Genomic DNA, 141,377 nt, shown 5'->3' on the forward strand with positions numbered 1-141,377 from the left:
CCGGAGAGAGGGGTTTAGCCTCGTTGACAGGTGCCCTAAGACCTCGACTCCCGCCCCAGCGCGCGGGTCGCGGTGGGTCTTTCGGCCTCTCGCGGCAGCCCCTTGGCGCCAATGGAAGCGCGCGCTGGGCGCTGGGGCGGGGTCCGGCTCGTGCGCGGTTGGCGGGGGGGCGGAGGAGTCCGGCCCGGCCCGGCCCCGGCCCCGCCTCCTCCCCGAAGAGGCCCAATCGCGTGGCGGCCTCCGGCAGCCCCGCCCCGCCCCTGCCCGCGCCTGGGCGCCGGACGGGCCTGGGCTGCACGCAGCCAGGCAGCCGGGGGCAGCACCGGCGCTCGCGTCTGGCCTGCTTGGCGGGATGGCTGGCTACCTGCGGGTCGTACGCTCGCTCTGCAGAGCCTCCGGCTCCGGGCCGGCCTGGGCGTCGGCAGCCCCGACGGGCCCCAACTTGCAGGAGCAGCCGCGGCGCCACTGTGAGTGCCACGAGGAGGGTCCGGGCGGGGCGCGCGCCCGGCACCGCGACGTGGCGGCCTCCCGGGCGGAGACCTGGGAGCCCGAGTCGGGACCATCGCTGGGCTGGGGACGGCGGGCTTGGCACACACACAAAGAGCGGGGGGCGGCCACGCGCTCCCCGGCCCCCGGCTCTCTGGCCGCGCCAGGCGCAGGGGTGGGGACTTGAAGGACGGTGGCAACTGGTGGCCCTGGCGCGGCGGGTCCTGCGGCCCTGCACGGGCGGGGTCCCGGGCCCGGAGGGTATTTTGCCGCCTTGCCTGCCCAGCGTCCCCATGAGGGGGACAGGCGAGCGAGTAGGGGGCGGGTGCACCCGGCCCGGTGTTCCGGTGAGAGCGAGGGTCCCGGCGCGGGCCGGGCTCAGACAAAGGCGGGGAGGAGGCATCCACTTCCCCTTCCTTTGCAGCGGGGCGCTCGGTAATCCCTCCTCACTGTCAGGCCCGCGGCCGCTATTTTTGGAGCCTTTCACGCGACAGCTGGAGGAGCGTCCTTTTAATTTTCCTTATTGTTTGGTGACCCCCACCCCCCACCCCGCTCCGCTCCGGTCTCTGGAGCCTCTCCGCGGCCCGACCTGCCTTTTCTCGCCAGTACGCCCCTGCACTGCTCCTTGGCTCGCTCCTCTCTCCCGCCTGGGCAACTGGGCGGTTGGGCAGCGGCACCAAAAATGCCACTTTCCTGAATAGTTCCTCACTGCTTCTGTGACACCCTTAACGTCCCGCTTAGGAGAGAAAACAGTAATCAGGTCAGAATAAGCAGGATTTAGCCTGAACCTCCATTACCAGCCTCGGCTGCCCCCCACCCCTAACCTCGTGGCATGTGGGCATTGGCCAGTACTGTGACTCTCCACTGCCAGCTACAAAAGGCAGGGAGAATGTGGGTCCCTTGGCCCTGTCCCTTGCCTGTTGCCACGGAAACCCCTTTCCTGACCTGGCCTGCAGCCCCCTCCGAGTGAGCCAGGACAGTGAGGAAGAGGGAGTGGGGCCCAGGCAGCTTGGCCTTACTGTTAGGGTAGGGTAATCTTTAACAAGTGTGGGAGCAGCTGACCAGAATTGAGGAGGGGAGGGGGGACTCGCTGGCCCACCCCCCTTCTCCTGCCAAGAAGAAAGGGGCATTTCTGCTTTTGTATTTCTAGGATTTGTCTCTAAGTAGTCTGTCTTGCAATTCTCAAGATTCCAAGTGGCCACAGGCCTCAAAACGGAGTTTTCCATATGGTACCAACTTTAGCAAAATAGAGTGGGAGTTAAAGACATTCTCCGGTTCTTCCTATTTCTCCCCTGCACTGATGGTAAGAAAGAAAGCTTTTTTAGTCGTAGGTCTTTCCAGATGTCCCCAAGCCGTTGGTTTATTAATGGGGCCAGTACGTAGTATTTGAGTTGGACAAGAGATTCCAACTGGGCTTTCTGCTAGTTTGTTACCTGGCAACGCTGCAGGAGACAGAATGATTTGGCATTCCCCTCGAGTACAAGGAAAGAATATATTTTTTTTGGCTAAAACACTCGTGTGTCTTTGCTGCTTGGTAATTCATGCATGGCTCTAGTTTTGGAATTCCTAGGCCTCCAGCGACTGCTGGTGGTGGTTCCCATATGCTGGCTTTCTCGGCTTTTGGGAAAGTGAGGGTAGGCTCGGCCCAAGCACTCACGGGGAGAATGGTCTTGTCTGGCCTGCCTTACCTCCACTCCTCACCTGGGAACTTCTTGATTTTCTCACCCCACCTCTTAACTTTTCAGACCTTGGTGACTTGCCTGCACTCCTAGATTTCAGGGAGTCACTTAATGATTGTTCAAAGTTCTGCAGACCCACCGGTGGAGGGATTTTATTATTGTTTTGTTAAGTTTTATTTATTTGAGAGAGAGAACAGGAGAGGGGGGAGGGTCAGAGGGAGAAGCAGACTCCCTGCTGAGCGGAGACCCTGATGTGGGACTCGATCCCCAGACTCCTGAGCCAAAGGCAATTATCCAACCCACTGGGACACACAGGCACCCCCACTGGTGGAGTTATTATGTGTTCTCTGCTGAAGCTGGTTTCAACCACAGCAGGTAGGACCACTGCTGCCCCATCAGAGGTATTTTGGGTGGGCATGTTTAGGCATGGCAGGTTTAGAGGAACATCCTCCAGAAGGCCTGGGGCCAGCCCTCATATCCTCCCTGGGAGGTTGAAGCCTGTTGCGCTGGTTCCATTCAGGGTACGAGGTGCTGGACACTGCCCTCTGGTTCCTGGAAGCCAGGCTCTGTGACCTGTCCTGGGGTTTACACTAATGGAAATGCATGTTGAAAATGCCAGTGCAGGGACCCCTGGGTGGCTCAGCCCGTTAAGCACCTGCCTTTGGGTCAGGTCATGATCTCAGGGTCCTGGGATCCAGCCTAGCATCGGGCTCCCAGTTCAGTGGGGAACCTCTTTCTCCCTCTGCCCTTCACCCCACTCATTGTCTCTCTCTCTCTCAAATAAGTAAAATCTTTAAAAGAATATAAAATGCCACTGGATTGCATATTTTAACACAGTGTAAAAGTATGAGCTTTTCCAGGGCAAGTTACCCACTGCCTGGCAGAGATGGCATCCATGTACATTTGTGATGGTCTAGGTGCTGGGGTATAGCTCAGTGGTAGAGCATTTAACTGCATTTGTGATGGTCTGGTGCAGTCTGCTGATGAGAATTCCTCAGTCTCTGTGTCTGTGCATTCCAGGATGGGGGGAGGGGACTGGAGGGGAGGGGGGTAGAGCGCATTTCATCCCAACAGGAGGCAAGGGCAGGACAGACCAGATTGACTGTGACTTGACATTTCATTTGTGACTTCAACAACTACTGTGTTCTCCTGTGGGTCAGGCGCGGTGCACGGTGCTGGGGATAGAGCCAGGGGTAAGAGGCAAAGATTTCTGCCCTTGGGGAGCCCAAATTCTGATGCGGGGACAGTCAGTAAAACAAGGCCAAAGTTGGCTAGTGTGGTGTAAATAACACGAGCTGAGGGGAACAAATCGGCCAGGCAGGTGTGCGAGAAAGTTTGGATGGGACGGCGGGGAAAAGACCTTGAATCAAGTCCTAAGGCAAGGAAGCAAACAAAGCCATTTGGTTGTCAGGTGCCAAGGCCATGCTGGAGGGGACCACCTTTGCTTGAGGGAGGAGTGCCCGAGGCTGACACAGAGTTAGGACCGGTGGTTAGGGACCGATTAGGTCAGGCCTCATGGGGGGCCTTGCATTTCTGAAGGCTTTGACCTTTACTTTGAGTGCAAGGGGAAGTTTTGGAGGGTTTTGAGAAGATTTACATTAAACAGGAGTGCTCTGGCTGCAAGGTCTTCGTAGGAGGCTTGTAGTCCTAATCTGGCAAGAGTTGGAGAAAAGAAAAAAGAGGGGAGTAGCGCTGGGGGGTGGTGAGAAGGGCTTGGATTCCGGATGCATTTTGAAGGAAGAGCCCCTCACCTTTGCTGATCTTAGCTTCTCTGCTGACCACAGCCAAGGTGGGAAAGTGGTAAAGCACTCACTCTTCGGGTGGCTCTCTCGGGACAGAGAGACCTTCAGCCTTGAGTTTGGAGCGGCAGGCCGATCTTGAGCCTGGGGAACAGGCTTTGAAATCCTTACTTCGTGTTGGGTGCTAGCGGTCCAGATGGGGAGGAGAATTGGCCTTCCCGGCCGCCGGTGGCTGCTGTAATTCCATCCCGCACTCTGGCCGAGAGGATAGCGTGCAGTATTGCACGGAGGCTGGCCCTTGGAAGCTGTCAGGGAGGCCCATGCGCTCTGTTCCTTGGATTTCAGATTACTTGTCATCATTGTCTCCCAGAGAGGGGCAGATGCTAGGGTGTCTCTGCCATATTGGCTGAACCACACACCGGGTCTCCCAACTCTGATGCCTTGGGGCACACGACCTTGGAGAGTAGGTGATAGGCCTGGAATGAAGGAGAAGCTGTGCCCCCTGCACAGCCCATCCTAGCTGTGGGTGAGCGCCAGCTCCGTGTGGGGAAAGCCACTTATGCTTCAGGAAGAGACTGGGGGGCTCCTGGGGGGGTTCAGTGGGTTGAGCGTCTGCCTCTGGCTTGTGACATTCCAGGAGTTCCTGGAAATGCTGGGTCAGGCTCCCTGCTCCCTGAGGAGTGCCTGCTTCTCCCTCTGCCACTCCCCCTGCTTGTGCTCTCTTTCTCTCTCAAATAAATAAATAAAATATTTAAAAAGAAAAAAGAAGAAGAGACTGGATTTTTATGTAAAATCTCCTGGGTTGTCTCTCCCTCCCACACCCCCCCCACAGGTTTAAATTTTTAAAAACTTAAAAAAGATCTTATTTCTTATTTTGTATCGTGGTAAACAACTACACAACAAAAATCTCCATCTTGACCGCTTTGAAGAGTGCAGTTCACTAGTGTTAAATATTTTCACATTGTTGTTGTACAGCCAATCCCCAGAGCTCTGTAATCTTGCAAAACTGAAACTGTACCCGTTAAACAACAAGGCCCCACCCCCTCCTCCCCCCAGCTCCTGGCAGTCTCCGTGCCACTTTCTGTTTCTATGAATTTGACTACTCTAGGTACCCCCTGTAAGTAAAAATAAATAAATAAATAAATAATATATAGTGACTAGCTTATTTTGGTCCTCATAATGTGCTCCAGGTTTATCCCTGTCATAGCTTGTGTCAGCATTTTCTTAATTTTTACGGCTGAATAGTCCGTTCTCTATATACTCATTTAAAAAATAGTCCACTGCCTTCCACTTAGGTCGCGATCCCAGGGTCCTGGGATGAGCCCCACATTGAGCTCTGCTCAGGGGGGAGCCTGCTTCCTCCTCTCTCTCTCTGCCCGCCTCTGCCTGCTTGTGATCTCTGTCAAATAAAATCCTAAAAAAAAAAAGTCCATTTGAAATTTGTTGACCTTCTGAGTAAAATACAGGAATTGGGGAAAGCATAGGCAGTATGGTTATTAATTCCTTGCGTATTTATTACTGCTTCTAATTGCTATTAAGTTTCCTCTTACGTATGTTACTTGCAGCTGGATTGAAAGTGTTTGGGATGTAGCGGTGCTGTCTGTCTGTGTAAGTATTCACATGTTGAGTCTGCCGGCCATCCCGGGGGAAACGGACTTTGTGGAATTTGAACCTAAAGAACTTGAGCAGCAAAAGCTGTTGACTTAGCTCCAGATCCCATTCATCGCTGTCAGAAACCTTGGCAGCACTGCCTTTTTTAGCTTCCGAGCAAGTCCATTCATATTTGAGTGGTGGGGACCCCAGTCTTGGAGAAACTTGGAATTAGGAACATTGTTTAACGTTTGGAGGGACATTTCTCTTAACCTTCCTGGATTTGTTTCCAGAGGATTTGTTTCCAGAGTCGTCTTCTCTCCAAGGTTCCTGTCACATTTTGTTCATCCGTTCCTTCCTTGACAGACACTTGAGTTGCTTCTGCCTCTTGGCTGTTGTGAATAATTCTGCTATGGACATGAGTGTACAAATATCTCTTTAAGACCCTGCTTTTAATTATTTTGGATATATATCTAGAAGTGGGATTGCTAGACAGTGTGGCAGTTCTTTTCTTTCTTTTTTTTTTTTTTTTAAGGGGGGAAGGGCAGAGGGAAAGGGAGAGAGAGAATGCCACGCAGGCTTCACGCCCAGAGCAGAGCCCAAGTACCCCCCACCCCCAACTCCATCTCCCCACCCTGAGATCATGACCTGAGCTGAAATCAAGAGTTGGATGCTTAACCCACTGAGTCCCCCGGGGACCCCTGGACAATATGGCCATTCTATCCTTAATTTTTTTTTTCTATCTTTAATTTTTTGAGGAACCATCATACTGTTTTCCGTAGTGGCTGCAACATTTCCATTCTCACCAGCTGTCTTACACAGGATTCTGGTTTCTCCACATCCTCACCAGCACCTGTTGTTTTGTTTGGGGGAGGTTTGTTAAGTTAGTTTGTGTTTTTTGATAGTAGCCATCCTTGTGGGTGTGAGGTGGTATCTCATTGTGATTTTCATTTGTATTTCCCTCATGATTAGTGCTGTGGGGTGACTTTTCATATGCTTATTGGCCATTGATATATCATTTAAAAAAATATTTTATTTATTTATTTGACAGAGAGAGATCACAAGTAGGCAGAGAGGCAAGCAGAGAGAGAGAGGGAGAAGCAGGTTCCCCGTTGAGCAGAGAGCCCAATGTGGGATTCGATCCCAAGACCTTGAGATCATGACCCAAGCTGAAGGCAGAGCCTCAACCCACTGAGCCACCCAGGCGCCCCCCATTTATATACATTTTTTAATAAATACCTATTCAAGTCCTTTACCCATTTATTAATTGGTTATTTGTTGTTACTGTTGTTTGAAATCACCTGATTTTAAAACCTTGGTCACCAATTAATATATTTTTAGAAACCCTGCCTGAGCAGTGTCTTTTTTTTTTTTTTTTTGTAAATTTTTCATGATTTTGTAATTGTTGGTGTTTTTTTTTTCTTTTTAAGATTTTATTTATTTATTTGACAGACAGAGATCACAGGTAGGCAGAGAGGCAGGCAGGGAGAGAGGAAGGGATGCAGGCTCCCTGCTGAGAAGAGAGCCCAACATGGGCTCAGGACCCTGGGATCATGACCTGAGCCGAAGGCAGAGGCTTTAACCCACTGAGCCACGCAGGTGCCCCATTGTTGGTGGTTTTTATTTTATTTTTTTAAAGTAGGTTCCATGCCCAGTGGGGGGCTGGAACTCACAACCTTGAGATCAGGAGTTGCGTGCTGCACTGACTGAGCCACCCAGGCGCCCCAAGCCTCTGCTGCTTTGCCTCCCATGGCTGCGCCCATCTCTGGCAAGTGTGCCTTCAGGGAGGCTCTACTTGTGACTTTTTTTTTCCCTTAAAGATTTTATTTATTTATTTGACAGAGCAAGTGAGAGAGAGCACAAGCAAGGGGAGCGGCCAACACAGGGAGAGGGAGAAGCAGGGTCTCGGCTGAGCAGGGAGCCCGATGTGGGGCTCGATCTCAGGACCCTGGGATCATGACCGAAGCTGAAGGCAGGCGCTTAACCAGCTGAGCCCCGCAGTGCCCCACTCCTGCCTCTGTTAATAGCCCCTGCTTGTCCACTCTCTCCATCTGTAGGTTTCCCCTTACATACTCAATCCTTGAGGTCTGCCACTGTTAGATTTTTCTCAGTGTTTCAGGAAGAGGTACTTAACACCTGGTTGTAAATAAGTGGGCCCTGTTGTTTTCTGAGGGTTTGACACCTGCCGGCACAGCAGGGAGGGCTTCCCGCTGTGATCTTGACATTGAGCCCTGGGTGCAGGGTGTCCACGGCTCACAGGTTGCTGTATCTGAAACCCAAAACTTGAGTGGAGCCCAGGTGAGGCTGAAACCTTTAGGACTGGCCCCGGATAAATTCTCCTTTGGGATTATAATTACAGCAGATTGAGTACAGTTAAAAAAAAATCTTCATTCGCTCTCATGACATTAACTCATAAGAGATGTTCTTAAAAACTAAGCGGGCTGTGCAACACCTCAGTAGACTTTCTGCAGGTCCTAAAGCCCTTTTATACTCAAGCTTTCAACCAAGAAGGGTGGAGGAATTTTTTAACTTGGGTCCAGAGGCCCCTTCGAGTCCTGGAAGGGGTGGTAGATCGCTGCCAGCCAGCTGCGTCTGCCTTGTTCTCTAGGGAACGGAATGTTTGGAGTCTGTGTTTGCTCTCTGCTTCTCTGCATGTGACCCACGAGGGTGTCCAGAGCCGCTCTTCAACCAGAGACCTGGGATCTAGTCTGACTTCTGACACAAGCCACACTCCCTGGGTCTCATTTTTCTTCCTAAATAATCTCTCCCATTCTTTTTAGGTTAAAAAAAAAAAATCTGTTTGCATATCCTTGGGAGATTATTTTTAGATTAAAAAAAATCTGTGCACATCTTTGGAAAGTGAGTCATTTTTGCTGCACATAATTCACCTTTCTCTTGGTGGGCCGGGGATGTCAGCATGAGTCACACGCTGGTGCGTGTTGTAGGACGGTGATAGGCTTGCGATTGTGGGGTTTTGGTCGTTTCTGTTTTAAAGGTGTGTAGGTGGTCCTGCTTGTTTAGTCTCAGGCCTGCTTTTCAGAGATTTCTTTCTCTTGCCAGCCTCCCAGCGGTGGTCACTTCTGATGTTTTTAAGTGAACGTCCTGGTCCCCTCTTAGGACTTGCTGTCTAATCTCTGGTGAGGCAGAAGACCCAGAACAGTGTCTGTAAGGATTGTGTGCAACGTAAGAGTCCGTGGGCCCTGAGTGAGGGCTGAGGCGGCTGCTGGGGACAGAGTCCCGCTCTCAGCTGTCCTCCTGCCTGAGCTTTCTGGGGACAGAGGCCCGACTGTAGGTTTTACACAGACCCGCTTGCCTGACTCTGGAGGCCCTGCTTCTTCCCCGGCTGTGGGCAGAGCGACGTGCTGGAACAGGATACCTCTCTGTCTGCTACAGGCTAAGGTTCATCGCACTCTCCCTCCAGGTAGCCTGCACCGATTGAAGGGGATGGGCGGTTTCCTTGAGTTTTCTTTGGAATTCACTGCTCAGACTGTTGATTTGTCTCGTGAGTCAGACTTCCCTTGGAGAGCCCCCCCCCCCCCACTTCTCTTGTCCTCTACCATCTCCCTGGACCTTAGGTGCTTCTCTGACAGGACTGGCCTCCCTGAGTCAGCTTGGCTCAAGGATTCTGAGTTCTGTTCCAGTTGCCCTAAGCCTATGCTTTCCATGGATTTCGAAAGGTGTGAATCCTGGATGTGTTGTCTTCAAGCAGTGTATCAGAACGGGGTGGCAGCGGCTCGTAGGTGTCCCTCCCTGACTTACTGTTGGATGGGGTGACCCCAGCTGGCTGTTAGGCTCTGTGTTGGTCTCTGCTGCCTTCAGATCCCAGGGCAGAGGGTCTGATGGGCCAGACTGGCATCCTGCTGGCCAGTTCTGGGCAGCCATCCTGGGCGGGGGAATCCAGGCCCCCCAGGTGGCCGGGGAGCTGCTCCTGCGGAGGGGGAGGGAACATGGCTAAGGGGGCCCTGCTCCCTCCTTGGTGAAGGGCAAGTCCAGCCAGGTAGGAGAAGGGCTCCCCCTCAAGCGTCCTAGAGCTGTGATTGCTGCGTGGGCCTGGTTTCAGATGCCGACAAGAGGATCAAGGTGGCGAAGCCGGTGGTGGAGATGGATGGCGACGAGATGACCCGGATCATCTGGCAGTTCATCAAGGAGAAGGTAGCCCCTCCCACAGCGGGTGGCTCTCCGCACGGCCCCTCATCCCTGTGACGGCCCCTGGGGCTCACCTGCCACCCTGGTGGGCAGCCGCAGCCCCGTTCCCATCCTTCCATCCACCCTGCTGTCATGTCCACACCATGCATGGTTTTCACGACGTCGGGCAGGGGCCCCTCCTCAGCCATCTGTCTTGTGCCAGTGCCGGTGCTGAGGCCCGCGTGTTTTCCAGAATGGGGGGGTGCACGTTCAAGGCCTATCCTGTATGGTGTCCGTCTTGATGTCCCACAGTCCGATGGGCGTTCTCAAGGGAGTGGAAAGAGCAGGGTGGCGCGCTCACCTTTCCTCAGCGGTTCAGGGATGTTATCTGGGGTCGGGGCCGAGGTGTGTCCTGACAGCAGTGGGTCTGAGCCATCATAGTGGATGGCTCCCAGCGTGGCTGCCGGGCTTCTCCAGAGTCTCACGGTCTGGATCTGCCTGGAGAGCTTGTTGGCCATGTAAAGACCCCCGTCCTGTATTGTGTGTGCGTCCGTAAGAAAAAGGTCGAGAATGGCCACTTCTGAATGGGGAAGAAGAGGGAACCCATTGTACGGAGAAATCTAGATGCATCTCGAGTTGGTGGGCCATTGCAGTCCATGCTAGGGGCTGGGCCCTCTGAGGGGCTGCAGCCTGGTCCGCTGGCCTCTTTCCAGAGAGCCCTGGCATCCTGACAGCTTCCGCCTGGCCCCTCTGAGGAATGGCTGATCCTACCCCCCCCGCCCCCGCCATGCTGCCCCCTTCCCTCATCCCTGCCCTTCCTGGGTGTCCTGTGCTATGGCCCTCACAAGCTCCTGAGACACACACACACTGATGCCTGCCCCCGTCATCTGTCCCTAGCTCATCCTACCCCATGTGGACGTCCAGCTCAAGTATTTCGATCTGGGGCTCCCACACCGTGACCAGACCGACGACCAGGTCACCATAGACTCGGCATTGGCCACCCAGAAGTACAGTGTGGCCGTCAAGTGTGCCACCATCACCCCCGATGAGGCCCGTGTGGAAGGTATGAGGGTGTGGAGGGGAGGTGGGTGGGTCGGGGCAGTGGGGGCTATGCCACGAGCTGGTCTCCCTGCGATAGCCGGGGGGATAGGGGAGCCCTAGGGGTTCCTGCAGATGAGGCTGGGTGGGGTGGTGCTCCCAGGCCGGTGGTGTTTGTGCTGTGCTGTGTGGCTCTGGCCAGGGTAGGGGTCCTTGGCGACAGCGAGGAGGAAGTTCATGCTGATGCTGTTATAGTAAGGACAGGCTCTCTGGTCAGCCTGCCCCTCTGGCCTTCTAGACTGTTCCACAGGCAGGTTTACGTAGACACTGGGGCCACCCCTGTCCAGCAGAGTGCTCTATGTCAGGCATGTATCCTTGAGAGCCTCAGGGCTCTCTCTCTGGCTTGTATCTCTCCACTGTCTTGGCACCACAGCTCTGTGGCCGGGGAAGGGTCTTAGAGAGGTGCCCTCACCAGGCTTGGACTGGCTGCTGGGCCTTGGTTCTGGGGACCACTTTCAAGGGTTCCATGAACTCAGGGACCATTGTGTGGACAGAGGGGCCAGGTTTGGAAAATTCGAGAAAGAGTAGCTCAGGGGTTTGCAGAACTCTTTCTCTGTTGCTACGTCCTGCAGTGTGAGGGCTCTGGGAGAAGGCATTCAAGGCCCATTTCCAAATGCCCCAGAGCGCCTCCTGTCTTTCGGGTGGAACCTGACCATAGGCTGTTGGAATCATCTTAGTTAGTGTGAAGCTTTTTGCAGTTTTTCTCTCACTTCTCCGGAGTCCTGGGATTTATGCATCCCTGTTTTGTGGACGAGGAAGTAGGGAGTCACTCTCTCAGTAATGCGGGCTGGACCCGGTGGCTGGAACCGCACGTCTGCAGTGCGGCCAGGTGCTGCCGCATCTGAGCATGATGTGGGAAAAACGGCAGACGCTAGCCATTTCTAAGTTTATTTAATTGCCCAAAGGCTAAGTGTTTTAGCAGTCATTTCATTTTTCAGTTCAGGTTAAGTGACTTGCATAAAATTCACAGTTTGAGGTGGTGGAGTTAGACCCAGAAGCCAAGAAATCTGATCCCACAGCCTGCACATTCGAATCCCAGACAGCCCTGGGCCGACTTCCAGGGCTCCCGTCTGGCTGCGTTCTTGCTGAGGGTTCAGATTTTGGTTGGAAGGTGGGGGCTGCAGCGGGGCCACTTTGACTCTGTCCTCACAGAGTTCAAGCTGAAGAAGATGTGGAAGAGTCCCAACGGAACCATTCGGAACATCCTCGGGGGGACCGTCTTCCGGGAACCCATCATTTGCAAAAACATCCCCCGCCTGGTCCCGGGCTGGACCAAGCCCATCACCATCGGCAGGCACGCCCATGGCGACCAGGTGGGTGCCGGCGAGGGTGGGCTCGCACTGGCCGGGGCACCCTCACCTGGACCCCCCCCCCGGCCTGAGCTGCGCTCTTGTCTCCATAGTACAAGGCCACAGACTTTGTGGTGGACCGGGCCGGCACGTTTAAGATGGTCTTCTCACCGAAGGACGGCAGTGGTGCGAAGGAGTGGGAGGTGTACAACTTCCCCGGCGGCGGCGTGGGGATGGGCATGTACAATACCGACGAGGTGAGGCCCCCGCGGCTCCTGAGCGTGCCCCTCCCTGAGCCTGGACCCCTCCCGGGCCGCTGCGGACTGTGGGTTCTCACTCCCCATGTGTCCGTGGCTGAGGCAGGTCTGAGGCCTGTGAGCAGATGCAACCAGGACACGTTCAGGGGAGCCCGCAGTGTGCCTGGGGCAGAGTGGGCGGGAAGACTCCTGATTAGCGAGCTGCCCACTCCCTGACTCTCTGTGCTCCTTCTCCGACACCCCGACCTCCTGTGCTCCTTCTCCCGACACCCCGACCTCCTGTGCTCCTTCTCCGACACCCCAACTTCTGTGCTCCTTCTCCGACACCCCGACCTTCTGTGCTCCTTCTCCGACACCCCAACTTCTGTGCTCCTTCTCCGACACCCCGACCTCCTGTGCTCCTTCTCCCGACACCCCGACTTCTGTGCTCCTTCTCTGACACCCCGACTTCTGTGCTCCTTCTCCGACACCCCGACCTCCTGTGCTCCTTCTCCCGACACCCCGACTTCTGTGCTCCTTCTCCACTCCAACTTCTGTGCTCCTTCTCCGACACCCCGACCTCCTGTGCTCCTTCTCCGACACCCCGACCTCCTGTGCTCCTTCTCTGACACCCCGACTTCTGTGCTCCTTCTCTGACACCCCGACCTCCTGTGCTCCTTCTCTGACACCCCGACTTCTGTGCTCCTTCTCCGACACCCCGACCTCCTGTGCTCCTTCTCCGACACCCCGACCTCCTGTGCTCCTTCTCCGACACCCCGACCTCCTGTGCTCCTTCTCCAACACCCCGACCTCCTGTGCTCCTTCTCCGACACCCCGAACTCCTGTGCTCCTCCGCCCCCCCCCCGGGGGCACATTAGTTGGCAGCATGGTTCGCTTAGCCAACTGGATAAGCATTTTTCCCTTCCCCAACTCTGGGCTTTCGTGTCTTCCGCGGTTGCCCTCATTCTCGGGCTGTGAGGAAGTGGCCACAAGGAACCCCGGCTTGTCCCCTGCCAACTTCGTTGCCCTGTCAGAAAAGGGCCTTGTTGTTCATGGCTCTGGCAAGAGTGCCAGGCCTGGTCCCAGGACCACCTCCGAGCCAGGCATGGAGGGCTCAGAGAGGATGAGCCCGGACACCGGTACCCTCTAGAGACAGGCAGGTGGGCGGGGGGAATGGGGGAATGAGACCCACCCCAGCCATATGGTCTCCCCATATGGGGAGAGGAGGGTAGTTCCCAAAGCAAACTTGAGGGGCTGCTTTCTCCCAGAAGTTGGGAGGAGGCTGCTGGGCCAGTAGAAACAGCTGCGGCTCCCTCCAGGGTGTGGGCGGGTGGTGTGGAAGGAAGGAATGCCATTCCAGGGGTCGGACCTGGTGCCCAGCGACCAGAAAGGGCTGGCGGTCCCCAGGCTGGGGAGCACACCAGGGACCTCTCTCTCTCCCCCCGCAGTCCATCTCGGGTTTCGCACACAGCTGCTTCCAGTACGCCATCCAGAAGAAGTGGCCGCTCTACATGAGCACCAAGAACACCATCCTGAAAGCCTACGACGGGCGCTTCAAGGACATCTTCCAGGAGATCTTTGAGAAGTAATAGCCTCTTGCTTTATTGCTCCCTAAGGATTCCACAGCCTTTCTTGCCTGTCCCCCTAGCCCCCAGCCTACGGGGGTGGGGGCCACTGTCCTGGTGCATTTGGTTCAGCTCTGAGCTTTGGGGGAGAGCCCCAACCTGTCAGCCTCCCGCCCTCTCCGCACAACAGGCCCTTTTGCTCCCAGGCATTACAAGACTGACTTTGACAAGAATAAGATCTGGTATGAGCACCGGCTCATTGATGACATGGTGGCTCAGGTCCTCAAGTCTTCGGGCGGCTTCGTGTGGGCCTGCAAGAACTATGACGGAGATGTGCAGTCGGACATCCTGGCGCAAGGTATGCTGGGAGCATCGTTCCCCGAGGGGGTGGGTTGTTGGTCTTCTCTGGCTGCGGGATTTTTCAGACCCTTTTCATAGAGAACTTCTCTGGCGTGGCGCGCTGGCTCGTTGCAGGATTTCCCATGGACAGCAGGGGGCAGAAACTCTCTGACATCTGAGGGAGGAAGGCTTCCCAAATTAGGTTTGGACTAGTGCATTACAAAGGCTACTGTTAACAGAGAAGAGAGAACAAAGGAATTCAAGTTCTAAAGGGCTAGGTGTGTCAGCTTTGAGGTCGTCCCTGTCCAGAGGCCTGGTGACTGTGGCTCCGGGTTTGGGCTAGGGTTGGCTCTGAGAGAAAAATGGGATTGAGCGCAACCAGCTGCTTTTTGAGGCACAGAGAATTCATTTTGCACAGTAAATCTGTTGGATGCAGAGTATTGGGGAAGGTGGCAAAGCCCCAAGCCCTAGAGTGTTTTAGGAGACAAATTGGATTGCAGCAGGAGTGTGAATGAGGCCGTCAGATAGGTAGCCTGAGAACTAGCCCAGTCCTGTTGGGAAGGAGAGCTGGAAAGGCTGTGGGAGTTGACCGCAGGGGAAGTACAGTGAGGGAGGAGAAGCAAGGTTACAGGAGATGGGCTGAAGTCTAGCTCCTGATCAGGAGGAAAGTGAACTCCACCCAGGTTGTGATGAAAAAGCCTAGGGGCCCGATGTTCTATAAAAACCTTTGGCTTTATTATTTCAGTAAGTGCAGTGGTGATCCTCTCGCTAGAACAATTCCTGTCTAGGACGGAAGGATGAAAAGACAGAGCAGACTAGAGAAAGGCATGAAAGTTACCCTTACGTAATAAGGAATTGGTGAGTGTGAGGGTCCAGTAAACGCGGAGAAGAGACACCCTCCCCCCAGCCAGACATTCTTAGACAACTAATTTCCTTTTCCTTTTTTTTTTTTTAAAGATTTTATTTATTTATTTGACAGAGATCACAAGTAGGCAGAGAGGCAGGCAGAGGGGGAGGAGGAAGCAGGTTCCCTGCTGAGCAGAGAGCCTGATGCGGGGCTTGATCCCAGTTCCCTGAGATCATGACCTGAACCGAAGGCAGAGGTTTAACTCATTGTGCCACCCAGGCGCCCCCACCTCGCCTTTTTTTTTTTTTTTTTAAAGATTTTATTTATTGGGGCACTTGGGTGGCTCAGTCATTAAGCCCTGCTCAGTGGAGAGCCTGCTTCTCCCTCTCCCTCTGCTGCTCCCCCAGCTTGTCCTTTCTCTTTCTTGCTGTCTCTGTCCAATAAATAAAATCTTAAAAACGTTTTTTACTAATTTATTTATTTGAGAGAAAGTGAGAGAATACAAGTGGGATGGGGCACAGAGTTGAGCAGAGGGAGAAGCAGGCTCCCCAATAAGCAGAGGGACCGACATGTGGCTCCATCCCAGGACCCCAGGATCATGATCTGAGCCGAAGGCAGACTCCTAACTGACTGAGCCATCCAGGTACCCCTTAGACAACTTGTTTTGTTAAAGAAGTTTTTCACTTTTTTGGGACGCCTGGATTGCTCAGTCAGTTAAGCATCTGCCTTCAGCTCAGGATGTGATCTCTGGGTCCGTGATGGAGTCCTGCATTGTGCTCCCTCCTCAGCAGGGAGTCTGCTTCTCCCTCCGCCTGGTGCTCCACCTGCTTGTGTGTGCATTCTTGCTAGCTCTCTCTCTGACAAATAAAATTAATAAAAAAAATGTTTTTAATAAGTTTTTGGCATTTACTCTTATTTATTTTTTGACAGACAGAGATCACAAGTAGGCAGATAGGCAGGCAGAGAGAGAGAGGAGGAAGCAGGCTCCCCGCTGAGCAGAGAGCTGGGTGCGGGGCTTGATCCCATGACCCTGGGACCATGACCTGAGCTGAAGGCAGAGGCTTTAACCCACTGAGCCACCTAGGTGTCCCAATAAAAAAATTTTTTTTCACTTTTTTCTAATTCTTGGGACTTAGAATTCTTATTTTGGTGCCACGGGGTGCTTTTGAACCCCAGGAGACCTTGACCATAGGAACGGTTGACATCTGGATTCGGGGAGATTTGGAAATAAGTCTCCAGTTTAAAGTCACCTAAAAGAGCAGTGGATAAAAGTGATGTTTATGCAGTTGTCTGCTCTGTGCTTGAACGGGCCGTTTGGTTATGAGCCAGGCTGGAGGGGGTGGGGGACGGAACTCTTAGGGTCTGGGGCCCTGGGGGCCACAGGCTCGGGGACACCTGGTGGCGGGGACACAGATGTATGTTCACAGGCTGATGTACACCCCGCCGCCCTGTGCGGGGCTCTGGAGACCCACAACAAGGGTAGACAAGCCCGAAACGGGGGCCTTCTCCCAGGCGCCGTCGGGGGTCCTGAGCTGAGAGGCAGCTCCCAAGCAGGAGGGCAGGTGGGCTCAACCTAGTGGTCTGCGGAGTGGTGTTGGCACTGAAAGGAGGGCCTTTCCCATCCACAGGTTTTGGCTCCCTTGGCCTGATGACGTCTGTGCTGGTCTGCCCGGACGGCAAGACCATCGAGGCCGAGGCTGCTCATGGAACGGTCACCCGCCACTATCGGGAGCACCAGAAAGTGAGTGGGAAGACTGTGGTCGCATGCGCTTCTACCCCCAGGGAAGCTGGGGCTGGCTTGTCAGTCTGGGAGCGGGCACCTGCATCCAGGCGGCCCCCTTGTCAGCTGCTTTGGCTCCTGAGCCCCCTGTGACCCCTGCCTCCCCCCACCCAGGGCCGGCCTACCAGCACGAACCCCATTGCCAGCATCTTTGCCTGGACTCGTGGCCTGGAGCACCGGGGGAAGCTGGACGGGAACCAGGACCTCATCAGGTGAGCGGAGCGGGAGGGGGCCTGAGCTGGCCCAGGGTGGGGTCCGGGCCCAGGCTCTGTAAGCTGGGGCCTCACTCTGCCCCACTGCCTGCAGGTTTGCACAGACCCTGGAGAAAGTGTGTGTCCAGACGGTGGAGAGCGGAGCCATGACCAAGGACCTGGCGGGCTGCATCCACGGCCTCAGCAAGTGAGTGGCCTGTGGCAGAGGGTGGGGCTGGCCTTCCCGGACCTCAGGGCTGGGTGGGGAGAAGCCTGAGGCTCCTCTTGGAGGCTGCTTCTGGAATGGGCTTCGCTGCCACGGGCCTAAGGTGAGACAGGTCCACAGTCCTGAGGCCCAGTGAGTTTGTCCCCATCCCTAGTGGCTCGAGCTTTGCCCTCCCCTTCCAGACGAGCGCCTGCGCAACTCCAGGCTAGGTAGCCTGACAGGCGGCCTGGGTGTGCTGCTCCCTGTGGGCCCCGGAGGGCAGCCCCCCCCCACAAGGTTCCTGAGCCCCAGCTCTGCCCCGGAAGGCCTGGCGGGACCTGTTCCTCACTCGAACCGTGTTTTCTCGGCAGTGTGAAGCTGAATGAGCACTTCCTGAACACCTCCGACTTCCTGGACACCATCAAGAACAACCTGGACAAGGCTCTGGGCCACTAGTCGGGGCTGGGCTGGGCCGAGCTGGCCGCTGAGTGACCGCCGCCCCCCCCCCCCCGCCTTTCTAGGGGACATTTTTTATAAGCAAAATGTTTTTAATATCTTTGTGTTTCGCCTCATGGTGATGTGAGGGAACAGCGTGTTTTACCTCAGCCCATCAGTGTGTTTTGCATACTGTAATTTATATTGCCCTTGGAACACACGGTGCCACATTTAGCTACTAAAACAGCTCTTCACAAAAATCGGCTGCTGTGTTTGTGCCCGGGGGAAGGAGGCCGCCCAGCCCGGGCCCCGGAGACAGAGGGCCTTCAGGGCTGGTAGGTTGTACCCAGGACAGACTGGGACCCTGCAGACCTGTGTCCCGGGCCTCCATCCGTCAAGGGCCACCTGGAGGGGAGGGGACAGGCAGCAGCATGAGCGTCCTGAGTTCCCTCAGAGCTACCTGATGAGCCGCTGGGACTCGGGGCGTGCAGGCCTGTGGGCTCCCTGGAATGACCTCGCACAATCCTGTTACTGTACCCTCCTCTCTCTCTCTGCTTTGGGATTGCCATCACTTCCCGTGAGATTTGGGTTTTTTATTTTGTTGGTTCAAACCTCAACATCTCCAGACCTCTTTCTGTGGCCTTTTCTTGGTCTTCAAAATGGATCCCACACAGCAGCTGCCCCTACGTCCCCTCCACGACTGCCTGGGGCTTGGGGCTCGGACCCGGACTGGAGGCGGGGGTGGCGCGCAGTCTAGACCACTGGGTTTCAGACTCAGGTTCATCTTCACTGTTCTTCGGCAAAACCGGAAAGGTAAGATTATCAAGTTGCTGTAAAGCTGGAGAGATCCGTCAGAAGGGCTGGCTTTCATGCAGGGATTGCATTCGGCTTGGTGTCTGGTCCCCTTCACTTGCTACAATATATACGTGGCAACCCTAAGTCCATTTCCCCAGTCACGGGGGGACTCTCCTGGCTCCTGACACTGGACAGTTGGGACCTTGGGAGCCTGGATTTTTAGCCCCCACTCGCTCCGGTGGCCTCCATCTGGTCGAGGGACTACTTACTCCCTTCGCCAATACCACGAAACTTCCCGGGGCTGTAGGAGGAAAGCTGGTGTGCTAGCTCCGCATAGGCCCATCTCCTGGGGCAAAGCGCAAGATTTCCGGCCCTTTCATGCCCATCACAAGGAGCTGGCAGCCTCCGAGTGCAGTCTGGCATCGTGAGCTGGCTTCGGTCCTGGTGCCCTATTGGTGGGTCAGGAGGGAAAGTGGCTTTCCTCTGCAGGTGGTGGGAATTCTGGGGCCTGGGCCCTGGGCTCTTGGGGGGCTCTGGGAGCAGCTCCCGGTAGGCACCTGGCGCTTGCAGGTAGCCATCCCCAATGAGGCAAAGGATGGTCTGGGTTTCCTCCCCTCCTTGGAGAGAGATCCCCCTGCTGTGTGGGGTTTGGAAAGCCTTGTTGCAGGTTCCTTGTGGGGGAGGGGTGAGGACCGAGTCCTCAGGAACCAGGGGAAGAAGCACTCACAGTCCCCTCGCTAAAGAATATTCATTTATTTATAATTATTGCTAAGTAAACTTCTCTTTTAAACAGGAACATAAAAACACAGTAGGGCTTTGCACAAGTGGAATTTCTAAACAGGTGGTTTGTATACACGTCAAAATAAGTTAGGATGGAATATGTCCAGGGGTTTCCAAGTCACCCAAGAGGCCGCGCCGGTGCCTCTCTTGAAAGGTCGAGGGAGGGGTGAGGACAGGAGCCTTGCCGAGACCACCCCCCAGCTCCGGTGTGTGAGTTGTGCTGTTTCCTTCTCTTCGCTTTGCCCGGGTCCAAGGCACAGGGCAGGGGGGCGTTCAAGTATCGAACCTCGCAGAGGGCCGGTGCTGATGGCGGGGCTGGGGGAGGAAAGGACAGCCCCACCCTGGGGGCAGACCTTCTCCCTTGGGTTTCCATGACCAAGGCCACTGCACTGGCAGGAAAGAGGAGGAGGAGGAGGAGGTACAGGCTTCTTTTTGGTACCAGGGGAGAAAGACATTGTGGGAAGAGGTAGTTTGCAGGGGGTGAGGCTTCTGCTCAGCAGGAGAAAATGTCTTCTACAGTGACGGGGTCACTGCCACCTGAGGGTCATCATGGCGGGCACCTGGGGGGCCGGGGGGAGGGCCTCGGGGTTCAGGAGGGGAAAGGCTCCCGTGAGCCCCCAGCTCTCTTGTCTGCTGCCTCTTAGCGGGAGGTTTAGCAGAGAAGGAAGGGGCACTTGGCTGCCTGCTCCCGAGGCCACCTTGTCCTCCCTCAGTCCTGATCACAGCCACCCTGAAGCCTGGCTTGGTCCTTCACTAAGGATACAGCTTTGGGGGCAGCTGCATTTCCGGCTGGTCCTCCCGTCCACCCCGGCTGTTACCCCTCCTTTCCTGGTTTCCGGGCTGAAGCTGGTGGCTTCACCTCCTTTTGCGCCTTTGGGGACAGCCCCGCCTGCCCCTCCCCACCGAGGCCTCGGGAGGCGAGCGGGCAGGAGTCCGGGTGCCCTAGCGGTTCCTGAATGTGCTACTTCATGCCCCGGGCGGCCTGTCTTCAGTTCCCGGGGCGGGAGCTGGCCTGGGGACAGAGGCCAGGAGAGCGGGCAAGCGAGGGAGCGAGCCGCCGGCTGAGCAGAACCAAGCGGCTCCCGCCACTGGTGCCGCGCGAGTCACTGGCTGGAGGGGCCGGGCAGGGAACAAGGACCTGTCCGGTTCGGCCTCCCGCCTCCTGCCCCGGCCCGAGGCTCCCTGCCGGCAGCCCGTCCCCTTCGCGCGCGCCTGAGCCCTGCCCCGCCAGCTGCCCGCTCGAGGTTGGGCAGGCACGAAGCACGCACAGCACATGAGGGAGCTTCCGTTTGGAAAAAGAAAATGATCTCCATCAGAAAAGAATAGGCTACACAGAAGTGGAAAGGAAAACAAAATAAATTACCTTCAAAATACCCCATTTGCTCAAAAAAAAAATTTTTTTTTTCTCTATGGTCTTCATTTTCTTTTTAACTAAGTGGCTCTTCTTGGGAACCTGTTGACTCTTGGCTGTCCTGCTTCCTCAACACGGATACTTGTCAATAATACAGCACCCCAGCCACCCCCAAGGTGGTCCTGGGCCGCCTCTGAGGACAGCCCCTCTCGGTCCCCTGCCCCTCATTTGAGGGGCCTCCGTCTGCTTAGCAAGTGCCCAGCCAAAGGCACGTCCCTGCTCTACTCAATGTTGGGGGACCCTGGTGCAGTGACCCGTTCAGCAAGGAACTGGATGACAACTGCTGCAATCTACTTTAGGGACACCCACTTTCAAACTGCTGGAAGGTGGGGGCCTCCGGGGGGTTGGCTGGGGAGGACACCGGCTAGGGGCTGGGCTATACCCCGCTTTCCTGAGGCCAGGACCGGGCTGCATGCATGCCTGGCTCCGGAGAGTGTGGGAGGCACCAGGAGGTAGAAGGCAGGGGGTCCTGCCTGGCTGTTGACGAATGGGGTGGGGAAGGGGGCTCTGGGGCCCTGAGCGGTTCCCAGCCCAGGGCCTGGTGGGGGAATAGGGTGGGGGTGGGGCGGGCAGTGCTGACCAGCACAGGAGCTCAGACATCCCTAGAGGCAGGAGTTGGTGGGGAAAGGAAACAAGGCCAGGCTCAAGTTCTGTCTTCCTCCAGTGCCAGGACCCCTGAGGAGCTTTCAGGAGGCCCCGCCCACACCGCTGCCCCAGCTCTGTGGGGCCTGGACAGACCTGAGGACCTGGGCCCTAGTGTCTTGGCCCCATATGGCCCCCGCCAGCATTTTTCCCGCTCTCCCACAGCAGCAGGCCAGGGCGACCCAGAGCTGGGCCCCCTGTGTTCTCCTTCCTTCCCCAGATGCCTGGGGCCTGTGCCTGGGTCACAGCTGAGGCCAGTACAGTCTCCATTTGGTCTACAAGTCCCTAGTGGTGCAAACGACTCGGTGGGAGGGAAGGAGGGCTTAGGACCGTGGGGCAGTAGCTTCTCCGCTGCAGGAGGGGTGGCCCGCAGCACGTGGGTCTCCCCCCACATCCCCCGCCCTCCCCGCCCCCTCTGGATGGCCCAGCTTGTGCTATAGCACGTTGTAGTAGGCCATCTCCTTCATGGCCTGTTCGGTGAGGACGCTGGCCTCGGCGCTGCTATCCACACCGGCGTAGGCGTAGGCGTTCTCGAAGTCCTCCATCTCCTGCTGGCTGTCGAGCTCGGAGGGGTCAGTGCCCGTCAGCTCCATCATGGGGTCTGCAAGACAGGGGCACAGTTAGGCCCAGAGGCCGCCTCCCGGGAAGAGCCAGTCACTTCTACACGGACGCCGAGGGCCTTTGTCAAGAAAGGGCTTCCTAGTCATTGCTTCCAGAGGATTCTCCACGGCTTCTCTTCCTTCCTGTGCCAGGAAGCCCCAGGCTTCTCAGATGTGTCACCAGACCTGAGCGCTGAAGGTGGGGAGGGGGGCTTGGGGAAGGGGGAGCGGTGCAGGCTTGGCCTTGAACTCTCGTTTGCCCTCTTATGCATCCTCTGCAGTGTTTTGCATTGATCCCCTTGGCCACATGAAAGCCTGCGGCTCTACATCATGTTTATACACCCATTTAGCCCCTACTGCATACCTGGAACTTTCCAAACACTGTATCCTGACCACGCACAGCAATCCCATGGAGGAGGCCAAAAGGAAGTTCAGAGAGGTTAATCAACTTGCCAAAGGGCACCCAGCTGTTGTTTTGATCCACTCTGCTGCTCTGCCTCAAATGGCCAGAGGGAGCCCTTTCTAACCTCTGGCTTCCTACCAGCCTTAGTGCTTTAAACCAGCTCTGCCCAGTGGTCTCCCTGGGCCTTACTCTTCAAGGACAAACACCCAAGGTAGGTCAACAGAGATGCACGAGGCAAAAACTCGAAGAGGCCTCTTGTAATTTAGTCAATTTGAAATCTTACTATAAAGTTCTTAGCGTCAGAACAAAAGCCAGATGGAAAGCTCCACAGGGTGGCCCGGGGCTGCCTTCCATCAGAGGGAGGGAGGGAAGCCCGGGGTATGATCTGGGGACCCTGGGAAGCTGGCTGGCAAGGACTGTGGCTGAGTCCCAGTGCACCTAGGAGAAGTGATGTGTTTTGGGGACAAACAGACCCCGGTCAAGGGGGTGGCCCTAACAAGTCTAAGGCAGGGTTTTGGCACTATTAACATTTGGGGCCAGAATTCTTTGCTGCGGGGGGCACTAGGATGTGCATGGTATGATGGCTAGCAGTTTCCCTGGTCTCATCCAGATGCTGGTAGCATCACTGCAGGGACAGCAACCAAAAATGTCTCTACACTTTGCCAAATGTCTCCAGGGGGCAAACTCACCCCCAGCTGAGAACCAGTGGTCTTTTTTTTTTTTTTTTTTTTTTTTTTTAAGATTTTTATTTATTTATTTGACAGAGAGAGATCACAAGTAGGCAGAGAGGCAGGCAGAGAGAGAGGAGGAAGCAGGCTCCCTGCTGAGCAGAGAGCCCGATGCGGGACTCGATCCCAGAACCCTGAGATCATGACCTGAGCCGAAGGCAGCGGCTTAACCCACTGAGCCACCCAGGCGCCCGAGAACCAGTGGTCTAAGGGCAATTCTGTCCCTTGTCAACGAGTGGTTCAGGAATGAATTCAGGCCAGTGAATCATGAGGAGAGGCCTGCTTGTAAATTTTTTGAGTTCACACAATTCTCATCAGTTTCACAGAGCAAAGGGAAGAGTCTCTTACTTTCCCACTGGTTGTGCAAAAGGAAAGAAGGGCAATGGCAGCCATCTTGTGACCATGAGGAAAATCAGAGCTAATCAGAGCTAATGCTGTGAACAGACACAGGGAACCTCATCCTGGTGTCATTGTTGAGGGGCTCAATCAGCCAACTCTGAAGACGGCTGGGATTTCGAGTTCTTTGTGAATCTACTTCATTATTGCTTACGTCAGTCTGAGTGTGGCAGGTCTACTAGGCATGCCCAGAGCATCTGACCCACCATGAGTCTTCCTGACTTTATAAAACAGGGTCAGCGGTTTGAAATCTTGAAGACACTAGGCTGTGTCTTCCTGAAAATCCTAGTGCCATACCATCATATAATGCATTTGATTAAACATTAAAAACAAGCTAATAGCATACCACTTTTTACAAGGACATTGATCCATCTCCCAAATTAGAGTTCCAGTTTATTAGATGGTTCCTTCTAGAATATACACTGCCTTTCTCCTGCATCAGTGTGAAGCCCGAGCTTTTTAGACCAAGGTTGTATGTGAGAGACAGGCTGGCTTGGGTCCCAGCCATTCCAGTGCCAATCACTCCTGTACTGCCTGTCATCTGGAGAAGTCAGGAAGAAAACAGTCTATGCATCCCTGTTACTGACCTCAGACAGAAAGAGTGTGTGCCTCCACCATTCCCTGGGGACAACGTGTGCAGGGACAGCTGTTTCCAAAAGGACAAATTCTGCTCCGGTCCCTCCTGGTTGGGTTTGGTACATGGCGGGTCTGCCAGACTGTGGCTAGTCAGACCCTAGTACACACAGAATTATCTAAAGTGCTTTAAAGTGCTGATCCCAGGCCATATGCCAGATCACTTACTTCGGACTCTCTGGAGTTGGGACTCAGGCATCAGCATTTTAAAAATTCCCCAGGTGCTTCCGATGCACGGCCAAGTTAGAGAATCAGACCTTTAGAGTCCAGATCAAAGGTTCTCCAAGTGAGGTCCTTCATTGGCAGCTTTGGTATATCCCCTGAGAACTTGCTGGAAATGCAAATTCTGCAACCCTATCCCAGACCTACAGATTCAGATGCTCCGGGGGTGGAGCCCTGCCATTTGTTTTAACAGATTTCCAGGTGATTCCAATGCAAACCAAAGTTCAGGCCTCTAAAACTCTACGGTGTGACAGATTGCCCTGGGGTCTTTTTTGAAATGCAGATTCTGATTCGGCAGGTGTGAGGGAGGGCTGAGTCTGCAGTTCCAGCAACATCCCAGGCCATGCTGATACTGTTGGTTCTCATACCACATTCTGAGTTGGAAGGGGCTGCACAGAGCACGTCTGTGCAGCTAATGGGGTTGCATCCTTGCTCACAAGAATAGAAAACTGAGGGCATCCGTTTCTGCCAGAAAACCCAGGCCACTCCCTGGTTAGCTGCTGCAAAACCAAGTTAGGGTGCCCGCAGCCATACCCAACCTCTGACTGACTGCCTGCGAGTAATGTCATCCAGGCAGGTTAACTCACCCGTATTGTTCCCTGCTATATGGTCTGAGAAGGCATGCCGGACAGTCAGCTAGCTCCAGACCACCCAGGGAGCCTTTCCAAAGTGCTATCAGCTCTTTCTTCCAGTAGAATCTCTAAAGTCCCTTCTCCCCTCAATAAGGCCAGAGAGACTAATGTTCTTCCACAACTGATGAATGTGGAGGGCACAGGCTGTCGCTCACACTTAGGGATGTCACAACACCAGCCTATGAAACAGCTACCGACTGCAGAGGTGAGGCTTCTCCTCTAAGTGCGTGGCCTACATGGTCTTTGGCAAGCACCATGAAAAGTGTGATGGATTGTGGTCACACTTTTTGCCTTGGCTGCTGGGAAGCTCAGAGCTCTCCCTGGGGCTGTCCACACACCCTCCTGTAGATGGGACTGGGACCTCACCCAGCTTCCCTCATCTCTCTGGCTGCCCTATCCCCTTTTGTTATTTCCTTTCCCAGCCAAGCGTTTCTTTTAAATGTCAATGTCACAGTTATACAAATGTCTGTCCTCCCCCCACGCCTAGGTGTTGTGATCCTCCCTGAGTACCTAACTTCTCTGTCCTTCAGCTTCTGCATCTCTAAGATGGGTATGATTAGCAGAGCCGACCTCCCCATGTGGAGTCCCTGAGTTAATAAAGGCCTGGCACACAGTCAGCACTCAATCAATAGTGGTTAGTATTTTTATTTATCATAGTTTACGTGAGCCCGCTGAAGTCCTCTGAAGCATACATACACGCCCCATCGCCAGCACCACCTTCCAGGGCGCCTCCCGGCCAGCCCGCAGCCCAGCCCAGTGAGGTCTCAGGCCTGGCCAGCCTTCCCCAGCCCCTGATTGGACAGGAGGCTCCCGAGTGAGCTGTGATGGGACCGCTCCGGCACCGCCCACTGTGCGTGGCCCACCCACCTTGGCTGTCCAGGCCGATGTCCATAACACCGTGCTTGACCTTCATGTGCCGGCTCAGGTTGCCCTTGAGGTTAAACTTGCTGGAGCAGTAGGGGCACTTGAAGGGCTTGCTGCCCGCGTGCAGATGCATGTGACCCAGCAGGTTGTACATGCGGTTGAAGGACTTGCCACACACCTGCAACACGCCGACTGGGCATCAGGAGCCTTCGGGGGGAGGGGGCCCGCCCGGGGGGGGGGGCCCGCCCCTCCCCCACCCCCAGCCTGCTCCCACCTCCCTGCGGGGGCTTGAATCCCATTCGCTATGGACAGTGCTCACTCTGTCCTTTCCTAGGTGACCAACCCTAGAGGCCTGAGAGTCATAGAACCAAGGTCACTGCTCTACTCTACCTGAGCCAGAGTTACCAGAAACCCAGGGCTGGGGTCTCCAGCCAGACTGAGTCCCATGCCTGGGCTTCTCCCCTCTGGCTGTGCCAGGACCTTCACCCCCTCCCCACCTTCCAAAAAAATACCACCTCAACAGCATATAGGCTCTGAACGCCATGACCCACGGTGACCCACCCCTGCAACCCTGAGCCTCGGCATTTTCACCCCAAACTGGGCTCCCCCTGCTTGGTCAGCTCTGGGCAGGTCCCAGCTGCCGCCATCATGCCCACCCAGGGCCACCCTTGGGGATGTCCTGCCCAGGGACGCTGACAGCCCCATACCTTGCATTTGAATGGCTTCACAGGCGAGTGTACAATCATGTGGGTCTTGAGGGTCTGCTTCTGCACGAAGGTCTTGAAGCAGATGTGGCACTGGTAGGGTCGGACGCTGGTGTGGATCAGCATGTGTCGCTTCATGTTTGCCTGCAGGGTGAACTCCCGGCCGCACACCTCACACTTGAACTCCTTCACGCCCTGGAGGGGGTGGGGGTGGGGGTAGAGATGATGGTCAGGCCACACGATGGGCACAGCCTCTGGAAGAGTGTGGGTGTGTGCAGGGATAGGGGCACAATGTCTGAGTGTGTGCACGGCTTCCAGAAACCGACTTCCTGGGGGTGTTCTGGATGGGTCCCACTCGTGGAAAGCCACTGGGAGAATGTCAGGACAGGGCCACCATCTCCAGAAAGCCTTCCGGTTCCTACCCACACACCTGCTGTCTCCTGCCCACCTGGGCAGGTATACCTCTAGGTCTGCCCCAAGGCAAATGTGTATACTCGTTCATTCGTTCATCCAGGAACCATCTACTGGGAAGCATCATGCCAGGCATCTGGGATCTGTGGTCAAGAAGACAGCCACAGCTTGGTGGACTGTCCTCAGGTCAAGGGCACATGTATGTGTTTTTCCTCTTAGTGTTCTGTCTCAGCGGTCCTTCTGGCTCATGGACCCCCCTTGACAATCTGATGGAAAGTATGGACACTAAGGAAAAAATGACACTTCAGGGGCGCCTGGGTGGCTCAGTCAGTTAAGCGTCTGCCCTCAGCTTGGGTTGTGATCCTGGGGTCCTGGGATTGAGCCCCGCTTCGGGCTCCCTTCTCAGCGGGAAGCCTGCTTCTCCCTCTCCTAAGCCTCTGCTTGTGGTCCCTCTCTCACTGTGTCTCTCTCTGTCAAATAAATAAAATCTTTAAAAAAAAAAAAGAAAGAAAGAAAAATGACACTTTCGTCTGAATGCAGAGTTCTCAAACCTCTGGAGCCCATCTAGTTTACCCCTTGAGAGTTTCCCAAGCTTCCCTGGTGATAAGAACCAACCGCCTTGTTGCTCACGCAGTCTCTGGAAGATTCCTCCCTGGAGGGGCCGGGCCCAGGAATCTTTGGTTTCAACAGGTTGCTGAGATGATTCTTATCATTGAAGTAGTTTGGGACACCTGCCCCGGGAGACAATGCTTCCAGTGGCAAAGCCTCTGGTTTGACTGTAACAGGCTTGTCCACGGTCTGGAGGGGACCCCAGAATGGGACAGGGTGTTGTGGGCACAGGAGGTCCGACGTATTGTTGGGGGGAATAAAGTCAGGACAAATGCGGGGACCTGATCTCTCTGCTGAGCCAGTCACACAGTAGACCCCCAGTGGGACAGACATGTGTTTGGGGTCACAGCTGCTGTCCAGACTGCGTACGTGAGTTTTGTATTACAAGGTGGCAGCGCCTCTGTCTACCTCCTTCAGCAGACGGGGCTGTGTGTCCTGTATCTGGACTCGGGGGGGGGGGGGACACACTGAAGATGTGTCTGACCACCAGGGGGCCCCACCTCCGGGCGCGGACTCCCTAAGTACATATATGCACGCACTGTGCAAATTCAGACTGACGACAGGCATGTTTTCCATCTTGCCGGCCTCTGATTTTTGTTCTCGGATTTTCTTCACGGTATTATTTTTCTTTTAACACTTTGCAGACTTAGGGGGCTTTTTAGTAGAGAAGAAAAATGGCACAGAGAGGGTCCATGTGCTTATGGCTCCCACCACCGCCCCCTGCAGACATGAAGTCAGTCAGTCGTCTGGTTTCACTCGACACACGGTCCCACTTTTATGGCCGAGCCTGGACTCAGCTTCACAATCCTTCTTAACATCACACTCTGGGCAGCTGTACCCTACTGACTGGGGAGCAGCGGCCAAAGCCTACAAGTCATCTCTGCTCTAGAGGAAGATAGTCCCCGGGTGGGGAAGGAGGGAGTCACCCCCAACCCCACCACTCGCTGCAGCGTCCACTGGGAGAGGCGAGGACGCAGGCTGGACCCCGGGTGGCCTACAGCTGCCATTATGGAACAAGGGAGCTCTTGCACGTTGAACTGCGAAACGTGAAGTCGGTTGGATTCAGGGTGGAGACGATGGTGTAAGCTGAGGGCCGAGTGAGGCTGAGGGACCCCAAAGGCCTCATTCCATCAGCCTGGACAGAAGGCCCTCTCGGAAGGGGGGACAGTGGCTGAAAGGCAGGGTGGCTTGTGGGGAGGAAGAGAATGGTGGGGGACAGTGGGTCAAAGTAATGTCTCGAGGACACAGTGGACCAGGCCAGTGTGCTCCATCTTTCATCCCTACAAATCGCTCTGCCTGGTTTGTGTCCTTTTCCATAACAGATATTTTTCCTTCTTTCGGTTCCCTTTTAAAATGAAATATATTTGAGCTTTTTCCTAAAGGGAAACCACAGGTTTGGACACAGTTCGGTAATTACAAGGAGCAAAGAAAACCTCCACTTCTGACCGTCTCGTCCACTGCCCTGTGGCCTCCGCCCTCTGGGAGGGCTGACTGCTTCGGAGGTTCTCCAACTGGGTTCCCCAGGGCCTGCTGGGGCTTCTCCAACATTTTATTCAAAAACTTCAAAAATTAAGTTTTACTGTTAAAAAAAAAAAAAAGCCCTGAGTTTCAACTGTATTTTTTTTCTAATACGACTCCGAAAGAATATGTAATTATAAACATGACAGGTTCATCTGCCTCCCGTCTCTATAGCTCCCTAAGGGATCTGAAGCAGGACTTTGGGGAGCACTGGACAAGGCCTGCAGGAGGAGAGGAAAGAGCCTCAGGCCTGGGGCCAGGCCCCTTGGGGGGAAGGACAGGTGCTGGGGAGGATGTGGGGGGGAGGAGCAGAGGCGCCAGGGCAGCCCCCAGGGAGGGCCGGCAGCTAGGTCCCCTCCCCCAACAGCCCCAGGAGGGCAAGTGGCTAGAGCCCCCCTCCCCCCTGGCAACCCTCCCCCCCAGTGCAGGTGGCTTGGTACCCCCCCACAAGCCCCCCTACCTTGTGGGTGAGGGAGTGCTGCTTCAGGTGGTGGATCTGGCTGAACTCCATGCCGCACTCCGTGCACACGAAGGGCCGCACGTTCTGGTGCTTGAGCATGTGGTTCTGCAGCTGGCTGCGGTAGTGGAAGGACTTGTCGCACTCGAGGCACTGGTACAGGGTGGGGCCCTGGTGGGAGGCCAGGTGGCGCTTGAGCTGCGTCAGTGTGGAGAAGTCCAGGCCGCACTCCACGCAGACGTGGCAGCGGCCGCTCTCATGCTTCACCTCGTGCGCCTTGAGCTCGCTGGGGTAGGCGAAGCCGCGGCCGCAGAAGTGGCAGCTGTAGGGCTTGACCTCCGAGTGCAGCAGCATGTGGCGCTTGAGGTGGCTGGTCTGCGTGAAGGCCTTCTGGCACACCTGGCACTTGTGGGGCCGGGTGCCCTGGTGCGTCAGCAGGTGCGTCTGCAGGTGGCTGGGCTGCTTGAAGAGCTTGCTGCAGTGCGGGCACGAGTGCGGCTTGATGCCGTTGTGGCCCAGGATGTGCGTCACCAGGTTGTACTTGGACGTGTAGGACTTCTCGCACATGCGGCACTGCCAGCGCTTCTGCCGGTCGCCCGCCTCCACCAGGTAGGAGTCGTCGATCTGCACGTTGATGTCCAGCCGGTCCAGCTGCGCCTTCTTGTGGCGCTCCACTGTGGAGCCGGCCGCGTCCGCCTCGAACTCGCTGGCCTCCTGCCACACGAAGCCCTGCTCCGGCTTCACGGGCTCCGGCGACTCCAGGGCGGGGGCCTCGGGGTCGCCCAGTGGGGCCAGGTGGGGCGCCTCGAAGCTACACTCGGAGGACGGCAGGGGCTCCGGCCCAGGCAGCGCCACGCCGGGCTCTGGGAAGCCATCCCGGGCCGGGTCGGGGAAGTGGGGGTCGTAGGCGGTGGCGTCCAGCTCTGGCCGCGGGGCTCGGGGCAGGTGGCGCAGTGTCCGGGGCTTGCGGCTGAAGGCGCTCAGGTCGATCATCTTGACAGCGCTGCTCTGCACCAGGGCCTCGCCACCGCCGCCGGCCACCTCGGCAGGGGCCTCGGGAGGGCCCACATCCTTGTCGTCACTGGGCACGGACACCTCGTAGACCTCCTGCTCCTCCTCCTCCTCCACCTTCTCAAACTTGACCTTGGGCACCAGCCGTACAGGTGGCCGCGTCTTCCGCCGGGTGTGCTTCTCAAAGGCGGCCTCCACCTCCAGCACCTCCTCTTCCACCGGCTCCTCCAAGGCCCTCCCGTTGCAGGCCAGCTGGTAGACGTCGGGGCCGGGGGGCCCGGGCTCCCCCATGGCCGTCCCGGACAGCTCGGGCCCCAGGTCCGGGTAGAAGGCTTCGGCGCTTATGGTGGCTCCGAAGAGCTCATTTTCCGAGACCAGGCCCAGCACGGCAGCCTGAGCCAAGGACAGCACCACCACGGCATCCGTCTGTGTCCCTGAGTCCATGAAGCCCTCCATCCCGTGGCGGCTGGCTAGGAGGGCATCGCTGCAGGAGGAGAAGGGAGCGTCAACACAGCCGGCTCCAGGCTGCACACAAAACAGATACACACACACACACACACACGTTCAGCAGAGACTTGGCTAATTTGGGCTGTGTCTGTCCCTGGTGTGTTTCTCCCGCTGTCTTGGGAACAGGACACCCTTGTCATCATGGGGACGCCCTCTGTGGATCTGCCCATCATCTCCATCTCCCTGTGGGATCCCAGATAAGCTGTGCCCCCTCGCCGGCCTCAGTCTTCCCACCTGTTAACAGGAAGGTAGCATTTCCACAGTGGTTCTCAAACTATGTTCCCCAGAACGTCCTTCCAGAGAGTTCCTCCAAAAAGCTGATTTGAAATTGTAAAAAAATAAAGATTCCTCTCTTTCAAAAATCGATTTTAGAGAACCCATTTCCTCAAATGTAATATACGCCTTCCCCCAGGACATTTTGTAGCCCCACTGGCTTTGTTCCCCAAGGTAATGAATTTTACACAGACCTTGAGACCATACAGTGAGGCGTTAAACAACCATGACCATCAGTAAGGGCTTGACCATATGAATGAGCTGTTGTGGTTTTTAGTTTTTATTTTTTTAAATGTGTTTTCATTATTACTACATATATATAAAGATTATTTACTCATTTATTGGAGAAAGAGAGAGAGAGAAGTGGGCGGCAGAGCAGAGGGAGAGGGAGAAGCAGGCTCCCCACTGAGCAGGGAGCCTGATGCGGGACTTGATCCCAGGACCCCGAGATCATGACCTGAGCCGAAAGCAGACACTTAACTGAGCCACCCAGGCACCCCGTTTTGGTTTAAAAAAAAAAATATCAATACAGATAGAGATCTATCTCTATCTATATTGAGGTGGGGGGAAAGAAAACAAATATATGGCAAAAATAAGGTGCCAAGGTCGATCTCAGGGTTACCACCTATCTATGAAGCCTGATGGCTCCACGACTGTGTCTCTCTAACAGGTGATTGTTCTGGATTAGCGAAGTATTACACATTTAGATATCTAAATTTATGCCGATTAAAAGTAGGCCTTTCCTCTGATTTGTACACTGGCGTTCCATGTAAAATGTGATCTGACGCAAGTCCCCATGATGGTTAACGCCAACGTTTGAGAGCACTGTCTGAAATAAAGACCAAGAGTCGACCCTCAGGTTCGCAGGCACGCGCTCTGACCTGATCGGTTCTTCTAAAAAAGCCAATGCTCTCACCTGTCGGGGTCCAAACCCTGGTGCACGGGCTCCCTGCCTTCCTGGGGGCGCAGTCTGGGTAACGGGCCTTTGCACACGGCTCCTCCCACCAGCCTCCCAGGCTTCCCTCAAATTCCACCTGTTCCTGGGACTCCCTGGCCCTCCCTCGGGCCCAGGCACCCTCTCCAGGCCTCCCCAGGACTGCTGTGTGTGCCCCGGATGTGGGAGGGCCTCCTCCCTGGCCTGGGACACTCAGCCTGACTGCAAGGCCCACCCCCACTCGGCGCAGTCCCATCATAAGTGCTCCATAGGGAGGGGAAAGATTATTGCTGGGGTGGCTCCTGGCTGCCCGGCCAGCTCTGGTCCCAGGGTCAGGGTCAGGGGCATGGCGGGCTTCAGCCCTTCCTCAGGAAACTGGCTCTGGGCCTCCTGCCTCCCTCCCCCCCACAGGCCAATGGAGCTTCCCCTTCCTGAAGCTGGCTAAAAATAAAACACCCCAGACAGGAATTTAGCTTCCTTGAAATGGACACTAAAGATTAAACTATTAATCTTAAAGTCAGGCTCTCGTGGGAGGGTCAGGTGGAACGGAACCTGACTCGGGCTCAGGGTCCATCCGGAACAGGCCGGAAGGGCTAAACCTCATTCAGCCCTGCCCCAATGCCCCACTGCATGGAATGGGGGTGGGCAGCTTGGCCCCAAGTCTGAGCTCTGTCACTTACAAGGGACTAAGAAAGGTCACTTCAAAGTCTCTTCTGCACCTCAGTTTCTCCATCTAAAACATGGCGATGGGGGGCGCCTGGGTGGCTCAGTGGGTTAAAGCCTCTGCCTTCGGCTCAGGTCATGATCCCAGGGTCCTCGGATTGAGCCTCGAGTAGGGCTCTCAGCTCAGCAGGGAGCCTGCTTCCCCCCCGCCCCCGCCTGCCCCTCTGCCTAATTGTGATCTCTGCCTGTTAAATAAATAAGTAAAATCTTAAAAAACAACAACAAAAAAAAACATGGCGATGGAAAGACCTACCCACGGAAGGATCGTGAGAGCCCAGAGGTCGTAACTAGATGAAGGGGATTTGTTAATTATCAAGCCTTCACCAAATGCAAACAATTAAACTTATTTATTCGCCCAGATCCTGGAAGAAGAGCTTCCTGATGAAGGCCATAGAGCAGAGAGACGTCTCCCTCCCGGGGCCCCCAATTCAGCAAAGGTTGGGGTGCTTCTGGGATGAGAACCCATTCATTTCTTTGTGCCACAAACGCTTGCTAATAAAATCCCTGCTCCGGGTCCAGCCCTGTGCTCGGAGATGCGAGCTGGGGGAGTCAGTGGGTGAATCCTTAGAGACCGCTGTGCCCACCACGCCCATCCTGTGGGGCAGCATCGTCGCCTCCCCGCACCCCCCCCCTGGTCACCAGTCTGACACAGCACCCAGGAGCAGCCCTTATGCTGACTGTGGGTTTGAGCAAAGAACCCGCTCAGCACTTTTTCTAGACTCCTGTGAAGTCAGGGCCAGGGAGGGAGCCACTGACCGCCAGCAGTGGAACCAGTGCTGGGGACTTGGCCCTGGGTCTGGAGTTCAAAACCGGATTTTGCCCTTTCCTTGCTCAGGCACATCCCACAGCCTCCCCAGCCTGCTTCTTCTTGGGTGTGGCGGGGGAGCAGCGTCTCCTCTCCTCGTGGGGTGGGTCAAGAGAAGAGGATGGCAGTGTGGATGCTCGTTCCCTTTCTGCGCTCCTCTCTGTGGCCCCAAAGCCGGCACCCTCCCCTCCTGGCGACCTCGAGGGAACATGTGCGAAGAAACCATCAGGCCTCTGGCAGCCGATGGGGCGTGGGAGCACAGGTGGTCCCCCGTGGGGCGGGGCATCCTCCAGCTTATTGTCCCTGCTAGGAGTGCCCTTTAAGAGTGCAAGGGACCACTCCTAAGGATCACACCAGCCTCTGACCCAGCAGGCGTCCCCTGCCTCTGGGAGCAGGCAGGCTGAGTCAATGTTTCTGTGACAGGAGCCTCGGCCTGGGTGTGAAAGGTGACCTGCCCGGGTTTCTCGCTCGAGAGGAGCTTGTGTCCATGCGGGGAAGAGCACACAGGTGCCAGCAACTAACTCTGAATATGGGCAGAAGAGCTAACTTCCCACTAACTGAGTGCTCACCAGGTCCCAGGGGAGCCATTCAATCCTGAAACAAGCCCCTGGGGGGTGGGGCGAGATGCACTCCACGAAGCCCAGGAACCCAGGGCCTCAGTCACAGGCTCGAGTGTCCCCTCAGTCACAGCAGAGCTGGGCCGTGCAGGCCCGGGGGCCCTCCGGCCTGGCCCCATCAGGGCCCCAGGCCTCCAGCTCTGTGCCTTTAATCTGTGCGACCTGGTAGGTCGTGTCACGGCTCTGAGCCTGGCCTTAGCTCCCAGGCGATGCCCGGTCACCCCCAGGTTCCGAGGAGCCAGCGGGTGCTCAGATGGGGGGGCCCAGGTGACCTCCAACTGGGAGGCCTCCGAGCTGTCCCTGCCCAGCTGGTCCGGGGACCCCTCTAGCACACCTCTACTCGGACTGCACTTCTTGCTGGAACCCTGCACCAGCCCGTGCCTGCGTGGCCCGTCAGATCCCTGTGCTTCCACTTGGCTGAGCAGAACACCGCCCCCCCACAACCCATCAGTGCATGTTCAGTGGGGCGACAGGGTCGGCTGAGTGCGCGCCTGCGTCTGCATGTACGTTTCAGAGGGGCCCTGTTTGCTGAGACAGAGGCTCAGAGAAAGAAACAGAGGGAATCTAATTTACCTGCATTGTGCATGCGAGCTCTGTCTACCAGACACAGAAACGAGGAGTGCAAAGCTGGGGACTCTGCAAACCAGTGTCCCTATTTCTCTCTTCTGGGTCCTCTTTTGGGCACCCTCCCACCCCCCCACTGGCTACAGCCCTTCTGTTTTATGCCCTAGCTCGACACTGCCCAGGCCTGGAGGAGAGCCTGCCAGGTGTGCACCACCTGTGGGCCAGGTGCTCCCTCTTCACGGTCCCCCTTGTGGCCTCCCCTCTCAGGACAAGGCCAGCCCACCCCCCCCCAATTTATATGGCGCTCAGAATAAAAGCTCACCACGGTGACCCCAAGAAAGGGGAGCTCAGACCTTCCTGGGCTCTCTTCTGGGCAGGCTGCAGCTCAGCCTCCTGCCGGGGCACCCTGGGTTCCCAGCGTGGACAGAAAGGACATGGCAAAGGCAGGAAAAGAGAGGAGATAGAATAGCTGGTTGGTGGTAGCTTAAACACTGGGACGGGGGGTGGGGTGGATGAGAGGCCATGGGGGGGCAAGGAAGAAGCAGGGGAGAAGGGAAGAGGGGAGAGAGAGGGAGGGGTGGGGAGCTGTAGAGGCAGAGGAAGGGGAGGGAAGGAGGAGCAGCCCTACCTCCCCGGGCCAGGCACCACCCAGGCCAGCCCCCTGGGGAGGGCCCCAAGCCTCACCCTGAGGCCCAGCAGGAGGCCTGGACAGTGACCCCGGCCCCCAGAGCGCTGTCACTTCACCTGCTGCTGTACTATAAGGGTTCCTGTCAACACCAACATTCTCGTCAAATGCGTTAAGGGTGACTTGCTGTGTGACCCTGGACGAGTCACCTGACCACACAAGGTCTTGGTTTCTTTGTTTGTAAAAAGGGCACACGCGGTTTCTCGGAACACTGAGGGCAGGTTAATCCTTGGCCTACCTGCCTGTCCCCCAGGGTCCCCTCTGCAAGATGGGGCAGCACTTGTTACCCACCCCCATTGTTCTAGAAGGTGCCTTTCCTGTCAGTGAGAGCCCCTTCACGCATCCCCACTCTGAGAGCCCGAGAGGTCTGGGGAGCTCGGGGCAGCCAGTGTCCCTAGAACACAGATGGCAGGGCAGAGCTTGGGAGGAAGGCACCGGAGCCTGGTCTGCCTCAGGGCCCCCGGGAAGGAAGTGACCAGCAGGTTATTCCTTGACTAAATTCTACCACCAGGACATCTCAAAAACCAACTGACAGCACAGGATCCCCCTTTGGGATGTCCCCATGCACCCGTGATCCACTCACTTCGATGACTACCCTGAGGGTCTAGAGGTGCCCCCACCTGTGCCCACACACAGGCTGCAGGGGGCTCCAGGCTTGTGCTGGAAGGCAGGTTTGGCCCTCGGCCCCTTCATCTTGGCCTTGAGGCACCAGGTGGCTGAGACGCTATGTCTCCAGTCCGGCAACTGAATCACTAACTCAGCCAGAGCTCCTGGGTACCCACTAGGGGCTGGTACTGGTCTTGGTTGTAGGGATACAGCAGAGAGCACTCAAGCAGCTGCCCGGAGTGAACTCAGTTACAGTGGAGGCACCAGGATCTGGCGGGGTAGGGGAGGGCATGGGGAACGGTGTGTGTGTGTGTGTGTGTGCGCGCGCGCGCGCGCGCGCGCCTTACTGGGGTGGGGTAGGGGCAGGGCTGAGGCCCCAGGGCCCAGTGGAGACAGTTCAGGGCCCCATAGGGAGCAGAGAATGGTCTCACATCTTGGTCTGGCATTTGCACCCTTTGGAATGTGATTCAGCCTCCCCTTTCTGCCCCCATCACCAGCTGCGGGGGTGGGGGGTGTGCGCATGTGCACGGGTGTGGGCCGCTGGGCCCTCTGCCCCTGGATGTGGAGGGGACAGGTAGCTGAGCCCAGGGAAGGAAAAAGGTGGTTACAGGTATGACCCCGCCTGTGAGCACTCCTGGACTTCAACTTGTAGCAAAACTGCCGTCTGTGTCCTCGGCTGTCTTCCTCACTGCAGACTTCAAGGTAAATCCCCAGAAAGGAAGAGGAAGCAAAAGCCAGGGCTGGAGTCTTGTGCAAACCTCGGGGCTCCTTGCCACAGTCTCACTTCTGCCAGCCCGGGGCCTTCACTGGATGCAGCAGCCTAAGGCCCGAGCTGAGGGCACGGGTGGGGGTGGGGCGCAGCAGCCAAGGGGGAAGTGTGGGAGTCTCTGTCTGCCTCAGCTTCCCCTTTTCTCTAGGGACAGATTTGCTGAGCCTGCCTCTAGGAGTTGGGGTGGCTGGGCCACCAGCACATGTCACCAACCCACAAACCACACAAGGGCCTGATGTACACGTACACTGTGTTCAGACACTTCTTGCTACACCTGATCCTCCCAAGCCTTCCTGACTGCAGTGTGTGTGTTCACATGTACACACACATACATGCCTGTCTCCGACCTCAGGGCCTTTGCACAGGCTGACTCCTCTGCCAAGCCCGAGTGAATAACCCCTCATCCTTTAGGGTTCAGCGCAGGCACTGCCTCCAAGGAAGCATTCCTTAGCCTGAGGGCAGGGCGAGGGCCTCTTCTACAGCCTGAGGCCCTCAGGTTAATATTCCTGTAGACTTGGCTGGGCCGTGGCGCCCGCTGTTTGCTCAAACACTAATCTACATGTTGCTGTGAACGCTTCTGTGGATGTGATTAACATCTACAATCAGCTGACCCGAAGTAAAGCAGACTGCCCTCCTTAATGTTGGCAGCTCTTATCCAATCAGTGGTAAGCCTCCAGAGAACAGCCGAGGTTTCCCAGAGAAGAAGGGATTCTGCCTGAAGACCGAATCATGGAAATCCTGCCCGCGTTGCCAGCCTGCTCTGCAGATTTCGGACTTGCCAGCCCCCACAATTGGGTGAGCCAATTCCTTAAAATAAATCTCGCTCTCTCTTTGTATATATATATATCCTACTGGTGCTGCTTCTCTGGAGAACTTGGTACAATCACGCTGATTCATGACTGTATGTTTACGATCATCTCGCCAGCAGCCGGCCCACCCAGAGGACAGGGACTGGAGGGGAGCAGAGGGGGTCCGCCACGGAGTGTCCTGGGAGAGAGGCACCAAGCTAGGGGAAGGGGGAGGCAAAAGCTGACAGCCACTGGGTAAGGTCCCCTCCTCCAGGACGCTGTGACGCCTGCACCCAAGGAAACAAGGGATGGAGTCCCCGTGGTGAGAGGCACAACCTTGGGCTCCCTGTATTTGTGTGACCTCGCAAACTGTCCCGAGGGCAGACATCCTGGCTTCACAGGGTCCAAAGGCCTCAATTGATTAAGAGGACCAGCGCCTGGGCCTGGAATCTTCTGAGATATTTTCTTTTTATTTATTTTATTTTATTTATTTATTTTTAGTAATCTCTACACCCAACGCGGGGGCTCGAACTCATGACCCCGAGATCCAGTGTCGCACGCTCTTCCGACTGAGCCAACCAGACGCCCCTGGGCATCCTAGCGTTCCAAAAGTTCCCCAGCTGATCCTGATTCTCCCAGTTAATTAGTTAAGATCTGGCGAGCACCCTCGCAGTGACCTGGCCTCGAGGGTGAATTAGGAGTATCCTACTTTATTAATAGGTGGAATTTAAGAAACAAAACAAAGGGAAAAAAAAAGCAAAGGGAAAAAAAAGAGAGACACAAACCAAGAAAGAGGTAACTCTAGTGAAAACACTGCTGCTGACCCGAGGGGAGGAGAGGGGCGTGGGGGAAGCAGGTGCTGGGGATTCAGAAGCGCACAGGTGATAGCACAGGGTGACGTATGGAAATGCTGAGTCACTATCGTGCACACCTGAAACTAACGTAACCCCATGTTAGGTGACTGAGATTCAAAAGGAGAACCTACCTTCTTGAGGCTGTAACAGCTCACCCCACGTGGGCTCCTTCCTCTCCCTCCCCTAAGGGCAGCTGCCCCGCTCCCAGTGTGGGGTCACCCCACACAGGCGGTACCCATGGGAGCTGGACCCAGATCCTGGCCTGCTCCTCCCCATGCCCCAAATGGACTCGGGCCAGACGGGCTCCTCTCTGGAAACCTGGCTATGCATCAGGCCTCACGCCCTCAACCACAGGGATGTCCGAGGAATTCACCCAGGCACGCCGTGAGACGGAGTCAGGCCAGGTCAAGAATGGGCAGAGCTGAGCGAGCCTGAGGCATGGGGAGTGGGAGGGGAGGGCTGGGGGCTGTGCCTGGGTCTCTGAGGAGCAGGGCCCTGGCCAGAGGTGGACTGAGGCACCTTCGGGAGAGCCTGGGGAGCCCCGTACCCTGGATGGGCCTGACCCCTGCTTTTGAGATGGGTCGGGCCCCTTGTCCTGAGATGGGTCGGGAGGGTCTCTGATCCTTATAGAAATGAGCCCGACTAAAAATGACCCAGGCATCTGAGGCAGAAATTAGGGGAGCAAATGTCACGCCGCCTGTAGAGATGCGGGTGTGGGAATGATGCGGTGTCTCTGATCTGAAGTCACCAGGCCCCCAGAAGCTGTGGGCCCCCAGCCTCCCACCTGACGCCCCACAGGCTCCCTGGGCAGATGCGTCTGTTTCTTCACCACAAAGGAAGAAAGCTCGGTTCTGCCACAGCGGGACAGTGGCCCTGCTGAAGGGCCTCGGCGCGCACACTGTCGCCGTGTACCCTCAAGGCTGGCCTTGGAATCTTCATCGGCAGGGCTGGAAGGAACTCTGTGGATCCTCCTGTCCACCAGTATCAAAAATTTGGAGATGTGGGAAGCCAAGGCCCCGAGCCCTCCCCCCACCTCAAAGAGGAACCTGAGAGCTCTTGATTCTGGCTACATTTCTGTCCAACCATGTCAACAAACATGGTGGTCACTCCACACTCAGCCTCCCCCTGGGGTGTCTGTTTCCACGGTCTGAGGGCCTCGAGGGCGGGCACGGTGGGCACGGTGGGCTCTGGCAGCAATGGAGTCAACTAACCTGCAGGAAGGGTCCTGAGCTCTCGAGAGTTGGCCCTCACAGCTGGTCCTTGGCCTCCAATGCTAGAACAGTCCTAGCTCCCCACGCTGCTCAGGGTGTCAAGTGCGCCCTGTTCCCGCGGTCAAGTGCGAACACCTCCACCAAGGACTTAGAGGAACTTGCGTGATTGGTTTCTGCCCATGTGACAGCTTCGGGGCGTGCTGCTCGATCCCTGACTTATCACCCCAGAAACGTGGGCTTTTTTCATCTTTAACAGACCTGCCCGCACACAGCCTTTTCATACGCTGTTCCCCCTGAATGGAATGTTCTTCCTCATCTTTTGCCTTTCTAGGGGGCTGCCCTTCCTCAGGAAGCTGTCCCTGACTCTCCCCATGACCCCCAGTCAGGCCTGACTCCCCCACGTTCTAAGAAGCTAGGCATGTAATACTTTCCCTTCCTGGACCTTATTAAAAGTCATAATGCTGTATCTCTTTATGTAACTCTTGGCTTGCTGGCTGGCCCTGCGGTTAGCTTACCCTGACAAGGCCAGAGCAAAGAGCATGTCTGTGTGCTCCCCCCCGCCTCCACCCCCGTGCCTTCCCAGCAAAGTGTGCACCCAGAACGAAGGCCGTCCTTTTGCAAAGACCCATATTCAAGTGCAAAGAAAAAAAAAAAAAGCCCTTTGCTGAGCCCCAGGTAGAACCAGCTCCTCCCCTGAGCCTAGACTTCCGCTCCTTGAACTCCACGACCAGCGCCAGTTCCCAGGAGAAGGGACAGCAGGCCTCGTGTTTCCAGAAAACTCCATGTCTTTCCTCCAGTTCCAGAAGCAAAAAGCACATCTGCTCTCCAGACAACGACCCCGTGCTGGACCCAAAGATCACCAGCTTCATGTCACAGGGAAAAACAAACAAAACTTGGGCTTACAAGTTCATGGGACAAAGATAAGAATCACAGATGGTGGAACGACAGGGCATTTTATTGGGCTTGAACTCCGTCGGGCCCTGTGATGAGCACACACAATCTCTCGGCTTCCGGGAAGCCCTCTGGGGACCGGAGGACCATTTCTGTTGTGCGGTTGTGGAAACGGAGGCTTGGAGAGAGGCAGCCCCTGTCGGGGGGGGGGAGTGGGGGTGGGGAAGGGGGGACTGTGTGCAGCTGACTCCAGCTGGGTCTCCCTAGGACCCGGGCCAGCTCTGGGCAGGGATGAGCTGTCCAGTTGCATCTTCTACTCCCGCTGACCTCAGTTTCCCCGCCAGGGCCGGAGTCAGCCGTGGGAGCCCCTCATGGCTTCCCTTCTTCCTCACCAAGCCCCGCCCTCGCGGGGACCTCAGCCTTCTCCATCCTGTCTTCCTCTCCCTCCATTCCTCCCCTCCTTCCGTTTCCGTGGCAACCCCATCCTCTGCTCTGCCGCTTGGTCCCGCGCTCCCATCTCCTCTTTCCTCTTTCATCTCTCCCCTCCGCGCTGGGGTATGGTCCACCTACCCCTCTGTCCTTTGCTTCCGGTCTCTCACTCCCTTTTGCTGTGCTTTTTATCTCCTTCAATGTTCTCTTGTCATCTCAGGGCGACATTTATTTATCTCTTGCTTAAGATAAAAGAAAAAGGAGGGAAGGAAGGAAAAGAAACCCCCGTTTCGCCAGCCCGGCTTCTCCAGAACCTAGAGACACAGATGCAGAGTCACCCCAGAAGGGGCCCCCTGCCCGCCACCCTGCAGGCTCCCCACGGACCTCACCTGTAGAGGGGAGGAGGCAGATGCACGGCGGGGAGGATACCTGGGAGGTGTCTGGGTGAGGGCTCACTGGGGCAGGCACTCCAGGGGCCTGCACCCTGCTCTCCTAAGCTGGGGGAGACGCCGGAGGTCCCCTGAGGATGCAGCAAGGGCAGGAACTAGAGCGTGGGATGAGCCACGTCCGGAATCCCTCTTCCGGGGAGCCCACGGAAGCCCACGCGCACACGGCCCTGCGCCGCCGGCCCCAGCCCCACGTGCGGGATGCCCAATCTACCAGGCGACGTACATTCCCACTCCAGACGGGATGGCGGATCCGTTCCTTCCTCAAGATTCACTCTTCACCAAAATCCTAACCTGTCTCCGAGAAGAAGACACGTCCCCTCTGCTAACCAGCTCTGTATCTCCCCACTCTAAGGCAGACAGAAGGTGGTCGGCCCATTTCCCTCCAGCCATCATCTACTGAGCTTCAGTGACGGGCTGGGCACGTGATGCGGGCCATCCCATGGAGACAAGCATCTTAATTTTCATTTCACAGATGGGCAGACCGAGGCTTGGAAAAGCGGTCACTTGTCCACATCACGCCGTCAGTAAGAGGTGAAGGTGGGCTTTGCACTGGTTACAACCATGTTCTTCCCCAGTTAGGTCCCTTCTGCCTGAGTCCCCAGGAGGGGAGGGCCAGCCACCCCCCCACCCCGCTCCGGCCCAGCCAACCGCATCCCTCCAACCCTGCCTGCTGCATTTCTGTGTTCAATCTAGAGTGATCAGAAATGACAAGAGAAACAAAGAGATTTACCACGGAAAGACAAGGAAGCCGATTATCGCCGTGGCCCCAGCGTCTCAAAGTGACAGAGAGGATAGATAGCTCGGTGGAAAATGGTATTACTCTCCTCCAAGACCAAAGTCACCTGGGGAAGAAAGAGCCTGTGGATCTTCGGGTGCCCCACAGGCCTGTGAGCCTCTGTGGACGCTGTGACCCGTTGCTGGGCCAGGGTCTCGGGCCTGGTATTCGTTCCCTAAGTCCCGGGACTCAAAGGCTCTGCTGGAAGGGCTTCTGGCCCGCCCTGTTGGGTGCAGCTGGCAAGGCCTGGCCACAGGAGACAGCACGTCCCGGGCTGAGGCCTGCTGAGCCCACAGAGGCACGAATGACACAACAGCTCTGCTTCTCCCCCAAGAGGCAGGTTTAGCGCCTCAGGAAGCAAGGTCGGGAGCAAGGTCGGGGAGGAAGAGACAGGAAGCAGCAAAAAGGGATGGGTGAGTAGGGATGGACAGCCCCTGGCTCTGCAGATGAACCGAGTGAAGGAGGGAACCTGGCCTTCAGGCTGGCAGGCTCGGCCTGCCCCCGGTCTCTGCCACTTATGAGCTGTGTGACCTTGAGCAATTTCCTCAACCTCCCTGGGACTTGGTTTTCCCATCTGTAAAATGGGAGGAGGGATATGGCAAGGCCCTGCCTTAAAGCTCCTCCTTCAGGTCAGGCTTGTAGCTGATGAGATCGTGTCTGGGAGGCATGGGAGCCTCACAACAGGACCCACTTCACAGCGGAGTCCAGTGACCTGCCCTGAAGCCACCAGATCACCAGAAAAAGGCGGAGTTTAAGTTTCCTTCTTGGCCAGTACTTTTAAGGGCGAGGAGATCAGGGAGCTCGAATCTGGTAACAATGCTGGAGCGTAGTAAGGACTAGGTTTCTAGGAGCTCACGTTTGTCTTCTTCCCATCACCATCCACTCTGCTGGGCCAGGCTGGTGCGGGCTGTTGGTGGGACCCCAAGATTCCCCACTCTCAGGGGCCTCACAGTTTGGTTAGAAGGCCAAGACTAAGAACCACGGAGCAGAAGAGCAGACTGGAAATGAGCCTGCAATTGTGGGGGTGCCACAAAAGGACAAAGTAACGTTACCCCCCACCATTTCAGCCTGGGGGGGGGGGGTCAAGAACATTCTTCCTTGTCATGTGGCACTTCGGGAGGCCACGGAGGCTCGGGCTGCAGAGTCGGCCGTTGGTGTGAGCCTGTCTCTTCTGCAACAGGGGACCAAGGTTCCCCTTTTCCAGAGCTGTCAGGAGGTTTCCTGGAGCCCACTAAACCCAGCGAGTATGATCCCTGCGGCTCTGTATACGGACGTCGGGCAGAGGGGCAGGGAAGCCTCGAGATGGGGGAGGCTGGCTAGGAAGCCCCCCATCCCCAGAGATGCAGGACGGAAGAGGGTCTGTCCGGCTGGAGGCAGAGGGTGGACAAGGGACAGTAAGGAGAACAGAAGAGCCGCGGGCGGAGAGGGTGCTGGGGGATGAGGCTGGAGGAGGGCGGCCCGGGCCCAGAGCCCTCCCCTTCTTCCCCTCCACCACTGCCGGTGTGAGTCAGCCCCCAGCAAGGCTGTCTCCCGATGCCCAGGCCGTAATCAACATTTATTTTGCACACCCACACACCCAACTCGAGAACGGATTTATGCCAGGAGAGGAGTAGAAAATGCCTCTCATTCACGGAAAGCCTCCATGTAGCTCCCGGGGGGTGGGGAGGGACAGCTGGCCCAACATTTCGGCTGACAGCGTACACAGGCAGACGTCAGACACGCACGCCGGCCACCCGGGCCGGAATCAGCGGCGAGCGGGAGCCTCGTGCAAATCCATCCATTCTTAGTCACCTTCATGCAGCGAGGGACGGGACCCACGCAAGGGGCGGGAGCTGGCGTGCACATGCACACTCGCGGACCCCGCAGGCTGGCCGGGGAGGAATGCACGTGGGGGCGGAGGGAAGCCACCTGCGACTGTGCGAGAGGCGGGCAGGGTGGGTGGGCTGGGCATCCCAGTGCGGGTGGTGGCTGCTGAGTCTGCCCAGTCCTGGGCGTGAGCTCGGTGGGCCACGGCAGGCCTCATCTGCAGGCTGGAGGAGAGGTGAGGGGAGTCCGGGAAGGTAGGGGGTCCTGGGAGGGAGAGCCAGGAGGGGCCCTGGAGGGCAGGTCCCCAGCAGGGAGGTGGATCCGCAGACCCAGAGAAGTGCTGCTCAAGTGGCCCACTCAGCCCAGAGCGCTATCTGGTTCCCTATTCAGTCTAGATCACAAAGGATGATACTCAGGGGCTCCAGAGGCCTCAGCTGCAGAGCCATGAGCTCTGGGTCGTGGATCCCCAGGCACAAAACTTCAAATGCATGTGGTCCCGGGACCCAAGGGCCAAAACGACTTTAGTGGAGGTGACAATCAGAAAACAAAACTTCAAATGCATGTGGTTCCGGGACCCAAGGGCCAAAACGACTTCAGTGGAGGTGACAATCATAACATGAATAGCTATCTGGCCTTCAGCAGGGGTGACTGTGGTCCCGCTTGAAGGCTTCCTCCCCACCATCCCGCGGGATGTGGAGTCAGCCGGGCCACTGCCTGCCTGGTTGAATGGCCTTAGGTGATTCGCTTCACCTCGCAGAGCCTCAGTTTGCTCAACTGTAAAATGGGGATAAGCTGCCCGCCCTACAGAAGGGTAGAGAAGACTAAACAGGATCATGGGGTGAAAGTACCCAGCATGCGGGCTGGCGTTTGGTAAATGGCGTTTTTTTTTTTTTTGGCTTCACCACTACAATATTTGTGCACCCACGATGTGTGTCACCTAGAATATCTGGCATGTCTTTTATACTACGAAAAATACGCTCTCACCACTCCCATGAATGAGCATGACCACGTGGGAAAAGCATCTCCTATTGTGAAGGAGAGAAAGCAGCCAAATCAGGGACATGGACAGAGAGGCTGGGAATGAACCTGACCTTATGCAAGGTTCCAGTTTCGTTCTCAGCTCACAAAGGAGCTCCTGGCTTGTCTGGGGACTTGGCATTCCCGACCCCAGGGCTTGTGGGCCGTGAGGGTCCCTCGGGCCCAGGGCCCAGAGCGGAGCCCTCGAAGAGTCAGGAAGGCCTCTCCCCACCAGACGTGGAAGCCCTCTTCACAGGTGCCAGACATCGTCTTTTCAGAAACATTACAACCCGGGGCGCTTGGGTGGCTCAGTGAGTTAAAGCTCTGCCTTCGGCTCAGGTCATGGTCCCAAGGTCCTGGGATCGAGCCCTGCTCCGGGCTCTCTGCTCAGCATCCCTGCCTACCTGTGATCTCTATCAAATAAATAAATAGAAATCTTAAAAAAAAAAGAAATATAACAACCCATCAAGGCAGCCCCAAAGACCAAATTCCTAAACAAATCCCAAAGCCCAACTCTCCTCCCGCAAATAGTTGATTTCTGGGACCCCTGGGCACCTGCTCAGTCTCTCAGAGCTGGGATGCCCCACCGTCAGCAAACAATCCTGATGGTCACAAGGTGAAGGGAAGACGCTGAGAATGAGACCCCCCCCCCACCCGAACCCGGATTCCCTGGAAGGAAAATGCCCACCAAGCTTCTTATGAGAAAACCACTCTCAGGGACACACACACGGGTCAGGGGACAAGGGTCACTCTCTTCCCTGCACCGCAGCACAGGCCTGCCTCCGGGAGGCTGGGCAGAGCCCCTCCTCCAAACACCCCCCAAGCTGGGTGCCAAGTGCAGGATGAACACAGGCTCTTCCGGGACTCGGGAGAGCCAGGCCGCCCTGGGGAGGGAACCCGCCGCTGGGGCGTGCACAGCCCTCCAGGGCACCCTGCCCGGGATCATCTCTGCTGGGGGCCAATCTGGCCTCCCTCCGGGCAGCCCCGGGTGTGGGCAGGGCCCATCCCTGCTCTACACACCAGGGATGAGGGTTCCGGCTGTCCTGGGAGCTACAGTGCCGGCCCGTGCCAGCTCGAAGGGCACCACCTGACCTAGTACTGACCACTGTCTGTGTGGTTGGTACTGGTCCCATCACCCCTGTCCTACACATAAGGAAACTGAGACACGGAAAGATTCAGAACAGCAGGGCTTGATCTCACCACCCCGAGATCATGACCTGAGCCGAAATGAAGACTGGGACACTTAACCTCCTGGGCCACCCAGGTGCCCCAGGCAGATGGCATTTAGAAACTTCTAGGGGAACGTGAAATTGCTAGGACATCCGGGCAGGGTTGGTAAGGTGTTGGTCTGTAAGGATTACAGAGAAGAGTGGCTTTAAAAGTAGAAGCGCTGGTTTAGAGCCCAAACTGGTTTCCGAAGGCCTAAGTTCAGTCCTGCCCCTGTTCACGCCCAGAGGTGTGACTATTTCTCTCTCCCAAAGTGCGGTGGCATGGACAGTCCCAGCCTCACACGCTGAAAAATGGAAAAGAGCCCACAGAAGAACCTGGCACCACTGCCGGCTGCTATTATTAGCACTCGGCACCCTGCTGGGGCCGTAGCATCCCTTGATGCCAGTCCTCAAAGGGGGGCTGACCCCCGGCTCCTCTGCAGCCCTGGTGGCCAGGGCCCAGGAAACACGCCTGCCTCTCAAAAACCTTTCCACAGACGCAGACCCTCATTCCTCTGCTGGGAGCTGCTCCCTGTTCATCTCCAGGCCGGGGTGGCTGTGGGCACCTTCCCAGAGTGAGGAGATGTTCCGGCCCAAACCGGAAAAACCTGCCGGCCACCCACACCCCTAACACTTGCAACCTCCAGTTTTGCCAGCAGGTGTCCTGAGAGGCAGGTGGGGCCAGGAAGAGCAGTGGTGGCCTTCTGGCCGGGCGCCTGTCTCCGATCTCTCCAGCAGGGACGACACCAGCTTCCCAGGCTGCTCCATCCTTCCCTGAGGTCCAGATCCCAGACTTCGCCGGGTAACCCCATTCCCTGCTACCTTAACCCATAGTCCACTTCGTCACCTTTTGGGGTGTTGGGGGAGGGGTGGTGGTTCAGATCTACCTCCCCGATGCTCTTCCTCCACCTGGACCCCGGTGGCCACAGGTGAGCCCCTCTCTGTCCTTACCTGTCCTGCTGTCTGGCTTGGTCACTAGCTGTTCCTGCCCGGGCCACCCTCCATGTCTGGTGCTGACCTGTCCTTCTACCTTCCTCCACAGACATGGCTGGAACCTTGTCCCAGTCTCCTTTGAGGAGGAGGCAGCCCCTTTCCCTCAACACCTGGTGCCCTCAAGGCGTAGGGGTATGGGGCTTTCCATCCTACCTTGCACTCAGATTTGTGCTGTGCTAGAACCATCCCACACCCATTCACACCTCAGCAAATATTTACGAAGCCCCTGCCCTGGGCCAGCGGGCCTGGGTGTGGCAGAGGAGGGAGACACAGAGCTTGCCCTGGGCCTCCCCTTGGGCCTTGGGGCTTGTGCCAGCATGCTCATTCCACATCACCTGGGTCCTGACCTAGACATTCCTCCTGGGCTCTGAGGAGGGGCAGAGGGTCTCCCAGACCGGCAGCCTGAAGCCAGCCCTCCATGGGCAAGAAATGGACCCCCAGCCCTGGCCGCTCTCTCCCGCAGGCCTGCCTCCCCCACACTCCTCAGGTAACCCACTCACAGGCCGTCCCTCTCGGGCCTCAGGCTCAAGGCCTTCACCACACCCCGGCTGCAGCCTCTGGAGGTGCCTGATTTCTTGCCTTCTTGCTACTCCCTGAGCAGGGGGTCAGGCCCCATGTCCTCCACCGCCGCTTGCACCCCTGTTCTCTGTCCCCTCTACCGGTCATCCAAGGCGAGTGCTTGGATGAGGCTTTGATCTGGGCCTCCCCCCTGATCTGGAGGCAGCCCTGCCATGTTCTCCAGGCCGCTCACGGCTTCCCTCCATCTCTGTTCCTTCCTCCCGGTGGGCTCTGCTGTCCTGTCTTACCGGGGCTTCCTCAGACTCTCCCCTCTGTGCTGATGTCACTAGATGGAAGCCTCTGGTCCTCACCCCGCACTTCCTAGGCATCAAACCTCTGCCAACCATCCCTCTGAACTCCATAGAGGGCTCGCCTCCCAGCAGCCGTTGGCCCCTCTCAGCATCCTCCTCTGGGCTGTTCCAGGTTTTCAGTCCCCTCTGTGGGACTCCAGGGCCAGGTGATGCGGGACCTGCTGCCCCCAGGGGATGGGGGTCGCATGCCACACAACCCAGGCAGTGCGTGCGGACCCGGCCTTCTCGTGCTCAGCCCACGTACCGGATCCCTTAAAGGAAAGCCAAGTTCTCACAGAGGAGGGTGTTTTGGGTGGGTGGGGGGGGTCTGCATCACGTGGGACCTTGACCCTCACATCAAAGTCCCCCCTAGGGCCAGGCAGAGATGGAGCTGGTCCCCAGGGCCACCTCTGACTCCTGCAGGCGGCAGGACTGGCCCTTCCCGGCAAGAATGGTCGGCCTGTGTGCAGCTCCCTCTGGTCTGGCGAAGCCCCTTTCCAAACCCCCTTCCCCTCTCAAAGTGGGAGCCTAGAGGAAACCATGTCCCACACGGCGGGCTTTTTTTTTTTTTTTTTCTTTTTTTTCTTTTTTCCTTTTTACACATTTAGAGCAACGGAGGAAAAGGAACACATTCACATTCTCCCCCGCTCAAATAAACCGACTTCTCTGTTCGTTGCATCCCTTGAAAACAGAAGCACTATTCAAAAAGAAAAAGAAAAAAGAAGAAAGAAAGAGGCAGAAAGAACTGACTAGAAGAGGAAGAAGGGGGGAAGGGGAGCGGGAGGAGTGTGGTCCCCGAGGGAGCCGGGCAGGGCTGGGCATGAAAGGCAGAGCGTGGAGGGAAGGACAGCAGAGACACAAAGCGGGAGGGAAAGACGGAGCTTTGAAAGGAAGAGTGTGCTGTGTGAATACGGGGCGGGGGGGGGGGGGCGCTTGAAAAGGAGCAGCCGAGGCGGTGACCCCCTCATTCACCCTCGTGCCAATCACGGTGACAATGCAGACCCTTCCCTTCATTTTTTCCTTCTCCCCTTTCTGGGGGAGAAAGGGAGGCAGGGAGAGGCGGAGAACTGCGAGTTAATTCCTAAAAATACCCAAAATAAATTCAGTTCCATCGGAGAAGCATCAAAGGGCGGCTTGAAAGGCGTACCCCCCCCGCCGCCCCCCCCACGAAACTCACTACACCCGCAAGCGCGGGGCTCCCTCTCGGGGAGCGGGGGCGCAGGTCCTCGGCCTGCTGCTTGATTTCAGGGTCCTGGGTGAGCCAAGGCGGGGAGGGCCTCAGGGTGCGACGCCGTCCCCGTGGGCGGCTTGGCCCTTGTGGTTGTCCTGCTCCGGCTGAGAGCTGAGGGCCCAGGAGGGAGGGCCCAGGAGGAGGGTCTGAGCGGGGAGGCTGAGCTGGGCGGGCAAGCCTAGCGGGAGGCACATGGTACTTGTGGAGTGAATGACACTCCAGTGGCTCTGGGAATGGCGGGGGGGGGGGGGGGGTGTCCTCTGCAGGGACTCGGGCTACAAGGGTGAGATGTGGTGTGGGATCACTGTGCTTACAGGGGAGGGGCCTCTGTGGCATCAGCACTTTCCTGAGTTAGCCAGGATCCAAAGACTGTGGGATATGTGGGTGCACCAAGGACCCCACGTCCCTCATTCCTCCCTGCAGTCAGATGTCGGTCAGGACCCAGTATCTCCCGTGTGCTCAGCCCAGTGCTAGGCTCTGGGTAACACAGCACATAGGCCCCTGCCTACCCGCACACAGCCCTCCGTCCAGTGACCGGAGTGGCTCCCAAGACGTCCCTCTGAGATCATGGGTGAATGTCCCCAGTCCCCCTGTCTTTGTCTTTCCTGGTCTCACCCTCCTTGTCTTTCAATACTCAGTGAGTCATGACAAAACCCGAAATGGGGTCACCTTTATGCAGAGGTTCCTTTTTCCTTCTGATCACCCAGACGCCGGATAATGAGAAATGCCTGGGAACAGAGAGGCCGGGTGCAGGAAGACTGATTGGTTTATTGATTGATTGATTGAGCGAGTCTCCCCCTCGCTCCTCTATTGAGCAATCAGTCTGTGCCGAGCTCAGTGGCGTGGGCTGGGATTTGAAAGTGACAAGGACCAATAGGAGGCTCCCCGACACGCTTGAGGCCAATCTAGTGGGGGGTGGGGGTGGGGTGCGCCATCGTGCTGGGAAAGGAAGCCCTGCCTTTGCTAGCTTCATCTGGGAAGGGCTGTTAAGTTGGAACGGGCCCAGAAAGGCCTCCAAACTTAACAAGGACGCCGAGAGATGAGGCACATGGAAAATGCAAAGGGGCGCAGGGTAGGGCATTTCTCCACACCACCGGGAGCATGTAACTACTCTTGCTTTTCAATCCAATAAACGCAAATTCCCACACATATTTATTGAGTGCCTGCTATGTGCCAGCAGGCTCTTGTGCGTTCCTTTGAGAATGTGGGTGAACAAGGCTTGCCCTCGAGAACTCAACTCACGGTGTAGGGGGAGCAAAGGCAAGGAAACAGGTGATTACAATCTTGTGGGGAGGGCATGGGGGCCCCCCCGAGGAAGGGCAGCCTGGGGGAGAGCGAGGCAGGGAAACCTTTTCAGAGGAGGAGGCATGGAGTTAGTTATTGTAATCCGTTAAAACGAACTTGATTGTCATTTGAGAAAGCTTTAAAGAATTTCACCAGCAAGATACCCCATTGTCTAGGGGAAAAAAAAAAAAAAAGAAATTGATCAATGAACTACGGATGAAACATCTGATAGATGTTTTCTCGATCCTGTGGTGAATTGGGAAAAATCAGAAATGGACCCAGAAAACTAAGCTGCTGAGAAAAATAATGAACTCTTTTTAAAGAAGAAAAGTAGCTCAGTACTAGGCTCCGCGATGAACCCTGTGTTACTAACATTGTGAATTTCGTCCCAAATTGTGATAGAATAATATTAAGCAGGAAGGACAAGAGTACGGAGGCGACAGATAATATCCAAAATTGCTAAATGGAGAAGTGGTAGGATCAACATATTGTGTCAAAATGTGGAGGTGAATAACAGAGGGGAAATGAAAGGAACTGAGAATTCATTTCTGGGTCTGGAAGGCTGCAGCGGCCAACGAGGCGGGCGGGGCCTGCCGTTTCCTCCTGATCAGGCCTTTAGTATTGTCTGACATTAAAAAAAGATGCATATGGATTAGTTTGATTAAAAAAAAAAAAAACACAAAACGAAAAGCGAGCAAACAAGCAAAAAAGACTTGGCACTCACTGTAAGCCGACCTGGGATCTTTCTGGAGTACTCAGCCGAGAAACAGAAAGGGCACCATGCTTATACATTTATGAGAACAGAAATTTCTTCGAGAAAGAAGAGCACGATTCAGTGGGCTCCTGCCCAAGGTAACACAATTAGAAGAGAAAGCCTGAGCCCCGGGACCCCTGGCCACACCCCAGCCCCAGCTCGCCACCTCCACCCCCGATGCTCAAGCCTGGAGGCCACTGCGTCCAAAGCTCCCTCACGCTTGGACACGCACACGCGCGCGCGCGCGCACACACACACACACACACACACGCCCACACTGACTGTTCCCACCAGCCACTCTGCTGGACGTTACAGTCTTTTCTAGGCCTTTTAAACTTGAAACACGTGATACCAACACCTCACTTGTCCAGAAGTCCCTTCTCTGGCAAGCTCACTTCCCCCCAGACCAGGGCCCAGTGGAGGGTACCAGCCAGCTCAGAAAGCCCGGAAATTGATCGGACTGAGGATGCCTCTGAGAGGGGTCTTAGCAGTTACACTCACTCTTCCCTCCACGGACAACGCCCCTCCCTTGCAGCCTCTGGACTCAGTTCTGTTTTGTTTGTTTGTTTAAAGATTTTATTTATTTGACATGGAGACAGAGAGAGAGTGAGAGAGAGCACACAAGCAGGGGGAGCAGCGGGCAGAGGCAAAGGGAGAAGCAGATTTCCCGCTGAGCAGGGAGCCCGATGCGGGGCTCGATTCCAGGACCCTGGGATCATGACCCGAGCCGAAGGCAGACGCTTCATGGACTGAGCCACCCAGGCGCCCCTGACCTCAGCTCTAACAAGCTTGCTTGTGTGTCTGGCTTCTCAGATCGGCAGATGCAGGTCCCAGATGAGAAGGACCAGTAGGAAGGTGAGTGTGGGACCGGTCAGGGCGGGGACAGGCAGCTCTAGCGCCTCCATCCATCAGTTCAGTCACTGAGCTCCTGACCGTCCAGACGGGTCTGGTCCTATAAGAGTACATCCAGGGCTCTGTTTAGCACTTGGGGATGCAGGGGCTGGGCCCAGGGCTGAGGTTTGGTGACATGACCCTGTACCTTACCCGGTCTCCCAGCTGCCAGCTCAGTGCAGGGCGCATGGGAAGCCCCGGCGTGGGCCAGAAGGGCTGGGCTCCGGGCCACCTCTGCCCGCCGTGGGGACCTGAGCATGAACTCAGTCTCTCAGAACCCCATCCACGCAGCGGCTAGAGAACCCCTGCCCAATCGGGCCAGGCTTGAGGTGGATCAAGTGAAATAATCTTCCCAGTTGGCTGAAACATTTCATAAATATAACGTGCTATCACTAAGGCCGCCTCTTCTTCTGGCGGCTGGATGGGACATCCCATGACGCGCACAAGGGCAGGGGACAAAGGAGTTACTCTCAACTGTACCCTCTGCCTTCAGACTCTTTTGGACACAATGAAGCAATTATCGGGCACAGTTTCAAAACCACGCAAACTTAACTTGCGCGGACGCAATCAAAGACAAAGCCAGAATCCATTCTACAAGATAGCCGGCCTGCCTGGGCTCTTCAAAGGCACCGGGACACGCACACAAAGCAGGGGGACTGTTCTAGACTAAAAGAAACCAAAGAAACGTAACAACCAAACGCAACGCGTGAGCCTCTTTGGATCAGGAGAAAAACCTAAAAAACGCGTTCATAGGACAGCTGGGGAAGATCATCTGATTATATGTATTATATTATTGGATAGCGGTCATTTCTTTAGGCATGATGACGGCATTGCAGCTACGAGGGAAAAGTTCTCGGTCCTAAAGACACCTGCCGAGGTATGGAGGGGTGAAGTATCACGCTGCCCCGAACTCACTTTCAAATGATTCAGCAAAACCATCTGAAAGAGAGCGAGATAAAGCAAACGTAGCAAAAATGTTAACTGGGGAACCCTAGATGAAGGTTCTTAGCTTTTGGGTTAGGCTCGACATTTTCAAAATACAAAGTGATGAAGAAATAGATCCTGCAGGTGAATTGTGACTTGTTCTTTGTGCTTTTGGGGCCCATCTTTGGTTTGTTACCCAAGCTGCCCAACGTAGACTCGACTCCATGAGGACGGGGGTCACACTCCCCGCTCCGTCTGCATGGCACACACGGGGAATCCCTGGACGGCACGCGGGACTCCATAGGCAAGGCTGCTCCCCGCCAGCCTCGGCCACAGCGGGACCCGCCCTGCTGCCAGGTGCGGGGGGCGGGGGTGCGAGGGGGAGTCAGCACCTGGGCATGGCTTGCTCTCGGGTCGGCCCCCAGCCCCGGGGGGAGCTCATCTCTTACCCTTCAAGCCCATCTCCTGTGTGCCCAGATTTCAATACTTTTAATAATTTTTTACGATTTTATTTATTCATTTAACAGAGAGGGAGAGCCCAAGCGGGGAGAGCAGGAAGAGTGGGAGGGAGAAGCAAGCCGTCTGCCGAGCCAGGAGCCGGACGTGGGACCCGATCCCAGGACCCCGGGACCCCGACCCCAGCCGAAGGCAGCTGCCCAATGAACTGAGCCACCCAGGCATCCCCAGATTTCAATACTTTATACCTGGGCCCATTGGTCCCCTGGATCTGGAGTTCTTGGAGGACAGAAGCCCAGATAGGGGTACCTGACGTCTGAAGGTCAGAGAAAAGGATCCAGATTGCAGGGACCATGGTGCTCACGATGCTCTAACAGGACCTCGAAGGGCCCGCTGGAACCCGTTTGGGCTGGAACACACCGGCTCAGCCCTTATCCCATGCTAGCCGGGTGCTGGCGAAGGCTGGAGTTTCCCTTTCTGAACATGGGCCCTGCCAGGTGACTCAGGGATCTCCAACCATCCCTACTTAGCGCTCACTTAGCTCATTCTGGCCGGAGACTCAGGGTTGATTGAGCAAAGCAGCCCTCCCATCGTCACGAGAGACAAGTGCTAGTGTGTTCTCGCCGAGGCCATCTTCTGCAAGTGCTCACAGGGGATGCTCGGACTTGCTGCCCCGGGCGAGCAAATGAAAACACCCAGAGTGGGCCCATCCCCAGAGATTCTGGTAATTTCCAAAGCCCGTGGGTGATTGGAATGTGCACCGGGGTGCAGTACCATCCCTTAAGGAACCAGATCAGAGGTGAGACAGACCTTCTCTCCTTCCTGCTGCCCCTCTCAGGTCCTCTCCCCTCTCTACCTCCCCAAAGGTGGGGCTCAAAGGTCCCTTCAGCAACCCCGTGCTGCCCGCCTCTCCGGGCAGACGGGCCCCTGAAGGCACACGAGCATCTGGATGCCATTCTCAGGCATCAGGAAGCCAGAGGACGGTTTTAGGCAAGGGACCATGGTGACCCAGTGGCTGCTCGGAGCGTCCTTCTGGTTACAGTGTGGCCACGGTGCAGGCAGGCCGGGACAGCGTTCACTGGGCTTATCTGTTAACTCCTCCACTGTCCCCACCCCCCACCCCTGGCCCTCCGTGGAAGCCTGGAAACTTCTGTCTTTGGGAACCATGGCCAGGTTTATCACTGGGGCACGAGCAGTATCGCAAGGAAGAATAGAGCAGGCTTTCTTTCCACTGTGGCCAGTAGGGCTGACAGCTGAATGTGGGCAGGACATGGTGAGTGACAAATGCTAACAATGAGAATTCATTCCAGGCTCCCAATGGGCAGAGACCATCTGGACGGAGCCAGAGGCCACTGAAGGGACGTCCCTTGGTGGGGGAAGGTGCTGGCTTCAGCCACTTCAGAGAGAGGCTCTGGAAATCCAAGGAGCATTCTTGCTCATTCAAAGGGGCATTAAAATCAAACAGCACCGCATGAATGGTTGGGAAATGTCACCCAGCAAACACGGGAAGGGTTTCCCCCCAGATGAAAGCAATGGGGTAAGAAGAGGGAAACAGAGCTGGGGCCGAGGGGGAGGACGGCCCAGAAAGAGGGGAGGAAAGGAAGGAGGAGGAGGAATGGGAGAGAGGGTCGGTGTTTCGGAGTTTAACCCAGGAAAGGGGAAACAGGGCGGAGGAGAAAAAGGAGAAGTGGGAGTCCCTCCAGCCCTTGGGAAGAGCTGCCCAGGAACAGGGCGGGGGAGAGCGCGTCGCAGATCTCACAGCTGGGTGGAGCCCAAGTCCCTGTTCTTCCGAAAAGAAGCCCACTGTGGCCACCCCGGAAGCCTCAGAAATCCATCAGGCAGGACTGACCTCAGGGTGCATCCCCCCGCCACCACGACGGTGCCAGGCTCAGGAGGGTCTGTGCTTGGTTCTCCCGTGCGCTGCTCTAGCCATCTTGAAATTCTTCCTCATTTTCAAACCAGGGGCCCTCATTTTCATTTTGCAACAGCAAATTATGTAGCCGGTCCCGGCTGACCTTTGCAGAGGACATTTTTGCTAGAAAGGCAGGAGCAGGAAGGCAGTGGGCCGGCTCCGGCTGCGGCTCCGTGTTTGCTAACCAAATACGCATCCTGGCCATGTTGACTCAGCCAGCCCGTATTAGCAAGGATGGGGCTTCCCAGGCTGGCTGAGAGCCGGCCAGCCTCAGATGAAGTGTGAGGAGCTGTGCGTGCCTGATGGGGTGGCATCATTCCAGAAGCTCCGAGGGTCCGCCCCACATTGGGCACAAGACAGTCGTGACCCCATCCCTCCATGGAGGAGGCACGGGCGATCCTCAGGCCCCAAACTGAGGCTGTACACCACCCAATCCTGGAGGCCCGCCTTCCGCAGTTCACGGACACTGAGGGTCCCCATCCAGGGACGTCTGGGCTCCTCTGCGCAGAGCGGAGACACCATGTCCATGGGCGCTGAGGGCTCCGAGAAGGGAGGCTCAGCTTATGGCCGGCACGCAGCAGCCAGAGAGCTACAGGGTTTGGGGACAAGACCATGGATTCATGTGTGGCCCCTGCACCATTCACGGGACCACCGTGCAGTCACTAAGTCTCGAAATGAACTGACCAGGAGGATCCAGTCCCACACAGCGAGCACAGGCCTGACAGCTCAGCCTCGTCCCGTGCTGCCCTCCATTTCTCCACAGTCCTTCACTCAAAGGCCAAGGTGCAGGCCAGGGACCCCACATCCCAACACACTGGCTTCTCCCCACTGCCAGAACTTTCCTTCTGAAAACCAAAGGCATACTCTCCAGATTTCCTTCCTACCAGCAGGGAGACCCTGGGGTCTGGTGCCTTTCTGGAGCCCCCGCCATCAGCCTCCTGCTCTGAAGGGGCAGAGGACCCCAACAGCCTCATTTCCAAGGGCCTATAGTTCAGATGATCAAAACCTCTTGTCCCCAACCTGGGGGCGACTGGAAGAAGCCCAAGTCCCCACAGGTGCCAGGTGGGCAAAGGAAACACACCTGTAGGCAAAGTCCAAGGCAGCTGCAAGCTGGGAAGCCCCACCAGAACCAAGCCGGGCTCACCAGGCCTGCAAAGGGCGTCTTGGGCCGTAGGGGACCGGAGGGCAGAAGGGCCTCATGGAAGGGGCCAGGAGAGTGAGGCAGTGAGGCAGGAGGCCAGGCCTCCCTCTCTGCCAGGGAAGGGCCCTCCAGGAACTGGATTAATCAGCAGGAAACTGATGACTGTTTCCCCCCGCCGGGGGCACAGAAAATACACACACACACAGACACACACACAGGAATTCAGAAACCGGGAAGGCAGCCGGCGACTTCCTGGAGACCCACAATGCAATCCACTTCTTTCAAACAACACAGACAAAGCAGCACCAAGAACCCTCCCTTTCCCAAGTGCAGAGTCCCCCAGTGTCATCCCATTTTTATCTCGCACAGAAGCCCTTCCAGGAGGGACTGTCACTGCCTGTTTCCTAAACTCTGAGAAGAGTCAGGGAGAAGGAAGGCCCCGGGGCCAAAGTCCTAACTCTTAGTGTGCATTTCCCAAGCCCGGCCTGCAAGTCCTCCGAGGGACCTGGCCCTTGCTGACCCCGGGCCAACAAATCTCTCCCCCAGGATGCCCGACCAGGTTTTCCCTGAATCTTTGGGGACACGCAGAAGGGCTCACAACGGAGTGGCCAGCTGGTGTAGCAGCCGACCCCCGTCTGCACGAACCAGCCTGTGGGGCTCCCGTAAAGAATGAGAATTAAGGGTGGCTCCTGGCCCCCCCAAACCCCGACCGTGGCAGGAGGCACGTGATGCCCACACGGTCCACGCCGGGCTCACGGTGCAGCTGCTGGTCACACCCTCGGATGCTGTCCTGGCAGGTGGCGCCCCGTACATAGCTAAGTCTTATTCTCAATTTCTCTGGGCTGGGTGACACAGTGCAGAACAGCACCATCGGCCCATGGCCCATCCTTTCGTGTGGCTCTGGCCCAAGAAGGTATGACAGTGCTTATACATTTAAGAAATTAAACATAGGGGCACCTGGGTAGCTCAGACGTTAAGTGTCTGCCTTCAGCTCATGTCATGATCTCAGGGTCCTGAGCCCCACGTGGGGCTCCCTGCTCATCCAGAAGTCTGCTTTTCTTGCTCGTGCTCTCTCTCTCTCTCTCTCTCAAATAAATACATAAAATCTTAAAAAAAAAAAAAAAAAGAAGTTAAATGTAGATGTGTAGCTTTCCTCTTAGGCGGACACTCCACTGCTAGGTAAGAGAGCCTCAAATTTGCCCTTCGAAGGTCATCTTGCTTGCCTCTCCTCTCTCTTAAAACAGGAAAAAAAACATAATTTAAGTTTCTTAAGTGTTCTTGGAATTTACATTCAACTGCACATAGCCTGCTGAGCTCCACAGAGCTAAGGTTTGAGGAGAATGTTCTGTCAATGGGAAATTCACAAGTGTTCAGTTGGAGTACAAAATTTGCAATCCTTAGCCACGTTCATCACTCTGCTGGGTTCCTCCAGATGGAAATGGACTCTGGTTTATACTAGCCCAAGCATCTGGAGGTTTCATCTCTGAAGGACAAGGCCACTGTAACAGTTGAGGGTTGGCCCGTGTTGTCTGCAGCAAGACCGGCAGCTAGGAACCACCCAACGTTACTTTAAGGTGCGATCTCTTCGGTCCTGCCTGGATCCAGTGCACTTGGGGCTGGACGCAGGCAACTGCATTTCTATATATTTTTTATTTTGTTTTATTTTTTTAAAAGATTTTATTTATTTATTTGAGAGAGAGAGAGTATGAGAAGGGGAGGGTCAGAGGGAGAAGCAGACTCCCTGCCAAGCAGGGAGCCCGATGTGGGACTCGATCCTGGGACTCCAGGATCATGACCTGAGCCGAAGGCAGTCGCTTAACCAACTGAGCCACCCAGGCGCCCTCTATATATTTTTTAAAGACTTTATTTATTTGCGCAGGGGAGCAGCAGAGGAAGAGAGACAAGCAGACTCCCCACTGAGCAAGGAGCCTGATTCGGGACTTGATCCCATGACCCTGGGATCCTGACCTGAGCCGAAGGCAGATGCTTAACCGACAGAGCCACCCAGGCTTCTCAAGGAAACTGCAGTTTAACAATTCCCTCCTGAGCAGGGAATAATGAATGACACGGCTACTGAAGATAGCCTGGGTATATGAGAACCCAGAGTTACGGGGCACCACGGGGCACCTCAGAAGCTTTGGCCTGGGGAAAGCAAAACAAGCCCAAACCAACAAGAGAAGCTGGGCTTACTGCACAGGGCAAGTGCTGTGTCAACCCCTGGCATAGAGACGCTAGTGGCATAAATCCCATTTGTTTGCTGAGAAGAGCGGCCTCCCCTTCTCCACTCAGCTGAACCTGGCACGTAGGAAACACTCAACTAACGTCAGCGGCTGTTGTTCACGAACGAGGAAATTAATGCCCAGAAATGCTTGCGATTCACTGAAAGTTAAGCTCTTGACAAAACCAAGACCTGCCCTGGAATTCAGGCCTCGTTCCTCTGGGCCTCAGTCTCCTGATCTGTAAAGTGGAGCTGATGTAGTTGCTGATGCTTACGTAGTTGTGAAAACTAAAAGAGAGGGCGGCTTTGAGACCGTGTTTATTAGCCTGCCCTCCGGGGAGCACTCAACAAACGGAAACTGTCCACAGAACCGGCACTCTCAATTTTGAAAGTCTGAGAAGGCCAGAGAATCTGCTTCTGTCTGGCTGGAGTTTGTTTATTCCACATGGATGTTAGCATTAAATGCTCTGGTGAAGCTGAATGGCCAAAACGGGCCTTCCGCCTTAGTGGGGGCCCCTTCTGGTTGGACAAGGAGAGCTCACCACCCTGCAAACAGGCCGCCCCCTGACACACACCTGGCCTGGGCCTGCTCCTGGGGAGACCAGCTGGCGGAAACTCTCTGCAAACACGTCCCCGGCCCTGAGAGCTTGCCTAGTGGGCACCCGTCCAGCACGCTTATTATGTCCATAACATGCCAAGCATGGTGGTGGGCACCGGAAAATACAAGAATAACAGTAAAGAAACAGAGCAGAGCCCTCCCTTGCCGCGAGCTTACAAAACTGTAAAGTGGGTACAAGTTTTCCTCTTTTTAAGATTTTATTTATTTGACAGAAAGAGAGATCACAAGCAGGCAGAGAGGTAGGCAGAAGGGGAGAGGGAAGCAGGCTCCGTGCTGAGCAGAGAGCCTGATGCGGGGCTCTATGCGGGCTCGATCCCAGGACCCTGAGATCATGACCTGAGTCGAAGGCAGAGGCTTAACCCACTGAGCCATCCAGGTGCCCCCAAGTTTCTCTTTCTTTTTTTTTTTTTAATGATTTTTTTTTTTTTTTAAGATTTTATTTACCTATTTAACAGAGATCACAAGTAGGCAGAGAGGCAGGCAGAGAGAAAGAAAGGGGGAAGCAGGCTCATTGCTGGGCAGAAATCCCAATGCAGGGCTCGATCCCAGGACCCCGGGATCACGACCTGAGCCGAAGGCAGAGGCTTTAACCCACTGAGCCTCCCAGGTGCCCCCAAGTTTCTCTTTCTGATTAAAAAATTCTATTATAAGATTAATAAAACTACCCACTGCAAAGAGTTTGAAAAGGATGGAAGAGAAAAAAAAAAAAAAAAAGTTAACACTCCTCGCCCTAACCCAGCTGCTTATGTATTTCTTCTTGGTTTTCACGAGGTGTTGATGGTGGCACCTATAACCTCGTGTCGGGCTCACTTCCCCTCACCTGGGCGACCAAGCAATTGTCCACGTCATATGTTCATAATCAGTGGTCTATGTTCATAAACACAGCATATCCACACGAACACACAGACCACCATCCGCCTGCCCACACCGCACGCAAGGACACTCAGATTGCTTCCTGTTTGTCCATACGGTCCACAAAACGCCTGCATGTGTTCACAAAGAGAGAAGGTAAAGAGAAGAGGCGGATGTATGATTCGATGGTGTCAGATGAGTCTGGGTTGAACAACGCCACTGTGTGCACTTGGATAAGTCACTTAACCTCTTTGAACTTCAGCTGTCCCCCAAAATGGCACAACACCTCCTTCATACGGCTCTGAAAGAGGATTAAGCTAGAGACCAGTACAGGGCCTGACTTTCTTTATGCACTTTCATTTCTCTTAAATACCAGAAGGTTGTCACTGTGACACTGGAATGCCGCCTTTTTTAAAAAAAAGATTTTATTTATTTATTTATTTTGACACAGAGAGAGATCATATGTAGGCAGAAAAGCAGGCGGGGGAGGGGGAGTAGGCTCCCTGCAGAGCAGAGAGCCCAATGCAGGGCTCTATCCCAGGACCCTGAGACCATGACCTGAACCGAAGGCAAAGGCTTATTAACCCACTGAGCCACCCAGGTGTCCCTCCTGAATGCCTTCTTAAGGGCTGGGACAATCTGCAGAGACACACTTTGGAAGATGTAATCCTCCACACAGATAGCTAAATTCCAGGAAATTTGGAATTCAAAACCGAAGTAATTCAAAATGGTTCAGGAAAAAAAAAAACCACATACATGTACAGATGAAACAAATATGGCAGCAGATATCATGGCAACATCTAAACATGAGGGCATGAGTATTTATTACTGTACTGTTCTTTCATTTCTATTTGCAATTTTTCATTATAAAACCTTGGTCAAAACTCCTGCTTTAAAATTAAAAGGTAGGGGTGCCTGGGTGGCTCAGTGGGTTAAGCCGCTGCCTTCAGCTCAGGTCATGATCTCAGGGTCCTGGGATTGAGCCCTGCATCAGGCTCCCTGTTCAGCGGGGAGCCTGCCTCCCCTCCTCTCTCTGCCTACTTGTGTTCTCTGTCAAATAAATAAATAAAATCTTAAAAAAAATTTAGAAGGTAAAAAACCATGCAATACTTTAAAAACTTGCATTGAATTCATTTATTTGTTCAATAAGTAATATTCAGTACAATATCCCTGATGTAGTGAACCGACCTGTTCTCTGACCTCACAGAGCTTACCATCCAGCACTTCTGTGGGTAGGTATTTACTTGCTAATTTTATTGGCTGTTCATTGTCTCTTAAAGGTTCAATCCTGATTAAACAAAACAAAACAAAACTTATTTATTTATTTGGTGGGGGGAGAGGGCAGAAGGAGAGGCAGAGAGTCTTAAGCAGACTCCGTTCTGGGCAGAGCCTAAAAAGGGCCTCAATGTCACGACTCTGGGACCAGGATGTGAGCCAAAACCAAGAGTCGGATGCTAAACCAACTGCACCACTCAGGCATTCCTAAAACTTAATTTTAAAAACAAATATATCTATAATTCTAGTAGAATCAAAATACTAACACTTTAGGGTATCTAATTTTAAAATCTTTTTCTCTAGGCTCTCAAATGTTTTGTAGAATTCACAGAGCAGTTACAATTTTTTCTTTAAGTGTAGTCAAATCTGTTGGATTTTTTGATGATGACTTCTTTTTTTTTTTTAAGATTTTATTAATTTATTTGACAGACAGAGATCACAAGCAGGCAGAGAGGCAGGCAGAGGGCGGGGGGGGGGGGGGGGGAAGCAGGCTCCCCGCTGAGCAGAGAGCCTGATGTGGGGCTTGATCCCAGAACCCTGGGATCATGATCTGAGTTGAAGGCAGAGGCTGTAACCCACTGAGCCACCCAGGAGCCCCTTTTTAAATATTTTATTTATCTGACAGACAGAGACCACAAGTAGCCTTAGAGGCAGGCAGAGAGAGCGGGGGAAGCAGGCCTGTTGCCAAGCAGAGAGCCCGATATGATGCGGGTCTTAATCCCAGGACCCTGGGATCATGACCTGAGCTGAAGCCAGAGGCTTCAACCCACTGAGCTACTCAGGCGCCCCTATGACTTTTTAATTTCTAAACTTTGGAAATGGACCTCTAGCCCAAGATTTGGTATAGAGTAAACTGTATATACTGAACGTTTACTTTTTCTTTAGTATGTATTTCTGTTTCAGTATTACTGGGGATTCTAAAAGCAACGTTAGACGGTGAATATGATGGCGGGCCTCCTTACTTTATTATGGGTTTCAACAGGAATGCTTCTAGTGTTTCATGGTTAATTACAACATTGGCTATTGGTTTGAAACAGATACTCTTCATCACGCTACAGATGCACCCTTCCATTCCTTTTTTGGTGTATTGATTAGGTAGAAATGGTTGTTCGATTTTAATCAATTTTCCCCTGCATATATTGGAATCAATTTGGTTTTACTTCTTTAACCCATTAGCATGACGTAGTTACTATATAAAGCTTTCCTGATATTGACAATTGCCCCCACTGGGTTATGGTAGATGACTTGTTTAATACATTATTGAATTCTATTTCCAACATAACATTTCCATTCTTTAATATGGTCTCTGTGCCATGGTTAATATCAGGCTTATTTTGCTTTGTAGAATGAACTGGATCATTCCATCAATCTTGTGCTAAGCCATGGACTTGCTTAATGTTATCAGTATTATCAAATTTGAAATAATTACCTAGCAAAAACACTTGGGACTGGTGTCTTCTTTGGGTAAAGGGGGCAGTGCTTTGATAACAATCACAAGTTTGGGATTTTTTCCCCTCAATTAACAACATACATATTTTCAGAAGAGCCTTCATTTACTTGAGATTTTCAAACTGAAGCCGATTGTGCCTACATTTGTATTTCTTAAAATGTCTCTATCGCAAGGTTTCCTTTCTCGTTCCTATTATTTTTTTCTCTTCTTTCTTTTACTTCTCAAGTAGATTTGCCAGAGGTTAGTCTATTTTATTGTTTGTTTAAAAACAGAATCAGCTCTTGGACATACTTGCTAATTTTACTGTGTTTCTGTTTTCTAATTCATTTATTTCTGGCTTTACTCTTTTTTTTCTCCCTGTTTTCCTTAGAGGCTGTTTTTTAGGCTTTTTTTCCCCCCTAAGATCTCAGGCTAATGCTCAGTTTATTCTTTTTCTCTGTCTCCCTTCTTCATAATAAGAGCATTTAAGTCCATGAGAATAGCGCGGCTGTCTCCCCGAGGTTTGGTTATGCGGCATTCTGGTTTTCAAGGCTTTCTAAGTATTTGTCACTAAATTCTTTATTTCTTCCTTGACCAAAGAGCAATTTAGGAGAGGGTTTTAAATTTTTTCAAGTGGTTGCATTTTGGTTTTAGTCTGTTTAAATTTACAATTATTTTGGCTACGTTTACTGCACGGTGGATCAAAGAAGTCCCCGACTGGCACAATTTCTGTTGTGGGTGGAACGTGAGTTCTTACAGTTGGTTACTGGGCTGACAGAAATGTCTGCAAAGCATATGCTCGCTTGCAAAGCACAAGGCTTTTCAAAAGTTCTTGCTTGCCATAATGTTACGTCAAATGAAAGAGAAAGAGGATACAAAGTTCAATGTGCTTGTAACCACGTTTAAAATACGGTACGTTTACATATGTGCGCGGCAGAAGGCTGGGACCACAGACATAAAGGCACTGAACAGTGTTGATACTTTTTACTTTGAGGAGACTATGGGCAATTTTTACTTGCCAGTATTTTCTTCTTCTTCTCCTTCTCCTCCCCCTCCCCCTTCTTCCTCTTCTCCTTCTCCTTCTTCTTCTTCTTTTTTTTAAGCAGCATGGAGCCCCACACAGGGTTTAAACTCACGAGCCTGCGATCAGGATTCGGACGCTCAACCGACAGAGCCACTCTGACACCGTGACGCTTTCCCGCATTTTTAAATTTAAAATTTTTAAGATTTACTATCTTAATAATAAGATTTCCCTGAATGCTCATTTGCCTACGCTTTGGTTAGAGAAAGGCTTCTGCCACGACGGAGTGTTTTTGCACACCGTCCCCTGGCCACGGTTAAGGAAGTCACCAAACGAAGGTTGAGGAATGATGGGATTTGAACTGTAATGACAATGGCAATGACACCCGAAGATGGCGGCCCTGGGGAGGGACCCACAGTCACTCTGGGGCTGGAAGGCCCCTCTGGAGGAGGACGTTCATTCCCAGGGGCACCCAGGGGAGTGACCCCCATCCTCCGCAGTCCCCACTCGCACACGAGCAAGCCCTTGGTACTGGGATGGCAGACTCGTCCTTTGAAGGAAAAAACCAGCAAAATCCAACTACTACAACGGACCCACGTGGGCTTTTATTTTTTCCCTTCCTACATGATCTCTAAGGCCCACCCCCCCAAACCACATTTCCAACCCCAGCCCAACTGCTAGAGTTGAACTTGAACTTGAAGCAACTCTGTCCAAACCCCCCACTGGGCCCTTGCAAATGCAGAAGGGAGCTCACCAGTGGGGTGGTGTGCCAGGAGTTCCTGCGGCTCCCCCCACAACTCCAGTTCTCCCTGCAGGCACCAAGTTCCCACAGTCGGATCTGTGTAGCATCTACACAGCCAACTGAAACACCCAAATCAGAATGCAGCCAAGGACTTCCAGCCATCACCCTTTGGAAGAAGGCTCTCTAGGAGAGCCGTGTTCTCAGCCCATCAGCCAGCAGAAGTGCTCAGAGGGAAAATGGGAGTGAGCTCGTATTTTCGGTCTAATTTTTATCTAGAAGCCTCTCCAGTGGCTCACCCGGCCCACCTCGGGATGTCCTGCTTCACTGTTCCGGTGTGCCCTAGGGGCAGAGTGGTTCAATGGATGGAGTGTGAACTCTCAAACCTGGGTTCCAATCCCCCTACCATCCCTTACAGGCACAAGGCCTTAGGGAAGTGGCTGCCTGCATGAACTTGTTTCCCTGCCCCTAATGAGTCCAGAAGGCTGTTTCTTGCAGGGTTATTGAATTCAGAGAGTCTAGCCCTGGGCCGGCCCGGAGCAGGTGCTCAACAAACACAGGATCTTTTCTGCCTTCTCGTTCTCTTGCCCGGCTTCGGGGAAATCCAGTGCGAAGATCTCACGCGCTCCTGCAACATTTCAAAAGCGCTTCCTACATTCTCAAGTCAATTTGGTAACCATAAATATGTATTAGGAACACACCCTGGTGGAAAAATTTTACTTGGGGTTATTTCTTGGCCAGTTTTAAGAAATACAATCAAGCATAGAAAATGCACTTTTGTAAATCATCTGCAAACAATGGGCGCAGAGCTGAAACTCTAGGGTAAAGGAGGAGGAATTCAAGCCGAAGTGCTACCCTTCTTTCTCTGAGGGCTTTCTCGGCTCTCAGGTCAACGTTTCCATGGGGATTTACACACATGGATTTAACTACAACATGAGTCCCAAGTCCCCTGATTGATGCCAGTGATCTGTCATGTTGCTCCTTTGCTCAGAGCCCATGGGGGCTCTGGCTAGCCTCTGAATTAAGTCCAAGCCTTTGGACACATTCCCAGGCCAGCCCCTGCCTCCAGCCCCATCTTCTACCATCTCCCCTACACATCCTACCTGCCATCTCCACCAAACCACCACTGAGTCTTCAAATGTGCCGGTTCTTTCTGCCTTGGCATGTTCCAGTACCCAATGGGATGCTCCTGCTTCCCTTGTCTGCTGAGACTCCCCTAAACACCACCTCCACCAGGCAGTCTTCTCTGCATACACTCCTACCCCCACCATGTTCCCAACTTCCCGTGCTCTTGTTTGCAAATCCAATATTCCTTCTGGCTCACTGGGCACAAAGGCCCTTCCATTTCCTTTTATGCCACAGAGCTGAGCCCATGGTAGATGCCTGGGAAATGTTTGCTGCTCTGATGAAGAATAAGGAGATTCGTAAGAGAGAAGAGAACTCAGGAGGGCTCTTCCCTGACTTGACGGCCCTGCAGTACGCAGGTAATAACGATTTCCATGTGCTATCCCGCACAGAGCACAGCTGTAAAAAGTAGGCTCATAAACCCATTTCACAGGCCATGAAACCAAGGCTTGGTCGGGAAGGCTGTGCCTCATCAGGGCTGGGAGATGGTGAGCCAAGATGCAGAGCCATGGCTCCTGTGAACCCGAGTCCTGTGGCTTAAGGTAACGTCCTCCCCTTTGTGTCAGAGCCCACTTCCGTGGGGAGCTTGTGGCAAAAAGAGCAGCTCCCTGTTTCCATAGTGAAAACACTTTCTGTCCTGCAGAGCTCCCCAGGGCCAAGACGGTGCCCAGGCAGAAGCTGGAACACACAGGGGGGCAAACCCATGACCCTGTCTCGGGCCACCCTGAGCCGGGACTCTCACCCTGGGACCCGGCACGGTCCCCACTGCTAAGGGCGGGGTTCCACACCCCCTCTAACTGGACACTAAAGTTGCCCATCGTTTGTGCCTTTGGTGGGTCCAACACCATTAAAAGTGGATCTTCATCTTCCCCAGGTCTTAATTGGCTGAAAAGCGAAGTGACAGGTTTCATTCTCTGTCCAGCAGCAGAATGGGATCTAAGGGCGCGTCACAAATGGGGGGGGGGGCGGGATGGTGATGGGCTATTCAGAGACAAGAGGCAGGACCCGGCAGATAAGAGATCTCATCCACCAGACAGATAACGGGGCTCCAATGACAAAGGAGCTCGAAGCCATCGCTGGTGTATCGAGAGAAAGGAAGAGCATATTAAATTTTAAACAAAGCCCACCCAGGGGAAGCCTCCAGCCTCCCTCTCCCGGCCCGCGCCTCTCATTTCCAGCACAGGTTCATAGAAACTGAAACATCCGACCCTCATCTCAGGGGGCTGGGTTTTGTGTGTGTGTTTTTTTTTGTTGTTGTTGTTGTTTGGAACCCAACGGGCAGCAGCTGGCATGCTGGGTCTCTGGGTGGGAGAGGGGCAGCCTGGGCCTCCAGGAGCCCCTGTGGCCTTTCCACCAGGCCTGGGAGAGCAGGTGCGGGGAGCCAGGAAGGAGCGGTGGTGACACGCTTGAATGTGCCAGATCCCGAAGGTGGGCACCAGCCTGGGTGTCCCTGGCACAGCAGAGGAAGGAGGGAAGCTAAGGGAAGGTCTTCAGAGGCCATGCCAACCAAAACTGCCCCAAAGAGTGGGCTGACACGCAGGAGGAAGAGAGTCGAAAAGGAGGAAGAGCGAGTGTGAAGCTGGAACAGGAAGGCCCGATTTAGCCTGAGCAAATGTTACTTCCTCCGTAATTCCATCAAGCCTTCCTCCAGCCCAGCGGTGCAGGAGTCAGGCTGGCGCGGCTGGAGGTCTGGGCAGACGCATTCCTCCCCCGGGGAGGAGGAGGGGGGTTGCATAGAAAATCCCCAGGGCCTGTAACCCCAAACCCCAAGCCAGGTCCGGAGGAGCAGCCTTGGTCTCTGGCCTCAGGGTGGGATGTCGGCTGTTCGGGCATCCTCTTGGAAGAAAGACTGTCAGAGTTCCCCACCACTCTGGAACCCTCGAAGCCAGGACTGTCCCGGGCCTTCTAAGGGTGGGTACCTGGAGGTTTCCCTGGGGAGCCGAAGGCTTGCCCAGCTGCCAGCGATCTGAGCAGACCCAGCCCTCGGGTCCCCCAGCAAGCCCAGGGGCAAGGACGGGATGTCCTACCTCATCGCGCGGCTCAGGCTGCTGCCCCGACACCGACTCTCCATCAGCACGTGCTCCCCGTTTGGAAAAGTGATGTCTGAGAACACCCAGCCGGGGCTTAAAAGAAAAGGCCTTTGGATTTACCCAAAAGGAGGAAAAATAACAGTATAACCTTCCTGGAGGGCTGTTTAGCCATCAGAAAAGAGCCTTTAGAACATGTCCTTGGCCCAGGGATTCCCTTCTAGAAACGGATCCCAAGGAATAATCAAGGCTGTGGGCAAAAATACCCAACAACGTCCCTTAGCAGACAGGAAGAGAGAACATACTGGAAACGCAAGGAGGCTGCTTAACTGTATTGTGGTCCTTCTGTTTGAAAGAATATTATGCAGACCCCCCCCTTTTTTTTTTTAAAGATTTTATTTATTTATTTGACAGATAGAGATCACAAGTAGGCAGACAGGTAGGCAGAGAGGAGGAAGCAGGCTCCCTGCTGAGCAGAGAGCCCCATGCGGGGCTGGATCCCAGGACCCTGAGATGATGACCTGAGCCGAAGGCAGAGGCTTTAACCCACTGAGCCACCCAGGCGCCCCTATTGTGCGGTCCTTTAAAGTGAGCTAGAGTCGATGAGCTTAGGAGGCGTACGGAAGCTGAGTCCCTATATGTCACACCTGAAACTAATGTAACACTGTATGTTCACTCTACTGGAATTAAAACGGGAAAAAAAATAGTGGTGCCTGGGTGGCTCGGTTGGTTAAGCATTTGGTTGGTCCAGGGGTCCTGGGATTGAACCCCACAGAGGCCTCCCTGCTGGGTGGGGAGTATGGTTCTCCCTCTCCCTCTGCCCCTCCCCCTGGCTCGTGTGTGAGCTCTCCCTCTCTCTCTCCTTAATAAATAAATAAAATCTTTTTTTTTTTTTAAAGGTTTTATTTATTTATCAGAGAGAGGGGGGGAGACAGCAAGCACAGGCAGGCAGAATGGTAGGCAGAGGCAGAGGGAGAAGCAGGCTCCCCGCTGAGCAAGGAGCCTGATGTGGGACTCGATCCCAGGACGCTGGGATCATGACCTGAGCTGAAGGCAGCCGCTTAACCAACTGAGCCACCCAGGCGTCCCAAAATCTTTAAAAAAAAAAAATTAAAAAAAAATAAAGTGACTTAGAGGAAGAGATTTAACTCCATGAAAATTTTAATCACAAATTGTTACAGAAGAGAAAAAAAAAGGAAAGAAAAAAGTAACATGAAGGTACACATGGTATGATCTCTTTTTAATTAAAAAAATATAGGCTGGAAAGGCATATAATATACTGAAATATTAATAATTATAGAAGGGTTTTGTTTTCACCTTTTTGCCTGTTTATGTTTCCTAAATTTTCTGCAAAAATCATAAATCTCTTTGTAACAAGAAAAAAAATCAATAAAATCTATTTTCTAAAAAACAAAAGGAAGAGATCCAAGAGCCAAGAGACTGTTCATTCCTTGGACATTCAAACCTGAACTGGATTTGGAAAACAAACAAACAAACAAAAAAATCCCCCACACTGAACAGACATCTTAAAACCACCTAAGAATATTTTCAAGAGCTAAGGGGTAGTTTCCAGCAAAGAGGAATTAAAATCTCTGGGAGGTCGGAGTGAGTGCAGGCGGGGTGTGAGTCATAAGCAGACAGCCAACCCCCCCCAGAATACTCAGAACCCAACTTCTCTGTCCAGGTCTTTCAAGTAATTGCCACCGGGAGAGGGAAACAGAGCAAGCAGTGGGGCCAAGGTGCAAAAAGGCAAAACAAACATTTCTTTTGTCCTTTGTGGAGGAAGGGACAATAGCTTTCTCTTTAAACAGTAAATTCAAAAAGGGTGGTGGGAGAGGCCAGTTCCTGAGCTCAGATGGGTTAACCTACCTGGATAGGGAATAAATTTTCTTTTAAAGATTTTATTTATTTAGTTGACAGAGAGAGAGCGAGCACAAGTAGGCAGAGAGGCAGGCAGAGAGAGAGGGAGAAGCAGGCTCTCCACTGAGCAGGGAGCCTGATGCGGGGCTTGATCCCAGGACCCTGAGATGGTGAGCTGAGCTGAAGGTAGACACTTAACTGAGCCACACAGGGGACCCTAGGGCATCATTTTTACAACAAAGGCATAAAAGCTCTAAGAGGGGGGGGTTGGTGGGGGGCTGGATGGCTCAGTCGGTTAAGGGTCCAACTCTTGATTTCAGCTCAGGTCACCATCTCAGGGTCATGAGACCAAGCAAAGGTAGAGGGCGTGGTTCTGTTCTGGGAGTGGAGTCTGCTTGGGATGCTCTCTCTCCTTCTCCCTCTGCCCCTCCCCTCTGCTCGCACACATGCTCTCTCTGTTTCTAAAATATAATAATAATAACAATAACAATAAAATAAGATAAAATAAAATTGGGGTTTGGAGGACAGATTCTGACAAGCTCTGTAACTGAAACAAAAGAACTTAGCTGATGTTACACAGAAGTTCTCCTGGAGAATGAGCTAGAACCCAGGAGGACTGGGTTCTGGAACCCAGGAGGACTGGAACTGGAACACTCGGGAGGGCATTAAGAGTACTCAGCACACGATTTATAGAAGTTGGCCTTTGCCTAACAGAGATGACCTAGAGCCAAGGAAGGAACAGTTCCATAGAAGATGGTCTTAATTATTTCAAGCGTCAGGAAAACCCAAGGAGGAATCATGGCAGACATCTGAATTTCTCCAGTGCTCTTTATGATCAAAAGCTTTAAAGTCTACCTCTAATAATAAAAATAATTTATTCATTTGAGGAACGTTTGCTGAGTGCCTCCGACCCACACATGCACTCAGTGAACGGCTGGGTACAAACTTTACACAGGGACAGCTCTGTGATGTTCAGGGCACTTCCACCAGCCAGACAAACACGAATGGACAGGGTAGGAGGGTGGGCCACTGGGGCGGATCCCTTGTCAAGATACCAAGTAGCATCGGGGCGCCTGGGTGGCTCAGTGGGTTAAGCCGCTGCCTTCGGCTCAGGTCATGATCTCAGAGTCCTGGGATCGAGTCCCGCATCGGGCTCTCTGCTCAGCAGAGAGCCTGCTTCCCTCTCTCTCTCTGCCTGCCTCTCCATCTACTTGTGATTTCTCTCTGTCAAATAAATAAATAAATAAATAAATAATAATAAAAAAAAAGATACCAAGTAGCATCTCGACAGGGGTTGGACGTGCCGGCTCAGGCCCAAAGATCCTAAAGACTTCTTACCCCCTTAATAAGTCCTCGGCCCCAAAGGACCCTGCCTCTTTCTTAAGAAATGATGACTCCAGCTCAGAAAATAAATGTGATGCCACACACGAGGACAGGTGGTGCTGGATGATTTTGTAGCTCTTTTTTTTTTTAAAGATTTTATTTATTTGTCAGAGAGAGAGAGGGAGAGAGAGCAAGCACAGGCAGACAGAATGGCAGGCAGAGGCAGAGGGAGAAGCAGGCTCCCTGACGAGCAAGGAGCCCAATATGGGACTCGATCCCAGGACGCTGGGATCATGACCTAAGCCGAAGGCAGCTGCTCAACCAACTGAGCCACCCAGGCGTCCCGATTTTGTAGCTCTTAAAGACATCAAATTCTTCCCCCGGGTGAAGCTGTACCTATAAATTACAGCCTCGTATTATACATGGCCAACACCTTTAGCTTTGTTCTCCTACAGCATTTCTCCTTGACAAAAAAGAAGCTGTCAATACTCTACTTTGAAAACAGCATAGAAGACCAAAAAAAAAAAAAAAAAAAAAAGGAAAGAAAAAGAAAAGGAAAAAAAAAGGCAAGCAAGCACTTTTCCTTCCCTTTAATTAAAGGGATGCCATCCACTTGCACCTCTGGATAGAAAAATAGAAACAGAAAATTATTCTTCCAGAATCTTCTAAGTACCAAGTGCCTTTAGCCCTAAAAACTTCTCCGCCATTTAACAAAGTGAAAGCCCCGGCTTCAGGCTTCAGGCACCAGGAAGTGTTCCCTCAGCACCTGGCAGCAGCTGGTACCTACCTGAGGCCAGTTCACAGACAGTAATAAAAGCTCCCTTGAAATAATGTTAAGGTTCAGACACTCTGATAAAAGCTGGGAACTTCAAAGGTAGGGCTGCAAAGCCCATCCCTAATCCTCCTCATTGTGTCTGATGTGGCTGGCTGGGCTCGGGGGCTGTCTCCACCACCTACTGCCTGAGCTCTGCCCCATAGGCATTTGAGAGCCAGCAAGCCAGCTGGGGGAGGTGGGACAGAGCTTTCCACTCTCTCCCTCGGGAGGGGTGGGCCTTTGGCCACGGTGTACAGCCAGTGCTCTTTAACCAATGGGATGTCAGTTAAAAATAAGGGAAGAAAACAAGACAAAAAAAAATACTTGTCTACAGACAGGAACCCAGTGGTTCTGGAGTGATAACTAGATTCAATGCCAGGTTCCAGGGCTCTCTCCGTGAACTTGAGCACATCATTTCGGACTTGAAGCTTCAGTTTCTCTGTCTATAAAAATGGTAACCTCACAGGTGAGGGGAGTAACTAAGATGCCCCGTGTGAAAACGCAGAGCAAAGGTGAGGTTAACTTCCTTTTTTAAAGATTTTATTTATTTATTTGACAGAGAGATCACCAGTAGGCAGAGAGGCAGGCAGAGAGAGGTGGGGGGAAGCAGGCTCCCCGCTGAGCAGAGAGCCCGATGTGGGGCTCGATCCCAGGACCCTGAGATCATGACCCGAGCCCAAGGCAGAGGCTTAACCCACTGAGCCACCCAGGTGCCCCTTAACTTCCTTCTTTAAAAATAATTTTTTTTGGGGGGAGTTAGGTAGGATATGCGCATAAGGCATAAAATTCGAGATGTATGAAAAGTAACCTTGCAGAGCTACTGCAGACAGGCAATTCTGTCCTGTCCTCTCTCATTTAAGAAAATATTTCAGTGACCAGGACCACACGGATACACAGGGAAACATTCACATTCTTTTTTGCAGCTGCACGAACTGCATTGTATGATCATAGGACAATTTATTTATCTGTTCCCTCCTGGTGGACATTAAGATTTTCTTTTTCTTTTCTTTCTTTTTTTTGGGGGGGGGCTTCTTACTTTTACAATCAATGATGTAATGAACTGTCTTGAAAAATGCTTGTTTTGCATGTTATGTCACAGACCTGTGAGAAAAATTCCCAGAACTGGAATTGCTTGTGCACTCTGGATTTTAATAAATATTGTCAAAATTCTCACCGTACAACATGCACTCTACAGACAATGATGGGAGTATCTGTTCCCACTAGGACTTCTCCAGAATAGAGTTAACTTGCACCTCTCTAATTAGCAGAGGGCTGAGCATGGTCTTACAAGGTTAAGAACCATTTGTATTTCCTTTTCTGTGAACTGTCCATGTTTGTAGCCTCTTTTAAAAATTGAGTTGAGGGGCGCCTGGGTGGCTCAGTGGGTTAAAGCCTCTGCCTTCAGCTCAGTTAATGACCCTAGGGTCCTGTGATGGAGCCCAGCACTGGGCTCTCTGCTCAGCGGGAAGCCTACTTCCCCCCACCTCTCTCTACTTCTCCCCCACTGCCTACCTGTGATCTCTGTCTGTCCAATAAATAAAATCTTTTTTTTTTTTAAAGATTTTATTTATTTATTTGACAGAGAGAGAGAGAGATCACAAGTTGGCAGAGAGGCAGGCAGAGAGAGAGAGGGAGAAGCAGGCTCCCCACTGAGCAGAGAGCCTGATGTGGGGCTTGATCCCAGGATCCTGGGATCATGACCTGAGCTGAAGGCAGAGGCCTTAACCCATTGAGCCACCCAGGTGCCCCAATAAATAAAATCTTTAAAAAAAAAATTGAGTTGAGAGACGCCTGGCTCCGTTGGTGGAGCATGTGACTGGATCTCTGGGTCATGAGTTTGAGCCCAACGCTGACCCTAGAGCTACCTGAAAATAAAAAGATGAAATAAAATAAAACATAAAAAAAAAGTTGAGCTGACTGTCTTTTTCCTAATGATTTGTAGGAGCTCTTTAGATATTAAGGAAACCACTCTATCTATGACCTATGTTGCAAAAATGTTCTCTAGTTTTGAGAACTAGGAGACTCTTCTGATTCCATTTATGATGATTTTAGCCACACAGAAATTTCTTACTTGTGTATAAATATGTCAATCTTTTCTTTTATGGCTTCTGGGTTTTAAGCCATAGTATCTCCTGGGTTCATTTTTTTATATTTACCATCTTTAAGCCATCTGAAATTTATTGTGTTATAGTGTGTTCATTAAAAAAAAAAAAAAAAAGATTTATTTATTTATTTAACACAGAGAGAGAGATATCTCACAAGTAGGCAGAGAGGTAGGGAGAGAGAGGGAAGCAGGCTCCCTGCTGAGCATAGAGCCCGATTCGGGGCTTGATCCCAGGACCCTAAGATCACAACAACCAGAAGCAGAAGAGGCAGAAGCTTAACCCACTGAGCCACCCAGAGCCCTTAGTTTGTTTATTTTTTAAAGAAAGCCATCAAATTGTCATTTTAAGTCACACATTTTAAAATGCCATCTTTATTCATATCAAATTACCTTTCATTTGCCTCTGAGTCCCTTCTCTTTTTTCCTCTTCAAATCCTGCCCAGCTGCTTCAAATCATGCTCATTCTCTCCATGGCTCTCACATCCCTCAATTCCACTTGTGAGCCAAGACTTGATCCATGTTATCATGATGGACAATCATGCAAATTGTGCTGAATCCCAGAACAAGTGGAGATCTCAGAAGCATCCCTTCATTTTACAGCTGAGGATACAGAGATCCAAAAAAGTAAACTGGACTCATCTAAGACTATGGGGCAGGTTTGTGCTTCGATTTTTTTTTTTTTTTAATTCTATCCAAGAAGAAGACAAGACTTGATTTTGCTCAATGAATAGGTCTCTATTAAGCAACTACGATGGCCAACAGTGCACCAGGTGCTGGGGTTCCAGAAATAAAGGGCACCGCTCCCAGCTTTCCAGAAACTCAGAATCCAATGTGGGGTCTAAACACGCACATCTACAGACTAAGGGGTAAGGCAACAGGGGCCAACGGATGTGGGAGAACAGGTCGATTCTGCAAGGGATGGCTCCGAAGATACATGGTTTTTAATGACCAGGACTTTGTCCAAATATGTAGAGAAACTATTTGGCAATAGGGAAACAATGAGACAAAGTAGGGTGTCTGGTCATATATAATTAGGAAGGAAGTAATCTGGTTTCGTGTTGCTATGGGTGGGCTTTCAAAAAAAAAAGGCTCCTCTGAGGATCTGCGGTCATTGCCAAGCCCTCGAGACAGCACACTAAGAATTATAAATAAATGGACCCATCTGAAGGGCCTTCAGGTGTCTGGTAGAAAGCACATATCCTCTGTGGAAGAAAGAACTGTCATTCCGTTTTTCAAATAATCCTCGCAGATAGAATTCCAACAAACATAAACTCACAATCAAAAATCATGAGACATGGGGCCCCTGGGTGGCTCAGTCGGTTAAGCGTCTGCCTTTGGCTCAGGTCACGATTCCAGGGTCCTGGGATGGAGACCCACGACAGGCTCTCTGCTCTATGGGGAACCTGCTTCTCCCTCTCCCTCTGCCTGACATTTTCCCTGCTTGTGCTCTCTCTCTCAAGTAAATTAATAAAATCTTAAAAAAAAAATCATGAAACATACAGGGATACCTTGTTAAGCACTTGGTTAAGCATGTGACTCTTGATTTTGGTTCAGGTCAGAGCCTGCCTTGGGCTCTGTGCTCAGCGGGGAGTCTGCTTGAGGATTCTTTTTCCTCTTCCTCAGCTTCTCCCTCCCTCATGCATGCTCTCTCTCTCTCTCTCACTCAAATAAATAAATAAATCTTAAAAGCAAAAGCAAAAATCATGAAACACATAAGAAGCGAGCCCTCAAGAGTGGGAATGAGCAGAAGCATCGTAGGACAGAAGTGTCCCTGTAAACATTTTAGAGACTGGAATTATCGGATACAGAATCCAAAAGTAAGAATAGTTAATGTGATTGGGACGCCTGGGTGGCTCATTGGTTGGGCAGCTGCCTTCGGCTCAGGTCATGATCCCAGCACCCTGGGATCGAGTCCCACATCGGGCTCCTTGCTCAGCAGGGAGCCTGCTTCTCCCTCTGCCTCTGCCTGCCTCTCTGTCTGCTTGTGCTCACTTGCACTCTCTCCCTCTATCTCTGACAAGTAAATAAATAAAATCTTTAAAAAAAAAAAAAAAAAGAATAGTTAATGTGATTAATAAAATGGGGAATTAACACAAGTAAGGAGTAAGAGATTATTAAAAAACACAAACCACCATGTGTTCTCAGAAAAGGATAAAATAGAAACAAAGAAATAAAAAATATAATTATCCAGATTAAAAACTCAAAGGATGAGCATCAAAAATTGTAACTGCAACAGAAACATGCAAATAAATATTAAAATTTATGAGTCAATATTGATACTAACAATACTTCTGTGGAAGGGTTAACCAGAAGGTTAGAGATAACTAAAGAGAGAATTAGTGAGTTGGAAGACAAGTAAGATATTATCCAGAAAACATTACAAAAAACCCAAAAGACTGAAAATGAAATGAAAGTTAAGAAACATAGAGGACAGAGTAAGATCTACCTTACATCTAACTGGAGTTCCCAAAAGAGAGACCAGAGAGAGCTAATAATGGAAAGATAACATTCCAAGAGGTTAACTGCTAAAAATCCTTTAGAGCTGATAAAAGTCACTAATCTTTGGTTTCACCCAATGAATCCTTAGCCAAAGAGATTCAAAACCACTCCTAAGGAAATAATAATGAACTACAGAACATACAAATGAGTGTGCATACGTGTGCACACATACACACACACACACACACAGACATCCCACCACCACCATCAACAACAACCAGGCAGAAGATAATACTTGAGAACTGTGCTACCAATTTCTCAACATCAACAACTGGCAAGAAGACAATGGAATACTATCTTTATTTACTTTATTTTTTAAAATATTTTATTTATTTATTTTAGAGAGAGAGTGCTCATGCACAAGCAGGGGGAGAGCAGAGGGAGAGGGAGAGGGACAAGCAGACTGCACTGAGAGTGGAGCCAGATTTCAGGATCCTGAAATGATGTCCAGAGCCAAAATCAAGAGTCCCATGAGCGGACCACCCAGGCGTGACTGTAATACTAACTTTACATACTCAGAGAAAATAGCTACCAAGCTAATGTTTTACACCCACTAAAACAATGCGTTAACAACAAGGATGACACATGATTTTAGCCAAACAGAAACTGAAAAGTTTATGACTAAAGGTCTTCACCACATGGGGTTCTGATCTCAGAAAGTAGGTCTGAGATGCAAGGAGAAATCTAAGTAAACAAAATGGAAAACAGGTGGAAAATCAAACCAAAGGTTAACTGCACAGAACATTACAAATAAATTCCCCGGGGGGCCTGGGTGGCTCAGTCGGTTAAGTCTCCCTCTTCATTTCAGTTCAGGTCACGATCTCAGGGTCGTGAGATTGAGCCCCAGGTCCTGCTCTGCACTGGGGAGGCGTGGAGTCTGCTCCCTCTCCTTCTCCATCTCCGTCTGCCCTCCCCTCTCCCGCTCTTTAAAAAAAAATAAGTAATTGCCTCATTTGTGGAACTGAAAAGAGAGAAACAAGATGTATCTAAACCCCTGTGTGACAACTGAATGTGTCACAACAGTGACTTTACATAAAGCATTCCAAGGTCGTTGCATTATTTGAGAAAAGATAGAGACACCAACTAATTTTATACCTTCTACAGTCTGCATGCATTAAAAGAATAGAAACAGTGTATAACCTGCAACACAGGAGAGGAAAAAACAAAGTGAAAGGAAGAAAGAAAGAAAAAAAACTTTTAATCAATTAGAAAAAATGAACAGGGGCGCCTGGCTGGCTCAGTCGGTCAGTGGAGTGCGCAACGCTTGTTCTTGGGGTGGTGGGTTTGAGCCCCATGATGGAAGTAGTGATTACTTAAAAATAAAGTCTTTAAAAAGTTAAAGAATGAATGAAGACTCAGAAACAGAAGAAAGAGAAAGCACAAACTAATAAGATGGCAGAAAGAGATCCATACATATCTAAAACTAAAACCAATGTTAACCCAGCTCCGGACCGTTTACAGGACACATGAAGACAGGGACATAGGGTAAGAGTCTGAAACCACAGCCAAGGAAGGGAAACGAGCAGCAGAGAGCCATGGCAGAGGCACCAAACTGTTGCCAGGAGAGGAGGGAATGGCAGAAAACAGTAGGATCAGAGAGGCAGGGAGAGAGCCCTGAGTGATAAGCCAACACTCTCCATGAAAGTATCTGGGACAGAGAAGTCAGGTAAGTAGAGGCCCTTAAACGGGCTGCCAGGTGTGATCTGGGGGGTGGGCCAGGGGCCTTTGTAAGAGCAGGGAGGAGAAGGGGGTTAAATGGTCTCCTGTTTCAGAGCTGTTTCAGTGGGAGAGAGGAAGCAGGGACAGACAGGGTGAACTCTTCTCTGAAGTCCTGGGGGGAGAGAGTGATATGGGAATTGGGGAGAGGCAGGGCCAAAGGAGAATGTGGTGTGCACAGGCCTAGGGAGGCAGCTGGGGCAGGGCAACAGGGGATGTAGGGGTGGGACTGATGGTAGGCACTGACGTCCCAGCTTGGGGCAGGGGTGGGCAGGAGTGTTAGGGGATGGGAAGAATCCTGAATGTCAGAGCTGACCTGCTTCCAGGTAATGGCAAGACCACAGTGAACGCGTGGTCTGTGGCTGGTGATGGGAGGTGCGGCCCCAGGATCAAACATCACAGAGTGGGACGCCTGGGTGGCTCAGTTGGTTGGACGACTGCCTTCGGCTCAGGTCATGATCCCGGAGTCCCGGGATTGAGTCCCACATCAGGCTCCCAGCTCCATGGGGAGTCTGCTTCACTCTCTGACCTTCTCCTCGCTCATGCTCTCTCTCACTGTCTCTCTCTCAAATAAATAAATAAAATCTTTAAAAAAAAAAAAAATCACAGAGTATGTGTTAGCCTAACAGCCCCATCAGCCCCCAAAGGGTACCTACCTGATGCTTTTCAGAAGGCCGGAGGGGATGCGGTCCTTGTGAGGACATTGTGATATAGTGCACAAAACCACCACCAAAGCTTGGCTCTTGCTTTTTACCGAACGCACACGGGAGAGCCCTCCCCATCTGGAGGCCCATCCCACCGCTGCCCCACTGGGAACGGGATGGGGTCATGGAAGGCGTTCAAACATGACCCAGAAGACAAACCACACATCACCAAGAGTCGTCACAGAAGTTACAGCTTCCCGTGTAAATCTGGAGGGAGGACCCACTCCTGCTTTCTGTGTGATCATTCTTCCCTGATTTTGATCCCCTTAAGTATTACACACCGGGGCTACAGAAGGAAGAAAGGGAAAGCAGTCGGGCCACAACATGATCCGCTACCCTCAGCTTCCGATGGCACTGAAAATCCTCACGTTTCCAACACGTCTCTCAGTACTTCCAAAATATACACACAATAGAGCGTATAGATTTAATATCAGAAACGCCTTTACGATATCAGTTGCAGAAGACAGAATTAAAACCCCCGTACAGGTCAACCCACTTCTACTAGTCCTTTTATTCCACTTATAAATATATAGATTAGAAAGATAATACACACTGATAAAAATTCACACAACACAGAAATGAATTAAAGAGAAAACAAAAGGCTTCTGTACTTGGGGGTAAGGCGCTGGGGATGGGGGAAGGGTCAGGTCTTCGAGCTACACACATTAATTAGTAAGTAGTAAGAACCAGTCATTTTACCTTTTTGAAGCTGCTGATTCGACATACGTTTTTGGCCCTGCTTTGGCTTCTCACATCTTTTAATCCCCCTTTTGGAATCTACCCCAGTCTCTTGCCACCAACTCACCCCTTATTCGACAGTGCATGTCTTCGAGCACCTCCCGCCCAAAGCTAGAATCTTTAATTTAGCCTGGCCGTCTTGTTTTCTAATTTGTTTTTCTTTTTCTTTCTTTCTTTCTTTTTTTTTTTATCCTGAGCAAACAAAAATGAGTTGGGCCCAACAGTGACACAGGCTCTCATGGGCTAGCCCAGCAACCTGGTGCAATGTGCAACCTGTTTCCTCGGGAAAAACCTTTCTGTTTTGCGCATGAGCAACCGGGAGACACTTAACCGGAAATCGTAGGGACTTCCATAACCTCCACCTCTGTTCTGCCAGAAGCATTCTCCCCTAGTCTCACCTGCCCCGTTAACGACGAGAGGCTTTGTGAGCAGGGACGCTCTGGGGCCCGACTGTCCAGTGCCGGGCCTGCTTCTGACACTTGACCTCCGGAAAGCTCTTCAACCTAAACGACCAGATATACAGCAAGTGCTTACCACGGGGCCCAGTCCTTGGCAAGTGCTGTGTCCTAAGAGAGTTGGGGAGATTGGTTAAGAAAGGCATTTGCCCCTAGTTCCGGGAGACCACAGACCCCTTGGAAGCTGGCGAGTGCTCTGGGTGCAAAGTGCACGCTCACTCCCGTTACCCCTGGCACAGGTGCACATGCAACTCAAGTACCCCCTCCCCGCCACCCTTCCCCCCGCCACCGGTCCTCTCTACACTGATGTGGGGATCTCAGGCGCGAAACTCTGTGGCAAGGCTTTAAGTCTCATGTTCACAAGCAATGGGCTATTGAGCAACTCCCCCGTTTCAGGTTCCGCTTTCGGCAGAAATGTTACACCTTTCTTCCCCAAAGCCCTTCTGACCCTTGCCCGTTTTGCTCTCGATTCAGGCCAGATCCTCCCTGGGTCACCTTAAGACCATCTCTCTGCGTGCAACAAAGCTGCACATGCTCTCTGCGAATCATTCTGATCCTTCCCCACAGCCCTCGATGGTGGGGCCGCTTGTGCAGCATCTACTGACGGCAGGCCATGGCTCGGACCCGTGCCTGCTGAGCCCTCCCACACCCCCACCAGGCCCCCGCAGAGGTGGAAGCTACAGACGCCCGGGCCCTTGTTCTTAATAAGCTTGGAAAGAGCGCAAACCAGCAAAAGCCAAAGATGACAGAGGCCAGGAGGAACTCATGAGATGATCTAATTCCCTCATTAACCAGGGAAGTAACTTTCCCAGTGGCCACCCCACTCATTCATGGCTGACAAGCTCCCGGTTCAGTACTTGGATTCCTTTGGCATGTCTCAGACTGTACCATGCAGGTGAGTTGCATGAAAATGCAGTTTCTGCACTTCTGGCAGGCTCCTGGGCCGCGATGCTGATGCTGGGGGTGCCGGGACCGCTTAGAAGAGAAAGGGTTTATGTCAAGGTTAATGGACTGTCCCACCCTGGCTAAAAGCCTCTTTGCCCACCCTTCCCGTGGCTGTTTCAATGGCCTTTCTTCAGGAAAGCTCCCTTCTCCTTCATCCTCCCTGATTATCGGCTCCCACGGCCTCTGTACCATTTTCCCTTTGAAGCGTTTATAACAACTGTAATTAAAGAGTATTTGTATAATTATTAGTTCAGTGTCTGTCTCCCAGGGAGACTACAAGCTGCATGAGGTCGGGCCCAGCACAGAGACTGGTAAATCATACTGTCAATGAAAGGGGAGCCTAGGAGACCCTGGCCCAGAACCCTGGAGTAGAAAGGGAACATTTGGGGGCCCCTGGGTGGCTCAGTTGGTTAAGTGACTGCCTTTGGCTCAGGTCATGATCCCAGGGTCCTGGGACTGAGTCCCGCATTGGGCTCCCTGCTAAGTGGGGAGCCTGCTTCTCCCTCTCCCCTCTGTCCCTCACCCTGCTTGTACTCTCTCTGTCAAATAAATAAATAAGATCTTAAAAAAAAAAAAAAAAAAGAAAGAAAGAAAGGGAAAGTTTACACCCATGGAAAACACCTTCTGGAGGCCTCAAAGGCCAACAGATGATACTTCTAGCTTTAGGATTCCCAGCAGTTTTAAATACATCCCAACTAAAATTTAAGCTGAAAAGGATACTTCAAAAGAAAAACATCTAAATGTTTATCAGGAGCAAAATAGTCCCAGATCTGGTACTAGCCATTCTGCTTGGGGGATAGTTAGGCCTCTCAAAGAAGCATTCCCTAGCGTCTTCCTTGGGTGAATGGTCTTGGAGCACAGTGTGGGCTCTGGCTGTGGGAGCAGAGGGCACGCGCCCTGACCAGCCTCACTCTACTACAGACCAAATGTTCCTTTTTGAGTTCTCTTGCTGCCACCCTTTTGAGGAACCCCAAAGCTCTGAGGCCTCAGCTCCTTGGTGTGGGGACAGATGCCTGACCTCGTTGCCAGGGAGGCAAAGTCCGAAGCCAGACAGCCGGGGTTCAAGTTTATCAGCTCTGTGCCCTGGGAAAAGTGACTCAACTCCTCTATGCTCTAGTTTCCCCATCTGCCAAATGGGAACAGGAAGGGACATGACATACACAAAGAGCACAAGCCCGGCCTCAGATACGTGATTATTACTGTTTTCTGTCTATGCAGTGCAATTTGAGATCTCTCTGTTGTTTTGCACAATCTCTACCCAGTGCCTCCACCTATTCCGGACCGACTCTTCCCAGCTCCTCCTGCCTTACCTGTCTGGAGCTTGTTTGAAGCCATGACTCACTGCAAAACTCTGCAGGTTCCATCAATCACCTTCCCATCCCCGCCTCTGTGTGTCACTCGTGGGTTCCTTCTGGGAGGGAGGTCTCTTTCCCAGTGCCCAGTACACTTACTCGCCAAGTATTACAGAGGGCCCACCATGTGCCAGGCTTTGCTCTGGGCACAGGGGCTCAGCAATGAACACAGACTTTCTACCCTCACGAGCTGATGTTCTAGGAGGAGGTCTGGCCCATGAACAGATACCAGTTCAGGCCTCTGACTCTTCCTCACACCCATTCTTCACGGCAGATTAGTCCTAAATAAATCGTACATGAGTACAAAGCAGGAAGAAAGCAGGCCAGATCCCAAACTGCTGACTGTGACATGGGGACATCCTGTTGATGAAATGCTGCCCCACGGAACTGGGGGTCTTTGCTTCTAGTTCCCCCCAGCAGTCACCGCTGGCCTGTCAAACCCTTCAGAACAGTACATGGGCAACACACCCGGACAATAAGGCGTTCCATCTACCTGTCCTCTGCAGGCAGCATACACCCATGGTTTCCTTATTCTCAGAGCCATGCTCTTTGGACAGAGCCTGATTCGGGACCCCCCGCAGGAAGAGAGGCCATGGCCTTGTGTTGAAGAGCACTGGACATGGACTCTAGAAGCTCACATTCAAATGCTGACTCTGCCCACAGAGTGTGGCCCTGGGCATGGAGCTTTTCTTGTGCCTCGGTATCTCTTAGAAAATCTCTGACGTGTCTTCCAGCTTAGTCTTAGGGTTGAGATCAACCATCATCATTAACAGGAGACTCAGCAGACGCAGAGATGCCTTCATTCAGCAACATGAGCCTGGGACCCGGTGGTGAGCAAGCACCTTCTGAGACACACCCGCCTTCTCCATTATTTACTCCCGTCTAACTTCAAACTTGAACTTTTTAAGCAGACTCTGATAGAAATATCTCTGGGCCCCAAGGCAACCCTAAAATAGAAGTCATGCAAAATCTCCGGTGGTCCCATTAGTCTCCCTTCCTTCAATTTGAGAACGGCTCCAGACCTTGTCTGTCTCCTTTTCTCCAGACGGCGAGCCTAAAATAAGTCTCCCTGGTAGGAAATGCCCGGTTGGAATGGAAGGGACCCCAGTACGGAACAAATGACCTGCCGGCCACACACCACAGGATAAGGACTCACCTAGGAATCTGCCTGGAGAAGAGTGAGCGCCTATCCCCATTTCAACTCAATGCAACTCCCTCCATAGACAAGTGGGCAACCAGGAGAAACCACAGGAAAGAAAATGTGACCCAAATGCCCCCCCCCCCCCAATTCAAAAGAAAGCAGCTCTACTCCCATTGCCCTTGAGTGAGAAAGCCAGGTCCTGCAGGTGTCTGGAGCACGGGAATGCAGCTGGAGCTGTAGGTGATCAATTAGGGTCAGGCGGGTGCCTGGCCCAGGGTGACATGTGGCTCATGGGCCAGTTGATAAAGGCATCAAGAAAATTCTAGAAAACAATATTCCCTTTTAAAATAAACAAGAAAGCTGGGGTGCCTGGGTGGCTCAGTGGGTTAAAGTCTCTGCCTTCGGCCCAGGTCATGATCGCAGGGTCCTGGGATCGAGCCCCACACTGAGCCCCCAATCGAGCCCCGCATCGGGCTCTCTGCTGGGTGGGGGAGCCTGCTTCCCCCTCCCCCACCTGCCTCTCTGCCTAAGTGTGATCTCTGTCTGTCAAATAAATAAACAAATAAAATAAACAAGAAAGGTACGATCATACTGGGTCACCCCCCAAAAACTGGACAGGCCCCTGGCTTAATCACAAACACTAAAAATACATGTTTTATGTCTAATGACAATTCGGGGTGGTTTTCTTCCCTTCTCCCCTAAGACCCGGTACTCTGAAGGCCCCCTTCCCCCAGAAAAGCACATCGGGGTGCAGGGCCAGGGCCCTCTACTTGGGAGAAATGAACTTTGACTGTTGTTGCTTACACGTGTACAAAGGCAGAACTCAAAGAGTAGCTTCAAAGTTGGCTGGGTGACCCCCAATGGTGCAAAGTCCTGCTTTGCACACCTGTGGGGGAATTTTTTGTGAATTTCCCAGGCGCCCACGGGAACCGTTTCCGTCCGCTCCAGGTCCACACCGGCTAGGAGTTTCCACTTTGCATAGAAATAAAGGCGCTCAGGGCGTTCTTAACAGTTAGGGCGCTCAGCCTGCAGCTCAAAGGTGGGCCACCAGGATGGTCGGTCATTCGCGGACCGCTCAGACGGGGAAGGACGAGCACCTCGCAGGGTCCCTGTGAAAACGCACCCAGACTACGGCTCTGCCTTCGCCCCAACCAACGCTGAGCTTAGAAATACACTAAGGGCCGTTTCGGGTTAGTTAAAACCCACGCCAGCACCTCCCAGGGCTCTTAAATCTTCCCAAACTACAGCTCAGACTGGAGGGAAGCAGTTGCAGCGACCATAAAAGTCATCTTAAAAGGCAAGTTGGAAAAAAACCCGATACGCACTAGTTAGCAAGTCCGCAGTTCGGGGGGCGGTGGCACCAGGGCCGGATCTGTGGGATCCGCGCGCCTGCAGGGGCTGCCCCGTCTGTCCCCGGGTCCCCGCGCCCACCCGGCAGCCTCCCGGCCCCCTAATCTGACGCCGCCGATCACACCCCACAGCTCCGTCCAATTAGGAAAATGACCGCGAGAAGACAGAGAGGGGCGACGAGGAAGGGAAGTGAAACTAGGGAGCCTAGGGACAGGCCGTGGGGACCCCGCCAGCCGGCGAGCGCCTTCAACAGGTCCCCCGCCCGGGGCGCCCCGACGCCGGCCCGGCCGGGTTCCAGCAGCGCACCGCGTGTGGCCGCCGGCTGCCCTCCGGGGCGCCCCGGATCCCCCACCTCCTCCGCGGCGGCGCGCTCGGCCCTCCCCCGCCCCCCACCCGGGACGGCGGGGAAGCGCAGCAACCGCCCCCCCACCCCACCCCCCCGCCACCCGGAGAATAAAGTTTGTGGGCAGCCGCAGGGGCGGGGCGGCGCGGCGAGGGGGTGAAACTTTGAGTCCCGGGCCGGGTGTGGGGGGAGCGCGCGGGGCGCCGGGACACCCACGTGCGGGCCCGGGAGCCGCCGCCGCCGCCTCCCCGGCCTCCCGCTCCGCCGCCGCCGCCGCCACCGCGGCGCTTTCCTTTCATTTCTGCTTCTCTCTCTCCCTCTCTCTCTCCTCGCTCGCTCGCTCATTCGCGCGCTCTCCTCGCTCTCGCCCTCTTTCGCTCGCTCCCTCCCTCCCTCCCCTCCCCCTCCCCGCCCCCCCACCCCCCAGACGCCATCTCTCCCTCTTTCCCCGGCTCTCCCTCTCTCCCTCCAGCTCCCCGGCATGAGGGAATGTGGAAGTGAAAGGAAAAGACGACATGTTTGCAGCGCGGCGCGGGCCTGCGCGCGGCCGTCCCCGGGGAGAGGCGGGGGGCGGGTCGGCCGCGGCCGCCTCGACCCACCCCCGCGCCCCCCGCGCCCCCGCCGGCGCGCCGCCCGGGGGCTGCGGGGCCAGGGGGCCGGGGGGCCGCGCGGGACACTCACCCTGCTCCGGGCGCGGCTCCTGCGCTGGGGCCCTCGGCGGGCCGGGGCCGGGGCCGGGGCCGGGCCGGGGGCTCCTGGCTGCCCACCGCCCGGGCTGCTGCTGCGCGCCCGCCGCCCGCCTCCACGCGCGCCCGCCGCCTGCTCCTGCCGCCCTCCCTCCGGCTCCTCTCTTTCTCTCTCTCTCTCTCTCTCCCTCCTCTCTCTCCCTCTCCTCTCTCGCTCTCTCTCCCTCCTGCTCGCTCTCTCCCTCCCTGGAAGAAGGGAATGAGGCAGGGCTGACGTGAAGGGATGCAAAACAGCTCCTCCTAACCCAGCTCGCAGAGGAAGAGAGACAGAAAAGCAGCCCTTTTATCTCTCTTTTGTTTTCTCACTTCCTTCCACCCCCCCAGCACCCCCCTCTTGTCAGCCCAAGTTTTCTTTTCTCTTTCTACCGCAGAGAGGATTTTTCTTCCTTTCTTTCTCTTTCTTTCGGTTCAACTCTCCCACTCAAATTGAAAGCCTGGAGGGTTTTCTTTCTCCTTTTTTTTTTCTTCCCTCTTTTCTTCCTTCTTCCTCCTTTCTTATTTCTCTAAAAGGGTTTTGTTTGCTGTGGGAGTTTCGTTTGAAAATCAAGTCACGCCTTTTTTCCTCCTTTTCTTTCTTTCTCTTTTTTTTTTTTTTTTTTCTCCTCTCAGCAGAAAAGGGGAACAAAGATTAACTGAAGCGGGGGAGAGGGGGAGCGTCAGAACCTCGCATGGAAATGGGGGGCCGGCCCGGCCCCGCACAAAGGGGGCCGGGGGGCTGCGTGTCCCCTCCCCCTTGGGAAGCCCGGGGCGTCCTCCCGAGAGGAGGGTCGGTGGGGGTGGGGGCGGGGGCAGCGGCGGCGGCTGGGTGCCGGGTCCTTCCGAAGTGCGGGCGGGGGCCGCCGAGTCCGCCCCTCCCCAGCCAGGGGTGGAAAGCTGGGTGTGTTCTTTACTTATATATTTTTAAAGTAGGCAGATGGGCTTGGAACAAACATCCCCGCAGAGCACTGAACTGTAAAAGAGCCTTTAAACAGCTGTTTGCAGAGCCCTGGACGGCCAGGCTCGAGGGAGCGGCGCGGGCTGCGAGTTGCCGGGACCGGGTTGAAAAGGGGCTCGGAGGAGGGATCGGCCCCCCGTGGGCTCTCCCATCCCTGGGCCTGGGCCTGGGCCTCGGCCCTCCACCCCCGACCGGGCGCACGGCTGGGGGGCACCGAGGCGTGGCCTTTGCAGCGCGGGGGGTCAGGCCCCAGCGCCTCCCCGCGGGGCCGCGGCCTCTGGCACAGCCTGGCCTCCCTCAGACCCCGCTCCCGGGTAGGCCGGACCCTCGGCCTCCCAACGTCCGGCACGCCCGCCACTCGGAGCCGCTTCTTGACTCAGACGCTGGGCCGGTGTCGAGTCCTCGGACTGAGCCGGGCACAGCCGCCAGGAAGGGTCAATTATTCATGGGGCGCCTGGGCGTGCTCCCAAGACCTGCTCTGCCCTCAGCTTCTCCGGAGAAGTGGGGAGAAGACAAGGGAAAAGTTCCCAGAGCAAACTTGGCCACGTTTCTCATTTTCCCAAGTAAGTATTGAGCACCTGCTGGATGCCTGACCCTTGGACGGGGGCTGCTGCCAGGGGCTGGGGAGAAACGTGAGGTCTTCGTGGGCCCCGAGGGTTTCCGCAGGAAACAATGCCAGAGAGCGGCTGCAGCCCAGGACCAGGTCATCGAGAGGAAGGAAAGCCTGAATCCTCACCCCTCCCTCCTCTCTTCCTTCCCCTTCCCTTCCTTCCTCCCGGCTGCTTCGCCTTGGCTCCACCCCTTCTCCTCATCAATTCCTCCCACACTTCCCTGCTCTCCCTGGCTTTTCACTGGAGGGTCCCTTCTCCCAGCGAGGAGCAGATGCTGAGCCCCATTGTCTCTCCCCCAGTGACTGCAGCCTCCCGGGGACAGGACCTGCCACTCTTCACCCTTCCCCCCAGCCCAGAGGCCCTGGCCTTTAGAGACTGGAGCCCCAAGGCCACTGCCCCGCGCCCCACCCTAAACCAGCTCCTGGTGTTGTGAGCAGTGACTCCAGTCACTCAGAACGTGGTTTGTTTCTGCCTGGGAGTGAGAAAACAGGAGCCCAAGACTTCTTGGCTTTAGCAAAGGAGGACACCGTGGTTTTCACATCAGAGCGCTGAGCCCAGGATGACCCCAAAGCATTCGCCCACTATGCCCTCTTAATAGGATAGACAGGAAGCCACATCGCTGTCATTTTATATCCCACTTAGTGCACCTAAGCTGTGTTCTCCAAACAAAGCAGAACACAGCTCTGATAATCAAGCATTCAATTAACAAATGCTTACTGGCTCCCTCCTCTGTGCCCACCACCGTGCTGGTTGCTGAGGACCTTGCAGTCGGCACGAGTGGCCCTCCCTTAGGCTTCGCAGCCCTGCAGGGGAGGGAAAGTGGCGAGAGGACAGGCAACCGTGATGCTGTGTGATACATGCCAGGATGAACCAAGGAAGCCCCTAAGGGTACTCGGGCTGGGGTGATCAGGGATGGCTTTCTGGAGGAGGTGGCATCTCAATGAGTAGGCCTGTGCCAGGCAAATGCGTGGGAAGGTACGGCCTGTCCAAAGGCCCCAGGGCAAAAGAGAACATTCTTACAGATTCTTGGAATTGCCACAAGTATTTGCTGTAGTGTGGAGTAGAACGGGGGAGTGGGGAGTGAGGGCCGGCAGGCACACAAGTCAGGGAGGGGCCAGTGGGGAGTGTGTTAGGGCGTAAGTCGGGGAGGGGGGCCCCTATCTGTGCGAGATACAGCACATTTTAACTTCTTCCACTTGCTAGCTTCAAGAACTTGGGTAACAGCAGCCTCAGTGAAATGATAGACTCAGTTTGGTCACTCCTGTACTGGGCCTGGAAGGGCCCAGGCTTACTTGCTTCATATCCCTGGGCAAGTTGACCCAAGTTTTCTCATCTGTAAAATGAGGATGAAAGCCCCTCACAGAGTTATTGTGAGCCTTGCCCGAGCCCATGCCCAGCACAGGATCTGGGACAGAAATGCCGATATAAGGTAACTTTTATTCATTATTATAAATCAGGGAATGACTGACAGGGAGGGGAGGTGCCCATACAACCTGGAAGTGACATTACATTCTGGGTTGAAACCAGAATGACTCACGGTGTCAGAAATGTGATATGCTCCCTGGGGGAGAAGCATTCCTTCGAAGATGGCCCCTGTCCCGGTGGGTGACTGGGATTGGGGCAACACCAATGTCTGATCAGGATGCCCAGGGTATCATCTCCTGAACATGACTGGAATGTAGAGACCGGAGTTCCAGAGGCCTTGCCTGATCAGTGGAGTTGTATGGCCTGCCCGAAGAACAAATAGGAATCCTAAAATCCAGGAGGGCCCCTAGGAGCAGACACCTGGGTGTGTTTGCTCAGCGGAGAGAAGTAGACACAGACATTCACAACAAGGGGGAGAGAGGGAGAAAAAGAGATTATTGACTCCTCCAGAGCCCAAATGAATTCCCTTAAAACCTCTCAGGCCTTTGCTTGGGTTCCTCATTCCCCAAGCAACCAGCAGATGAACTTGGCCCCACCAAAATGCCCCTGGTTGGAGGCAGACCCTGGTGTTCCAGCTTCTGCATTGTAAACATTTTATATCTCTATTATTTCTTTATGACACAAGTTCATTGTGAAAGAATTTGAAAACCAGCTAAGCCCAACAGAAAAAGAACCCCCTGTAGAGACATTGTATCTTGGTGGAGATCCTTGGACCATTTATACCCATATACCCGCATGTAAATGCACATCCCAGTGAAACTGTGCAGAGTAAATCTTGTTAAACAGATGAATGATGATACGTGTAAATATCTTATTTTTACAAAATTAACAAAAATGACATAGCGCTATGCCTACTGAACTACAACAACTTCTCTACTTGGTAATGGGCCACAAATATCCTTCCTGTGTATGAACATCCACGTCATCACCCACGGATGATACCGTTCCATGGTGTGCGTGTGTCTTCATTTGTTTAAATGAATTGTTGCACTGTGGGATGTTTCCAGTTTTCCACTTTCATGGACCCGCTCCAATGAACATACTTGTGCAGGCTCCCGAGTGCCAGGTGGATGTCGGCTTCTGGTCGTCATTTCACATAGGAGGACACTGACATGCCGAGATGTTAAAGCAAACTTCCAAGGCCACAGCTGTGGTGTGGCTGAACCGGACTTGGAAGCCAGAGTTCCCATTTGAGAATTCTTTTCCGGGACGTCCGTTTTCTCCTATTCCTTTTTTATAAAAAGATTTATTTATTTATTTATTTGACAGAGAGAGAGAGATCACAAGTAGGCAGAGAGACAGGCAGAGAGAGAGGGAGAAATAGGCTCCCTGCTGAGAAGAGAGCCCAACTCGGGACTCCATCCCAGGACCCGGAGATCACAACCTGAGCCAAAGGCAGAGGCTCAACCCACTAAGCCACCCAGGCACCCCTGTTTTCACCTATTCTTTAGAGCAACTGTTCCCTCCATGTACCTCCCCGGTCCCGTGACCAGGAGGTCACCCCAGGACAGGTGACCCACATCCTTCTCTGACACCTTTTACACTTCAGGAGTGTCCCCTTCTGGGGGGAATTGGGAGGAGTAAAAGCAGTCTTTTATGACAGGGGCTTCATGATGCTGCATTTCGTAAATTGTAATGCCTCCGTGAATGTCAGGAGCTCCCAGCAAGGGCCTAGATGCACAGTTAGACACCAGTGCTATTGAGCCAAATCCCCTGACCTGCCCCAGCCCAGGAAAGAAGCCTCCAGATTCACACTAGGGAGGGAGAAATCAGCTGTCGTGAGGCAGAAGCAGCCAATGGTGGCATCTCCAGGGCCTGCCATGGTTCCCCGCCTAAGAGCCAAAATGGGAAGGAAGGTTTGTTATTATGAGGTGTACTCACCCTCGTGGTCTCCTGAGGGAGGACGTGTGCATGCCACAGGCCTTCCAGAACGTTCGTTGGTAATCAACATCCCTGAAAATCTGAGGAATGTTGTAAACTGAGAAAAGGGATGAAACACAGCTCTTCCAGTGTTTCAATGGATGTGTTCACCAGAGTAACGGCTTGGAGATTAGCAGGTTAAACAAACAGATTAAAATCTGTTTGTTTGTGGGTTTGTTTTTTTTTTTTTAAGATGTTATTTACTTATTTAAGAGAGAGCATGAGCAGGGAGGAGAAGAGGAAGCAGGCTCCCCGCGGAGCAGGGATCCTGATGTGGGGCTCAATCCCAGAACCCCGAGATCATGACCTGGACCGAAGGCAGATACTTAACCAGCTGAGCCCCCCAGGCACCCCTAAAATCTGTTTCTTTCATTGACAGAACTAAACCTTTTAAAACTGACCTTTGAAAAAGTATGACTGGTCACTTTGCAGTATTTAATACTGGATTTTTAGTATCTAACCTCTTACTGGAATCTGGTGTCAGACCCCAGGGTTGAACTAAAAGAGCCGTGGAAAGCAGAGGTATGTCTGGGGCCCCGAAGGACAGGTTAAGTGGCAGGAGACCCAGAAATGGCAGAGAATCACTGAGAACTAGGGCGGGGACGGGGGTCCCACAGAAGGTGGGCAATGACTCAAAATCCTCCGAAGTATAGCAACACAATTTGGGAATAACCAGGGTTTCCAGAGCAAACCCAAAGAAAAGCAAAAAGTCTGTGTGGCTAGATGGGGTGAATGTCTAACATCTGCAGATTCTTTTTCCAGGAGTAATGACAGGTACATCAGATAATCCAGTGCTCCCACCCCCTTCTTGTGACCCAGGGTGCATGTTTGCATGAGTTCATTCCCCTCGTGTAACTTAACTGGCCTTATTTGCATAAATATAAGAATAAAAATATGCCCAAAGAAACACGGCCACTGACCATAAACAGGAAACTGCCAGGATCACCAAACAGTTAAAAACAAATAAACACATAAAAGCCACAGTGATGACAGGTATTGCTATGGGAAGGCTAATTAGTACGAAGCCTGGAAAATTGATTGATATTAGAGATCAAGAGTTTAAAAGTTACTCTGATTCAGTAACTTCAGTTCTAGAAGTCTGAGAGAAAAACAGCAAGGTGAACAAAAATGCATGTGAAGGATGTTTATTAAAGCGTTGCTCATGCTGGCAAAAGTTAGAAACAAAAAAAAGGAGACGGAAATAATGCAAGTATTCAACAATGAGGAAATGAGGAAATTTTTTTTTTTTTTTTTTTTTTTTTTTTTTTAAAGATTTTATTTATTTATTCGACAGAGAGAAATTACAAGTACACTGAGAGGCAGGCAGAGAGAGAGAGAGAAGGAAGCAGGCTCCCTGCTGAGCAGAGAGCCCGATGCGGGACTCGATCCCAAGACCCTGAGATCATGACCTGAGCCGAAGGCAGCGGCTTAACCCACTGAGCCACCCAGGCATCCCGAAATGAGGAAATTTTTAAAGAAGTTAGGGCATGCACATTTGATGTAATACTATATAGCTACTAAAAACCATGTTTTTTTAAAAAAAGATTTAATTGATTAACTAATTAATTAATTAATTTAGAAAGCATGGGTTGGGGGAGATGGAAAAAATCTCAAGCAGATTCCCCACTAAGCACGGAGCCCAATGTCGGGCTCCATCCCTTGACTCTGAGATCATGACCTGAGCAGAAACCAAGACTAGTGGTGAGCCACCTCTAAAAACCATGTTTTTGAAGAATATTTAATGACCTGGGAAATGTTTGTAACATCGGAAGCAAGATACAAAATTGGATCTGTGTCACAATTCTATTTTAGTACAAATTTATGTATGCATACATATTTATCCCCCGAAACACATATTTATATGTTTTACACATATAAATTCAATATAAATTTAAATATTATAAATGTTATTATAAGTTTAATATAATTATAAATATGTGTAAATAAATAACATTTATTTATCCCCCAAAACACATATAAAATACTAGGAAGGAAATACAAGTTTAAAAGAGTTATTCCTGGAGACACCTGAGCGGCTCAGTGGGTTACGTGTCTGCCTTTGGCTCAGGTCGTGATCCCAACGTCCTGGGATCGAGTCCCACATTGGGCTCCTTGCTCAGCAGAGCCCAGTACCAATACCTTCCTCTACCTCTGCCTGCTGCTCCCCGGCTTGTGCCCTCTCTTTCTCTCTCTCTCTGGCAAATAAATAAAATCTTTAAAAAAAAAAAAAGTTATTTCTGTTTGTGGGAATTATAGGTGATTTTTATTTCCATCTTTGACTCTTAGAGTATTTGACAACTTTCTATGTTGATGATACTATTTTAAACAATGACCGATATTTACAGAGCAAGATCTAGGCTTCTTACCCCCTCCATAGTCAATGGCGAAAAGACCCAGTCCAGGCCTTCAAGAAGCTTCTACTCCGTAGGAGAAAACAGTCAAGCAAACAGCAAGTGAATTCTGCAGAATGTAATTCTGCCTCCTCCCTTGGAAATGTTTGAGGACCTAGGAGGAAAGAGGAACCAGCGTTTTGGTTGCTGATGATTTGGGCTCTGGGTTGAATAGACTATCTGTTGTGAAAGTGTATTGTGCAAAAGGAGAATGGGGCTTTTTATGAAGGGAGATAAAGAGGGCGTGGGGTGGAAACTGCTAGGCTGGGGGAGGAGGAGGCAGGCCTGGACGTGGCGGTTGGACTGTGGGCAGGGCTGCCCTGAAGGACCTTCCAAGTTGTCCTCCTCGTTCTACACCTGGGTCACAGTGTCCAAGGCCTGCCGAGTGCTTGGCGCTCTCTTCGTTAACATTGGCTCAGCCAATGTGTACTGTCCATAAGAATGGATGAAAGAATCAGCATATAACATCGGGGGTCACGCTCACACATTTCCTTTAAGGCATCAATTGAACACGTTGTCTGGAAAAGAAAGACACGATTGTGAGGCCCTGACGATGAGCAGGACGGGAGGAACTGATACTCCTGACCAAGGCGGGGAGGTGTGCGTGTGTGTCTGGGTGTTTGTGTGTATGCGTGTGTCGGCTTTAATGTCAGGAGGGACCAGAGTTCAAGTTTGAACGTGGCCACAAATGGAGTCGAGGAACTCTTGGCTGTGGCAGCTTGCGAGCTGTGTGACCTTGGCCAGACCCAGTCTCGGAATGCTTCACTGCCTAGAAAAATGGGCTTAGGACAACCTAAGTTCCTGGAGATCAGAAGAGATAACTATGCCTGCAAGAGAATGCTGTGTAGACAGCAAAGCACTCTGCAAATGGGACAAGCTTTTAATGTCAGTATGATTACCTATAAACCCCCAGGCATCACCTGCTCCGCAGGGACTGGGGAGGGGTAGGGACCATAGCGTGACGGCTTTGCTGTGTCAAATCTTCAGACATGAATTCTCTTTTTGGTCTCCTGCTTTTGTTGCTTCATCAACAAACATTTACTGAGAACCCACAAAGTGCCCGCCACCCTCAGGGGTCTCCCAGGCAACAAAGGGTGACACAGGTAGGACTAGTGATGACTTACATGAAGAACAGAAGAGGCAGACCCAGCTCTTATCTTTGGGTAGACTTACTTAGAAGTGGTGACGTTTAAGATGAGTCTTGAAAGAAAAGTGGGAATCAGCTCAGGGAAACAAGCGGGGGACACGCTTTGAACAGGGGAATAGACTTTAGGAAGTTCCTTATGCGGCAGTTTCCCAGTCCGAAGTCTTGTCCTATCCCACTGCTGAATGAGACAATAACACGCCAAGGGCCTTGCACAGAGCCTGGCCTTCGGTTGTTCCTGTAGAAAAAAGCCAGTTCTTTGTCCTCTTGCTATCAAAATCACTTCCCCTTTGAAGCTTACTTCCTGCTCACATTTTGCGCTTTCCACCCCCGGCTCCTGAGGATATTTTGCCTGTTGGCTGGGGCTGTAAGTTAGACTCAACCTATTTGCCAGGATCCACAGAATAATTTTAAAAGTGGAATTTTCGACCGTAAAGAAAAATCTCAGTAAATTTGAAAGACAGGCCTCGTATGGATCACATCCCTCATTCACAATATGCTGAAACTAGAAATGAATGGCAATAGGTTCTTCAAAATTCTCCAGAATTGCTTTTAGATAAAAGAGAAAAAGGATAAAGAGTTAATTTGGAAAATAACCCAAAGATGAACCAGATCTATGAAAATCAATGGTGTATGTGAGAAGTTCTACTCAAAAAAAAAAATTTTTTTTTAAGGATTTTATTTACTGGGGTGCCTGGGTGGCTCAGTGGGTTAAAGCCTCTGCCTTCGGCTCAGGTCGTGATCCCAGGGTCCTGGGATCGAGCCCCACATTGGGCTCTCTGCTCAGCGGGGAGCCTGCTTCCTCCTCTCTCTCTCTGCCTGCCTCTCTGTCTACTTGTGATCTCTACCTGTTGAATAAATAAATAAAATCTTAAAAAAGAAATTAAAAAAAAGATTTTATTTTCTTATTTAACACAGAGAGAGAGATCACAAGTAGGCAGAGAGGCAGGCAGAGAGGGGGAAGCAGGCTTTCTGCTGAGCAGAGAGCCCCATGCGGGACTCGATCCCAAGACCTTGAGATCACGACCTGAGCCGATGGCAGAGGCTTAACCCACTGAGCCATCCAGGTGCCCCTCTACTCAAAAATTTATTTAGCTTTATTTATTTATTTATTTATTTATTTATTTATTTGAGGGGATTTGTGGAGGGAGGAGCAGAGAGAGACAAGCAGACTCTGCCTCACGAGCACAGAGCCCAATGAGGTACTCCATCTCACAACCCTGAGATCATGACCTGAACCGAAATCAAGAGTCAGACCCTCAACCGACTGAGCCACTCAGTTGCCCCCAAAATTTGTTTAGCTTTTAAGATGATTTTACTATTAAAATCAGAAGAAGTTAAACAAATAAAATATTCACTACATAAATTTAGAAATATCAGAAAACAAAACCCCAAATAAAGATAAGGAAGGAAGGAAGGATGCCTGTGTGGCTTCGTGCATTAAGCATCTGCTTTTGCTCAAATCATGATCCTGGGATCCTGGGATCGAGTTCTGCATGGAGCTCCCTGCTCAGCGGGAAGCCTGCTTCTCCTTCTCCCCCTGCCCCTCCCCGCCTGCTTGTGCGTGTACATTCTCCCCCTCTCAAAAGATAAATAAAATCTTAAAAAAAAATAATAATAAGGAAAGAAGAGATCAGGCAAAAAGCAGAAAAGAATAAATTAGGACAATGGAAAACAGTCCAATTAATGCATGTGTCTTTGAGTCGGTTCTTTTTGCAAAAACGAGGTCTAGATAATATAATGGGCAAACGTAGTGAAGAAAAGAAAGCAGAAACAAACACAAGCCGAAATGGTGGGAATAACAGAAGCAGAGAGACTTTAAAAATAAAAATCTAAAAAGAGAGTACGGGACATGGCTGACAAATTTTGAAAACTCCCATGAAAAAGGCAATTTTCTGGGAAAAAGAAGATAGAAAAATTTCCCTGTGTGACAGAATCAAAAGGAGAAAATCTAAAGTGCCTCCTTCGGTTTCTGCTCAAAAGCACCCTGGACAGAGAGACTTCCCCAACCAACTTTCCAAAGCCCCGCACTCCCACCCCACTGTGTTTCCATTTTCCCCGGAGCGCTTCACACCATCTGATATGACATATGTCTAATTGCTTCCTTGTTTCCCTTCTTCTCTCCCCCCTGGAATAGGAGCTTCCTGAGAAGAGAGGAATTTGGTTTTAGTTTTTTTTTTTTTTTAATTAAACTTTTTGTTTTGACATAATTGTGTTTTTTTAATTAAATGTTTTATTTTGAGATCATTCTAAGAAAACCGCTTGGCTTGCTGTTGTATACCTACTGCACAGACCTGGCACACAGCGGACTCTAGAAATAAATACTGGTTTAATGAATAAGTGAATTGAGGAAGAATTTAAGGGAGAGATCGAGAACAAAGTTGTCAGTCCAGAGGGTTTTACTGGAGGGGGGGGGGGGGATGGACGTCTTTGAAAGTTATGGGGCATGAGTAACCCCATGTTCTAGAAACTTAACCAAAATACAGCATTTTCTCAAAGAAGAAAACTGCCTCCCCCCACCCCAACAGAAGACTTGAATAAGGAGAGACCCATCCTATGCCTGGGGTAAAGGTTAAATAATGTGTAGGTAGAAAGGTGAAATGAATTTAATGGCTTAGTGCAAACGCAAATGTGACTCTTTTTCAGACTTTTGCAAAAAAAAAAAAAAAAAAAATATATATATATATATATATATATATATAACTCATTTTGCAATATAAACAATTTCAAAGAAAATTTTGTAAAATAAGAGGAAGGAGGGAGGGAACTGATCGATATATAAAACATACTACAAAATTATAATATTTGAACATACTAGAAAATTATATTTAAAATTGTGTCATATTAGGGCAAAGATATACAGTTATTTTATTTTTTATTCATCTTATTTTAATTAATTAGTCGTTCATTTTAGGAAAGAAAGGAGAGAGAGAGTGTGCCGATGCTGGGGGGAAGGGAGGAACTAAGGGAGAGAGAGGCTTGTAAACAGCCTCTATATCCAGTGCAGAGCCCAGCTCAGGGTTCCATCTTAAGACCCTGAGATCATGACCTGAGCCAAAATCAAGGGTTGGTTGCTTAACAGACTGAGCCACCCAGATGCCCCTATTTTTCTTATCTTTTTGTGTTGTTTTTATTTAAATGATGTGCAGTTATTTTATTTTATTTTTTAAAGATTTTATTTATTTATTTGACAGACAGATCACAAGTAGGCAGAGAGGCAGGCAGAGAGGGGGGTGGGGAAGCAGGCTCCCCACCGAGCAGAGAGCCCGATATGGGGCTTGATCCCAGGACCCTGGGATCATGACCTGAGTTGAAGGCAGAGGCTTTAACCCACTGAGCCAACCAGGTGCCCCGATGTGCAGTTATTTTAATAGATTAAAATAGATAGCTCAAGGGGCGCCTGAGTGGCTCAGTCAGTTGAGCATCTGACCTCCGCTCAGGGTCCTGGGATCAAGTCCAGCATTGGGCTCCCTGCTCAGAGGGGAGCCTGTTTCTCCCTCTGCCTGCTCCCTCTGCTTGTATCCTTCTCTCTCTCTCTCTCACACTCTCTCACTGTCAAATAAATAAAATCTTTTAAACTATTTTTAAAAAATATTTTATTTATTTATTTGACGAGAGAGATCACAAGTAGGCAGAGAGGCAGGCAGAGAGAGAGAGAGGGAAGCAGACTCCCTGCTGAGCAGAGAGCCAGATGCGGGACTCGATCCCAGGACCCTGAGATCATGACCTGAGCCGAAGGCAGTGGCTCAGTGGGTTTAAGGCTTTATTTGAATTGTATGATTTTACATTTTTTACATCAAGAATATGCCCATGTTCACTTACACCATTTTAAAAGGTAAAGTGGTGACAAAAACAAAAAGGCAGAGTTTTAGACATTTTTAAGTATTTTAAAAGCTGTCTTTAAAAATTATATAAACAGCAGGTATAAATGATTTCTTTTTTTTTTTTTAAGATTTTATTTATTTATTTGACAGACAGAGATCACAAGTAGGCAGAGAGGCAGGCTGAAAGAGAGAGAGGAAGAAGCAGGCAAAGAGCCTGATGTGGGACTCGATCCCAGGACCCCGGGATCACGACCCGAGCCGAAGGCAGCGGCCCAACCCACTGAGCCACCCAGGCGCCCCAATGATTTCTTTTTAACTGTAAAATCCCAACAGATAAATGATCAAAAGATACCGTAAGTCAGGTCACTCAGGAGAAAATAACCAGAAAACAAAACGACAAGAAAATGTTCGTGCTCACAGTCATTTAAATAAATCCAAAGTGGAAGTCAGCACGGAGGGTTCAGATTCCAACTTCCCTTCTGGGCCCCAGGACTGGCTCCCTCTTGGGGGAACCCAAAGCCCGAGAGGGTCCCTGCTCAAATGCTCCTAGCTGGAGATTTTGCCAGCGCTGCCCTCCTGTGGAGTGCGTGGCCCTGTCCCGCCCCGACAGGGCCCTCCGGCCCTTTCTGCGGCAGGTCGCAGTGTGGGCGGAAGGAGATCCAGTAGGGTGGCCAGGCTCAGACAAAGCTGAGACCTTTGCTGGCACCTGAGCACTAGAGCATGGGGAAAGGTTGGCATTAGGCCTTCCCAGAGCTGGGAGGAAACCAGGAGATGAGGTGGGCAGGACAGATGAAAACAAAGGGATTTTAAAGCTCACGGAGCATGGGGCCCCCGGGGTGGCTCAGTCCGTTAAGCATCCAACTTTTGTTCTAAGCTCAGGTCTTGATTTTGGTGTCTTGAAGGAGCCATGTGTTGGGCTCCCTACTTAAAACTCTTGGAGCAGAGTGGAAAAACTCTTGGGCACAGAGACCTTCTGCTCCACTGTCTGGCTCCCTAGTGTTGCTGACAATGTGTGGACCCTGTGTGTCCACTGTGCGACTGCAGACTGCTCATCCCTCTGGATCCGGACAACTTGGGTTAAAATCCCAGCTCTACCAACCACTTACTTGATGCCAGGAAAGTGAACCTTCCTGAACTATTTTTTTACTTTCGTGCATTGAGGATAAGAACAGAGCTCCAGGGGCACCTGGGTGGCTCAGCTGGTGAAGCATCTGGCTTCCACTCAGGTCATGATCCTGGGGTCCTGGGATCAAGCCCCATCAGGCTCTCTGCTCAGCAGGGAGCCTGTTTCCCCCTCTCCCTCTGCCCTTATGCTCTCTTTCTTGCTCACTGGCTCGAGCACGCACTCTCTCTTTCTCTCTCAATGAATGAATAAAATCTTTAAAAAAAAAAAAAAGAACAGAGCTCCAGGGGTGGTGGTGGGAGGAGGGTTCAGCGAAGAGCCAGCGAGGTGCTCAACAGGAGGTCAGGCACAGTAAAAGGCTCACTAGCTGGCCATTGAGGGCTGGTTTATCATTCTCCAGAGGCCTGACCTCTCATCAGTGTGAAGGGGTTCTTGGATATGAACTTGTGGGTCTTGTGGCTGCGGGCCATCTCCGCTCACATGGTCTCTATATGTCACTTGTTCAAAACAGAGCTCCTTATCCCCTTCTGGTCTTCATAATAAACCTGTCCCCACACTGGGCTCCTGTCAATGGTACCACCATCCATCCAGGGTCAACCAGAAACCTGCCATTCCTTCTCTTTCACCCCTGATGCCCATTAATCACTGAGGTGGTTGATTTCACCATGGAAAGTCTTCTCAGGCACTTCCTCTCCCATGGGCCTGGTCCAGCTGCCAGTATGTCCTTCCCCTGTGACAGCCTCTGGCCGCTCTGGGTCCACTCTGGACCCCTCTGTCCTATTCTTCAAAAAATATTCTCTTAATAACTTAAACCCTTTTATTTATTTATTTTTGTGAGAGAGAGAAAGAGAGAGAGAGAGAGAGAGAGCAGGAGCTCAAGTTGGGGGAGAGGGGCAGAAGGGAGAAGAAGCAGACTCCCCGATGAGCAGGGAGCCCAATGTGGGACTCGATCCCAGGACCCTGGGATCATGACCAGAGCTGAGGGCAGACGCTTAACTGACTGAGCCAGGCAGGTGCCCAACTTAAACCCTTTTATTGGACTTCTACTGCTCTTAAGATAAATGAAAATAAAAAGCCCTATTTACTAAGCAGCTACACTATCCCATGCTCTGTGATTTATCTCCTTCAGCTCTCGAAACCCTGTTAGGTAGATACCATCACTTCCAGCTGGCTGGATCACCTTCAACAAGTTCATTTAGTGCCTCAGTTTCATCATCTGCTAAGTAGAGATAAAAACCTTACCTCATTGGGTTATTGTGAGGACCAAACTAGTTCTATCACAGACACTGCTCAGAATGTGCCCGGCATGTAGTATGTGCTCATTAAACTGAGCTAAGTGTTGGAGAAAATGCTCTGTGTGGCAGATAGGGAAAGAGAAACAGAGAAGTTAGAAAACTCACCCAAGGGCTCCCGGTGGCTGAATGGCCATCACTGTGCTGATCTTCAGGGAGTGTCCAGGTGTCCTGTCCGTTGCTCACCATGCCTTGTTAGGGTTTCTGGGCTTTATCTTTTAAGAAAATGATTTCCAGGGGCACCTGGGTGACTCAGTTGGGTTAAGCCTCTGCCTTCGGCTCAGGTCATGATCTCAGGGTCCTGGGATCAAGCCCCACATCGGGCTCTCTGCTGGGCGGGGAGCCTGCTTCCCCCACCCCCTCTGCCTGCCTCTCTGCCTACTTGTGATCTCTCTCTCTGTCAAATAAATAAATAAAATCTTTAAAAAAAAAGACAATGATTTCCAAAGTGTGTCTGTTAAATGACAATGCATAAGAGGTTGTCTGTGCCAGAATGGGCAAAGGATTGATGGAGAAAAAAATCAAAACAGGTCCTCTACTGAAAGATTCCTCAGAGCCTTTACTTTGTCATTATGTGTATATGCCATAAAAAGTTTCTTAAACTTATTTGACCCAAGATTAAGGGCTCTAAGGCACACACGGAAGGCTATAAGAAATGCTACTGTCGGTCCCGGGCAAACTTGAAAGGTTTTTGGAGGGTTGCAAAGGATGGGATTTTAGGCAAAGAAATTCTGTGACACGGTTGCCACTGTGAAGAGAGCACATGGGAAAGGAGAGGGAATCTTGTTCTCGGGAAACGGAAGCAGCAGAGAATCATCCTCCGGGGCCAATGGGCAGGTGTGGGATGGTGCTCTGTGTAGGCTCAACTGGGGAGCTGTCCCCATACTTCTAGATGGTCAGAGAGGGGAAAGCCTGAGGGCTAGCGACACATGGATTTGAATGCCCCTGGGGCTGAGATTAGCACCTCTCTTGTTTATTTCCTCCCACAAGCCCAGGTCATTCTTCTGCAGGTCCAGCCTCCCCCGTAGCCAGGTCTCCTCCTTCCCAGCACCTCCTGCCCCCGCCTTACCACCTCTAGCCCTGGCGCTGCAGAACCACCACCCGGACAGGTAATGGGACCATCTCTTTTGGATTCCACTCGTGGGCCCCGAATGGCCTAAATCATGGTGCAATCGCAAAGACCCGCATCTTCCAGACATCCCTGTTAAAAAAGATGTCAGATGAATGTTCTCCTTGATGTACCTACGTCAAGAAAAAGGAAAACCGTAACATGTGAGGGGAAATTCAGCCTAACAGGGAGCCCTGCTGCCAACCTCCTGAGTCCTTGGAAGGTGGAGAAGCCCCCTTCAGATCCTTACAGGAGTCTCCATCTGCTAGCTCGTGCTCATTAATTAGTGTCCTTTTTCTCAGGCATCAGCACTCGCAGCAAATAATGACAAGGTTTCAGATCCAAAATCTTTTTTATTTATCACTCACTGTTGTAAGCTTTGCTTTCTATTTTTCATTGCAAATAGCCAAGCATTTCCACTATATTATGGACTGCATTTTACAGTGTTAGGCAAGTTGGGGGAGTTGACAATAAAATATACCCCCTCCCCTCTCCCCACATGGGTAAAAATGTGCTGAGTTCGAAACTGATTTACAAATGATTTTTTGGAGCATAATCTGTCTGGAAGCTATTTGGCATATCTCTGTAACCACAAAATTGTGGATCTGATTGTGAGTTTGCTCACCCCAAGGAGACTTGCTTTTCTTTCTTGTCTTCGTCCTTCCCTTCCTTCCTCCCAGCAACCCTCTTTGTGGCTCCCATTCTCTGTGACATCCAACAGCAACCCCCCCCACACACCCCTCCCTCCTGCTTCTTGTGATTTTCCCCAATGCTGCTTGGAGGGCGCCACCCCTCCTCCACGCTAAGTTAAGTCTGGGTGGGTGTTGACCTCACCGAAAGGTGATCTATATACCCAGGCCCAGCCAACCAACACAGCATGTTTCCCTGTGTCCGTGCTGAGCTGAGTCAGGCCAGCTAGAGCCAGTGAAATTCTCTTAGCTTTGTGGGACCAGCCTTTCCCTTTTCCTGAGAGGGTAAGCGCTGTGACCGCCATCTTTCCATGACCAGAAAGTGAGGCCAACATTGAGGAGAGCAGAGCTGAGAAGTCTTTGGTCCTCTGATAGGCTCGGGGGAACTCCACTGACACGGGGGGCTTTTGCCCTATAAACCACTAAATCCACTTGGCTTAAACCAGTTGGGGTTGGGTTTTCGGTCACTTGGTAACCAAAAGGGTCCTTATTGGTTCTCTCGCTCTGTCACGTCTAGCCAGCTCTTCTGCTTTAGCGACCCTCATGGCAGGTTCCCCGATCCCCCAGTGCGGATCACAGCACACCGCTCTTCTCCCTCTCTTTGGAAAGTGAACAGTGCATACGTGTCTTGCTGAAAGAAAAGGAACCGTTTTTAAATATTCCGAGCTTCAGTCTGCTCTGTACCTGCAAATAGGCAAGTCACATATGTTCCCGGGGCTCCAGCAGACACTAGCTGTCCTCTGGCAGCCGGCCGGAAGCCCGGAGCAGTTCTCCTGCAAGGAAAGGCAGCCAGCCCGCAGGCAGAACCAAGGAGACGTGAACTCAGGGTGTTTTGAGTCCCTTGATCCAAACTGACCAGACTGGCCTCTCCTGCGCTTCTCTGGAGGCAGAGAGAATTCGTGCCATCTTTGGAAGAGTAGTAAACCTGGCTGTTAAGAGGGAAGAAATGCAGTTAAAGGCATCAGCCAGATCTGGGTCCAAAACCTCATCTCACGGCTTGCAAGCTCTGTACTGCGGCAAGTGACTGAGCCTCAGTTATCCCATCTGTAAAATGGGGATAACAGTATCCACCTCATTCATGGGGCAAAGCATCACGCCTGCAGTAAGCAGCCCATATATGAGGGGAAATCATGGTTCTTAATATAATTAGTTATCTCCAAGCCTGGTCTCCCCTGAGTTCGCTGAATGAAGCATGCTGTTGGCTGTTAATGGAGAAGGTTCTAAAGATGGAGAAGGTGGACAGTGGCTATGGCTTGGCTACTCTTCAGCGGAAGTCGTGGGCTAAAGAACATGAACTTTAGCTTTAAAGATGGCTTAAGTTCAAGTCTGGCTCCATCACTTATGCGCTGTACGACCTTGAATAAGCTATGAGTGACTTTTCTGAGCCTCCATTACCCCATCTGTAAAATGGGCAGGTGGAAGCCTATCTCAGAAGCGTGTGAGGAGGTGATGAGCTAGGGCGTGCACCTGCCTGGCACATTGTTTAAAGTAAGTAGCGGGGTACAGCTCCAGTGTGTCCAGAGGCCGGCTCTCCCAGTGATGGTCCGTAATTATGTAAGCACAGCAACGAGGCTGCTGGTATCTTTATTTAAGCGGAATTAATTATTCCTTAGACAAGGGATGTAATTTACGGTGAGAGACAAGGAAGAGAAGCAAAAGGAGGAAGGATAATGAGAAAAACAGCACGTGTGAGGGAGGAAGAGCTCTGCGAGATGGCGCTGTCTGGAGATCTTCCCGCAGACTGCTGCTCTCTGCCAGCCGATGCCAGCAGCACTGGCCCAGGTGTTGGAGAGCTGGGGCCCAGCCTGTGCTTCCTCCTCCGGAAACTCGCATAGCCTTGGCTCGGGCGGAGATGCCTTCCGTAACTGTGTGACCTTGCACGGGTCACAGCTTCTCTGAGCCTCATGCTCTCTCTGTGAGATGAGGGTATTGACGCCTGTCTCTTTCACAGGGTGGATGTGGGGATTGAAATGCGGAATGCGGATGCACTTTTAAAATTCCCTAGAATCCTCTTACGGGCCCAGATGGACTAAACAGTCTATGGTTTGGAGCGTGCCATTTTCCAATGCACATTAAACACTTTGAACATGCTTTTCCTTTTTCTTTTCTTTTTTTCCTTCCTTCTTTTTTTTTTTTTAAGCAGAGGAGAAACAGAGAGAGGGAGAGAATCTTAAGCAGGCTCCATGCCCAGTGTGGAGCCCGACACTTATGACTCTGAGATCATGTCCTGATCCGAAATCCAAGAGTCCGAAACTTCACAGACTGAGCCACCCAGGCGCCCCGAACATACGTTTCCCATGTCTGTTTCATGCCCTGGAAGATGGGCTTGTGCCTGTACCTGTACCTGCAAATAGGCAAGTCACATATGTTCCCAGGGCTCCAGCAGACGCTAGCTGTCCTCTGGCAGCTGGCCGGAAACCCGGAGCAGGTGGGAAAGGCAGCAACACACAATCTGGCTGGGGCTGGGTTCTTGCTGGAGGATTGATTGGGGTGGGTGTGGCTGTTAAACGCAGCATGGGTGGAGGGGTTACACAGGAGGCAAGGCTAGGTACTTAGGCATCAGACAGACCCGAACCTGAAACCTGGCCTCCAGCTGGGAAACACTGGGCCGATTTTTTATGAACTTTCCAGTCTCCCTTTATTCATGGGCACGAGAGCGTTACTGTGAAGACAGAAAGAGAAACGTGTGTCAAGTGCTTAGCATGGTTCCTGGCACCTTTTCCATCTCTGTGAGTTTTGTTTTATTCCCCCAAAGAGGAGAAACAAATCAGAAACTCCCAAACCCCTGAATCCAGCCTGGGTTAATTCGGAAATGAACACTCGACCCTCCAAGGGTGAGTCTGGTTTTCAAATGTGCTTGTCTTCCTTCACTTAATACTGCTTGATTGGCTTAGAATGGCAGAGTGGGGACTCTCGCAGTCAGAGGGGATATTAGCCAGGGCTTGGAGCCATGGCCTCAGGAATCTGCAGAGAGCTGCGTGGATGCCAGGAAGGCCCAGTAGGCAGGGTTCCAGGGGTCGGCTGTTGAAGGTGGTTTGCAAACCCCACAGCCCCATGCTTGAGCCCATCACAGTGCTCCTTCCGTGTGGCTAAGGTCCTTCTAGAAGAGTCCCATCGCTGTAGACGTTATTACCTCTCTCTGCTGCGGCAGGAGTCTATTGCCATCACGGTCATCCGTGTCCAATTTTATTTTTGTTTTTTCAAGTTTCAGAGCTTTTTTTTTTTTTTTTTTGGCAGTGTAAACCCCAACACAATACACCAGCATGATTTCATGCATTGAGAGAGGAAATCTTTCCTGGATAAAGAGGGAAATTATGCAGATGACTTCGGCACGACCTCCCTCCTAGGCAGCCATAGAGTGAAACCTTTCATTTAGAGGTCTGGCCCTTCTTTCTGCAGTTTGCTGTAATCTACATTCACCAAGGAAAACTTGTACTGATCGGGGCACCTGGGTGGCACTGGCTCAGTGGGTTAAACCTCTGCCTTCGGCTCAGGTCATGATCTCAGGGTCCTGAGATCCACACTGGGCACCCTGCACAGTAGGGAGCCTGCTCCCCGCCCCCCACAACTGCTGCTCTGACTACTTGTGATCTCTCTCTCTCTCTGTGTCAAATAAATAAATAAAATCTTAAGAAGAAAAGCATATTGATCATGGGGACCCAGTGTGTTCCAGGGTCCTGGGTTATTTTTCTCATCCTGACATCTGGATTGAACAAGGCCAGCAGCAAGACACTGCACACTGCTCCAGTACCTTCCCCTCCAATAAATACAAAGAGAGAGATCAAGCTTGGATGCTTCTTGGCTGGACCAAGGATCTGGAGAAACAATGGTGGCGGTAGGAGCCTTGTGTCCAGAAGAAGAACAGATCAAATCTGCAAGTCCCTACACCTTGTGTTCAATTTTAGATCGATTTTTAGAATTCTCCAGCATCACCCACCAGGAGCTCCAGGGTTCTGCCTGCTAGGCCTCCCTGAGCATGAGCTGGGGTGCTGAGGCTCAGTGCTGAGCACAGATGGGGAAGGGAGTCCAGAATGCTTGAGAACTCAATCCTTTCCGCAGGGGAGGTAGAGGTGGAGTGTCTGGAGGCCAGAGGCCAATGAGACAAAGAACACTGTCCTCTTTGAAACCTTAGGCTGGCATTAATATCATCGAGGCTTCAAAAGACATCCCATCATTCTAATAAAAAATGAAAGCCGGAGAGGCTCCGAGCCCAGACTGGCCGGCATACACGTGCCAGGCCAGGCGCCTCCAGCAGAGGGCGCACGCAGGGATGGGAGGTGCCCCCACGCCTGGTCCCATCTGGTCCCGCACTGCCAGAGCAGAGCAGGTACCTGGAGAGGCACCGCCCCAGGGATACAAGTCATTCCAGAGGAGAGGCCCCGGGAGTGTTGGGGGCGGGGGAGATAGAGACTGGGGCACGTGACTCCCAACCTTGCACCCTAACTGTGCGCATCTGTTTGTTAGGCATTTGTCACTCGTTTGGCGCTGATTGGGTTTCCACCTAGTGCAAGGCACAGCCACACACTACTTCCAGATTCACCTGCTGAAGACACCGCTGGAATCGCGTGCTTCCGCTCCAGGACCTGCAATGACTCCCCATGTGCACGGCTTCATGTGATGTCTCTGCCTGGTGTCAAGACCTCTGACGTTCTGCGTCATCTCTCGGTGCACCATTCCCCTTGGGCAGGCAGACTGGTGCCCTCGCCCGCTCCCCTGAAACTGCCGCCTGATTTCTTCTTTGTAAAATGGCCCTGGTAGTGCCCCCTGTCCCGCATAGAGTCACTGGTGTGTGGATTAGGTGAGAGAACACATAAGCACACAGTAGGCATCATGATAAATGTTTTTGGCGATAGTGATGCTGCGTCTCAAGGCATTCCTTCATTTACAACACCCCCCCCCCCCCCCCCCCCCCCGCTTTGCCCAGTCAAGACGTCTCTGTCTTTCACAGCCGGGTTGAACGCTGCTCTTCTTTCCAGAAGCCGAGCAGGGTCCCTTGGGGCCAGTAGTTTGCAAAGCTGGGACTCACCCGAGAAAATGTTTTTCTTTTACATGGCTTAAAATGTTTTCTTTTGGGGGTAGAAGCACATAACATAAACTTTGCCACCTTAACCATCTTTAAGGGAACGGTGCTGTCGTGTCAAATATATTCACACTGTTGTGCAACACATCTTTTGAACCTTTTTATCTTGCAAAACCAGCGCTGTACACGTTAAACAAAAACTCTCCATTTCCCGTTTGCCTCAGCCCTTGGCAACCACCCGTTAACTTTTGTCTCTATCTATTTGACTACTTTAGATACTCAGTATAAGTGGAATAAGGCACTATTTGTCTTTTTGTGACTGGCTTCTATCACTTAGCATGATGTCCTCAAGATTTTTCTGTGTTCAGTATGTGACAGGATTTCCTTCCTTTTTTAAGGCTGAATAGCGTTCTACCATATAGTGTATATACATACATACATATACATATTTGTGAACCACATTTAAAAAAAGAATTTCTCTCTTTATTTGAGAAAGAGCAAGAGAGAGAGAGAGCATGAACAGGGGGAAGGGCAGAGGGAGAACCAGGCTCCCCGCTCAGCAGGGAGCCTGATGTGGGACTCCATCCCAGGACCCTGAGATCATGACCTAAACTGAAACAGAGAATCTGCTGCCTAACTGACTGAGCCACCTAGGTGCCCCACCATAACTGTATTTTTAAAAAATTAACATATAATATATTATTTGCCCCAAGGGTACAGGTCTGTGAATTGTCAGGCCCACACACTTCACAGCACTCACCATAGCACATACCCTCCCCAATGTCCATAACCCCACCCCCCCTCTCCCTACCCACCTCCTCCTGGCAACCCTCAGTTTGTTTTGCGAGATTAAGAGTCTCTTATGGTTTGTCTCCCTCCCGATCCCATCTTGTTTCATCTTTTCCTTTCCTACCCCCCAACCCCCCCACTTTGTCTCTCAAATTCCTCATATCAGGGAGAGCATATGATACTTGTCTTTCTCTGATTGACTTATTTCGCTCAGCATCATACCCTCTAGTTCCCTCCACATCATTGCAAATGGCAAGATTTAATTTCTTCTGATGGCTTCATAGTATTTCATTGTGTATATATACCACATCTTCTTTATCCATTCATCTGTTGATGGACATCTAGTTTTTTTCCATAGTTGGGATATTGTGAACATTGCTGCTACAAACATTTGGGTGCACGTGCCCCTTTGGATCACTACGTTTGTATCTTTAGGGTAAATACCCAGTAGTGCGATTGCTGGATCATAGGGTAGCTCTGTTTTGAGGAACCTCCATGCTGTTTTCCAGAGTGGTTGCACCAACTTTTATTCCCTCCAATGTGTAGGAGGGTTCCCCTTTCTCTGCATCCTTGCCAGCAGCCAGTCGTCGTTTCTTGACTTGTTAATTTTAGCCATTCTGACTGGTGTGAGGTGGTATCTCCCTGTGGTTTTGATTTGCATTTTCCTGATGCCGAGTGATGTGGAGCACTTTTCCATGTGTCTGTTGGCCATCTGGATGTCTTTCTTTGCAGAAATGTCTGTTCATGTCTTCTGCCCATTTCTTGATTGGATTATTTGTTCTTTGGGTGTTGAGTTTGATAAGTACTTTATAGATTTTAGCAATTAGCCTTTTATCTGATATGTCGTTTGCAAATATCTTCTCCCATTCTGTCAGTTGTCTTTGGGCTTTGTTGACTGTTTCCTTTGCTGTGCAAAAGCTTTTGATCTTGGTGAAGTCCCAATAGTTCATTTTTGCTCTTGTTTCCCTTGCCTTTGGAGACATGTCTAGCAAGAAGTTGCTGTGGCTCGGGTCAAAGAGGTTGCTGCCTGTGTTCTCCTCAAGGATTTTGGTGGATTCCTTTCTCACATTGATGTCTTGCATCCATTTTGAGTCTATTTTTGTGTGTGGTGTAAGAAAATGGTCCAGTTTCATCTTTCTGCATATGGCTGCCCAATTTTCCCAGCACCACTTGTTGAAGAGACTGTCTTTTTTCCATTGGACACTCTTTCCTGCTTTGTTGAAGATTAGTTGACCATAGAGTTGAGGGTACATTTCTGGGCTCTCTATTCTGTTCCATTGATCTATGTGTTTTAGCACCACTACCATACTGTCTTGGTGATGACAGCTTTGTAATAGAGCTTGAAGTCTGGAATTGTGATGCGGCCAACGTTGGTTTTCTTTTTCAGCATTCCTCTGGCTCTTCGGGTTCTTTCTGGTTCCATATAAATTTTAGGATTATTTGTTCCATTTCTTTGAAAAAAATTGATGGTATTTTGATAGGAATTGCATTAAACCTGTAGATTGCGGGTGGGGAGTGGTTAAAAAAAAGCACATGTAGATTGCTTTAGGTGGCATGGGCATTTTCACAATATTTATTCTTCCAATCCATGAGCATGGAACATTTTTCCATTTCTTTGTGTCTTCCTCAGTCTCTTTCATGAGTACTTTATAGTTTTCTGAGTACAGATCCTTTGTCTCTTTGGTTAGATTTATTCCTAGGTATCTTATGGTTTTCGGTGCAATTGTAAATAGGATCAACTCCTTAATTTCTCTTTCTTCTCTCTTATTGGTGTATAAGAGTGCAACTGATTTCTGTGCATTGATTTCATATCCTGACACTTTACTGAATTCCTGTACAAGTTCTAGCAGATTTGGAGTGGAGTCTTTTGGGTTCTCCCAGACCCCAAAGGGGTATCATATCATCTACAAAGAGTGATAGTTTGACTTCTTCTTTGCCAATTTGGATGCCTTTAATTTCTTTTTTTTTTGTCTGATTGCCGAGGTTAGGACTTATAGTACTATGTTGAAAAGCAGTGGTGATAGTGGACAGCCCTGCCGTGTTCCTGACCTTAGCAGAAAAGTTTTCAGTTTTTCTCCATTGAAAATGATATTCACTGTGGGTTTTTCATAGATGGCTTTGTTGATATTGAGGTATGTACCTTCTATCCCTAAACTTTGAAGAGATTTGATCAAGAAAGGATGCTACACTTTGTCAAATCCTTTTTCAGCATCTATTGAGAATATCATATGGTTCTTGTTCTTTCTTTTATTAATGTATTGTATAACATTGATTGATTTACAGATGTTGAAACAACCTTGCAGCTCTGGAATAAATCTCACTTAGTCGTGGTGAATAATCCTTTTAATGTACTGTTGGATCCTATTGGCTATTATTTTGGTGAGAATTTTCGCATCTGTGTTCATCAAGGATATTGGTCTGTAATTCTCCTTTTTGTTAGAATCTTTGGTTTTGGGATCAAGGTAATGCTGGCCTCATAAAATGAGTTTGGAAGTTTTCCTTCCATTTCTATTTTTTGGAACAGTTTCAGGAGAATAGATATTAATTCTTCTTTAAATGTTTGGTAGAATTTCCCTGGGAAACCATCTGGCCCTGGGCTCTTGTTTGTTGGAGATTTTTGATGACTGCTTCAGTCTTCTTACTGGTTATGGGTCTGTTCAGGTTTTCTGTTTCTTCCTGGTTCAGTTTTGGTAGCTTATATGTCTGTAGAAATGCAACCATTTCATCCAGATTGTCAAATTTGCTGGCATATAGTTGCTCATAATATGTTCTTATAATTGTATTTCTTTGGTGTTGGTTGTGATCTCTCCTCTTTCATTCATGACTTTATTTATTTCAGTCATTTCTCTTTTCTTTTTGATAAGTCTGGGCAGGGGTTATCACTCTTATTAATTCTTTCAAAGAACCAGCCCCTAGTTTCGTTGATTTGTTCTACTCTTCTTTTGGTTTCCATTTCATTGATTTCTACTCTTATCTTTATTATTTCTCTTCTCCTGCTGGGTTTAGGCTTTTTTGGCTATTCTTCTCCAGGTCCTTGGTGTAGGGGTACAGTTAAGTTGTGTACTTGAGACCTTTCTTGTTTCTTGAGAAAGGCTTGTATTGCTATATACTTTCTTCTCAGGGCTGCCTTTGCTGTGTCCCACAGATTTTGAACAGTAGTGTTTTCATTACCATTCGTTTCTATGAATTTTTTCAATTCTTCTTTAATTTCCTTGTTGACCCATTCATTCTTTAGTAGGATGCTCCTTAGCCTCCATGTATTTAAGTTCTTTCCAACTTTCCTCTTGTGATTGAGTTCTAGCTTCAGAGTATTGTGGTCTGACAATGTGCAGGGAATGATTCCAATCTTTTGGTACAGGTTGAGACCTGATTTGTGATTCAGGATGTGATCTATTCTGGAGAATGTTCCATGTGAACTAGAGAAGAAGGTGTATTCTGTTGCTTTGGGATGGAGTGTTCTGAATCTGTGTTCTGAATATATCTGTGGTGTCCATCTGGTCCGGTGTGTCATTTAAGGCCTTTATTTCCTTTTTGATGTTTTGCTTGGATGATCTGTCCATTTCAGTGAGGGGGTGTTAAAGTCCCCTACTGTTATTGTATTATTGTCAATGTGTTTGATTTTGTTATAAATTGGTTTATATAGTTGACTGCTCCCATGCTAGGGGCAGAGATATTTAAAATTGTTAGATCTTCTTGTTGGACAGACCTTTTGAGTATGATCTAGTGTCCTTCTTCATCTCTTATTATAGTCTTTGGCTTAAGATCTAATTTCTGACATAAGAATCCCCACCCCAGCTTTCTTTTGATGTCCATTAGCATGGTAAACTGTTTTCCACCTCCTCATTTGAAATTTGGAGGTGTCTTTGGGTCTAAAATGAGTTTCTTGTAGACAGCATACTGATGGGTTTTGTTTTTTTTTTAATCCATTCTGATATCCTGTGTCTTTTGATTGGGGCCTTTAGCCCATTTACACTCAGGGTAACTATTGAAAGATATGAATTTAGTGCCATTGTAATGCCTGTAGGGTGACTGTTAGTGTATATTGTCTCTGTTCCTTTCTGGTCTACTATTTTTAGGCTCTCTCTTTGGTTAGAGGATCCCTTTCAATATTTCCTATAGGGCTGGTTTGGTGTTTACAAATTCTTTTAGTTTTTGTTTCTTCTGGAAGTTTTTTAAATCTCTCATTCTATTTTCAATGATAGTCTAGCTGGATATAGTATTCTTGGCTGCATGTTTTTCTCATTTAGTGCTCTGAATATATCATGCCATATATCTTTCTGGCCTGCCAGGTCTCTATGGATAGGTCTGCTGCCAATCTAACGTTTATACTATTGTATGTTACATAGCTCTTGTCCTGAGCTGCTTTCAGGATTTTCTCTTTGTAACTAAGACTTGTAAGTTTTACTATTAGATGACAGGGTGTGGACCTATTTTTATTGATTTTGAGGAAGGTTCTCTGTGCATCCTGGATTTTGATGCTTGTTCCCTTTGCCATATTAGGGAAATTCTCTACTATAATTAGCTCCAATACACCTTCTGCCTCCTCTCTCTTTCTTCTTCTTCTGGAATCCCAATTATTCTAATATTGTTTCATCTTATGGTATCACTTATCTCTCAAATTCTCCCCTCATGTTCCAGTAGTTGTTTGTCTCTCTTTTGCTCAGCTTCTTTATTCTCTGTCGTTTGGTCTTCTATATTGCTAATTCTCTCTTCTGCCTCATTTATCCTAATAGAAGAGCCTCATTTTCTATTGCACCTCATTAATAGCTTTTTAAATTTCAACTTGGTTAGATTTTAGTTCTTTTATTTCTCCAGAAAGGGCTTTTATTTCTCCGGACAGGGTTTCTCTAATATCTTCCATGCCTTTTTGAAGCTCAGTTAACACCTTGAGAATCATAATTCTGAACTCTAGATCTTTCAGATTACCGATCTCCGTATCAATTAGGTCCCTAGCCTTTGGTACTGCCTCTTGTTCTTTTGTTTTTGTTTTTTTTTTCATGGTGAGTTTTTCCACCTTGTCATTTTATCCAGATAAAAAAATGTGAATGAGAGAATAAAATACTAAAAGTGTGGCAAAGACCCCAGAAAAATGTATGCTAACCAAATCAGAAGAGACCCCAAATCAGGGGAAGAAGATAACGGGGTAAAAAGAAATTTTTAAAAATTTAAGAAAAAATATATTAGACTGGTGAATAGAACAGAACCACCCACTTGATTTTGGGTATATTTTGGTCTCTTAGAAGAAACAATCTCCTGAAATTTTAAAGAAAGAAAAAAATATATATATACACACACACAAATATAAGGGTAGACATAATGAAGGGATGGAATACAACTGTAAAGATGAAAATTTTTAAAATTTCTAGAAAAGGAATTGATAAGTTGGTTGGAAAAAGAAAGAAAAAGAAAGTGGAGAGAATGTGCTCAGGCTGGAGACTAGAACAAAGCCATGTACTAGATTTAGGTATATTTCAATCCATTAGAAGAAATTGTATCCCAAAAATTTTTAGAAGAAAAAACCCTATATGTAAACAAAAAATAAAGTTAGATATGATGAAGGATAAAATATGACTATAATAATGAAGGTTTAAAAAAATTTTTTTTAGAAAGGTATTGTTAAGATAAACTAGTTAAGGGACGCCTGGGTGGCTCAGTGGGTTGAAGCCTCTGCCTTCGGCTCGGGTCGTGATCCCAGGGTCCTGGGATCGAGTCCCGCATCGGGCTCTCTGCTCGGCAGGGAGCCTGCTTCCTCCTCTCTCTGCCTGCCTCTCTGCCTCCTTGTGATTTCTGTCTATCAAATAAATAAATAAATCTTTAAAAAAAAAAAAAAAGATAAACTAGTTAAAAAACCTTAAAGGGGGAAGGAAGAAAATTTTAAAAATTAGAATAAGAAAAAAATAAAATAAAAAATTTAAATTGCAAGACTAAAGAATCATGGGGAGAAAGCCTTGAATTCCATGCTTTGCTTTCCCCACCTCTGGAATTCCACTGTTCTCCTTGATCAGTGAGCTTGGTCTTGGTTGGATTTCTTGCTGATCTTCTGGGAGAGGGACCTGTTGTCATGATTCTCAAATGTCTTTGCCGGAGGTGAAATGTGCCGCCCTTGCCAGGGGCTGGGTTAAATCATGTGCTTGGTTCGCTCTTGGAGCTTTTGTTCCCTGAGCACTTTCCGTAGAGTTCCAGAGGACGGGAATAAAGATGGCGCCTCCCAATCTTCGCCTGGAGGAGCTGAGAGCCCGGGGCCCCACTTCTCAGTGCAGCCTCAGAGAAAAGCGTTCAATCCCTCCCATCTCCCAGCTCTCCAGCCGTGCTCAGAGCTCAACCGGCCTGTGACTGAGCATTTCTATCTCTGGCGCATGGCCCTGTTTGGAGTCGCCAAACCCAGCAGATTCCTGCCACAGACTCCCAGAGAAGGAAGGTGAGTCTCCCCGGATCTTGTGGGGTCCCTGCTCAAAGAGCAGTGGTAAAACTGTGTCGCGGATCACAGTTTAAGGTGACCCCAAGCTGAGAATTCACTCCTCAGCTCCATCTCTGTAGTTGGTGTCCCCGCTCTGATACCTGCGAGTTCTGCCACACCCAGACACCCCCGATCCTTCTGTGACCCTGCAGGACCTGAGACCACGCTGTCCCCGCAAGGGCTCCATCCCCACTTAGCCTCTGGAGCCACATCCATCAGTGGAGCAGATTTCTAAAAGTTCCGATTTTGTGCTCTGTTGCTCTGCTGCTTGCTGGGAACTGGCCCCTCCCCCCACAGTCTATCTTCCCTTGGCTTCGGATTCACTTCTCCACACGTCCTACCTTTCAGAAAGTGGTTGATTTTCGGTTTCTGGAATTGCTGTTCTTCTTCTCTTTGATCTCCTTTTGGGTTTGTAGAGGTTTGGAATGGTTTGATAACTATCTAGCTGAACTGCGACCTGATGTTGTCTCAGTCTGCTATTCCTCGCCATCTTGACTCTGCATTCTCCATAACTGTATTCTTAATCCCCTTCATCTGTTTCACCCACCCCTCCCACCCACCTCCCCTCTGGTGATGGCCAGTTTATTCTTTGTATTTAACAGCCTGTTTGTTTGTTTGTCTCTTTCCCCTTTGTTCTTTGTTTCTTTAACTCCACATATGAGTGAAATATGTTATTTGTCTTTCTCTGACTTACTTCACTGAGGGTTATACCCTCCAGATCCATCCATGTCATTGTAAATGGCAAGATTTCATTCATTTTTATGGCTGAATAATATTACATTGTTTATACACACCACATCTTTATCCATTCATCTATTGATGGACACTTGGATTGCTTCCATTATTTGGCTATTATAAAAAATGCTACAACAAACATAGGATGTACATATCTTTTCAGATTAATGTTTTCATATTCTTTGGGTAAATACCCAGTGGTGGAATTACTGGATCATATGGTAATTTTATTTTTAATTTTTTGAGGAATCTCCATAGTGTTTTCCACAATCGCTCCACCAGTTTGCATTCCCACCAACAGGGCTCCTTTTTCTCCACATCCTCGCCAACATTTGTTGTTTCCCATGTTGCTGATTTTAGCCATTCTGAGAGGTGTGAGATGATATCTCATTGCAGTTTTGATTTGAATTTCCCTGATGAAGAGTGACATTGAGTATCTTTTCATGTGTCTGTTGGTCATCTGGATGTCTTCTTTGGAGAAATGTCTGCTCATGTCTTCTGCCTATTTAATCAGATTATCTTTATTATTATAATTGCTGTTGAGTTATATAAATTCTTCATGTATTTTGTATACTAACCCCTTATTAGATATGTCAGTTGCAAATGTCTCCTCCCATTCAGTAGGCTGTCTTTTAGTTCTGTTGATTGTTTCTTTCACTGTGCAGAAACTTTTTATTTTGATGAAGTCCCAATAGTTTATCTTTGCTTTTGGTTCCGTTGCCTTAGGAGACATATCTAGAAAAATGTTGCTATGGCTATTGTCAGAGAAATTACTGCCTGTGTAATCTCCTAGGATTTTTATGGGTCCAAGTGTCATATATAGGGCTTTAATTAATTTTTGAGTTTATTTTTGTGAATGATGTAAGAAAGTGGTCCATTTTCCTTCTTTTGCATGTAGCTGTCCATCCTCCCAACACCATTTGTTGAAGAGACTGTCTTTTTCTCAATGGATATTCTTGCCTTCTTTAGCAAAGATTGATCAACCATATAATCATGGGTAGTTTTATTTCTGGGCTCTCTATTATGTTCTATTTATCTATGTGTCTATCCTCCTGTAGGTACCACACTGTTTTTTATTACTACAGCTTTATAATGTGGGATTGTGATACTTTCAGTTTTCTTCTTCTTTTCCAAGATTATTTTAGCTATTTGGGGCCTTTTGTGGTTCCTTACAAGTTTTAGGATTATTTGTTCCAGTTCTGTGAAAAAGGCTGGTGGTATTTTGATGGGATTACATTAAATGTGTAAAGGGCTTTGGATAATAAAGATATTTTTAACATTATTGGTTCTACCAATCCATGAACATAGAATATCTTCCCGTTTGTGTCCTCTTTTATTTTGTTCATCAAAGTTTTATAGTTTTGGGAGTACAGGTATTCCACCTTCATAGTTGAGTTGATTCCTAGGTATTTAATTTTTTTTTTGGTTCAGTTGTAAATGAGATTGTTTTCTTAGTTTCTCTTGTTGCTACTTCATTATTAGTGCATAGAAATGCAACAGATTTCTGTATATTAATTTTGTATCTTGTGACCTTACTGAATTCATTTATCAGTTCGAGTGCAGTTTTTTTTGGTGGAGTCTTTAGGGTTTTCTGTACAGAATATCACACCATCTACAGATAACAAGTTTTACTTCTTTCTTATCAGTCTGGATACCTTTTATTCCCTTTTTTTGCCTGATTGCTACTGCTAGAACTTCCAGGACTGGGTTGAATAACATGATGAGAGTGGACATTCTTGTCTTTTCCTGACTTAGGGGAAAAGCTTTCAGTTTTTCACCAATGAGTGTGATGTTAGCTGTGGGTTTTTCATATAGCCTTTATTATGTTGAGATATGTTTCCTGTAAACCTATTTTGTTGAGGGTTTTTATCAGGAATGGATCTTGTCAAATGCTTTTTCTGCATCTACTGAAATGATCATTTTTTAAAAATATCCTTTCTCTTGCTGATTTGATGTATTATGTTGATTGATTTGCAAATGTTGAACCTCTCCTGCATCTTTGGAATAAATCTTACTTCTTGTGGTGAGTGATTTTTTGTGTTAATTGTTGGATTTGTTTTGCTAATATATTGTTGAGAATTTTTGCATCTATGTTCATCAGAGATATTGGCCTGTAGTTCTCTTTTTTTGGTTATGTCTTTATCTGGTTCTGGTGTCAGGGTAATGCTGGCCTCATAGAATAGATTTGAAAACTTTCCTTCCTCTTTTATTTTTTGGAGTAGTTTGAGAAGAACAGGTATTAACTCTTTAAATGTTTGTTAGAATTTGCTTGTGTATCCATTTGGTCCTGGACTTTTGTTTTTTGGGGTTTTTTGAGTACTGATTCAATATCATGGATGGTATAGTTAGTCTATTGAAATTTTCTATTTCTTCTTGATCCAGTTTACAAAGTTAGGGATTTATCCATATCTTCTTGGTTGTCCAATTTGTTGGCATATAATTTTAATAATATCCCTTTATAATTGTTTTATTTCTGTGCTGTTGGTTATTTCTCTTCTTTCATTTTTGAATTTATTCATTTGAGTCCTCACTCTCTCTCAATAAATCTGGCTAGAGATTTATCAATTTTGTTGATTTTTTCAAAGAACCAACTTCTTGTTCATTTATCTTTTCTAGTGGCTTTTTTTTCTATATCATTTTCTTCTGTTCTAATCTTTATTTCCTTCCTTCTGCTGGTGTTGTGTTTTGTTTGTTCTTCTTTTTTAAGCTTCTTTAGGTGTATGGTTAGGTTGTTTATTTGAGATTTTTCTTACTTCTTAAGAATTCCCTTTTAGAACCACTCTTGCTATATCCCAGAGATTTCTGGACAGTTTTGTTTTCATTTTTATTTGTTTCTATGTAACTTTTGATTTCTCCATTGACCCATTCATTATTAAATAGCATATTATTTAACTTCCTTGTATTTGTGGTCTCTCCAGGGATTTGTTTGTTTGTTTGTTTTGTTGTGTTGTGGTTGATTTCTAATTCCATAGCATTGTGGTCAGAAAAGATGCAAAGTATGACTTCAATTTTTTGAAATTGTTGAGACTGGTTTTGTGGCCCAATATGTGATCTGTTCTAGAGAATGCACCACGTGGACTTGAAAAGAATGGGTATTCTGCCATTTTAGATGGACTGTTCTGAATATATCTGTTAAATCCATCTGGTCCACTGTATCCTTCAAAGCCACTGTTTCTTTGTTGATTTGCTGTTTAGATGAATTTAGTCCTTTGATATAAGTGGGGTGTTAAAGTCCCCTACTATCACTATAATACTATCAATTAGTTCCTTTATGTGTGTGATTAACGGGTTCATGTATTCGGGTACTCCCATGTTGGGTGCATAAGTATTTACAATTGCTATATTCTCTTGTTGAATTGTCCTCTTTGTTATCAGTGTCCTCCTTGTCTCTTGTTATAATCTTTCTTTTAAAGTCTATTTTGTTCTACATTGGTATTGCTAATCCAGCTTTCTTCTGACATCTATTTGCATGACAAATGTTTCTCCATCTCCTCACTTTGAATCTGGAGGTGTCTCAGTCTGAAAGAGTCTCTTGTAGACAGTATATAGCTGGGTCTTATTTTTTTACGCACTCTGTTACTCTGTGTCTTATTTTATTTATTTATTTATTTATTTCTCTATGTCTTTTGATTGGGATGTTTAGTCCATTTACTTCAAAGCAATTATTGATAGCTATGTTTTTATTGCTATTTTCCTACTTATCTTTTTGGTTGTTTTTGTAGATTTTCTCTGATCCTTTCTTCTCTTGCTCTTTCATGGTTTACTGGCTTTCTTTAGTGATATATTTGGATTCTGTTCTCTTTATTCTTTGCATATCTATTTCTAGTTTTTGATTTGTGGTTATCATTAGATTTGTAAATAAGCTCTTCTGTATGTAGGAGTCTCTATTAAGTTAATGGTCACTTAAGTTTGAACCTATTTTTTACTCCTCACCGCCCCTTCTACATTTTAGGTATATGGTGATGACATACTTCACACCCCTTTTTTTTTCCTATCATTTTTGTGCTTCCAACTTTTTAAACCCTCACTTACGGTTTTTCTTTCCACTCAAAGAGCCATCTTTAGTATTTTTTGGAGGGCTAGTTTAGTGGTCATGAACTCCTTCAGTTTTTGTTTGTTTGAGAAACTCCTTATCTCTTCTTCTATTTGGTAGCTTTGCTGCATAGTTTTCTTGGCTGAAGATTTTTCCTTTTCAGAACTGTGAGTGTATCATGCCACTTTCTTCTAACCTGTAAAATTTCTGCTGAAATATCTGCTTATGGCTTTATGGGGTTTCCCTTGTATGTAATTGTTTTCCTATTTTTAGCAATACTTTTTCCCTTTATTTTAAAAAATGATGTTTTTTATTTATTTATATTTATATTTATTTATTTTTCAATTAACATATAATGTATTATTTGCTTCAGGGGTGCAGGTCTGTGAATCATCAGTCTTACATAATTCACAGCACTTACCATAACACATACTCTCCCCAATGACCATCACCCAGCCACTCGATCCCTTCCCCCAACCCCCTGCAACCGTCAGATTGTTTCCTGAAATTAAGAGTCTCTCCTGGTTTGTCTCCCTACCTAGTCCCATCTTGTGTCATTTGTTCCCTCCCTTCCCCCCAATGACCTCCTGCCCTCCCCCTCAAATTCCTCATATCAGAGAGGTCATATGATAATTGTCTTTATCTGATTGACTTATTTAACTTAGTGTAATATTCTCTAGTTCCATCCATGTCATTGCAAATGGCAAGATTTTGGTTTTTTGATGGCTGCGTAGTATTCCATTGCATATATATATATACCTCTTTTTCTTTATCCACTCATCTGTTGATGGACCTCTAGGTTTTTTCCATAGTTTGGCTATTGTGGACATTGCTGCTATAAACATTGAGCTGCATGTGCCCCTTCAGATTACTACATTTGTATGTTTAGGATAAATACCCAGTAGTGCGATTGGTGGGCCATAGGGGGGCTCTATTTTCACCTTTTTGAGGAACCTCCACACTGTTTTCCAGAGTGGCTGTATTAGCTTGCATTCCCCCCAACACTGTAGGAGGGTTCCCCTTTCTCCGCATCCTCACCAACCTCTGTTGTTTCCTGACTTGTTAATTTTAGCCATTCTGACTGGTGTGAGGTGGTATCTCACTGTGGTTTTGATTTGTATATTCCTGATGCTGGGTGATGTGGAGCACTTTTTCACATGTCTGTTGGCCATTTGGATGTCTTCTTTGCAGAAATGTCTGTTCATGTCCTCTGCCCATTTCTTGATTGGATTATTCGTTCTTTGGGTGTTGAGTTTGATAAGCACTTTACAGATTTTGGATACTAGCCCATTATCTGATATGTCATTTGCAAATATCTTCTCCCATTCTGTCAGTTGTTTTTGGGTTTTGTTGATTGTTTCCTTTGCTGTGCAAAAGGTTTTTATCTTGATGAATTTGTAGTAGTTCATTTTTGCTCTTGCTTCCCTTGCTTTTGGCAATGTTTCTAGGAAGAAGTTGCTGCAGCAGAGGTCAAAGAGGTTGCTCCCTGTATTCTCTTCAAGCATTTTGGTGGATTCCTTTCTCACATTGAAGTCTTTCATCCATTTTGAGTCTATTTTTGTGTGTTGTGTAAGAAAGTGGTTCAGTTTCATTTTTCTGCATGTGGCTGTCCAATTTTCCCAATATCATTTGTTGAAGAAACTGTCTTTTTTCCATTGGACATTCTTTCCTGCTTTGTCAAAAATTAATTGACCATAGAATTGAGAGTCCATTTCTGGGCTCTCTATTCTGTTCCAAGGATCTGTGTGTCTGTTTTTGTGCCACTACCATACTGTCTTGATGATGACAGCTTTGTAATTGAGCTTGAAGTCTGGAATTGTGATGCTGCCAACTTTGGTTTTCTTTTTCAACATTCCTCTGGCTCTTCAGGGTCTTTTCTGGTTCCATATAAATTTTAGAATTATTTGTTCCATTTCTTTGAAAAAAATTGATGGTATTTTGACAAGGATTGCTTTAAACATGTAGATTGCTTTAGGTGGCATAGGTATTTTCACAATATTTGTTCTTCCAATTCATGAGCATGGAACATTTTTCCATTTCTTTGTGTCTTCTTCAGTCTCTTTCACGAGTACTTTATAGTTTTCTGAGTACAGATTCTTTGCCTCTTTGGTTAGGTTTATTCCTAGATATCTTATAATTTGGGGTGCAACTGTAATGGGATTGACTCCTTAATTTCTCTTTCTTATGTCTTGCTGTTGGTGCATAGAAATGCTACTGATTTCTGTGCATTGATTTTATATCCTGACACTTTACAGAATTCCTGTATGAGTTCTGGCAGTTTTGGACTAGAGTCTTTTGGGTTTTCCACATAAAGCATCATATTATCTGCAAAGAGTGAGAGTTTGACTTCTTCTTTGCTGGTTCGGATGCCTTTTATTTCTATTTGTTGTCTGATTGCTGAAGCTAGGACTTATAGTACTATGTTGAATAGCAGTGGTGATAGTGGACAGCCCTGCCATGTCCCTGACCTTAGGGGGAAAGCTCTCAGTTTTTCCCCATTGAGAATGATATTCACTGTGGGTTTTTCATGGATGGTTTTGATGATATTGAGGTATATACCCTCTATCCCTACATTTTGAAGAGATTTGATCAAGAAAGGATGCTACACTTTGTCAAATCCTTTTTCATCATCTATTGAGAGTATTGTATGGTTCTTGTTCTTTCTTTTATTAATGTATTGTATAACATTGGTTGATTTGCAGATGTTGAAACAAACTTGAAGCTCTGGAATAAATCCCACTTAGTCGTGGTGAATAATCCTTTTAATGTACTGTTGGATCCTATTGGCTATTATTTTGGTGAGAATTTTTGCATCTGTGTTCGTCAAGGATATTGGTCTGTAATTCTCCTTTTTGATGGGGTCTTTGTCTGGTTTTAGGATCAAGGTAATACTGGCCTCATAAAATGAGTTTGGAAGTTTTCCTTCCATTTCTATTTTTTGGAACAGTTTCAGGAGAATAGATATTAATTCTTCTTTAAATGTTTGGTAGAATTTCCCTAGGAAGCTGTCTGGCCCTGAGCTCTTGTTTGTTGGGAGACTTTTGATGACTGCTTCAATCTTCTTACTGGTTATGGGTCTGTTCAGGTTTTCTATTTCTTCCTGGTTCAGTTTTGGCAGTTTATACGTCGTCTCTAAGACTGCAACCATTTCTTCCAGATTGTCAAATTTGCTGGCATATAGTTGCTCATAATATGTTCTTATAATTGTTTATAATTCTTTGGTGTTGGTTGTAATCGCTTCTCTTTCATTCATGATTTTATTTATTTCAGTCATTTCTCTTTTCTTTTTGATAGGTCTGGCCAGGGGTTTATCACTCTTATTAATTCTTTCAAAGAACCAGCTCCTAGTTTCGTTGATTTGTTCTACTATTCTTTTGGTTTCCATTTCATTGATTTCTTCTCTGATATTTATTATTTCTCTTCTCCTGCTGGGTGTAGGCTTTTTTGACTATTCTTCTCCAGCTCCTTTAGGTGTAGGATTAGTGTTGTGTACTTGAAACCTTTCTTGTTTCTTGAGTAAGGCTTGTGTCACTATGTACTTTCCTCTCAGGGCTGCCTTTGCTGTGTCCCACAGATTTTGAACAGTTGTGTTTTCATTATCATTTGTTTCCATGAATTTTTTCAGTTCTTCTTTAATTTCCTGGTTGACCCATTCATTCTTTCGTAGGATTCTCTTTAGTCTCCATGTATTTGAGTTCTTTCCAACTTTCTTCTTGTGATTGAGTTCTAGCTTCAGAAGACTGTCATCTGACAATGTGCAGGGAATGATCCCAAACTTTTGGTACTGGTTGAGACCTGATTTGTGACCCAGGATGTGATCTATTCTGGAGAATGTTCCATGTGCACTAGAGAAGAATGTTATTCTGTTGCTTTGGGATGGAATGTTCTGAATATATCTGTGGTGTCCTTCTGGTCCAGTGTGTCATTTAAGGCCTTTATTTCCTTGTTGATGTTTTGTTTGGGTGATCTGTCCATTTCAGTGAGGGGGTGTTAAAGTCCTCTACTATTATTGTATTATTGTCAATGTGTTTGATTTTGTTATAAATTGATTTATATAGTTGGCTGCTCCTATGTTAGGGGCACAGATATTTAAAATTGTTAGATCTTCTTGTGGGACAGACCCTTTGAGTATGATCTAGTGTCCTTCTTCATCTCTTATTATAGTCTTTGGTTTAAAATCTAATTTATCTGATATAAGAATCACTACTAGCTTTCTTCTGATGTCCATTAGCATGGTGAATTGTTTTCCACCCCCTCACTTTAAATGTGGAGGTGTCTTTGGGTCTAAAATAAGTTTGTTGCAGGCTGTATATTGATGGGTCTTGTTTTTTTAATCCATTCTGATATCCTGTGTCTTTTGATTGGGGCCTTTAACCCATTTACATTCAGGATAACTATTGAAAGATATGAATTTAGTGCCATTGTATTGCCTGTAAGGTGACTGTTACCGTATATTATCTTTCTTCCTTTCTGGTCTGTTACTCTTAGGCTCTCTCTTTGGTTAGAGGACCACTTTCAATATTTCCTTTAAGGGTGGTTTGGTGTTTGCAAATTCTTTTAGTTTTTGTCTGTCCTGGAAACTTTTTATCTCTCCTTCTGTTTTTAATGACAGTCTATCTGGACAAAGTATTCTTGGCTGCATGTTTTTCTCATTTAGTGCTCTGAATATATCATACCAATCCTTTCTGGCCTGCCAGGTCTCTGTGGATAGGTCTGGTGCAAATCTAATATTTCTACCATTGTATGTTATAGACTTCTTGTCCTGAGCTGCTGTCAGGATTTTCTCTTTGTCACTGAGATTTGTATGTTTTACTATTATATGATGGAATGTAGACCCATTTTTATTGATTTTGAGGGAAGGTTCTCTGTGCCTCCTGGATTTTGATGCTTTTTCCCTTTGAAAGATTAGGGAAATTCTCTGTTATAATTTGCTCCAATATACCTTCTGTCCTTCTCATTCTTCATCTTGTGGGATCCCAATTATTCTAATATTTTTTCATCTTATGATATCACTTATCTCTTGAGTTCTCCCCTCATGGTCCAGTTGTTATTTGTCTCTCTTTTTCTCAGCTTCTTTATTCTCCATCATTTGGTTTTTTATATCACTAATCCTCTTTTCTGCCTCATTTATCCTGGCAGTAAGAGCCTCCATTTTTTACTGCCCCACATTAATAGCTTTTTGTTTTCAACTTAGTTAGATTTTAGTTCATTTATTTATCCAGAAAGGGATTCTCTAGTATTCCATGTTTTTTTCGAGCCCAGCCAGCACTTTGATAATCGTCATTCTGAACTCCAGTTCTGACATCTTACTAATGTCTGTATTGATTCAATCCCTAGCAGTCAGTACTGCCTCTTGTTCTTTTTTTTTTTTTGAGGTAAGTTTTTTCTGCTTTGTCATTTTATCCAGATAAGAATAGGATGAACGAGAGAACAAAATACTAAAAGGGTAGCAATGACTCCAGAGAAATATCAGAAGAGACCCAAAGCGGGGAGAGAAGAAAGGTGAAAAAAAAAAAAAAATATATATATATATATATATATATATATATATATTTATGATCAGAAGTGCGTTGAAAAAAGTAAAAGAAAGAAAAGAGAGGAAAGAATGTGATCAGGCTCTAGACTAGAACAAAGCCATGTGTTAGATTTACAGTGTATTTTGATCTGTTAGAAGAAACTGTGTCCCAAATTTTTAAAGAAAGAGAAACCTATATGTATACAAAAAATAAGGCTAAATACAATAAAGGGTTAGATATTACTGTAACAATGAAAATTTGAAAAGATTTTTTTAAAAAGTATTGATATGATAAAATAGTTTAAAAAGGCTAAAATAGGAAAGATGAAAAATTATAAAACAATAGGATAAGAAAAATTAAGATTAATAAATTTAACTTTGAAAGACTAACGAACCATGGGGAAAAAAAGCTATGATGTCTATGTGTTGCATTCCCCTAGCTCTGGAGTTCCTCAATTCTCATTTATTGATGAACTTGGTCTTGGATGGATGTTCTTTTTTTTTTTTTTTCTTTTTAAGATTTTATTTATTTATTTGTCATAGAGAGTTCAAGCAGAGGGAGCATCAGAGGGAGAGGCAGGCTCCCTTCTGAGCAAGAAGCCCGATGTGGGACTCAATCCCAGGACCCTGGGATCATGATCAGAGCCAAAGGCAGGTGCTTAACCTACTGAGCCACCCAGGTGTCCCTTGGCTGGATGTTCTTTCTCATCTTCTGGAGGAGGGTCCTGTTGCAGTGATTCTCAAATGTCTTTGCCCAAAGCAAAATTGCACTGCCCTTGCCGGAGGCCAGGCTAAGTCTTCAGCTGAAGTTTGCTCTGGGGAGCTTTTGTTCCCCGAGCACTTTCCATAGAGCTTTGGAGGACAGGAATGAAGATGGTGGCACCCTGGTCTCCAGCCCATAGGAGTTGGGAGCTTGGGGTCCTGCTCTTAGCATGCCCTCAGAGAAAAGCCATCAATGCCTCCCGTCTCCCTGGTCTCTGGCTGCACTCCAACCTCACCTGGCCTGTGACTGAGTGTTTCTATCTCTGGCACATGGCCCTGTTTGGAGTCTCTAAACCCATCAGATTCCTGCAGCACAGTCCCATGCCCCTCCTCCCAGAAGAGAAAGGAGGGAGTGTCTCCAGATCTGCCACTTGTGGGGTCCCTGCTCAAAGAGCAGTGGTCCAACTGTGCCTCGGATCATGGTTTAAGGTAACCCTGAGCTGAGAGCCCCCTCCTCGGCTCTGTCTCTGCAGCCAGCCTCTGCACTCTGATTCCTGGGAGCTCTGACACACTCAGACAGCCCCAGTCTTTCTGTGACCCCATGGGTCCTGAGACCACATTGTTCCCAGGAGGGTTCTACCCCTACCGCCCCCCCCCCTTAGCCTCTAGAGCAATGTCCCTCAGTGGAACAGACTTTTAAAAGTTCTGATTTTGTGCTCCGCTGCTCTACCACTTGCTGGGAGCCGGCCCCTCCCTGCCACTGTCTCTCTTCCCATATTTCGTCTCGGATTCACTTCTCCACATGTCCTACCTTCCAGCAAGTGGTCGCTTTTCTATTCCTAGAATTGCTGCTCTTCCTCTCTTTGATCTCCTGTTGAGTTTGTAGGTGTTCAGACTGGTTTGATAACTATCTAGTTGAACTCCTGGGACCCCACGATATTTTGGTCTCCTACTCCTCTGACACCTTGCTCCTCCCTCCCCCCAAAGATTTTATTTTTGAGTAATCTTTATACCGAATGTGGGATTCAAACTCATAACCCCAAGGTCAAGAGTTACATGCTCTATGGACTGAACCAGTCAGGTGCCCCTACATTCTGCTATTTTAATTACCATGTGTCTTGGTGTGGGCCTCCTTGGGTTGATATTGTTAGGAGTTCTACTTCAGACTGGCAGAGAAAACTCCACAACTAAATGTGGACCAGTGCCACCTTATTGATTTATTTGAGAGAGAAAGAGAAAGGGAGAGAGGACACCAGAGGGGAGGGGGCAGAGTGAGAAGGAGAAGCAGACTTCCTGCTGTTCAGGGAGCCTGATGCCTAGTGCAGGGCTTGATCACAGGAACCCAGGATCATGACGTGATCCAAAGGCAATCCCTTAACTGACTGAACCATCCAGGCACCCCTGTGATCATTATTTTAAATTCTCTTTCAAACATATTATGTATCTCCATTTTCCTTAGGTCTCTTCCTGTGGTTTTTGTCCTGCTCTTTCATTTGGGACATATTCCCTTGTCTTCTCATTTTGCCTAACTCTTTGTGTCTGTTTCTCTGCATTAGGAAAGTCAGCTACATCTCTTACTCTTATAAGTAATGGGCAGAGGAGGCATTTTTAATAAGGTGGCCCTGGTTCTTTTCCACTGGGGATGCACAGCCCCTGAGGAGACCAGTGTAGCCACGGTTGCTCCTTGAGATGCTCATGGGGGTGGGAAGATGGCGAGGTTGTCCTCCTCAGGAGGTTGGGAGATGCAGTGTCGGCAAGGTTTGCACCTGTCTTGGGGGGGGGTGGAGGGGAGACCCGCAGAGCTTGGACTGTGAGGCAGCTCTGGCTAATGGGGTCAGGGCACCAGTTTAAGCACATTAGGTGGTGAATGCCTTGTTGCACATTTCCCCTGTCTTGAGAGACCCGGGGAATGGTGCCTGCCAACTCCTTTGTTCCTGGAGAAGTCCCTCAGGAAACTGAGATTAGTAACAAATTCTCCTTCCTGTATGCTCCAGGCATCTTCCAAACTGCTGCTTCTAGTTTTTATCTCTTCAGGTGTTTGTTGCGCTGCCTCTTTAAGGGCGGGGACTAAGTTTCCTAGCTCCCCCTGGGCTCTCCCAGAGCCAAACCTGCTGATTTTTAGAGTTCCAGACTTTATGTCTCACTGACTGAAAGAACTCAACGAAATTTGGCCCCTCTGATTTTCAGCACCAAATGCTATATGGATGTGTCTTCCCTGTGCAAGCTCCCTGGTGGGATAGTCTGTTTCTCCTCCTTCTCTGAACCCGTGGCTCCTTCTCTCCTCTGGTCAGATCCACAGGGCTTAGCCGTCTCCACGTCATGTCTGCCCTGCTTACCTTCTTCAGTGTGGCCTCTTTTCTACATTTAGTTGTTTTGCTAATCTTCGGGTCATTTCCTGGGTTATCTGCACTGATGTGAATGTTATTTAGTTATACCCACGGGAGGAGGTGAGTTTAGGGTCCTACTACTGTGCCATCTTCCTGGAAGTGACCCCCCCCCTTTTTTTTCCCATTCCATAACTCTACGTGTTTTGATTGGAGTGCTTAGTCCATGTACATTCCAAGTAATTATGAATAGGTATGTATTTCTTGCCATTTTGTTACTTGTTTTATCATTGTTTTTGTAGTACTTCTCTGGTCCTTTCTTCTCTTGATCTCTTCTCTCACGGTTTGCTGGCTTTCCTTACTGATACACTTAGATTCCTTTTGCTTTATGTTTTGTATATCTATCACCAGTTTTTGATTTGTAGTTACCATTAGGTTTGTATATAACATCTTCTGCATATAGCTGTCCATATTGAGTTGATGGTCCCTCAGCTTAAACCCATTCTAAAAGCACTAAATTTTTAGTCTTCTCCCCTTCATGTTTTACATATGTGGTGTGATAGTTGACATCTTTTTATTCTGTCAGTCTATTTTATAGATGTACTTAATTTTACAGCTTTTGTGCTCCCTACTTTTTTTTACTCATGTTTATGGTCCTTCCTTTCCACTCTGAGAGTCCCCTTTAACACTTCTTGTAAGGCTGGTGTAGTGGTGAAGAATTCTTTTAACTTTTGTTCATGTGGGAAATGCTTTTTCACTTCTCTTTGCCTGAATGATAGCCTACCAAACAGAGTATTTTTGATTGCAGGTTTTTCTTTTTTCTTTTTCTTTCAGTGCTGTGAATATATTATGCCATTGTCTTCTGGCCTGCAAAATTTTTGGTGAAAAATCAGGTGATAGCCTCATGGGATTTCCCTTGTGTGCAACTGCTTTCTGTTGCTCCTTTTAAAATTCTCTCTTTACACTGTGTTTTTGTTTGTTTGTTTTGTTTTGTTTTTGCTATTTTTATTATTACTATATGTCTTGATATTGATCTTCTTGGGTTGATTTTCTTGGGGGTGGGATAAAGTCTCTGAACCTCCTGAATATGGATTTCTGTTTCCTTCCCCAGTTCAGAAAGTTTTCTGCTATTATTTGTTCAGATAAATTTCTGCCCCCTTTTCTCTCTCTTCTCCTTTTGGGATGCCCATAATGCAAATGTTATTACACTTGATTATGTCACTGAGTTCCCTAAGTCTATTCTTATTTTTTCTAATTCTTTTTTTTTCTCCTGCTCAGCTTGATTGCTTTCCATTACTCTATCTTCCAGGTCACTGATTCATGCCTAGGCTTCCTCTAGCCTAACTTAATTTTAGTTATTGAGTTCTTCATCTATATTTTTTAAAAATGTTTTTTATCTTTGTTCAGGATCTCACTGAAATCCTTCACTCTTTTCTCAAGTCCAGTGAGTATCTGTATGATCATTACTTAAAATTCTCTATCAGCCTATTACTGATCTCTGTTTTATTAACTCTCTTGCTGTGATTTTTGTCTTGATCTTTCCTTTGGGACATATTCCTCTGTTCCCTCATTTTGTCTGACTCTCTGTGTTTGTTCCCGTGTGATATGAAAGTCAGCTACATCTTCTGCTCTTGAAAGCAGTGGCCTTATGGAGAAGAGGTTGTGTAGTGCGCTGCAGTGCAGTGTCCCCTGTTCACCAGAACCTGGTACTTTAGGGGTGCCTCCTAGTTGTGTGATGTGCACCCTACCTTTGCGGATGAGCCACATTTGCCTTCAGTCCAGTCACCTGCAGTGGTTCTCTTTGCCTGATTTGGTCCCCATGTTGTTAATAGGCCAGTCAGGGTTTGCCTTGGGCTTACACTGGGTCAGAACAGGCATTTGCCAGAGCCGGGTGGCACCAAACTGAAGGCACTCTCCCTGTGTTGTCCCCCTGAGAAGACTTCAAAGATTTATTTATTTATTTGAGGAGGGGAGGGGCAGAGGGAGAGAGAATCTCAAGCAGACTCTGTTCTGAGCACAAAGCCTGATATGGGACTCAATCCCATGACCCTGAGATCATGACCTTAGCCCAAATCAAGAGTTGAACACCTAACGAACTGAGCCAGGCAGGTGCCACATGCCCTGAAGAGCTTTCATTGGTGGGTAGGGACTGTAGTCAGACCAGATGTTCATGATCCAGTGTTGACAGATGTGTATTTTTAGGAATTTATCCATTTCCTCTGCTAACCAATTTGTTCATGTACAGTTATTCACAATATCCTCTTAAAATAGCTTTTATGTCTATAAAGACATAAAAGGCATAAAGATATATAAAGACATAAAGACCTTAAGGTCTCCTCTTCCATTTCTGATTTTAGTTATTTGAATCTTCTCTCTTTTTTTCTTCATTAATCTAGCTAAGGTTTTGTCAACTTTGTTTATCTTTTCAAAACCCAACTTTTAATTTTGTTGATTTTTTTCTATTCTCTATTTCATTTATCTCTGCTCTCATCTTTTATTATTTCCTTCCTCTGCTAGCGTGGTTTTACTTTGTTCTTTTTCTAGTTCCTTGAGGTATGAAGTTAGGTTGTTGATTTGGGACCTTTCTTTGTTTCTTTTTAATGTAAACACATACAGCCAAAAGTTTCCCCCTGCTTTCATTGCATCTCTTAAGATTTGGTATGCTGTGTTTTTGTTTTTGTTTGTCTTAAGGTATTCTCTAATTTCCCTTGTAATTTATTTTTTGGTCCATTGGTGATTTAACTACATGTTATTAAATTTCCACAAATTTGTGGATTTTCATTTTCCTTCTGCTATTGATTTCTAGTGTCTCCCATTGTTATTGGGAAAAGATACCTTCTATGATTTGAATCATTTAAATTTGTTAAGACTTGTTTTGTGGCCTAACATGTGGCTTACCTTAGAGAGTATTTTGTATGCACTTAAGAAGAATATATATTCTGCTGTCGTTGGGTGTTCTGCATACATCTGTTAGGTCCAAATAGTCTACAGTGTCATTCAGGTCATGTATTTACTTATTGATCTTCTGTCTGGTTATTCTATTTCTTTTCTTTAAAAAGATTATACCATCTCTTGAAAGAAATATATTCACATGGTTCAGAATTTTAAAAGTACATGAAGTCCTTCATTTTTGTCTTCCACTCTCCAGTTCTCCTCTCCAGAGACACTCAGTGTTATCCGTTTCTTGGTTCTTTTGGGGGGGGTTAAACAAAATACATATTTCTGGGGCTCTTCCCAGAGTTTTTGGTATAGTAGGTCTGGGTAGGGTTCTGGAAAACTGTACAGGAGGTTATTCTGTTGCTCCAGATTTGAGGATTACTGCTCTAATCATCTTTCACATAAATGAACATATAGGTCAGGCATTTTATTGAAAAAGACTAAGGCACAGAGTAGGATGGGCTACTCAGGATAGATAATTGAACGAAAATTTTCAAAGAACAAGAGGCTGTCAAAAAAGAGCATTTTGCAGCTGGGCAGTGGTGTGGAGGAAAGGCTGGTCTGGAATTAGGAGTCTTGGGTTCTCATCCCAGATTTGCCACCAATTTGGGGGGACATTGGACACTGGTCAGTGCCCTTCTCTGACCTAGGTTTCCTACCCATGAAGTGAAGAGATTGGACAAGACAGTCTCCAGAGTCCCCTTCCCAGCAGCTTTAACATTAAGGGATTCTAAGCCTCTGCTTTCCCATAACCCATCCATGGGCTTGTCAGTGTTTCTGAATGTTTGCCTCCATAGTCATCGTTCCCTCCCTCGCTCCCTAAACATGTAGTGAGCTTGAAATGAGAGTTGTATTTTCTATGAAGAACGTCTGGGAAGGGGATCCTAGGCAGAGGGGTTAATGTGTGCATGGATACATGGAGGCAAGAAATAGCATGGCCCCTCCTTGTGGGGGAGGGGCTATACCTGGCTCAGCATAAGTAGGATGGGGAGATTAGGAAGTGTGTCCCGGGCTCCTGACGAGAAGTTAGGAGGGTCCAGGCATTAAGAGTCTTGTGAGCCAGTCTAAAGAGTTAGGGCTCTGTCCTAGAGGCAGTGAGGAGGCCTGAAGATTTTATATTGGAGAGTGATTCCCTCTAATTTAATTTTAGGGAGAATACCCGAGCACAAATATGGGAGGCAAACTGGAGGGAGGCAATACAAGCATAACGGAGACCAGGCAGGAGGCTGTGGCTGAAATCTGAGCAAGAAATCCCCACAACGTGGGCGCCGGGTGGCTCAGTGAGTTAAGCCGCTGCCTTCGGCTCAGGTCATGATCTCAGGGTCCTGGGATCGAGTCCCGCATTGGGCTCTCTGCTCAGCAAGGAGCCTGCTTCCCTCTCTCTCTCTGCCTGCCTCTCAGTGTACTTGTGATCTCTCTCTGTCAAATAAATAAATAAAATCTTTAAAAAAAAATTAAAAAAAAAAAAAAAAAGAAATCCCCACAACGTGAATTTAAACAGTGAACTTGACGGGTGCTTGGGAGGCTGAGTTGGTTGAGTGTCGACTTTGATTTCAGTTCAGGTCACGATCTCGGGATCCTGGGACTGAGTCCCGTGTCGGGCTCCATGCCCAGCATGGAGCTTTCCTTTCCTCTGCCCTGACTCGGATTCTCTTTCTCTAAAGTAAATGGATATGTCTTCATAAATACAGAAATAACCAGCAAACTTGAAAGAGTAGATGGGTTCAAGAGACAATAAGAAGAAACGATCAATGGGGTTGGTAACTGACTGGTCAAGACGGTGAAAGTGATTTTAGTGATGTCTATCTTTTCCGAGCCTTTATGCCTGTGAAATCATCTTAACTATTAAAAAGGCTTTATACAGGGGCGCCTGGGTGGCTCAGTGGGTTAAAGCCTCTGCCTTCGGCTCAGGTCATGATCCCAGGGTTCTGGGATCGAGCCCTACGTCGGGCTCTCTGCTCCGCAGGGAACCCGCTTTCTCCTCTCTCTCTCTCTGTCTGCCTCTCTGCCTACTTGTGATTTCTCTCTCTCTGTCAAATAAATAAAATCTTTAAAAAAAATTATTAAAAAATAGTAAAAAAGGCTTTATACAAAAAAAAATGTTGATTCCACTGTTACTTTAAAAAAAAAAAGATTTTTTTCATTTATTTATTTGACAGAGAGAGACACAGCGAGAGAGGGAACACAGCATGGAAAGTGGGAGTGGACGAAGCAGGCTTCCCGCCAAGCAGGGAGCCCGATGCGGGGCTTGATCCCAGGAAGGCAGACGCTCAGCGACTGAGCCACCCGGGTGCCCGATTCCACTGTTGCTTTTGACAGAAGATTAGAACCATTCTGAGCTGCCTTTGAGGTATGTTCCCCCTGAAGGCAGCCTGTGAGACTGACAGCTTGGAGGGGCAGTGACTCAGTGAGGCCCCCATTGCTGACTTCTAAGGGGGAAGAGAGCTTGAGGAAGATGGTACGGGGTCACCTAAGCTCTTTGAGGGTCAGAAACATGTTACCCCAGGTCACATGAAACATAATAAAATGCACCTGCCTCCACAATTCAGTATCATTTGAATCTAACTACAGGAGTCGCATTCCGCTTGCCTGTTTGACAAAGGTTACATTTTGCAGGCAAACATTTATTGTGATCGTGCTATTTTTAGTCTTGGGAGTCAACCTCTTTTGTTTGCTTGTTGGTCGCTTTGTAGCTTGCAAACGTTTTGCTCAGCCTCAGCGACGCGTGAAGGGACCTGGGGTGCGCTGAGGCCAGCGGGTGGCAGTTTCGGGGAGCCCCGCTGCATCCACGGAAGCAGCTTTCTACTCACGAGAGAGCTACCCCACCAGAAGAGCTGCCTGTTCCTGGACATAATTTTATTTCAGGCCAACTAACCTTCATTTAGCACCTGGTACATGCCGGGCACCGTCCCTCCATCAGACCTGCGGCAGGAAGGGTTTCTGGCCTTAATGGGGAACAGGAGAGCACAGTCTCTAGAGTCCTTCGTGTTTAACGATTTCATGGCCATGAATACACCGCCCAGCGGCCTGCCACTCCCAGTGTGATTCCTGGTCCGGCAGCGCTGGCTGGGAGCTTGTTAGAAATGTGGATCTCAGGCCCTGCCACGCCTCCCACCCCAGCCCTAGGAATCAGAATTCGCCTTTTCACAAGCTCCCAGGTGATTCCAGTACGCGGGACTGCTTGAGACGTGCAATCCTTGTGGGCTGGCGGGCTCCACTGGTCTCACCAGCAGTGACCTGTCCCGGGCTGACTGCAACTCTCAGTTTAGGGGCTTATTTGTAACTAGGGGCGTCATGAGCTGACGGCCACACATGCATCCCCAGCCAGCAACTCTGGGCCCCTGTGGGGGTGGCTAGAGGCTGTGGGCTGTACAGAAGCTCATGGGGTTCGCTCAGGCAGTGGGGCCGCCGCCTGGGTGAGGAAGGGGCCTGCTGAGGACTCCCTGCCAGCCTCAGGGCCCCCTCCTGTAGCCGCAGAATCTGTTCTGTCTTGTACAACGAGTCTCCTTGGCTGACCTGGGAAGGCATGGGGCAGCGTGGGGCTCTCTTCATTCAGCAGGCGGGCCGAGGCCGCCGCTGCTATGAGGGGTCTGTCTCTGGGGAGGGCAGAGCAGCGCCTGCAGGGACCCTGGGCAGCCTAGAATTCTGATTTTCTGTCCTACCACCTGGGGGTTGGGAGGCCACTCAGTCCCTTACTCTCTAAGCATTTGCTAAGCACCCACTGTGTGCCAGGTACTTTGCCAACATCTGGTTAATCTGTGCCCCCAATATCGCCCACTATCTCCCAAGGAGTGCCTGGGAACTGAGGCTCAGCCTTGTGAGGCGACTGGCCTAGGCTGCCTGGTGGGCTCCCATGCAGGCCCACACTGAGGAAGCCACGGTGTGAGGCCTGGTCTTGGGGAGGGGAGGGCAAGCAACGAGGGAGTTATGGGTCTGGCAGGGATTGAAGCGGACGGAGCCCAGCACCAGCACCCATGGGGTGTGCAGCCCTGGGAGTGTTAGGACAAATGCCCCCGTGACTCTGAGGTCGGGTAGAGGATCCCAGAAGGTGGAGCCATGGCTACTGGGTGGCCGCAAAATACCAAGAACCAGCCACGTTCTTCCAGAGAGCCTGTGGGAAGCCCCGTGCTCGCAGGATTACGATGGAGCCAAAGGCAGATGCTTAACTGACTGGGCCACCCGGGTGCCCCTGCCTACTGATTTCCAATGTCCTAGCTCATTCTTTTATTTTTGAGTGTATCCATTTTATTATACGGCCTTGTATTGTTCCCAATTATTTTTCTCTTTTAAATGGCCTCATTTTACCTTTTCTCCTCTCCAGCCTTTTAAGCCTTCTGTTTTCCTTTCGGAGCTGCTATTTAGTTATCTGTTTTTATTGTGGTGTATTTCCCTCCAATTTAAAAAAAAATCATATTTTTCTGACTTGAAAGTGTAATGCATTTTTATTGCTAAATGTTTGGAAAATATAGGAAAAGGGTAGAAAGAAGAAAATTAAACTATCCCATTAAGCTCTCCTCTAGGGATAATAAGCACTGTCGCATTCTTCTAGTCTCTTCAACTACCTCTCTAGCCACACACGCTTACACATACTGCTGTAACCCTTTGTCCACCATTGCGCTGTAAATATTTTCCCACGATTTGATGTTTGTTGAGAAAGAGTCTTTATTTCCTCATAGCGTGAATGGTCTAGAGCAAACAGTGCACCCGTCCCTTCCTCCACACCCACACCCCTGCGCCTCAGACCAGCCCAATGTCAGGAGAAGGTGCTGTTCCTCTACATCCCTCTAGAATGTGAAAATGCATTTTCATGTATGTTTTAAACAAGAATTGTAGGGCTGCTTGGGTGGCTCAGTGGGTTAAGCCTCTGCTTTCAGCTCAGGTCATGATCTCAGGGTCCCGGGATCGAGTCCCTCATTGGGCTTTCTGCTAGGCAGGGAGCCTGCTTCCTCCTCTCTCTCTCTCTCTTTCTCTCTCCCTCTCTGCCTACTTGTGATCTCTCTCTGTCAAATAGATAAAATCTTTAAAAGAAAAAAAAAAAAGAATTGTATTAGACATGTGGTTCTGCCTTTTGCTTTTCCCCTCAACAACTTGATAGGTGTCTTTCCACGTGAGCCTCAAGTGGGGCAGAGGTGGGCTTGCGGAGGCTCCACCAGGCAGGGTGGGGTTCACCGCTGAGTCAGATAACCCCAGAAGGCTGCACTGGCCCATCTATCACCGGGGATGTTCCAGAGGGAGCTCATGTTTGTGGCCCATAAGCCAGAGAGGATCAAAGCACCATTCATTTCATTATTAGCAGAGCAAATGCCTGAAACCGGAGAGGCCTGGGTTTGAAAACCGGCCTGCAACGTGCCTCCTGGTGCTTCCTGGTGTTCCAGCAAGTGCAGAGCAGGAGGCCAGCCCGCCAGCACTGCTCGGCGGGCACAGGCTGGGGGTGTGGGAGGAGGTGGCTTCTCCAGTTTCCAGGTTCCCACTCAAGACGAGGTGCGAGGGTAGCCAGCTGTCCAGGCTGGAGCCCTGCCTGAGCAGCAGCTTTGCTATAGTCTGTTGGATTCCATCGTAATGATGCTAGCAACACGGAGTGACTGCAGGCCAGGCACAGCTCCCAGCCTGCTTCTTATCTCCTAACTCTTAATCCTCATGAGCACTCTGGAAAGAAAACACGATATGATAGTATTTTCGGATGATAATGTTTTTCAGAGAAGAAATCCGAGGAACAGACGAGTTACTTAACCACTCGTCAGTGGTCACACAGCTGGCTGGAAGTAGACTCTGGATTTGAACCCAGACAGTATTCCTAACTGTGATGCTGTTCTAGTTTAGTTTCTAATGGCTCTGAGGTATTTACCTCATCCGGCATCTGGGTCCCTGAGTTAACCTCCTACAGCATGATGCCACATGAGGGTCAGGCCCTCCCTCTCTCGTGGGAGAGCAATGAGTAGACATTGAGGCAGTCACACTGCACCCACGTGAGTATGTGTCCTCGTTCATCTTCTGAGTCAGGAGGCCCAGGAAGGCCCAAATGAGGAGCCACACCTCACACGGGACTCAAAGGTAGAAAGAAGTTGGTCTGCGGCGTATAGCCAGGCTGAGTCTGGGCATCTGGGCAGCCCCAGTGTAGGGGAACCTGAAGGAGATCTCCGTTCTGGATTCTCCTGGGTTCTCCAGGGTGAGGGACAGCCAGGATTCCCCAAGGCAGCCCGGAAGCTACAAGCCCCCAAAGGTGAACAGGGAGGGCAGCCTAGGGAAGAGCAGCCATGGGCGTGTCCATTCAACACGGTGACCTCACCCCTGCTAGACCAGGTCTGATCAAAGCCTAACAACTCCTCCTCCAGGCTTGGGGTGTGTTGAGAGGAAGTGGCAGAGCAATCTTCCCTGCACGGAAAAGTACAGGCCGAGCTGACACATTCTTTTTAACCACGGCACATCATGCCGTCAGGAGGCTTAACCTACTCACGAACATTTAGCTGCGTGCTCCCCCTCTTTAAACATAAGCGAAGCTCAGGGAATAAATTCCACTCCTTCTACTGTGTTCTCCATTTTCTCCGAGCGGCTTTTATGTCCTCCAGCAAAGTTGTATATAGCTTTTGTCACATAGGAATTTTACATTTCTTGTTAAATTTATTCCTAGGCATTTTACAGCTGTCATTATTTTGAACTTAGGGTGTTTATTTTTTTTTTTTTTTTTTTAAAGATTTTATTTATTTATTTGACAGAGAGAGATCACAAACAAGCAGAGAGGCAGGCAGAGAGAGAGGAGGAAGCAGGCTCCCTGCTGAGCAGAGAGCCTGATGCGGGGCTCGATCCCAGGACCCTGGGATCATGACCTGAGCTGAAGGCAGATGCTTAACGCACTGAGCCACCCAGGCGCCCCGAACTTAGGGTGTTTAAAGCATACACACACACACACACATATATACGTGTGTGTATATATATGTATGTACCTATATATATGTGTATTGTGCTTGTATATTGCCAGATATGCTTACCTTTTCCTTTGCACCTGCCAACTCTGATATCAGCCTCAAAGGGTCTTCTCCACTCCAAGATTATGGAGCCATTGGCTTAGATTTTCTTCCAAAACTTTCATATGGTTGTTAGCCAAATTGTTAGCCAGTAGAACCAATGTAATGTATTGAGTTACCCATCTTTTTCCCCACTGATCAAAATCACACCTTTATCACACATCAGAGTCTTATATCTAGTGGATCTTCTCAGTTTTGTGTTCTGTTCTATTGATCTGTTAGTTTACTCCCAGGCCAATACTACAAAATGACTTTATTTCTTATTAGAAAAGCAATAAAGGCTTATTACAGAAAGATCAGAAGATACGCAGACAGAAACAAACAAAAAAAACACTCACGATTGTATCCCAGGATAGATACCATTTTACTCTGGTGTTTCTCATTCTAGATCATTTCATTTATATAAACATGTGTAAAAGATATATTCATACAGTAAAATTAAGACAATGTTGTACAGTTTCATCAACTTTTTTCATCGTATGATACTTCAAGAATGTTTCCTTGCTAATAAATACTCTTTTTTAAAGAGGGAGAGAGTGTGGAAGTGGGGGCATGAGCAGAGGGAAAGAGAGAGAGATAATCTGAAGCGGACTCCGTGCTGAGCATGGAACCTGAGGTGGAGGCTTGATCTCCCCACCCTGAGATCATGACCTGAGCTGAAATTGAGTTGGATGAGCCACCCAGGTTCCCCCTGATAAATACTCTTTAAAAAAAATTTTTATTGAAAAGTATAACATGCATGCAGTATGGTACACAAAACACACACATTTAACGCAGTGATTTATCACAAAGTGAACACCCATTCTCTTTCACTATCTCAAATAAAAAAATCTTTAAAAAAAAATAAAGATTTTTTTTTTTTTGAATGAGTGAGAGAGAACAAGGTGGGGAGGGGAGGGACAGAGGAAGAGGCAGAAGCAGACTCCCCGCTGAGCAGGGTGCCTGACATGGGGCTTGATCCCTGGACCTTGAGATCATGACCTGAGCTGAAGGCAGACGCTTAACTGACTGAGCCACCCAGGTGCTCTGAGAGAGAGAATCTTAAGCAGATTCCAAACCCAGTGTGGAGCCTGATGTGGGACTTGATCTCATAACCCTGATATCACAACCTGAGCCGAAATCAAGGGTTGGATGCTCAAACAACTGAGCCACACAGGCGCCCCTGTTTTCCTCTTGTTAATTTTTGTTTCCAGTCCCAGCCAGTGAAGCTAAGATGGGTTAGAGGAAAAACTCTTCCTCTCCTACAGTTTGGGCAACTATGAAGGGCCAGTAAAAGCTTGGGAGGCCCCACTGGTTCTGGAACCTACAAATGAAATCCTGGAGCAATGGATAAAACTTGGCAAGAGGTAGGAATTCGTTTTTCATGTCAACCTCCTGGATGTGTGTTTGTGGTAGCTGGTTGTAAGAGGAAGGTAAAAATTCCTCCTTGTCCTTCCCCGCCCCCCAAATTTAGATTAATAGGAGAAAATATTTGTGTGAGATAGTTCTTTGGCTTTGTGCTGTTTTTGCTATTTGCTATTGATCTGATTTTCTCCCAAGAGTAGACATAATTTTTCTTTGTCTTGGTATTTTATGTCATTTGTCACAGTGAGGAGAATCATAAAACTTAAGTATAGGTCCTGTAAGCCCCTTGTTTGAGTTAGCGACACAGATTGGTGAGCTGACTTCTCCCCAGAATGATATCTATTTGGACAAACTTTGCTGTGGGTCACCAATTCAAAAAAAGAGAGAGAAATGAAATTCTGCTTCTGTTTCATTTCATGTCTTGAGAGTCTGGCTTGGGTCTCGTGAGTGGATACTTTCCTTGTTTTCTCTGCCTCCCCAGGAGTACAGATTGTTGGGGGTCCGCCTCCATAGGCGACGGGCCATCAGGCTGGGCATCTGAGATGCTTCCTTACCAACTGTGCCAGCGATCAGGGGAATTTGTCTGGAGAAGGGGTCACAGCCTGTAAGAAGTCTTTGTTGTCTTTAACCCTCTCTGCCTCGGCAGTGCTGGGAAAATCCCATCCGAGCCTTGCCTCCCTGGTACTGCAGGTTAGTGGGTCTGCACTTAAAGTCATCTAACTTTTGTTGGATGTTGGTGTTTCCTTGTTGCATGTGACAACAAAGATCTTCGCTTTCTTTGACAATCTCTGGGAGTGACCTTTTTGGATCACAGGGGCTACACCATCTACACTTGTTCTGGGGACCCCGCTTATACCTATAGTAAAAATTTATTCTAAGCCTGGAAAGCTGTCTCTGGGTTTTCCCTTAAAAAGTTTTTCTGGGGGGCGCCTGGGTGGCTCAGTGGGTTAAAGTCTCTGCTTTCGGCTCAGGTCATGATCCCAGGGTCCTGGGATCGAGCCCCTCGTCAGGCTCTCTGCTCAGCAGGGAGCCTGCTTCCCCTATCTCTCTCTGCCTGCCTCTCTGCCTACTTGTGATTTCTCTCTCTCTGTCAAGTAAATAAAATCTCAAAAAAAAAAAAAAAAAAAAAAAAGGTTTTCTGCACCTGGTTCAGTCAGTGGAGTGTGTGACTCTTGAACTTGGGATTGTGAGTTCGAGGCCCATGTTGGTGTAGAGATTACTTAAAAGTAAAATCTTAAAAAAATATATATATATACCTTTGGGAGATCCTACCTATTGATGACCAAGTAATAGTTTTTTTTGTTGTTGTTTTTTTGTTTGGTAATAGATCTTTTGATTTGAAAACATTTTTACACATTAATGGGTTTTTAGAGAGATCTCATTCAAAGTATCATATTGATACCTATGGAAAGATGGCATTATAAGGAGGGCACATGACACAAGGCTGTACCAATAGTCCAAGGGACTCCCTTAAATTAAAAGGCAAAAATCAGACGTTAAAAATCAAAGACAGAGAGAAAAGTTGGAAATCAGCCGGAGGAAAGTGACCTGTCACATACAAGGGAGTGCCCATAGGTTCCACTACCCAAGATCCTGTGGTATTAGTGAATATTTATCAATGAAATAGAATAGAGAGCCCCTAAACAGACCCATGTAAATCTAGTCAACTGATCTTTGACAGTGGAATAAAGATGATGCAATGGAGCAAAGATACAATTTCAACAAATTGTGCTGGAACTACTGGACATGCACACGCAAAAAAGTGATGCGGCCACAGACTTTATGTCTTCCATAAAAATTAACTCAAATGGATCACAGATCTAAGTTTAAAACACAAAATTATATAAACCGACTCTGTGAAAGACAATGTCAAGAGAACA

At 49.9% G+C, this 141,377-nt stretch overlaps 2 protein-coding genes and 1 long non-coding RNA gene across 8 annotated transcripts; 1 reads left to right on the forward strand and 2 right to left on the reverse strand.

Moving 5' to 3' along the window:
• Positions 1-277: 277 nt before the first annotated feature.
• On the forward strand, positions 278-17,864 carry IDH2 (isocitrate dehydrogenase (NADP(+)) 2). The gene is made up of 11 exons (XM_059179995.1): positions 278-467; positions 9,555-9,646; positions 10,517-10,682; positions 11,870-12,030; positions 12,120-12,263; positions 13,691-13,827; positions 14,014-14,165; positions 16,622-16,734; positions 16,888-16,985; positions 17,080-17,172; positions 17,541-17,864. Exons 1-11 carry the CDS (start codon positions 353-355, stop codon positions 17,623-17,625), a joined length of 1,356 nt encoding a protein of 451 aa, XP_059035978.1. The 5' UTR covers positions 278-352; the 3' UTR covers positions 17,626-17,864.
• A 1,273-nt stretch (positions 17,865-19,137) lies between these two features.
• Positions 19,138-86,874, reverse strand: ZNF710 (zinc finger protein 710). Of its 6 annotated transcripts, none has more exons than XM_059179988.1 (5): positions 86,095-86,870; positions 29,412-30,903; positions 26,417-26,608; positions 25,713-25,887; positions 19,138-21,833 (listed from the first exon to the last, which is right to left on the reverse strand). In XM_059179988.1, exons 2-5 carry the CDS (start codon positions 30,873-30,875, stop codon positions 21,667-21,669), a joined length of 1,998 nt encoding a protein of 665 aa, XP_059035971.1. In that variant the 5' UTR covers positions 30,876-30,903; positions 86,095-86,870; the 3' UTR covers positions 19,138-21,666. The 6 variants fall into 6 exon arrangements, with proteins under 6 accessions (XP_059035971.1, XP_059035975.1, XP_059035976.1 ...); XM_059179992.1 differs by lacking the exon at positions 86,095-86,870 and adding an exon at positions 41,217-41,351; XM_059179993.1 differs by lacking the exon at positions 86,095-86,870 and adding an exon at positions 39,756-39,992.
• A 3,012-nt stretch (positions 86,875-89,886) lies between these two features.
• Positions 89,887-93,615, reverse strand: LOC131835597 (uncharacterized). Its single transcript, XR_009355257.1, has 3 exons — positions 93,416-93,615; positions 91,011-91,090; positions 89,887-90,358 (listed from the first exon to the last, which is right to left on the reverse strand). It is a non-coding gene; the product is annotated as an uncharacterized LOC131835597 (long non-coding RNA).
• Between the last annotated feature and the right edge of the window lie 47,762 nt (positions 93,616-141,377).

The sequence above is a fragment of the Mustela lutreola genome, chromosome 7 (genome assembly GCF_030435805.1).
Source record: "Mustela lutreola isolate mMusLut2 chromosome 7, mMusLut2.pri, whole genome shotgun sequence".
NCBI classification, from domain to species: domain Eukaryota; kingdom Metazoa; phylum Chordata; class Mammalia; order Carnivora; family Mustelidae; genus Mustela; species Mustela lutreola.

Bases quoted from the DNA above. Each gene is read 5' to 3' on its own strand.
- IDH2 (XM_059179995.1), top strand. From the start codon at position 353: ATGGCTGGCTACCTGCGGGTCGTACGCTCGCTCTGCAGAGCCTCCGGC. The intron at 12,031-12,119 runs GTGGGTGCCGGC...TTGTCTCCATAG, and splicing joins GGCACGCCCATGGCGACCAG to TACAAGGCCACAGACTTTGT. The intron at 14,166-16,621 runs GTATGCTGGGAG...TCCCATCCACAG, and splicing joins GTCGGACATCCTGGCGCAAG to GTTTTGGCTCCCTTGGCCTG.
- ZNF710 (XM_059179988.1), bottom strand. From the start codon at position 30,875: ATGGAGGGCTTCATGGACTCAGGGACACAGACGGATGCCGTGGTGGTG. The intron at 26,609-29,411 runs GTAGGGGGGCTT...CACCCCCTCCAG, and splicing joins AGCACTCCCTCACCCACAAG to GGCGTGAAGGAGTTCAAGTG. The intron at 25,888-26,416 runs GTATGGGGCTGT...GGCGTGTTGCAG, and splicing joins TGAAGCCATTCAAATGCAAG to GTGTGTGGCAAGTCCTTCAA.